General features: G+C 47.3%; 7 protein-coding genes across 8 annotated transcripts; 6 read left to right on the plus strand and 1 right to left on the minus strand.

Annotated features, from left to right (window-relative positions):
* The first annotated feature begins 2457 nt into the window (after positions 1 to 2457).
* lhx3 (LIM homeobox 3) lies at positions 2458 to 7437 on the plus strand. The gene is made up of 6 exons (XM_068752882.1): positions 2458 to 2527; positions 4326 to 4497; positions 4580 to 4782; positions 5678 to 5829; positions 6678 to 6849; positions 7010 to 7437. Exons 1-6 carry the CDS (start codon positions 2458 to 2460, stop codon positions 7435 to 7437), a joined length of 1197 nt encoding a protein of 398 aa, XP_068608983.1.
* A 19357-nt stretch (positions 7438 to 26794) lies between these two features.
* Positions 26795 to 27861, plus strand: LOC137908833 (transmembrane protein 250). Its single transcript, XM_068753255.1, has 2 exons — positions 26795 to 26983; positions 27104 to 27861. The coding sequence occupies exon 2, from the start codon at positions 27204 to 27206 to the stop codon at positions 27621 to 27623; it is 420 nt and encodes a 139-aa protein (XP_068609356.1). The 5' UTR covers positions 26795 to 26983; positions 27104 to 27203; the 3' UTR covers positions 27624 to 27861.
* Positions 27862 to 28706: 845 nt separating this feature from the next.
* LOC137908939 (nucleus accumbens-associated protein 2) lies at positions 28707 to 46066 on the plus strand. Of its 2 annotated transcripts, none has more exons than XM_068753369.1 (7): positions 28707 to 28832; positions 40950 to 41130; positions 41214 to 41939; positions 43222 to 43398; positions 43931 to 44036; positions 44195 to 44292; positions 44376 to 46066. In XM_068753369.1, exons 2-7 carry the CDS (start codon positions 41019 to 41021, stop codon positions 44891 to 44893), a joined length of 1737 nt encoding a protein of 578 aa, XP_068609470.1. In that variant the 5' UTR covers positions 28707 to 28832; positions 40950 to 41018; the 3' UTR covers positions 44894 to 46066. The 2 variants fall into 2 exon arrangements, with proteins under 2 accessions (XP_068609470.1, XP_068609471.1); XM_068753370.1 differs by lacking the exon at positions 28707 to 28832 and adding an exon at positions 31747 to 32037.
* Positions 46067 to 48578: 2512 nt separating this feature from the next.
* nup214 (nucleoporin 214) lies at positions 48579 to 71008 on the plus strand. Its single transcript, XM_068753261.1, is given in 36 exon segments — positions 48579 to 48685; positions 49147 to 49342; positions 49423 to 49577; positions 50753 to 50951; positions 51021 to 51091; positions 51187 to 51250; positions 51615 to 51718; positions 51920 to 52026; positions 52116 to 52182; positions 53304 to 53427; positions 54511 to 54669; positions 54761 to 55142; positions 55226 to 55356; positions 55441 to 55529; positions 55959 to 56042; positions 56455 to 56604; positions 57698 to 57856; positions 57939 to 58042; positions 58131 to 58301; positions 59837 to 59925; positions 60014 to 60100; positions 60276 to 60590; positions 61395 to 61562; positions 61771 to 61853; positions 64109 to 64192; positions 64536 to 64605; positions 64782 to 64866; positions 65115 to 65167; positions 65259 to 66692; positions 67030 to 67103; positions 67208 to 67385; positions 67485 to 67637; positions 68383 to 68554; positions 69529 to 69674; positions 69825 to 69858; positions 70588 to 71008. Coding segments are annotated over 36 exon segments (5820 nt in total). The 5' UTR covers positions 48579 to 48643; the 3' UTR covers positions 70625 to 71008.
* Positions 71009 to 82452: 11444 nt separating this feature from the next.
* Positions 82453 to 85581, minus strand: fam78ab (family with sequence similarity 78 member Ab). Its single transcript, XM_068752977.1, has 2 exons — positions 84695 to 85581; positions 82453 to 82978 (listed from the first exon to the last, which is right to left on the minus strand). Exons 1-2 carry the CDS (start codon positions 85081 to 85083, stop codon positions 82453 to 82455), a joined length of 915 nt encoding a protein of 304 aa, XP_068609078.1. The 5' UTR covers positions 85084 to 85581.
* Positions 85582 to 86472: 891 nt separating this feature from the next.
* Positions 86473 to 89599, plus strand: LOC137908599 (inactive phospholipid phosphatase 7). Its single transcript, XM_068753011.1, has 3 exons — positions 86473 to 86493; positions 86814 to 87320; positions 88411 to 89599. Exons 2-3 carry the CDS (start codon positions 86837 to 86839, stop codon positions 88797 to 88799), a joined length of 873 nt encoding a protein of 290 aa, XP_068609112.1. The 5' UTR covers positions 86473 to 86493; positions 86814 to 86836; the 3' UTR covers positions 88800 to 89599.
* Positions 89600 to 96075: 6476 nt separating this feature from the next.
* Positions 96076 to 118988, plus strand: prrc2b (proline-rich coiled-coil 2B). Its single transcript, XM_068752545.1, has 30 exons — positions 96076 to 96315; positions 96396 to 96573; positions 96924 to 97026; positions 98593 to 98656; positions 100024 to 100167; positions 100521 to 100831; positions 100919 to 101043; positions 101140 to 101303; positions 101943 to 102024; positions 102877 to 103045; positions 103877 to 104213; positions 104299 to 104474; positions 106336 to 106537; positions 107420 to 107624; positions 107747 to 109738; positions 110115 to 110278; positions 110382 to 110497; positions 110570 to 110711; positions 112432 to 112508; positions 112589 to 112876; positions 112966 to 113067; positions 113178 to 113370; positions 113460 to 113557; positions 113631 to 113758; positions 113832 to 114057; positions 114133 to 114294; positions 114689 to 114768; positions 114881 to 114962; positions 115131 to 115319; positions 117008 to 118988. Exons 1-30 carry the CDS (start codon positions 96201 to 96203, stop codon positions 117173 to 117175), a joined length of 6582 nt encoding a protein of 2193 aa, XP_068608646.1. The 5' UTR covers positions 96076 to 96200; the 3' UTR covers positions 117176 to 118988.
* Positions 118989 to 118994: the final 6 nt, after the last annotated feature.

Raw genomic sequence — 118994 nt, forward strand, 5'->3', positions numbered from 1 at the left:
GCTGACACCGCTGCAAAGCCCAGTGTCTGGCGGCTAGACTTGAATCGAAGCGTTAGCACGTAGCACTATACGTCACAGGAGTGTTCTGCCTTCTGGTGCATGGCAGCGCATGGGTTCAAATAAAATAGGAACGCAGTTATTCAAAATACCTAAATCAATGTATTCAAACCATAATTATTTAAATGTCCCGTGGAGTGGCGTCATATTTAATTCCTTATAAATGAGATGAAAAACGTCATTTTTGTTTGTGTAAATGGACTAAAAGGCGCAGCAGGACGGCTGGTGCACCTGACGGCATGCAGAACCTCCACCTGTGTCGCTCAAGCTATTTTTAGCCAAACAAAAGAAACACGCAGCCATAAAAAGGCATCATAATCACATTTGGAGCGAAACCCAATTGGCCCATGAAGGACGGACGGACACGTGCTCTCCAACGTAAACGTCCAAAAGAGGAGGGGATGCTGTGTGTGTAGGTGTGTATGTGTGTGTGTGTGTGTAGGAGCGGCGCACACGCCTCCAGCCTTTGAGAAACTCCCCTTCAGCACCCTGGACAGAGACGCGCTGCCCGCAGCTCCATCTCCGCGGCATCAGAGCACCTTGGTGACTATTCAACGTTCAACCTATTGAACTTTGCTGGTGACCAGAGGAAGGAGATCGAGCACGAGCCTCCAGGAAAGTGCGGGTTTAAATAACCCGCAGGTCTCTGCGTCTCTCTCTCCTCTCTCTCTCTCTCTCTTTTACTTGGAGCATTATCGAAATGTTGCTTGAACACCCGGGGTCAAGCTGTCTAAACACCGGGAGCGTGTCCCGCTACGGCTCGGGCCAAGGTAAGAGCCGCTTCCTCCTTCAGCAGGTCCGGTTTAATCGGGGGTGTTTATGTGTTACGTTGGATAATAAAAAACAGCTGTAAAATAAAACCTTTAAAAATAAACGCATCCTTCTGGACGGCCTTCGCGCACCGGCGCATGATGCGGGGGCTGCGGGTCTGAATAATGCTCCCATCGTTCACCGCGTCTCCGCTCCGTGTCTGTTGAGACGCGCTTCTCTTTGCGTTGCGCGTGGAGGACGTTATGAATGCGTAATGAGCCTTTATTGTTGCACGAGCAGATGTTATGCGCGTGCTGTCATCTCACACCGCGGCTCGGTGTAACGGGAGCGCGTGATGCAGCGAGACCACCGGACCCACCGCGGCGACAGCAGCCTGCAGGCAGGCCGACGGCCCTGAACCCGCAGCCCGCCGGCGCAACACCGCCGACAGGTGGGACGCTGCGGCCCCGACAGGTGGGACACCTGAGGTCGGCGGGGTGCGGCCATGGCAACCAGTCACGAGTTTCTGTTTCTGGACTACATTTATTTATTTATCTGGTGGGGAGAAGTTTGCGCTCGCGCGCGCGTGTGTGTGTGTGTGTGTGTGTGTGTATAAAAACATAAATCAAAGCAGAAATCGTCAAACTAATGACGTGAATTTCTCCCGTCATGCTTTGCGCCTTTCAGCCCGACCGTCGCCGACGCTTATTTTATCGCTTTGTTGTCACGTGACCGTCGGGCTCAATGTGACGTAAAATGATTACAAAGTTGAAAAGTAAGAGGATCCCATAAACGCACCTTTCTCCCAAACCTCCTTCATACACTTCTGAGATGCGGTCAAGCAGGACATCGATCAGCGATCGATCAGCGGCCGCGGATCAAGCCGTGATTTCCCCCGGCGCTCTTTTGTGCCAAAGATCAGTGTCAATAAAATTCATTGGGGTGTTGGTCCGATCAACATATTATTGAAGAGCCAATCTCTCCCCTAAATAAACACTTGTCCTGAGCACCAACACGTGCACGGGGTGGAGTGTGTGTGTGTGTGTGTGTGTGTGTGATTAATTTGAAATAATAGCCATAATAAACAAAAATCACCACAAAGCAGAAACTTTATTTCCTTTCACCCCATTTATTTATTTTATAATCTATTTTAGGAATATATTTTAACTATGAAAAATCATAGCAAAATGACGTCATTTCTTTCCGTAGGCGTCTAGCAGAAACTATTGAGACGTTTAACATTAAAGAACTTTTTTTTTTTTACAGTTGTAAAAATGATTTATTTCAATTTGGGTCTAATAAACAAATTGAACGATGGATTTAAGAAAATTAATTCCGATGTTTTTTCCGTGTCATTTAGTTCAATTCAATTCAATTTGCTGGCCATGATTGTAACGCTTCACTGAGTAACGTAATGTAACGATCCTTAGGGCACCAGAACTCGGTTGGCTTTTTCTCCCGGTGCTCGGTAGCTGATGTTAATCAACCTCCCTGTCGCCCGGGAAACGGCGCAGCGTAATCCGACTCAGGCTTCAACACATGAAGGATAAAAGCGAAGAGCGCAGAGCATTCACGCGCTCGTGCTCGCCGAATTTGACAACACCTGCCTTGTGAGCGCGGACAGATACCGAACAGGACCGATAATGAGAGATGGACACTGAGCGGAACTCTCCGAACGAGGCACCGAATAACGCGGAGATGCTCCTGGAGATGCGGAAAGGTAGCCGCGAACCGGTCGGGTCCGTTATTCCTGTTGTGCTCAATGATTGGACCATCTGATCAGAAATATGGGTCGTTGCTTTGGACTGTCTAATTATTGGCCTGGTTTGGAACCCGGATGCTGCACTTTGTGTTTTCGTTTGTTCGAACTCCGTCGGGACAATCAGCTTTTGTCTGCCGGGATGGAGGACATGTCTTTCCGGGATGGAAGACATGTCTTTCCTCCTCCACAGGTCGGATATGCAACTTTTACGCAAAGGCTTTACGCGGCTCGTTCTCATGTCTGCATTTAACAACTGACGTCTTATGGCCCGTTTCTCTCTTTGATCAATTGTTGTTCTTCCGGTCATGACTCGTGACGCAGAATTATCACCTGTTCCAAAATGAGATCATGCGTTTACGTGAGAAGCTTTTGGGGTGTCTGGTTTTAATACTGAGTAGATCCCGTTTTGTGAGCACATTGCTCGGACCCCTGGTTTGGACCGGGACGCTCTCTACCTTTACTGAGGGTTAGGGTTCAGAACGCTGAATTAATGATGACCTGGATGCGCCTGTTCGGCTCCCAGCGCGTACCTGTGCTGGTGATCCTAGAAGAAACGGCGCATTAATGTTTCACGGAGCGCCCACGACGGAAAATAGGAATGCGATTTCCTGCACGGATGGAACGAGGTGTCCCGAACCCAAACCCGAACCCGAACCCGAACCCGAGCCCGAGCCTCATTTAATCACTGAAGAAAAGAAGGTTGATTATTTCTCATTTAATAGCTTATTTTCCTTTTTTTATTTCTTGTAAAGAAAACGTCTGACGGAGTTGCTGTTAATCATTTTGAATCAGAGGAAATGCGGGAATTTGGCTATTTGTTATAAACAACAACAACAGCATAATCATAATCATCAGCATCATCATTATAAAATAATCATAACCATAATAATAATAATAACAATAATAATAATACTTTATTCTATACCCATGACGCTTTAAACGCTATTTTCTCTTTCTGTTCGGCTTCAGCGCCCTTTCTTTTCTTTCTTTCTTTCTTATTTATTGAGAAACATTTATTTATTTACTTACATGGACGTTAAGATACAGTAATCTCTAATAAATGTTTAATAATAACAATAATTTAATACATTCATTACAAATGCGCTTCCTGTTGACATAAAAATAATCAATTGACTCTATACGAACTGATCAAATAATTCACCAATATAATCAATATAAAATGTAGGTTGTATCCAGCTACATTATAAAGGATAGGGGTTAGACGAAAGAAAGTTCATCCCTAAAATGACGTCATCAATAACACCTGGTTGAGGTGATCTCTTCCACTAATCGTGTTGTTGTTTGTGTGTTTGCTGCGACGCTGTATTTATTCTGCGGCCTTCCAGAGACGGATGGACGAGCTGCTTTTATTTCCTATTAAAGATTTACAAATAAATCTTTTGTCGTTTTTTAAACAATTTACTGTTTTACTAAAATTAGATTTTCATAAGAAAAACATTGTTCTATTACATTTATTTGGGAAATGAACGTTTGAAACAAAGCAAAGAGGCTGATTTGATTAAATACAATTTACTTGATCTGCCATTGTTAATTTATAAAAACAAAAAATTTAAATGTTAAGCATACATATTCCAATAAATGCTTTTTTTAAGATGAAAATTCCGACGTCATCTATTCTGTGTAATTAGTTTATCAGATAATAATCGAAAGGACCCCTATAGTGCGCACACATCTGGCGCAATGCGCGCCTCCGGCCGTCCTGAAATCACGCACGCGTCTCCGTCGTCTCCCGCAGATGTGCCGGTCTGTGCGGGCTGCAACCAACACATCGCGGACCGCTTCATCCTCAAAGTGCTGGAGCGCCACTGGCACAGCAAGTGCCTGAAATGCAGCGACTGCGCGGCGCAGCTGGCGGAGAAATGCTTCAGCAGAGGAGACGGCGTGTTCTGCAAGGAGGATTTCTTCAAGTGAGTATCGAACCTTTATAGTGCACGTGTTGATTCAAATAAGACGTTGTGGTGCCACTTTTAAATCATCGATTCCCCGAAGGAGATTCGGGACCAAATGCGCCGCCTGTCAGCAGGGGATCCCGCCCACGCAGGTGGTGAGGAGAGCGCAGGACTTTGTGTATCACCTGCACTGCTTTGCCTGCATCGTGTGCAAGAGACAGCTGGCCACAGGTGACGAGTATTACCTGATGGAGGACAGCCGGCTGGTCTGCAAGGCCGACTACGAGACCGCCAAACAGCGAGGTGGGCTCCGCCGCTTTCATGAACGACCCGTTTTCAGTGAGGGGGGGCTTGGGTGTTTCTGATGGGACAACGAGGTCAGCCGTCATGTTCAGGCTGTGACATTTATTTTTAAAATTAGTAAAATAATAATATAAAGATTTGTTGTGTTGTGTTATTCTAAACAAATAATTGTACAGGATGAACAGCTGATCGAAAATATGTGTTCGTTTGAGAAAGACAAAAGCCCTAAAATAAAATGAAAAATGAATTGACCTCAGAATAATACATTTATTATTTGGCACCAGCGCCGGCCCGTGATATTTCTAACTGTTTATAACAAATTCTTCTATAGTAATAATGATTTTACGTGTTCGTGTTCGTGTTCGTGGCCCTATTGACTAAACGTTTCATCTGTTCCGACCGGGCAGACCGGCCACGGTCCGGTTTTATCTCCCCATCTGTTTGATAATTTACTGCTGACACCGACTGTTGATTAATGCGGCGAGTTAAAAGAAGTTTTCTCTAAAAACACACACGTGTATTTTACTAATGAGAGGGCAGCATCCATTTGGGAGATGGGTTTGTGTTTCTGCTGCTGACCAACAGACGCGCAGACATGATGCAGGGTCCGGTTTAACGGCCGAAGGGAATCATCCATTTACGGTTTATTAGAACGTAGATCGTGAGGACCGGTTTATGCCATCAGCTGTGTGTCGGAGTTTCGTGTAGCTCATCCGAGTCGTCCCCATGTTGTTGTTGTCATAAATCATTTTTACTTGGAGTCAGCAAACAATCGAAACGCTGCGCAAGGACGGATTCTGTCGGGGTTAACCTTCAGTCTTAATTCACATCTACGGACACCGTTTTATTTGACACGTCAGAGCGGAAACCTTCACTGCGTTCCGTTTTCTTTCAGAGGCGGACTCCACTGCGAAACGGCCCCGGACCACCATCACGGCTAAACAGCTGGAGACGCTGAAGAACGCCTACAATAACTCCCCGAAACCCGCACGCCACGTCCGGGAGCAGCTCTCCACGGAGACGGGCCTGGACATGCGGGTCGTGCAGGTAGAGGACATTATGACCCATTATGGGGGTTTCCATTAACGTCCGGACCGGTGTGGCACTGACACGAATAAGTGCGTGCATCCGGGAATTTATGGCACGGGAGGAAAATGAAGTCCACATGAAAGTGAGCTTGGTTTAAGTGCATGCTCGTTAACAATGCTAAAATGGCTGCATATTGTCTGCTGTGGGGGGGGGGGGTCATATATATTGTTTTATTTGCAAGGACAAAAGTAGAGATGGAAGCCCCTAAAATGCTCCTCATTATTCAGCGAGGAGGAGGAGGAGGAGAGTTGGGAGGAATTTCATGAATGTGCTCCTAAATGAAACAATTCAGTTGAGATGAATCAAAAAGAAACGGGACATTTATTAACAGATTCCACAAAGTTGAAAACAGTTGATTTTTATCACTATTTTTTTGGGGGGGGGGGGGTCTAAATATATCGATCGATCATCTCAGGATATTGCATATTTTCCGACATTAAAACAGTCCTCAGGAGGAGGACATCTTGCTGTCCTGAACTTAATTAGATGTGTGTCCAGCCAGTCACCCCCACACTAAAAGGCAGGAAGCCCCCAAGGAAGTCCTGCAAGTTAAAATTTGAATGCTTTTAATGCAAAATCAGGGACGAACACCCAGACCTGTGTGATGACTCAAAGCATCATGGGATATTTTTAGGGTTCTGTTCCTAAATAGACACCTTAATTGTGCACCCGCCCTCCCTTAACTAAACTGTTGGTGACGAGTCATGCTAAGTGGATTGATCAATCAGCTGTTCAACCTGGTGATCTGTCCAGTTAACAGACAAACCGTTTAACCTGAGGAATTCAAATGTCATTTTCTTCATCAGGTTTGGTTCCAGAACAGGAGGGCTAAAGAGAAACGGCTGAAGAAAGACGCCGGTCGGCAGAGGTGGGGGCAATACTTCCGCAACATGAAGAGGTCAAGGGGGGGTTCCAAATCGGACAAGGACAGCATCCAGGAGGAGGGAATGGACAGCGATGCCGAGGTGTCCTTCACAGGTGAACACTGAAACAGCATCATGAAGCCGGTAATAATCGGGCTGAGTCTCCATGGTAACAGAGTCCAGTCGGGGTGGACGCCTGAACATGTTAGCATGTTGGTTACACCAACTTGTCATTTTAGATCCGGGTCAATCAGCTCCTTATCCTTGTTTCACAGATGAGCCCCCCATGTCAGAACTCGGGCTAACCAACAGCATTTACAGCAACCTGAGTGACTCCTCCCCAGGCATAGGAGGCCGCCAGGGGGGGAACAACCACAACTCATTTCCCCTGGAGCACGGCGTTCTCCCCTCCCAGGATCAGTTCCACGACATCCGATCCAACAGCCCCTACGGCCATCCTGAGTCTCCAGGGCCGCACCCGCTACCCCGGCACCAGCCTCTCATCTCCAGCTTGGTCTACCCTGACTCCGGCCTCTCCATCGTGACCCAAGGGGGGCCCGGGATCAACCCTGCCATCAGGGTCTCTGTTGGGGGTGCCAATGGCCCCAGCTCAGACCTGTCCACAGGCAGTAGTGGAGGATACCCAGATTTTCCTGCCAGTCCTGCCTCCTGGCTGGATGAAGTAGACCACGGGCAGTTTTGATTGGTCACCATCAGTCTTCTGGGACAGGGACTTGGCCGTTACGCATTCAGGACTGGCCTGCTGGACTTGGATCTCTCTGTCTGGAGGGGGAAGGAAGACCTCCTTCAGTACTGAACCTGGTTTTGGAGACGCCACCATGATCTTTATAAAGTATCTGGTTTCAAGTAGAGACAAACCGTCTGGGCCCGCTGCCCCTCCAAGGTGCAGAACCAAGTTCAGAATCTAACATGTCTGATCATTGCCAAATGTCTATAAATATATAAACAATATATAGTCGTTGATCATCGTGGAGATTTTATTTTTATATAATCCCTTGCTGGGGGGGGGGGTGTCTTTAATGGTTATTTCTATGCATCTGTGTGTTCTCAGTGTCTCGTTCACCCCAGAAGAAGAACTGCTGTACGATGACGTGGGTTTGTTGATGTTAAACAATGCTTAATGTCTTATTTATTCCTTCTGGTTATGATGATGATGATGATGATGATTTATGATGAAACAACAGGACTTTAATAAATTTGTCACCCAAATCAAGTCGGCTGTTCTTTTTGTATTCAAACACATGAACACTGAAACCAGACGACAAGCAGCTGTCTCAGAGTCGGCTCTTCAATCCAGAGATTACCGGCTGTTTGCCCCAAGACAACAGAATCTGCATCCATTATCCAAGAAGGGATCAGGGGGAGGGATCAGGTGCCCCCCCCCCCCCTAACCTCCTCATTAGTTGAGTTATTCCAGTTTCAATTAAGCAGATTAAACTGCAGTGTATATGGAAGTGGTGACGTTTCTGTCATCTATCTATCTATCTATCTATCTATCTATCTCGAAGGAGAAGTTCTTACCTCCACAGGTAGGAGGTGAGTTAGAGGAGAAGGAGAAGTTCTGGAGGGACTTAGTGGTTCAGAGCATCCTAGCAGTGAGAGAGTCGTGATTGGAGCAGACCTCAATGGGCATGTTGGTGAAGGAAATAGAGGAGATGAAGAAGTGATGGACAAGTTTGGTGTTCAGACAATAAGAGGGACAGTGAAGGTTAGACGTTTTGGAGACAAGGTCAGAGAGACCAGACTTTGATGGTTTGGACATGTCCAGAGGAGAGACAGGGACTATATTGGTAGAAGGATGCTGAGGATGGAACTGCCAGGGAACAGGACTAGAGGACGACCCAGGAGAAGAGACATGGACGTAGTGAGGGAGGACATGAGAGTGGCTGGTGTTGGGGAGGACGATGCAAAGGACAGGACTAGAGGACGACCCAGGAGAAGAGACATGGACGTAGTGAGGGAGGACATGAGAGTGGCTGGTGTTGGGGAGGACGATGCAAAGGACAGGGTGAAGTGGCAACCCCAGGTGGGACAGGGCAAAAGTAGAAGAACCCCCCCCCCCCCCAATCCAGAGTTGCTCCACCCAGGTCATTTGAATAATTCCAGACGCAGGTAACGCTGTTGCATGAAAAAAGTGTGAAACTCGACCTGGAGAATTTTTGGTGGTGAGAGTTAGTTTGAAAAGCTGTGTTAATCCTACCTGGTCAGGTAATCAGGTAATGTGGCTGTTTGTGTTTGGGACGAGACAGGAAGAAGCCGTGTGTTGATTTTACTCACCTTAGTCCTCTACAGATGAATGTACCTCACCTTTAACACACCTGTCACACAGCAGGTGTGGGAGTTTCCACAACAAAGGAGTCTCCTGACTATAGAATGAATTTCTCTGAACAAATAGCTGCGATAATCCCAAATCACTCCGTCAGATTGAGCCGTCAATCCACGGTTCACTGAGGAGAGAGTGAAACAAAGCACCAAATGCACTTTGTCAAATGGGATGCAGGAGACAAGAGGGAGGAGTCGTCCACAGGAGACGAGAGGGAGGAGTCGTCCGCAGGACACGAGAGGGAGGAGTCGTCCACAGGAGACAAGAGGGAGGAGTCGTCCGCAGGAGACAAGAGGGAGGAGTCGTCCGCAGGAGACAAGAGGGAGGAGTCGTCCGCAGGAGACAAGAGGGAGGAGTCGTCCACAGGAGACAAGAGGAAGGAGTCGTCCGCAGGAGACAAGAGGGAGGAGTCGTCCGCAGGACACGAGAGGGAGGAGTCGTCCGCAGGACACGAGAGGGAGGAGTCGTCCACAGGAGACAAGAGGGAGGAGTCGTCCGCAGGACACGAGAGGGAGGAGTCGTCCACAGGAGACAAGAGGGAGGAGTCGTCCGCAGGAGACAAGAGGGAGGAGTCGTCCGCAGGAGACAAGAGGGAGGAGTCGTCCGCAGGAGACAAGAGGGAGGAGTCGTCCACAGGAGACAAGAGGAAGGAGTCGTCCGCAGGAGACAAGAGGGAGGAGTCGTCCGCAGGACACGAGAGGGAGGAGTCGTCCGCAGGAGACAAGAGGGAGGAGTCGTCCGCAGGAGACAAGAGGGAGGAGTCGTCCGCAGGAGACAAGAGGGAGGAGTCGTCCGCAGGAGACAAGAGGGAGGAGTCGTCCGCAGGAGACAAGAGGGAGGAGTCGTCCGCAGGAGACAAGAGGGAGGAGTCGTCCACAGGAGACAAGAGGGAGGAGTCGTCCACAGGAGACAAGAGGGAGGAGTCGTCCGCAGGAGACAAGAGGGAGGAGTCGTCCGCAGGACACGAGAGGGAGGAGGGAGGGCAGCTGCATCCACCCCAGGGTAGATGTATCTACCCCGGGCAGCTGTGTCTACAACAGTAGTTTCACCACCACCAAATATGGAGTAAATTAATCATGCACAATGTAAATTATCATTATTATTATTATTATTATTATTATAATTATTATTATTATTATTCACTTAGATGTTCAGTGCAATTCTGAGAAACTGAAATTAAAATGTTTCAGTTTCTATATTTCAACACATAAAAAATCATTTTGAAGGAACAAGTTTTATCCTAAAACTTTTCTGCAGCTACTGTTAAACTGTTGCTCTGAACCAAGCCGAACTCAAAGCTTGACCTCTCTCTCTCTCTCTCTCTCTCTCTCTCTCACACACACACACATACACACACACACACACACCTCCATTAGGTCTGAATTGTGGCTGTGATGTATGGGACCCAAGGGAGGTGTTATTGTCAGACCTGATTTACTCAGCACCATCTGACACATGGCTGTGTGTGTGTGTGTGTCTGTGGGTGTGGGTGTGGGTGTGGGTGTGTGTGTGTGCGTGTGTGCGTGTGTGTTCTGGGACCTCTTGAGGAGGGGAAGGATGGAGGATTTTCTTTGGTGCAGAGAGTAATCAATTAAAGCAATGTGTTAATTAATAAGATCCTGCAGGGGATCCCACAGGGAGGTTCATCAGCACAAAATGTTTGGTTTTATTTTATATCATCAAATACTTGTTAATACCAAGTTTTTCAACATTTTTGTCATTTTTTTAATACGCCGTTTTCCAAATACATAAGAAACACAAAAAATATAAACATTTATAGGAAGAAAAAGAAAATATTTAACACACACACAGCAGTGACCCCCAGAATACGTTTGTTTAGGCGTGGATTAATGGCAGCAGCATGAAAGTAATCTCACTAATCAACACAGCCATTATCGTGTTTCCACTGATGGCCTGAATCAGACGCGTCAGGCTCCGCCTCCCCATCGCCGCCGCTGCATAATTATGTCTTCATTGCACTCTTTGGCAGGAATGCAATATCTGCTCATCTGTCTGCTGGTATTAGAAACGTCCGGCCTGATGCATCACTCAGAGCTTTGACTGTGTCTCATGGAGAGTTTGAGGACATGAGAAGCCTGCTCTCATCACGAATGATTTACAGCTTGCATGTTGTATGAAATGTATGCTTAAAAAACAGGGTTTTATTACTTTTTTCAGTGGATTAAAAAAGAATTGAATAAAACAGAACAATCCAATCAATTACATCATATTTGAATATTTCTTTTAATTTTGAACCAACATTTAGACAACATGAAATGGAAGATAAAAAGCAGAGAAATAGAACCAGCTGTTAGAGTTTCACAGCAGCTTTGATTAATGACCAAAACACAATGATTATCAAATCTAGATTTAATTAAAGTACCATGGATCACATGAATATCTGAGGAATGAGTTCAGCATGAATTATAGGTAACAAATCTTCAGATTCCCCCTGTGGAGAGAGCAGCAATGACTTGTTAGGAACTCGCTGCTGGGGGGTTCTCATTAGGAGCCCGGCTCTGCTGAGGGCCACCCTGGGCCCCTTTGACCTCTATGAGGTGTTAACAGCTCCCTACGGGAGGCTGTCTGGGTCCCCCATAACCCCTGACCTCCACACCACACCCACACATGCAAGACTCACCAAACCACAGACTCAGCTCTACAAGCAGCGGCCAACACACTTTACAATTACTGGACACGAGGAGCGAGGAAGGCGAGGTGGGGGAGTCCTGCAGACTAGCAGCGGCCACAGGTTGGTCCCTCCGGTCTGGAAGGTCGAGGCTATACATCAGTGCAGCGGTGTAAATGCTATGCTATGCTAAGCCCGGCATGGCCCAGGATGTACAGAGACTGAGCTGAGGCAGGGCCCAGTGCTGATCAACACAGGTGATGCCACACCCACCTCCAGTGCAGCACACCGCCCACACACACACAGTTCACCTTGTCTTTCCTGACTATTGGTCTGGTAAAGGTATTATTATTGTTGTATAGGGAGAGAGATAATAGTGTACTCCATATAGAATTACTGTACTGTACAGTATAACTAATTTAGGATTAAGAGTACAGGTAGCATTGGCTGTGTTTAATAAGAAATATACACGACTGTTACTGTATTACAGTGTTTTCCAACCGCGGGAAATGATCTAATATCACCTGATTAACCATTGTCGGGTGTCTGTGCTGTAATAAAGTGTGTGTTCCGCCCGTAGATCGCTCTTCAGACTCCAGCGTCGCACCTGAGCACGGTGTCGCTCAGTTCCTCTCTGCCGCTAACTCTAGTACAGCAACTTTTACTTGCACTACAAAATAAGAGCGCACACTTCAAAATAAATGTCACGCAACTGTGCTGCATTTACAGTGTGGCAGATGGAAAAAAAAACGCATTTATTAAAAAACAGAAAACAAATATTTCCCAAAATACAGTTCTTCATGCTTTGGCTTTTGCCTACTACACTTTGTGAGCGCTTCGGTTCCCTTTGAGGAGGGTCATCCTCAGTGGCAGTTTGGGATCACAGCAAGACGAGCAAGTGACACTGATGGAGACGTTTTTGAGAAGAGAAAATGTAAATGCAGAACAGGGCCCTGGACAAAATCCAGACCCAGATGAAGGCCCGAGTATGAGTGGTCGACAAAAGAATAAAGAAAAGACGGTGAGCTCGGGGCAACACAGCAAAAGCTATCTCTCATTTGGATTCACTTTCACCGGGGATGCAACGGCACCGACTCCGCTGGGCTTGGTGTGTGGTGAGAAGCTATCCAATAACTCCATGGTGCCAAGCAAGCTCAAACGCCGTCTCCAAACGGAACACCCTTCCGCTCAGAACAAGCCGATGGACTATTCTGTACGCTTACGTACAAACAATGAGAAACAGGGAACTCTTTTTAGAGAAACCTCAAAGGTAAAGGAGAGAGCCCTCAAAGCTAGCTACCTCGTTGCTGAACTTGTAGCTAAATCAGAAAGTCCCACACTGTGGCAGAAACATTAATACTGCCAGCTTGTAAAGGTAAACGAGATGCTCCGCCCTAACGCGGCCATCTTGAGATGTTCCCTCTCACCGAGAAACTGCATGATGGGAACGCTGCTGCAATGAGCGAGGTGATTGGCCCACATTTGAAAACTCTTGAGGAGAAGTTGTCATTTTATTTCTATTCAGCCTCCACGGAATGCCTTGCCTGGGTTCAGGACCCACACAGCTTCGGAAGAGGGTTAGGAAGAGCTTTGTGTGTGTCTTTCTACCATTACTGCAGGATATCCATTTTGTGTTCATCCAAACAGCCCCAGGTTTCCCACCAAGTAAAAATACATTAAAAAACTATATTATTAACTATATGTATTATAATAAAGGTCATCTAATCTAATATGTACCGTGTTAGAGTCATTTTGGTTGGTGGTGTGCCGCAGGATTTTGTAAATGTACAAAATGTGCCGCGGCTCAAAAAAGGTTGGGAAACACTGATGTAGAGTAATACGAAGTGTTTGTAGGCATGTGTGTTAGAGTAATGCAGTAGAGGGAGGGTTCATAAAGGTAAAAATACTCAGATAAATATGGCCTTTTCGCCTATCGCGGGGGTCCTGGAACGAAACACCGGCGATAAACCATGTGACTATTCTGTTTTACGTTATTCAATTCTCTCCTGAGCCTCTGTCTCTACATTTTGGGCTCCACCCTCCATTAACAGTTTGTCACACTGCCGTTCCAGTCATGCTATTCTTCCTTCCCAGTGGGAAGACGTAATCCCACTACAGACTGAGGCCCCCCTCCCCCAAGGTCAAACCCATCAGTTGCCAATGCTGGATCCAGGTTGGAACATTTGTTACAGCCTCTCTCGCCTGTTGTTTTCTTTCATTTTTTTTTAGAATTCATGTCAAAGATCTCTTTACAGATGACTGAGTGTAGTGGCGTGGGGGTGGGGGTGGGGGGGGGCACACACTAAATCCCCGGGTCAAGATGTATTTATTGAAGATTAATAGCTGAGCAGCAATCTCATCATGCTCTCGATGATTTTATAATTTGGTTTCTGGGGGTGAGGAGGATGGGCCGAGGGATCAGGGACAAAAGCAAGAGTCAGATGCTGAACTATTGTTAACCCTGGAGCAGAAGACGGGACAGGCTGGCTGTCTGTCTGACTGTCTGTCTGTATCTTCTGAGTCCTTTCTATCAACAGCATTTTTTGCTTTTTGAAATTAAAACAAGCGCTCTGTGGTTGCCATGGCGCCTGCGTCTGTGCTTCCTACGCAGAGTGGAGGCATGCTTCTCATTCACTAAATGGACTTGTTGATCATTCTGACCAAAGAATACCAGGAGGGAGGAAACGACACCTTCTGTCGCCAAGCAACAGGAGAGTAAAGGTTCAAGGTGACCTTCAGCATTTATATCAGAGCCTGCATGTCTGCTCGGCGTGAGACGGAAGGATTACTGTGGGGAATTCCATATACTGCTCAAGACTGATCACGTTAACACACCATAGATATCGCACAAAAGACATTCCAGTTCATGTTAGGCACAGATTTCAAGGTACGCCCTCCCGTGAGGGGGGGGGGGGGGCAGCAGAACTACAGTGGACAGAAATATGCTCCAATTCTTCCTGAGTTGTTAAATCTGTGTCAGTGAGCACTTGTCCTTTGCCCAAGCCATCCACCTCACAGGTGTGGCTTATCAACATGCTGATTAGACAGCATGATTGTTGCACAGGTGTGCCTCAGGCTGGTCACAATAAACGTTTGTGCAGATGACAGATTTAAGCAAGTTTGTGAACCAAATTTGGGAGAAATAGGCCTTTGGTGTCCATAGAAAAAGTCTTTCTTGATTTCAACTCGTGGAAAATTGGAGTAAAGTCAAGTATGTTTGTTCAGTAATGGAAGATCTGTGGAATCTAGAGCAGACGCGAGAGACGCTTTCCTTCTAGCTGGATTGTATTTATTAAACGTGTACACTTTTCAAAAGTTCTCTTCTCCGATCATACTCTGACAGAGATAAAGTAACAATCTTGTATTTGGTATGGCGTGAGGAGGAGGACGATGAAGGACAAGTGAACGATGAGTTTCTATTGGTTGGTTAGTTTCCTTGAACTTCATGCAGACAGAGTTGAATAAAAGCTGTGAAACCTCCCAGCGTCCTCCTCTGCTTGCGTCTGCTTCATGTCGGGGGGGCAGTCATTACTTTGGTTGCCATTAGGGTACATTTTACTTGTTAACGTTTGCTTCAACAGCAGAATGGCTGAAAGACTAACGGATAAATCTGGGATACCGGGTCTGGTCTGAACCAGTTCGCTGTTGGGGCAGATCCCAATATCCCAAATGCTCCTCCTCTTGGGATCGGAGGAGGAAGAAGCTCAGAATTCTCTCCTGGGACGAGACCACCCCTTTTATTAGCCATGGGTGGGTCGTCCCAACGACACTAAATGTGTGTAGATCTAACAAAGCGCTCCCCCTTAAAAGCATCACTGATTTCAGTGACTTGAATGAATGGAGGAGGAGGCGGCGATGGCAAACAGGGGAAAGAGAACTGTGGGATTTACGGTGACAGAATGCGAGGGTCAGGCAGGCGTGTGGACCTGGTATTGATCAGCGAAGCATGCAGCACCCACTCGGCCCGAACCCTGACCCTTAAATAGCAAATGAATCTCAATCCAATAGACCGGAGTGTCTGGCTCAGAACCCACACCCACGGCTGCATAACCCCCCCCCCCCCCACACACACACACACACAGATACATATGTAAAGATACTCTCTGCTATTTCTGTCCCCCCCACACACACACACATCTCATGAAAGCAGGATCAATACCACCAGAGTATGATTTCCACATTAACGATCGGAAGTTTCTTAATAATACAAGGCATGTATGTTTGTCCATGTGGGGGGAGTCTGAGTCACCCAGACCCAGAATCTGACTGGGATCTTCCACTGGGACCTTCTCAGACCAGTCCCATATGTCGATTGCTTCCTGCATGAGTGCTTGGTGAGAGAGTGCTCTGATTATTCTAATGTCAATGCCCCCCCCCCCCCCCCCCCCATTCATTTAATGCCTCTGCCCACTTTGCATTTTGTGATGTTGATGCTGACACATATTCACCCCTGACCCCAGACAGCACACACAAACATAAGGCTTTACCAATAATCACTTCTATCTTCTTAACACACATGCACACACACACACACACACACACACACACACACAAGCACCTCCCGTTCCTCAACAAACCCTTTTACGTAATGAAATGACTTCGAGTCATATGGGGGGGGGCGTCCACTAGAGTTATGGTCCATTTTACATAAAGTTCTCGTTGGATCATGTGTGTATACAGATTTACATTTAGAGGGGATTAACCAGAGGAGGAGGGGCCGGAAACATATTTAAAAAAACTCCCAATTTCACACACACACACACACATCTACACACACACGCACACACAGCTGTGCATAGAAGTAGTAAAGGGGTTTTCTGTTTCTTTTCCACAAACATGTTTCTGAATCAAACTGATTTAATTTCTTGCTGAAGATGAAGCAACATTTTCATTTGAAGCTCAGACCAGGAAGCTTCACTCTGATTGGTTTTCACGCCCTACGTCCAGGGTCATGGTCCCCAGAGGTTCCTCTTCTCCTTAATCCCACTGGGCTGCAACAAGAAAAGATCATATTTCTAAACACTGGATTATGTTTTTCTTTTATTACAGTGGGAGCTGCAGGCGAATCAGGGGTTGGGGGGGGGGGGGGGGTCGAGGCCAAACTGATAGGATTACCAGAATAGCCTGTGCACGTATATATGAAAGCAGGAATAATACAAAGTACATGTATGTCTTCAATAAAATGACGACTGGATGAAGAATCTGAAAAAAGAAGGGCTAAAATACCAAATTAAAAAGTCTGACAGGAAAAATAATCCCAAAATAAACTCAAAAGCAGTTCAGTGATGACAAAGACACACAAACCTGCATGCACAGGTAGCATAAAATGCACACTGAAGAAACATGCATGTGGAGCAGTGCTCGTAATCTCTTCGTATATCCACTATGCAATGACAATAAAGGCTTTCTATTCTATTCTATTTTCTATTTTCTATTTTCTATTTTCTATTCTCTATTCCATTCTATGTGAACATGAAGCAGATATACAGACAACCTCGTCTCCAAGCCTCCGATGGCGTGTGCCTTCATGACACGATAACGCCATCAGGGCTCTGAACGGCAGAGACTCGAGGGGTAAAAGGGGTAAAAACGACCTTGCAGGAAATAACAACAGCAACCCTTTAATGTGTTGCATTACAAGACGTGTGATAAAACACTTTCATGGCGAGGGCCGTAAACGTTGCCGTCTCATCCCAGTTTCATCCCCCCCCCCCCCCCCCCCCTCTCTCTCTCTCTGTGTAGGGGAGGGGTTCTTCTCCAGTATCCACACCCAGTAGTCCTGACTGAGGCAGAGCAGCAGATACTCATTTGTATTGTATTAATTTTCATGTTGTGTCTTTGTGTTCACCTTGATCCAGGTTTTTCCTAACTAATTTGCAAACACTTAAGTGTCAAACACATGATACACATGGGGGTTCTACTACCTGTAGTCAGGGGAGACAGGGTTGAAGCCGTACATGCTATCATGTAAAAGAAAATCAAATTTAAAATTAAAAATCAAATTAAAAAATAGTTATATTTATCCAGTAATAAAAAGTTTGCCATTTAAAATCTCTGAATTTTCACATTTATGGTTCAAATACTGAGAAAAGACGAGTGGTGAGGCAGCAGCTAGCTGAGCCTCACCATGAATTGATCAATTAGCGGTACTAGCTAACTGTGCTCCATGCGCTCTCTCTGTATGTCTCTATTTACTTTATTTACCATAGTTCAGCTGATCGTAACGTGTTTTTTGTGCTGATCGATCATGAAACGGCAGGAAAAGAGGCACAAGGTGAGGCACGCAGTTTTCCTGCCTCGTGGTAGGGGGCACTGTGATCCCAGGGATTCTGTTTGTGACTCATCGACTACAGAGTAAGTAATAATAAGTGTAGCGTAGCAAGGACTTGATTTATCAGTAAAGACCATAATAATGATTTTTTGTGTGCAACAGTTTGTTTGTGTAAAGAATGCTGGTATGATATTTATAATATAACCAATAATTAGATCATCTGTAGGGTTGATCAGTTTGTAGATCTGAGGGATGAAGTCAGAACCTCACCATCATCATCCTGACTTCTTCAAATGAAGGGAAACCCGTTATAATCTGAGAGGTATATTTATGTTCGAATGTGTTAAAGTTTCTGTTTCTGTTCTTGGAGTGAAACTGTGGAATGAGTTAACTGATGATTTAAAACAATGTATTTCGTTATCAAGGTTCAAAACATGTCTCAAGTGTCAAATAATTAATGAATATGAAAAGTGTGCATAAATAATAATTTGATATGTAAAGCCAATAATTGCTTGTATTATAGGATAGGCTTACGCATTGCTTCTGCCTATTCCTTTTTTGGTTGTAATATATATATTTTTGTTTAAATTGTATTTTTTGTCTTAATCTGACAACCAAAATAAAACTCATCATCATCATCATCATCATCCTCGGTCTACAGAGCTTCGGTGCTGATTGAGGTCGATTTGAACGGTACCTTTTGTGGAGATTAAAGAGAGACGCGTGCACACTTGTTCTGGTTGTGCCATCTTACTTAGTTACTTTGGAGCAAACTGTCCAGATATATTGAATATATTTTATCTTTTGATATATTGATTTATTGCAGACTTTATTTACCCTGATTTTGCACTGAAATGGGAACATTTCCTTTCTTTTGCTAACCATGATAAAAACCCATGTCTGAGTTTTATTTAATACATTTGATTATTACTTTAACCAAGTATATTCATCAATCCAAATTCACATCACATAAGAAAAAGAAAAAAAAGCAGCACCTCACAGCTGGAAATAGTGTGTCTTTAAAAATAGTTTAAATGACTAATCAATAAAGTATCTTTATTCGAGGCTCTTTGTAAAAATAGACGTTTATTTAAGATGTAGCCATTTGATGATAATAATAATAAAGATATTAAAGTACCTGTTCCAAACACAAAGCCTCAAAGACAGCATTTACATTTATTTTAAAGGTCCCATATTATGAAAAACTCACTTTTTCCATTTTGGGTCCTTATCAACCAAACACAGGTAAATAAACCATCCAGTCAGTCCTTGGTAGTTTGATAGGTCTGTAAGAAGAAATCCCTCCCGGGGAAACGTGCACAAGATGTGCGTGCGCTCTCTTCACCGTCACGGTGACGAGGAAGTAGAGCCGAAAGGTGAAGATCTCCATTTACCGGTCGATCTCCATTCCTACCCTCACCTGTGGTCACGAGCTTTGGGGAGTGACCTAAAGAACAAGGTTGACAAGGCCCAGGACGCGCCGGAGAGACGATGTCTCTCGGCTGGCCGGGGAACGTAGAAGAGCTGGAAGAAGCGGTTTGAAGATGGATGGATGGATGATTCAAAGCATTTTGATCCCATCCTGAGATTATTGCTATCATTGTGTGTGTGTGTGTGTGAGAGAGAGAGTGTAGGTGTAGGTGTGTGTGTATGTGTGTGTGTAGATATTTCATATAAGTGTCTGAGAACTGCGTTAACTTCTGGAAAAAGGGTAGAATATGGGACCTTTATAAAAGCTGTTCTTGTGTGAAAGCGTTCTTTTTCTCGTTTTAGATTTTATAACATTCAAACAGAATGATTTGAAGTGAGGGGGTTTCTGTCTCAATCCAGAGAGCCTCGTAATCTCGTTTTGAGTGTGTTCTCCCCTCTGTTTCCTTTTATTCTACACATACGAGTGTCCGGCCAGACCTCCACGGGTCTGTGGCTGGTCATTCACTTTTCCCTCTGCCTCTATATATCTTTCTCTTTGTGTGTCTTTCTCAGCGTTCACCTTCTGGCCTGTTTGTGCACCCTGACACGAGGCCCTTGCATTCCGACTGCGTGGATGTTAGGCCAGCACTTATTGATCGGACTATAAATTCCCCATGCATCACCTCTCCTCTCCTCAGTGCAGCTCACAAGACGTCTGAGACCTTAAAGAGAGGAAGAGGAGAGGGCGGGATGCGGAGCAGAGCAGGAAGGAGAGAGAATCTCTGGTAAATTGTTAGTTAAATACAAATCAATCCTCTGCTATTTATCAGGCCATGCGTCCACCTCACCTTTAAGAGTGGGATAGAAAAGGTAGAGGAGAGAGGGATGCGGAAAATCAATAAGGCGGACTGAGGGGAGGGATAAGTATTTAATCCACATATCAAACTATATCATGGCCATTAAAGAGAGACAACTGGACATTATGGGGTGAACAGGGTAGGTCAGGCATGGGCAAACCAAGGCCCGGGGGCCATATACGGCCCGTTGGGCTATTTAATCCGGCCCGCCGAACTTGTCTAAATTATATCATTAAATTAAATTGTATTATAATTAAACCTCATTCATTTGACCTTTTCCCTGTAATGCTACCTGTAAAAGGCCAAATCCTTTCATGTAGTGACTTTTACATGTCATTTATATTAGTTCACACAAATACTCCATCCATCTGTTCCCGAACCCGGCCCCTCTGTCAAATTTTAGAACCAATTGTGGCCCGCGAGTCAAAAAGTTTGCCCAACTCTGGGGTAGGTTCATGTCCCAGCTGCTGTTCTCCTGCTGCAGCGTTCAGGAACCATGATCCAGGCGTACAAAGCAAATGAAGGTGATGAACGACGTTTTAGCTGGGACTGTAGGGATGAACTAGAATCCAACAGGGGCTAACTTTGAAAGAAAATGTAAAGAAATGTCGACAGGCCTTAAAGTAGGTTTGGTTAGTTAGCGTTAGGTTCAACTTTCTTGTCATCACACATGTTCAAGTACAAGGTAACCAGAAGGGCAATCACCAGGACGAGACAGAAATGTATAAAAGATTAACAGCTGTTATCTACACAGGTTTGGTGCTAGCAACATGTAATGTATGGATTCCTATGCAGATTGTGGAGACAAATATACACAGATACATGTGCATGAACATATACTGGTGGATACCGTATGAATGATAATGACATAATGTATGCTACACAGGTTGATAACAGATTGGGGTGGGTGAGATGAATATACTATACATATTGGGTATTAATATGATGAGTATGAAGGGTATTGAGGGGGTATTGAGCTGCTTGGGGGGGTCTGTGCTCTGAGTGCTTTTCTAGTTAACAATGTGAACTCCTATACGGATGCTGATCTTCTGATTGGACATCTGCTTTCTCATTTCAGCCACTAACTGCTATTAGCTGCTTTTTAAATCAAACTGAACACGTCATCAAACATCACTGGTTGTATCAGGTTACCGACTCAGACACCATCATCTATAATGCGTGTTATTGTGTGTGTGTGTGTGTGTGTGTGTGTGTGTGTGTGTTAATTGTTTCAGTGGCGGCTGACAAGAGAGTCTCGCCAAAACTCCATAAATCTGCGTAGACTAAGAAAAACAAGGGGTCTTACCCTCTACTGTAAATCTGGGGGTGCTATAGTTAGCAGAGGCAGTAAAGCCATCCTGATTGGACTTTTAGCACATTCCCATTGACTGAATGACTTACAGAGGAGGTCATTCGTTGACTGGAAAGCAGGATGTTGGATGTGATGAAACAGAAGAGAAGGTTTTTCCGACATAGACCGCAGCCCACCAGCTGGAGATCATACCCATATTTTCTGGCCCAAGATGCAAAAGAATTGGGTGGATTAGGAATTAAATACATGATAATGGGTCTAGTCTAGACCTGCCTTTAAAATTGTCGTATTACATATTAGGATGCATACCTACAGAAGAATTGAATATGACTGGATATAAAATATATATTTTGAATATTCTGTTACATGGTTGCTAGGAAAAAAATGATTATAATTTCATGGAAAAATGCCTTTATGTATATTTTTTTTTATTTTTTCCACTTTTATTTCTTTTTAATTGTGGCATTTTTGCTCCTCCATACCAAATATCCCAAGTTATCGCTCAACTCTCATCCCTTCTCCTGACATTAACCCCTCATCTCTCATCCGGAACACTTGGTCTCCCCCCCAAGCTCAGAGCACTTTCACCCAGACCAAACAGCTGTACTTTAAACCCACTCACTCTGCATAAATAATGAAAAAGGGTTCCGGTTCTGTAAAATGTCTGTTAATTAAAAATATAGGTCTTATTTTTTGGTTGTTGCCAGCATTTCTATCAATTATCAATAAACTGTTCTCACCAGAGTAATCAGTGAGAACTGGAGGAAATACAGGAAAGTCCAACACCCAGAGCGTTGTTCTTCTAGGCTTATAATATAGATTAACTGTGATGCATTTACCCTTGATTTGACATTTTTCATCTCATTTTAGCTCATTGCCGATTGTGATCTCCCCCACAGAAGAATGAACATGTCATTATTAGGTGGGTGGATATTTAGCCTACCTGAAACCCTCCTAGCAGAAGCATCGCCATTGCAATGGTATAAATGTGCACATACCATGGGCAAAGGAAAACTCATTAAGGATTTGCTTAAAGTAAAATGAAACTTAAACAAGCCTGTCATTTTATTGAGCCGTCATATCATTTCTGAACAATGTGCCATCCTGTAGTTATTCATTTCTAAATTTCTCCTTACATATACTTGTGGAAGACTTGCTTTTGTTTGCTTTACCTCACAGCCATTATTTTCGATGTGTTTGTAGATGAAAGATGCTATCAGTGTTGCTAAAAAAGGCCCGAATCATTTATAACTGTATAGCACTTTAAAAATATATCATTATCAAATTCTGTCTTGCTGAGTCAATTATGTGGTATTTAAAACCTATCCGTTTTCTTTTAGACGAAACGACCTCAATCATCTCGTCTACAGTCGTCTACGGGGGAATACTGTGTAAAAAATGTACAAAGAAAGAATTCTGGGAGTGTGTGTGATTTGATTCATTTTCTTTAGACCAAATATGTTAATATCATATTTCTGTTTTACCGTTGTTTTGTGTATAAATGTAGATTTCATTCATTTAAATGCACAGCACAGCCTTTCCTGCGTCTGTGACTCTATTACCAACCCCCCCCCCCCCCCCTGCAGCCGAACTAATAGTCCAATCTAATAGGTGGGTTTCTCTAAATGCCATGCCAGGAAGGGCAAGGAAGAGACAGAGATAAATGGCAAAGGGTGATGGACAATGATCTGAGGCAGGTTAGTATGGCAACAAGAAAACGATAGGCAGGTACACGGTGAGACGTAGCCCAGGAGGCCAAGGCTGCCGGCGGAGGAGGGAGGATGGAGAAGAGAGGAGGGAAGAGAGGGAGGAGAGAGGAGGGATGAGAAGAGAGGAGGGAGCATGGAGGAGGCAGGAGGAGAGGAGAATTGCAGCTCATTTTTCACAGTGGACAAAAACATTTGCTGGGATATCAGTTTGGAGCTGTGGAGCAGGGAGGAGGGAGGAGGGAGGAGGGAGGAGGGAAGAGGGAGGAGGGAGGGTGGAGCTGTGGAGCAGGGAGGAGGGAGGAGGGAGGAGGGAGGAGGGAGGAGGGAAGAGGGAGGAGGGAGCTGTGGAGCTGTGGAGCAGGGAGGAGGGAGCAGGGAGGAGGGAGGAGGGAGGAGGGAGGATGGAGGGGGGAGGATGGAGGGGGGAGGATGGAGGATGGAGCTGCGGAGCTGTGGAGCAGTCTTCCCCTCCTGCCCCGTCATCCATCATCTTTGTGCCCCCCCACAAGCACTTCTCTGCCTTCCAGCACCCACACACATGCAGACTCAACACCCCAACCCTCTGTATTCCTCCCACATCCATGGCTACACGTGCACACACACACACACACACACACACAGACGATGCCTATGTCAAGCAGCGTGACCCGTGGATGTGTGGCAGTAAAATGCTAATCCCAGCTGAAGCTGCTGCTGGTTTGGGTTCAGCGGTTAGCGCAGCAGCCGTCTCCACTAGTCTTCTCCCATTAACACCAGCAGGGGGAACCCCGCCCTCTGGCTGCCCCCTTATTGGCACCTTCGCCTGCACCCCATCACTCATCTCCCAGCCATCATCCATCACCCATCTCGATCAATAGGAGGCCACGTATTCATCAGCCTCCGGATGCTGATGGGGGGGGGGGGGGCAAAGAAAGGGGAGAATGTATGAAAGGTGTGATACGATCAAAGTGTGCACATATTAATTTCCTTCGGGGGGGAGGGGGGGGGGGTGCTGTGTAAAAAATGTAAAAATAATAATAATTCAGGAGTCCGGAGGAGCATCAGTGCAGGAGCTCGCTCCTGTTTAACACTGAAGTCCTCATGGTGCAGAGAGGAGACGCAGCAGCGCGCACACACACACGCACGCACACGCACACACACACACACGTGCACACACATGACCAACAAAGTGGTGTAGCGTTCCTGTCAGTCACTCAGTGGTCATCAGTTTCCAGCAAGGCTCTGCACTCTGTGTTGACAGCCCATAAGTTGTGCACGCACACGCACACACATGCACACACACTGGCTGAAGCCTTTCCCTTCATGAATGAAGGTGGACCGGGACAGATCACATGCTCAGAGTTCAGGACGAGTCGCACAAGCAGCCAGCAACACCACCAAAGGGTGACCGTCTGGCCGGCAGAACAAAAACCTCTGAGGAGGCTGGCTATTTTCAGCACCTTCAAAAGGTGCACCTGCACGATGGCGTGCCTGTATGATCTTACCAAGCTGGCCCCAACCCAGCACCACGTACCCGAGGGGCTCTGCTGGAAACTGGACCCAAGCTGACGTGTGTTTATTCCAACCATGGCCTGTCCTGTTGATTTCCACTTTGGTGGGAGGGGTCAGGTGCCATGTCCCCAAACCATGGCGCTCACTGCACAGACTCCTCCCATCCCAGCTGCCCTCTGCGTGTCCGGTGCCACTCTCAGGTTTCCTGCTGCAGGCCTCCGTCCACTGGATGCTCTCGTTGGATTATTCAGGAAAGGCTAAATGCTCTTTGATGAAAGCAGACGGGACAAAACCACACCTGGGCAGGAGAAGGATAAATATCCTCCTGTCCACTACAGAGGACATGTCAACGGGCTGGGTCTCAGGAGGACATAGAAGGGAGGAACATGAAGCAGCGTTTCAGTCTCAGTAAAAGAAACAATAATTGATTTCCTGAACATGAAGCCCATAAAGGTTGGTTTTGGCCTGACCATTCCGAGCTGCTGCCCTGGGGCAGACTGACAGAAGCACCACCACCAACATTCACACAGGCAATGTGGGTGAAGTGTCTTGCTCAAGGACACAACGGCAGTGTGCACATGTGTGGGAGCTGGGATGCGAACTGCCGACCTCTCAATCATAGGACGACCTGCTCAACGACCTACCGTTCTGTGTGTGTGTTGCCTTGTAAAGGAGCAGGAGGTGTGTGCTTAATATTGGACAAGTTGGAGGTCAGTCCAAGCCCCGCCCGCTGTGGGACCGTCAGAAGTAAGTCCAAGCCCCGAGACAGAGGACAGAGGACGTACTAAAGGAGGACTGATGGAGGCCGAGAGGGCGGAGCTTCCTGTAGGAGATGGATGACTCTTAACGCAGCAGAGGCAAACTAGGCTTTGATTAAACTTTCACCAATTAAACTCTCTGCCATCTTATTAGCCTGGCTAATTGATGCCATCTGTCTTTGCTCAACACTTGGCTGTGACCTCGACTTAGTTAATTCATTAATTGATTTAACCCAACTGAATTTGGAAGAGTAAAAGAGAATTTAGCCATTTCCCCTCTAATCCTGCTCACTCTTAGTAGATGCTGACGGTCCGCAATTTCTGCTCCACCAGGCTAGAAGTCCGGAGTCGATTTGGGCATCTGCAGTCAGCCGGTACTTCGGACGCAGCCTTGGCGATGACACTCTTAAAGCGTCCATCTTCAGGCACCTTCCAACTGGGAAAGGATTTTTAGATACACAGGTGCCACCTTTAGCGGATGAGGCATCAGGTCTTTATGTTTTGGAGGTGAATATATGAGTCCATAATATTGCCATAGTGCACCTCGTTTATAAGCGTATTAAATGTCTAAATCGCTGGCATCCACTTTATTGACATCGTTAATGTGAATAATAGCAGTTTCCTCAGCTCGCATGGAGGCTTTGAGCAGATCTCGGAGACGCAGCACCTAAACGCGGCTCCGCAGCTTCAACAGATGCTTCTGCATGTTCCCATTTATCAGAGGCCGCGAGGAGGGAGGCGATGGATGGATTTTATTAACATCTGCCCACATCAGGCGGAACAAAAACTGCACCGGAAGGCAGTGAAACGTGAACGAACAGCTCCCTCTAGTGGATCGCTATCAAAATGCTTTCTCTCTCATGATCACCGCCCAGGCCCAAAAATTCGGTTCGGTTCAATATGACTATTGATGATCAAGACACCGATCCATCAATCATTACGCTGCCATTGAAGCCACATTTATTAAGCTTGTTTCTCATATTCTTTCGTTTCCTTTGGCCGATCTTTTTAATTGATCTTTCTCGACTTTTTCAAAGCCGTGCGATTTTGAAAAATATAGATATTTTCAGCGTTTGGTAATATCCAGAGTTTAATCTATTTGAGAAAAAGTACTTTCTACAGTTCAAAGTAGACACAAGTGACTAAATTAAATTATGAAGAATTTTATAAACATAAACCAAATCCCTAATAATGTGGCATTCCTGCAACCTCGCCAACACTTCCCCTTTAAATCTTCAGCTGACGTCACATCCGGATGACTCGTTTATTTTGCGACAGGACGAGGAAACGGCGAGCCGGCGCGTGCTGTGCTACATACGGATCACGGTCCGTTTCCTCTGACGGAAGACAGAAAACGGAAAACAGAAAACGGAAGCAGCTCGGCCGAACGGGAGCGTCTGGAGCCCGGGATGCTGCACGGACGGCCGGGTCGGCACGCTCGCGCTTTTTGGTCCCGGAACATCGAAAGGTCAGCTTCCGGGGGCAGATGACCAGCGTTCGGGCGACGCACCTGGGCCTCCACTTCCTGGCTCAGGTGCGAAAGCACCTTTTTGGAGACAAAGTGACATGAACGCTTGTCTCTTCACAGGTCGACGCCGTCCTGAAGAGGAAGCCAGCCCCCCCCCAGCTAAATGTCGCTCCGGAAACGGCGCTAACGTTGTGCGCTCCGCCCCTTCCGTCGCGCACACATGCCTGTGATCCCCATCCCGCGGCGGGGGCGCAGCTTCCATGGCCCCCACACCACTTGCATGCACTCGTCCTGCGGGTCGACGCACGCGTCCAAGCTCGTGCGCACCAAGTACACGAACTTTGACCTGTACCTGCGCTCGCGCTGCATGTACAGCTTCCTGCGCTTCCTGCTGTTCTTCGGCTGCGGCCTGCTGACCTCCCTCCTCTGGGTGGCGCTGTCGGCCCTCTTCTTGCTGCAGTACGTCAGCGTGCGGGTGCTGCTGCGGCTTCAGTTCAAGCTGTCCGTCATCCTGCTGCTGCTGGGCCACCGCCGGCTGGACCTGGACGTGATCAATGACCTGATCGTCTGCAGCATGCACGTCACCATGTTCCTGGTGGGGGGGCTCGGCTGGTGCTTCATGGTGTTTGTGGACATGTAGCGGCGACGGGGGGACCCGGATGTGTGGCTCAGATCTGGAGCAGTGAGACTCTCTCCAGCAGAACGTGACATCACTTCCTGTGACGCTATTGGTTGAATGTGTTGCGTGTTGCTGCGGTTTGGGGCGTCGCCGCTCTTCAGGCTGGGTTCCGTCGCATCCTGTAAACTTCACTCTTTGACGGCTTCTACATGTAAACCAGAATATTTCATTTAAGATCATTGTAATAATAAACGTTCGTGCAGGCTTCATGTTTCCTCGATCAATACACAAACATGTTTGTAATATTTATTTCTAACCAGCTGTACTCGCTGAGGAAGCTTTTAGTTTTTATTGGGGGGGGGGGGGGGGTCTCTAAATGTTTACAAACTAAAAAAATAGTCCTCAGATTAAACCGTAATGAGATTAAAACCAGAACGTGGAGGGAAGACATGATGGAACAGGTTCAAGAACCTGGAACGTTCGTCATAAACGGTGACCGGGTCTGGTGGAACCAAACTGGATCACATCAGATCAGGGTCTGGTGGAACCAAACTGGATCACATCAGATCAGGGTCTGGTGGAACCAAACTGGATCCCCTCTTCTGGGCTGAGGACGGATCATCAGGAGCAGGACTCCTCTTCTGTTCTGGAGATGGGCGTTGTGTGCCCCCCACCCGCACCCCGCATGGGGGCGCCAGAGGTGCCGGCTCCGTTTCTTTTCTTCTTTTTGTCTGGGGGGGAGGTATTAACTGTTGAACGTGTTTGTGTTTTGTGAACGATCAACCCGATCGTCATATCGAGCTCGCGCACCTGCCGCGCTCGCACGGCAGGTGCGCGTGCTCGGCATCAGGCGACGGCATTTAATCACGTGCTGATGATGATGATGATGAATATATTTATTAGATAGAATGCTAGAGTACAAGTACAGTCACACAGCGCTGCGTCGTTTGCGGGCGGCTCGCCGGTTCCCTCCGGTCTGCACCGAACGCAGAACGCACTCCCCGCACCGGAACACCTGGGGGGGCTGTGCGCGTGACGTCAGGCTGCAGGCGAGACTGTTCACTTCCTGCACGGGGACGCGGGCGCGCAGAGAGAGAGGGATGGGGGCCTAGAGTCACGCAGACGGGCACGCGCCGGGGCCTGCTGCGTGTTCCATCCCGCAAACTTTATCGATGATAAGAGGAGACCGCCTGGCGCCGGCTGACGGACTCGCTGCGTGGAGCATACCGGGTAAATACCCCCCCCCCCCTCGGTACGGGACAGCTCACCCACGGAGCTTCACCAGCCCGCCTCGTTATCGCCGGTTTTAACGTTAACCGGGCCGAACACCGGGAACGGAGGACAACGCGGCTTCAGATCGGCTTCGCGTCACGATTAAGTCTGGTAAAACTCCGCCCATTGCGCGTCATCGACAGGGACAGTTGCTGCTCATACGTCACTAGCTAATGAACGGACGTGGTCTGGGCTCTGAAGGTTCCGCTGTGGACCCCGGGGGGCCTGCGTGGACCCGGGTGGGTCCGGTGGGCCCCCCCTCTTTTTATTCTCTTCAGGCTGACATTATTGACTTGGAGGCTAGAGGGCCGTGATTGCCCTCAACAGCTGTGTGTGTGTGTGTGTGTGTGTGTGTGTGTGTGTGTGTGTGTGTGTGTGTGTGTGTGTGTGTGTGTGTGTGTGTGTGTGTGTGCGCGCGCGCGCGCTTGCTGTGTCCCGAGATGCCCTTCCTCCATAGGCCTGACGCGATGCAGCATTCCTGGAGGGGGGGTGCGAGGAGAGCGAGGCAGCGTCCTCTCAGAAGGGGAGGGAACGAAAAGGTTCCCGTCCCGTCTCACATTCAACCCTTAATGGATCAGAATCTGGACGACAAAGGATGCTGTCCGGGTGGGGGGTACGAGCCTATGGGCGGGGGCGCATGTAGAGTTCATGTGTGTAAGGTGAGAGCCACAGAACACTGCAGCCTGTCCTTGGGATAAGATGTTATGGTTCCAGAGACAGATAAGGGGCCAGCTGCGTGCTGCACTCTCTCTCTGGGGGGGGGGGGGGGTCGATGTCCTCCCAACACACGGCTTAATCTGCTCGTCTGCTTGCAGCTCCATAGAACTCATGCAGAGCTCTGTGGAAGATTCAGAGGAGTGATATTTAAACGGTTGAAACCCTGGACATTTGTCCCGGTCTCCGTTCCTCGCCGACACTAAACCCTGGACATTTGTCCCGGTCTCCGTTCCTCGCCGACACTAAACCCTGGACATTTGTCCCGGTCTCCGTTCCTCGCCGGCATGAAACCCTGGACATTTGTCCCGGTCTCCGTTCCTCGCCGGCATGAAACCCTGGACATTTGTCCCGGTCTCCGTTCCTCGCCGGCATGAAACCCTGGACATTTGTCCCGGTCTCCGTTCCTCGCTGACATTAAACCCTGGACATTTGTCCCGGTCTCCGTTCCTCGCCGACACTAAACCCTGGACATTTGTCCCGGTCTCCGTTCCTCGCCGGCATGAAACCCTGGACATTTGTCCCGGTCTCCGTTCCTCGCCGGCATGAAACCCTGGACATTTGTCCCGGTCTCCGTTCCTCGCCGGCATGAAACCCTGGACATTTGTCCCGGTCTCCGTTCCTCGCTGACATTAAACCCTGGACATTTGTCCCGGTCTCCGTTCCTCGCCGACATTAAACCCTGGACATTTGTCCCGGTCTCCGTCCCTCGCCGACATTAAACCCTGGACATTTGTCCCGGTCTCCGTTCCTCGCCGACATTAAACCCTGGACATTTGTCCCGGTCTCCGTTCCTTGCTGACATTAAACCCTGGACATTTGTCCCGGTCTCCGTTCCTCGCCGACATTAAACCCTGGACATTTGTCCCGGTCTCCGTTCCTCGCCGACATTAAGCCCTGGACATTTGTCCCGGTCTCCGTTCCTCGCCGACATTAAACCCTGGACATTTGTCCCGGTCTCCGTTCCTTGCTGACATTAAACCCTGGACATTTGTCCCGGTCTCCGTTCCTCGCCGACATTAAACCCTGGACATTTGTCCCGGTCTCCGTTCCTCGCCGACATTAAACCCTGGACATTTGTCCCGGTCTCCGTTCCTCGCCGACATTAAACCCTGGACATTTGTCCCGGTCTCCGTTCCTTGCTGACATTAAACCCTGGACATTTGTCCCGGTCTCCGTTCCTCGCCGACATTAAACCCTGGACATTTGTCCCGGTCTCCGTTCCTCGCCGACATTAAACCCTGGACATTTGTCCCGGTCTCCGTTCCTTGCTGACATTAAACCCTGGACATTTGTCCCGGTCTCCGTTCCTCGCCGACATTAAACCCTGGACATTTGTCCCGGTCTCCGTTCCTTGCTGACATTAAACCCTGGACATTTGTCCCGGTCTCCGTTCCTTGCTGACATTAAACCCTGGACATTTGTCCCGGTCTCCGTTCCTTGCTGACATTAAACCCTGGACATTTGTCCCGGTCTCCGTTCCTTGCTGACATTAAACCCTGGACATTTGTCCCGGTCTCCGTTCCTTGCTGACATTAAACCCTGGACATTTGTCCCGGTCTCCGTTCCTCGCCGACATTAAACCCTGGACATTTGTCCCGGTCTCCGTTCCTTGCTGACATTAAACCCTGGACATTTGTCCCGGTCTCCGTTCCTCGCCGACATTAAACCCTGGACATTTGTCCCGGTCTCCGTTCCTTGCTGACATTAAACCCTGGACATTTGTCCCGGTCTCCGTTCCTTGCTGACATTAAACCCTGGACATTTGTCCCGGTCTCCGTTCCTTGCTGACATTAAACCCTGGACATTTGTCCCGGTCTCCGTTCCTTGCTGACATTAAACCCTGGACATTTGTCCCGGTCTCCGTTCCTTGCTGACATTAAACCCTGGACATTTGTCCCGGTCTCCGTTCCTCGCCGACATTAAACCCTGGACATTTGTCCCGGTCTCCGTTCCTTGCTGACATTAAACCCTGGACATTTGTCCCGGTCTCCGTTCCTTGCTGACATTAAGCCCTGGACATTTGTCCCGGTCTCCGTTTGATTACATTCCTTCTCTGTGCTGTTCTGCTTTGCCTGCTCCTCATTGGCTGAGGCGACCATGAGTCGCTGCTGATGGTATGTGAAACGGGGCATCAGTCACGCATGGTGTTCTTTACGTTCCTGTCCCTGCAGCTCCGAGCCGGGGGGGGGGCGCTGACCCCCTGCTGCTGCTGCGGTCTTCGGGTTGTCGGTTATTGATGAGAGGACGAGGCCCTGAGGACTGGAGAAGCTATTCGGGATGCTTTTCAGGAAGCCTTCCAAGAACCGAGACAATGCAGAGTAAACATGGCGTGCTCCTCAGAACGGTCTCAAACGTCACGTGTGTGTTTCTCCGAATCTCCGGCCCCCGCACTGCAGCGGCTCCACGGTGCTGCGCTGAGCCCGACCCGGTTCTTCTCTGAGTTCTGGTAAGTGGCATGTTTGGCTTTCGGCCTAGCCGGATCACATGGCATGAATGCGTCCCTGTGTTTGTGTGAGTGTGTGTTAGCGGTTGTGTAGCACTGAGTGCTTAGAACTATGACCGACGATGCAGTCATGAGATCGCCTTCGCAGGCTGTAGAGAAAATGAGAATAGTAGCAGGCTGGAGAGAAAATGAGAATAGTAGCAGGCTGGAGAGAAAATGAGAATAGTAGCAGGCTGTAGAGAAAATGAGAATAGTAGCAGGCTGGAGAGAAAATGAGAATAGTAGCAGGCTGGAGAGAAAATGAGAATAGTAGCAGGCTGTAGAGAAAATGAGAATAGTAGCAGGCTGGAGAGAAAATGAGAATAGTAGCAGGCTGTAGAGAAAATGAGAATAGTAGCAGGCTGTAGAGAAAATGAGAATAGTAGCAGGCTGGAGAGAAAATGAGAATAGTAGCAGGCTGTAGAGAAAATGAGAATAGTAGCAGGCTGTAGAGAAAATGAGAATAGTACTTCTCGTCAGAGTTTGATGAAACTTCCTTCACTGTGACTTGTTGGGCTGTTTCCTTCCTCTCTGCTTTAAGCTCCATCTGAACATCGTATTACTTCTGCTCACCGTTCACACTGATGTGCATCTTTCTAACCAAAGACAAAAGCCTGAGGATTTATAATGTTTTATTATCCATCATTTCAGAGATTAGATTTACTGCAAAAGTCAAAGCTGTAAGCCGGAGTCTGACGCACACACGAGGATGGCATTAATCCTCTGATGCGTGTGTGACATTTATTTAATAGAACCGTTTCTGTGTGTGTTTTGTGTCCCCCCCCCATGCTGGGCTGCTGTTTGTTTCCATCTTGCTGTTCTTGCAGCAGAAGTCAGCAAGGGTCTTCTGGCACGGTGAGGTTATCCAAGGTGACATGTTATTTGAGCACATGTATGCTGAGGGTGGTGCCACATGCAAGATTCTGCGCTCACTGGGGGGGGGGGCATACATGCACTGCAGTGCACGCAAACTTACTTTAAGTCCACGGCGCGTTACACCAAACCACATTAATCATGACCTTTAATCAGGGGAAATGTTCACTGAGTTTACCTGCCATGATGATAAAGGTGTGCGGCCTCCTCAGGTTCTGCTCCTCTCACCAAGCATGCCCCCAAAACTCCACTGCAGCTGTTAGCCACCATTTGTAATATTGTCTGAATATCTGCAGACTTCCGCTGTCACATACCTGTAGTGCTTTTCATTGAGGCTGCAGCCATTCAGTAAGCAAAGGAAGCTGCTCCGTCCTTTCTGAAGTTTGTCCTTTACAGCCCCGTTTAGTGTTCAGCAGGGCTCACATTGAAGTAGACGTTATTTCGAGAAGTCACAAATTTAAATCTCTTTCATCCACTATTATTATTACCGGTACTTGTAATTCCCCCAGTGAAAAGTAGCTTTGAGATTAAAGTGGCTGGAAGCCACCCACCATTCAGAAGGACTATTGATTCAAAAGCATCAACATATCTTTTGATGAAAAAGATTAAAAATCTTCATGAACAAATATCTCTTCCAGACATGGTGACAAAAGCCTGAATAAAAGCGAGTGAATGCTGCCCCTGCTGATTTAAATGGGGTTAGGGTAGAGCCTGGAGGACGCTCATCGAGCACGTTGACATGTCTTCGCTTTGTCCTCGCATGTTAGCATGATGACTGTTAGAGATTTAGATAACATTTGTTTATTTAAAATTAACGGATCTCGGCCAAGCAGCAGTGACTGAAGTTGAGTCAGCTGGGGTGTAGTGCTCGGGTGCGCCCCCTGGTGGCAGAGTGTTCTAGTCACTATAGCTAATTGTTGTCATGGAAACGTCTTCAGGTCAGGACTGTTATCCATGGACTTTGGGCTTTGGGGTGAAAGATGGTAATTTGCTGCGCTGCTGGGTCAACTCGGCCTCGGAATCTAAACCGGCGTTCTCCTGGTGGGTAAGAGTCGCCCAAGGTCGCGACCGTTGTCACAGAAGAGTGGAAAAGCAATGGTGGATCCTTGTTTTTGACTCGTCTCCGACCTGCCATTCTCTCTCTCTCTATCTCAACCCAGCCGGTCAGACAGATGGCCGTCCACCATGAGCCTAGGTTCTGTCCAAGGTTTCTGCCCGTTAAAGGGAAGTGTTTCCTTGCCTCCGTTGCTCTTGTGGGTCAAGTTGGGTTCTGTGTTTCCCTGCAGGTCTTTCCCTGCTAATCCTGTAAAGTGCCTTGAGATGACTTCCTGTTGTGATCTGGCGCTATATCAATAAAACTGAATTGAATTGAATTCAACATCACTAGCTCCTCGTGGAAAGTTATTAGCTGCTTTGAGTTGCACGCTAACAGGTAACTACATCTTCGGTGTCGTGGTAACATCACATACATACAGTCTGTGGCAGGTGTTGGTATAGGATCAGAATGTTGCCCAACTAGTTCTAACTAGTTTCGGGGACATGGTTAACTCTCTGACTGACTTATAATTCCTTCACTGTTTGTTGCTGAGGTTATGAAATCAGGTTTCTGCATCGGACATCTTTACCCAGCCGGGTCTGCATTCACCCAGCCGGGTCTGCTTTCACCCAGCCGGGTCTGCATTCACCCAGCCGGGTCTGCTTTCACCCAGCCGGGTCTGCATTCACCCAGCCGGGTCTGCATTCACCCAGCCGGGTCTGCTTCCACCCAGCCGGGTCTGCATTCACCCAGCCGGGTCTGCTTTCACCCAGCCGGGTCTGCTTCCACCCAGCCGGGTCTGCATTTACCCAGCCGGGTCTGCTTCCACCCAGCCGGGTCTGCATTCACCCAGCCGGGTCTGCTTTCACCCAGCCGGGTCTGCTTTCACCCAGCCGGGTCTGCTTCCACCCAGCCGGGTCTGCATTCACCCAGCCGGGTCTGCATTCACCCAGCCGGGTCTGCTTCCACCCAGCCGGGTCTGCATTCACCCAGCCGGATCTGCTTTCACCCAGCCGGGTCTGCATTCACCCAGCCGGGTCTGCTTCCACCCAGCCGGGTCTGCATTCACCCAGCCGGGTCTGCATTCACCCAGCCGGGTCTGCTTTCACCCAGCCGGGTCTGCATTCACCCAGCCGGGTCTGCATTCACCCAGCCGGGTCTGCATTCACCCAGCCGGGTCTGCTTTCACCCAGCCGGGTCTGCATTCACCCAGCCGGGTCTGCTTTCACCCAGCCGGGTCTGCATTCACCCAGCCGGGTCTGCATTCACCCAGCCGGGTCTGCTTTCACCCAGCCGGGTCTGCTTTCACCCAGCCGGGACGACACAGAGAGAATGATGCTGCATTACAAGCAGTAATCTCTCTTGCGCTCTGTCTCAACATCCCATAATGATACTCAGACAGACACAGGCAGACACCCGCTTGGTCCCGATTGGTAGGACTGTTGCCGGGGAGCGTTGCCGTCTCGACGTGGATAGAATCTGTTGTCTGGTTCTTCAGACACGAGAACAACTGCAGGATCTGAATATTTATAACGAGTCGATCAGCTCACCTTGGGACGGAAACGTGCGTCTGAGTCGGGCTTCGTTTGCTCACCTGCACCTGGAATCAAAGTTGGCACCAACTCGACTTCAAGACGGAAATGATGTGAACTGGATGGTGACAGCATGAATGGTGACGGCATGAATTATGTATGACGTTTATGGTCCAATGTTTGAAGAGGCCTCTTGTTGTTAGATAGCTACAGTAAAACTAGTAATTAAATCTGAACGCATGTGTGTCGCTGTGTGTGTGTCGCTGTGTGTCACTGTGTGTGTCACTGTGTGTCACTGTGTGTGTCACTGTGTGTGTCACTGTGTGTCACTGTGTGTGTCGCTGTGTGTGTCACTGTGTGTCACTGTGTGTGTCGCTGTGTGTGTGTCACTGTGTGTGTCACTGTGTGTGTCACTGTGTGTGTCACTGTGTGTGTGTCGCTGTGTGTGTCACTGTGTGTCACTGTGTGTGTCACTGTGTGTGTCACTGTGTGTGTCACTGTGTGTGTCACTGTGTGTGTCACTGTGTGTGTCACTGTGTGTCACTGTGTGTGTCACTGTGTGTGTCGCTGTGTGTCACTGTGTGTGTCACTGTGTGTGTCACTGTGTGTGTCACTGTGTGTGTCACTGTGTGTGTCTGTGTGTGTCACTGTGTGTGTCGCTGTGTGTCACTGTGTGTGTCGCTGTGTGTCACTGTGTGTCACTGTGTGTGTCGCTGTGTGTGTCACTGTGTGTGTCGCTGTGTGTCACTGTGTGTCACTGTGTGTCACTGTGTGTCACTGTGTGTGTCGCTGTGTGTGTCACTGTGTGTGTCGCTGTGTGTCACTGTGTGTCACTGTGTGTGTCACTGTGTGTCACTGTGTGTGTCGCTGTGTGTGTCGCTGTGTGTGTCACTGTGTGTCACTGTGTGTGTCACTGTGTGTGTCACTGTGTGTGTCGCTGTGTGTGTCACTGTGTGTGTCGCTGTGTGTCACTGTGTGTCACTGTGTGTGTCAGTGTGTGTCACTGTGTGTGTCACTGTGTGTCACTGTGTGTGTCGCTGTGTGTGTCACTGTGTGTGTCACTGTGTGTCACTGTGTGTGTCGCTGTGTGTGTCACTGTGTGTGTCACTGTGTGTGTCTGTGTGTGTCACTGTGTGTCACTGTGTGTGTCACTGTGTGTGTCGCTGTGTGTGTCGCTGTGTGTCACTGTGTGTGTCACTGTGTGTCACTGTGTGTGTGCCACTGTGTGTGTCACTGTGTGTCACTGTGTGTGTGCCACTGTGTGTGTCACTGTGTGTCACTGTGTGTGTGCCACTGTGTGTGTCAGTGTGTGTGTGTCACTGTGTGTGTCAGTGTGTGTCAGTGTGTGTGTGTCACTGTGTGTGTCAGTGTGTGTCAGTGTGTGTGTGTCACTGTGTGTGTCAGTGTGTGTCAGTGTGTGTGACCTGCTGATACAGTTAATAACACTGCGCAGGAATGAAGGCTGGATTTGAATTGATGTAGCTCTTTCCAATAAAGACAACAGCAATCGGTGTGTATCTTGTTTCATCTCACACACCTGCAAACGCGCACGCACACACACATGCAGCCTGCTGTAGCGTGATATAAGTCCCAGCCAGAACATTTTTACGTGGAAATGCAAACACACTGGCCACACACACACACACAACGTGCACAGATGTGCACACAAGCTCGTTAGACAAATAAGTTGAGGGAGTTCATGGTTAGTGTTTTCAGACGCGTGAAGTCGACATGAATGCCCTTAGGAGGGGGCTGTTAATGTGTTCATGTTCTGTACGCGTGTGAATGTGTGCATGCACATGCATGTTTCATGTTCAGTCATGCGTTTACAGGCTCTGTGTGTGTGTGTGTGTGTGTGTGTGTGTGGTACACCCCATACTGTGTGCCTGACTCGACATATTCTCCTTCCACTCTCTGCACTTTCTCCCCTCCCCCCGCCACGTTCTGCCCGGTTAGCACGTACGTGCGTGTTTGCAGACTCGTTGCCGTGGCACGCGCCAGCCTCACTGTGCACGTACGTGCGTGTGTGCAGGCTCGTTGCCGTGGCACGCGCCAGCCTCACTGTGCACGTACATGCGTGTTTGCAGACTCGTTGCCGTGGCACGCGCCAGCCTCACTGTGCACGTACGTGCGTGTGTGCGGGCTCGTTGCCGTGGCACGCGCCAGCCTCACTGTGCACGTACATGCGTGTTTGCAGGCTCGTTGCCGTGGCACGCGCCAGCCTCACTGTGCACGTACGTGCGTGTTTGCAGACTCGTTGCCGTGGCACGCGCCAGCCTCACTGTGCACGTACATGCGTGTGTGCAGACTCGTTGCCGTGGCACGCGCCAGCCTCACTGTGCACGTACATGCGTGTTTGCAGACTCGTTGCCGTGGCACGCGCCAGCCTCACTGTGCACGTACATGCGTGTTTGCAGGCTCGTTGCCGTGGCACGCGCCAGCCTCACTGTGCACGTACGTGCGTGTGTGCAGGCTCGTTGCCGTGGCACGCGCCAGCCTCACTGTGCACGTACATGCGTGTTTGCAGACTCGTTGCCGTGGCACGCGCCAGCCTCACTGTGCACGTACGTGCGTGTGTGCAGGCTCGTTGCCGTGGCACGCGCCAGCCTCACTGTGCACGTACATGCGTGTTTGCAGACTCGTTGCCGTGGCACGCGCCAGCCTCACTGTGCACGTACGTGCGTGTGTGCAGGCTCGTTGCCGTGGCACGCGCCAGCCTCACTGTGCACGTACGTGCGTGTGTGCAGGCTCGTTGCCGTGGCACGCGCCGGCCTCACTGCATTGCAGCGCTGTGTGCATTAATTGGCAGAGAGACGGGTATGTGGTACGCAGGGCGGATGGAAGGAGGGAGAGGCAGGAGGCGATGTAAGGACACCCCCCCCACGCCCCCACCCTACACAGGAGGCGACGGACTGGTGGGAGCAGTGTGGCAAGTTCAAGCAGGGACAGACACACAAACACGCCACGCGTGTCGCTGGGTGTGCGTCGCATGTGAGCTTTAGTCTGACGCGTTCTGATATCCTCCCGTTCACGGTTCTGCTTTGACTGAGCACAACTTTCTCTGTTTCAGAACTTCAGAACCGAGCAGCAGAATCTGAGTCCAGCCGCAGCAGCTTCTCTTTAGGACTTCATTATTTAGTCTCTGGAGAGACCGACTGTCTTCATGTGTCAGAGAAGTTCCTGTGACACGCCAGAATCGCACATGTACTGTGTGTGGGGGGGGGGGGCAGTGAGAGTGCACGCATTCTGTCAAAATACAATTACTAAACTGTCGCAGCAAATGAGTATTGTCCCCCTCCCACATATCTTGAAGTTGTCCTCCTCTGGCTGTCTCCTGTCTTCTCTGGGGTCGGGAGACATCAGCTTCCGCTCAGAATGGGAGAATCCGGAAATGTAGAAAATCTCGACTGTGTTCCTGTGTAGCAGGCTGGCAGGGGCCCCTCCTGTGTAGCAGGCTGGCAGGGGCCCCTCCTGTGTAGCAGGCTGGCAGGGGCCCCTCCTGTGTAGCAGGCTGGCAGGGGCCCCTCCTGTGTAGCAGGCTGGCAGGGGCCCCTCCTGTGTAGCAGGCTGGCAGGGGCCCCTCCTGTGTAGCAGGCTGGCAGGGGCCCCTCCTGTGTAGCAGGCTGGCAGGGGCCCCTCCTGTGTAGCAGGCTGGCAGGGGCCCCTCCTGTGTAGCAGGCTGGCAGGGGCCCCTCCTGTGTAGCAGGCTGGCAGGGGCCCCTCCTGTGTAGCAGGCTGGCAGGGGCCCCTCCTGTGTAGCAGGCTGGCAGGGGCCCCTCCTGTGTAGCAGGCTGGCAGGGGGCCCTCCTGTGTAGCAGGCTGGCAGGGGGCCCTCCTGTGTAGCAGGCTGGCAGGGGCCCCTCCTACGATTCACAGAAAACACAACAAGAACAACTAACTGGATTTAGAACTATTGTGTTTCTGAAAGCGTCCGGATCAATCAAGCCGTTCCTTGTCTAAATGTGATGCATTCAGTCTCACCGGTGTTGTCTGACCTGATCAATAATCTATAATCTGTAATCTGATGACATGTCTTTGGGACACCTCCCGATCTGTCCAGGGGGAGCAGCAGAAGTTGCTTCAACCTCATTGTCTTTCTCTTCTCGTCCTGTCCTCAGATGACTTCCTCTCCGTCTCAACTCCCCCTCCCTCCCTCGTCCCTCCCCCTCCCGGTCTGTAACTGTAGCCCGTGTTTTTCCCCCTCCCACTCCCTGCGACGTATAGATACTGCATTGATCGCACACACACTCGCGCTGAGCCTCCCACTCCTTTCACCATTGATTCTCTCTCCCCACTCTGTCTCATCCTCTCTCTCCCTCTCTCTACTTGTTGAATCGAGCCTTGGAGAATAGAGCTGGGGGGGCGGGGGGGCTTTGAGACGGCACCACAGTTAGCAGAGACAGAGAGAATAAGGCCGGAGGACGGATCAGACCTGGAGAGGACGGGGGAATGAGAGAGTCGACCAGGCAGAGCAGAGCGCTTCCTTCCACCTCCTTCCACCTCCTGCTCCTCCTCTGTCCCGATCCCGACTCCTGCTGGGGGGGGGGGGGGGGGGGGTGTTCGGGCTCCATGGTGCGTTTGAACCAGAGGACTGGCGTACCCAGGTCAGAACTGTCCGGGGTTACTCGCTGCTTTCTGTCTGTTTTTGTGCATGAGTGGGGGGGGGGGTCCTGTCCCAGTTCAGGTGAGCGTTTGTTCACCAGGTACACAGTAAAGTCCTTATGCAGCCTGTAAGGTATGTGTGTGTGATTACACACACCCTTTTTATGTAAGCCAGAGTGCATTTCTGTGTGTGTGTGTGTGTGTGTGAGGCGGTAAAAAAATAATTGCATTCCTGGAAACTATTCTGCAGCATTGCTTAATAATGAAACCAGTGTGTGTGTGTGTGTGTGTGCGTTTGTTGGTGGGGGGAAAACAAACAATGACACAGGGTTCATGGTAGGATAGATGGTGCCTGGAGAAAGAGAAGTAGGCCATAGAGTTTCAAATGAATGAATGTGTGTGTGTGTGTGTGTCAGAGCGAGAGAGAGCGAGATTGTGTGCGTGTGTATGTGAGAGAGAGAGGGAGAGAGGGAGAGAGAGAGAGAGAGATTTTCCGTTTTCCAGCCACAGTTTAGAAATTGGATAAATGCTGACAAAAAGTGTGGAGTCAGCAGAAAGTCCAAATTGATTGTGGTGGTTCTGGTGTCCTGAGTGAAGTCGAGCTGTCCCTGCTGGGGGGGTTCTGTAGGTTTAGCGTGTCTTTGAGTACAGCAGGAACGCTCCTTGCTCTGACTCCTCCTTCCTCACCCACTATCTCTCACACACGCCTCTTCTTCTTCTTCTTCTCCACTCTGTTCTGAATCTTCCTCCCTTAGCGTGTCTCTTCCTCTTTAATTACATTTATATTCCTCCCTTCATTCTATACTTCTTCACGTCTCTATCTCTTGGTCTAGATGCCTCTGTCAGCGGCAGAGTCTGCAGTGAATATCTGAATCCCGTCTTCCTCTTCCTCATCATCAAACATGTCCCAGCTGCTCCATGTGGAGATCCCCAACTTTGGAGCCACGGTCCTGGGCTCCCTGAATGAGCAGCGCCTGCTGGGACACCACTGCGATGTCTCCATCCTGGTCAAAGGTTGGTTTGTAGGAAACACAAGGAGGAATTAATCGACCGTTTTATCGATGATGCCAACGCTTTGCTTTCCTCCCGCCCACCAGGCCGGGCGTTTAAAGCCCACCGGGCTGTGCTGGCGGCCAGCAGCCTCTACTTCCGTGACCTCTTCAGCAGCTCGACCAAGACCCAGTTTGAGCTGCCTTCCTCCGTCACACCTGATTGTTTTGATCAGATCCTCACTTTCTGCTACACAGGGAAGCTAACGATGGCAGCTAGTGAACAGCTGGTGGTCATGTACACAGCTGGTTACCTCCAAATCCAACATATAGTTGAAAGAGGCATGGACCTAATGTTCAAGGCGAACTCTCCTCACTGTGACTCGCAGACAGCGGGGTCTTTAGAGGACATGGGATCGGAGCCCCAGAGTCCCTGTAATAACGCTAATGGGCTGGCGGCGCTGTTCGGGTCCCCGGGCTGGTCTCCTTCCCTGCTCATGCCCCAACGACGGATTAAGACAGAAGGATCTGACCCCACACCCGTGACACAAAGTAAAATTACATCTTCTGAGTTAGGAAGTCGCCTGGCGAGAGCCAGCTCGCTGCTCTATTCAGCCGCTGGTGGGACCCTCATCCCCAGCGTGCCGTCCTACCACCTTCAAGGTGCGGGAGGGGGTGTCGAAAGGTCCAGTCCTGGAGCATCCAGCCTGCCAACCACTGACAGTCCCATATCCTACCAGAATGAGGATGAGGAGTTTGAAGAAGAGCCCTATGATGGAATAGCAGAGGACAGTTACAGCAATCTGTATGGACGCTCAGCGAACCCCTACAGCGGTGAGCGTTGTCATATAAGGACAGCAAACACAACAAAGGTTTATTCCACTCCGCTAACCTTTACCCGGTGAATTTATTATCACATTGTCATCACTGGATTGTCTCATTTAACCACAGCTTAGGTTGACGAAGCCTATTTTTTTTAAAAGGAAAGGTGGGCATAGCTTACAGAAATATATCACCATAGACTCGGTTCCATCATCAGTGCTTCTTATCCAGACATGTTGTAATAATGCAGAAAAGAGACAGACCAGACTTCGATGGTTTGGACATGTCCAGAGGAGAGACAGGGACTATATCAGTAGAAGGATGCTAAGGATGGAACTACCAGGGAACAGGACTAGAGGATGACCCAGGAGAAGAGACATGGACGTAGTGAGGGAGGACATGAGAGTGGCTGGTGTTGGGGAGGACGATGCAAAGGACAGGACTAGAGGACGACCCAGGAGAAGAGACATGGACGTAGTGAGGGAGGACATGAGAGTGGCTGGTGTTGGGGAGGGCGATGCAAAGGACAGGACTAGAGGACGACCCAGGAGAAGAGACATGGACGTAGTGAGGGAGGACATGAGAGTGGCTGGTGTTGGGGAGGACGATGCAAAGGACAGAGTGAAGTGGAGAAGGTTGGGTTGCTGTGGCGACCCCTCACGGGACAAGAAGACAGTCTGGTAGTAGTATTGTGTGTGTGTGTGAGAGAGAGATGGGGGGGGGGGGGGGGGCATCATGGCGTTTTGATTGGTCTGAATCCTCACCAGCAGCACACTTCCTGTCGCCCAAACAACTGTCAACATTTGTATACTGGTTTGGGTTTCCATTCACACGCAGGCACAGGGCCACTGGTTTTTACATTCACACACACTGGAAGTTGTCAGACTGACATGCATGCACACACACATCAGTGTTACAGCTTCAGGGATTTATGAAGTCCACTCTATCTGTGATCAGACAGAGAATCCCAAGGCGACATTTTGAAGTGTGTGTGAGTGTGTCTTCTCTCTTGGACCTGAGAGGCGGTGGGGGTTGGGGGGTTGACAGAAAGAACCTAGCACCCAGCTTTGGATCTGTTGCCCTCTCAAAGCAAGCTGGTGAGTCAGCAGGGTGATTTATCTGGGATACATCTGCAGCGCTCTAAGACATTGATGAAGCAGAACTTTAGTAAAAGGTTTGATGCCCTCTGTCAGAAAGGGGACGACTCCCAGCACACCTGATAGTCTGCAGTTGGATAGGAAACACATTTCTGTTGTTCTTCTGAACTCTAGCCGTTCTTTTTTATCTGCATCAGTCCAGGACAAACCCGAGATGGCAGCAGTGCCCTTGGCCTTGGAGAACCGGCACTGTGTGCTGATCCGCAGGGACCTGGTGGCTCTGCCTGCGAGCCTGATCAGCCAGATTGGCTACCGCTGCCACCCCAAGCTCTACACTGAGGGGGACCCTGGGGAGAAGCTGGAACTGGTGGCTGGTAGGCCCCTGCATGCAAACACTCCCATCCTGTCCTTTACTGGGTCAAGTTGATCACTGCAGGAAAGAATTTGCATTTACTTGTCATGCCTCACTTTGCACATGGAGATCAATCGAGATGTTTTGGTTACTTTCTGATCAGACTTTAGCATTTGGTTGAATTTGAATGGAAACACTGTTCAGTATCATCTGGCCAGCATTGGACCAGATTCTGGGTGCCTCAGTAGTTCTGACCCACCTCACAGCATTGATCTGGACGGGCCAGACAGAAGGACAACTGTCTCTGCGGAGCACATTGATCAGGTCTTCATGAAAGAAAGACCTGATGGGCTATCTGGGGGGGGGGGAAAGGATGAGATCGCCCGGAGTTCAGATTGTTGATCGTAAGAACTGAATGGGCGAGTATCTCAGATGGAGATGTTCCAAACTAGGGGGGCTGATATCATTATTGTATTTAAAAACTTCAGATGCTGATACTATTCCAATGATGGCAGTCTGAGCAGTTTTCTCAGTGACTCTTCTCCTTCCTCCAGGTACACAAGTGTTCATGACTCGAGGCCAGCTGATGAACTGTCACCTGTGTGCAGGTATCAAACACAAAGTGTTGCTCCGCCGTCTACTGGCCACCTTCTTTGACAGGTAAGTGTACAGACATGAAGGGGCAGGCTCTCAAAGTGTGACTCTTTCACACTCGGTCCCTGGCCACGTTGTGCAGGTGAACGTGTGCCCATGTTGACCTTCTGCGTGGTGCCGGTGCTGACTCTGCCCCCCCTGGTGTTTGCTCTGTGTTCCTACAGAAACACTTTAGCCAACAGCTGTGGGACGGGCATCCGTTCCTCCACGAGTGACCCCAGTCGTAAACCCCTGGATAGCAGGGTCCTCAACGCTGTCAAACGTAGGTGCCTGCTGTGCCCGAAGGCCATTTAAACATGTGTAGGTTGTGTACATGGACTTTGTGGTCTTCCCTCTTTCTTGCAGTCTACTGCCAGAATTTCAACCCTAACTTCAAGGAGAGTGAGATGAATGTGATTGCTGCTGACATGTGCACGAATGCCAGGCGTGTCCGCAAGCGATGGTTGCCCAAGATCAAGTCCATGCTCCCCGATGGTATGGAGGTGTACCGAGCAGGAATGGGTTTAGGTGCTGCCGTGGGTCTGGGCCTGACACTAGGTATGCCTCAGACTGGGGTACCCCTTCCTTGTGAGCCTGACTTCAAAACCCTTAAGAAAAGGTTGTATCCGGATCACAAGGACCTTCTCAGGACTCACCCACCACTGACGGAGGGCAGCCCAGGCTCTGGAGCAGCTGGGGCAGAGGAGGAAGGCAACACAGTTGTCCAGGAGGAAGACGAGGAAGAAGCTGGGGCAGATGGTGCCAATGGGTCACTGGGGGTGCGTACTTTGATCCCAGGAGCTGAGGTAGGGGGGTGCGGTAGCGCCATACCTCAGCAGGAAGTGGAAGGCTTTGGACAGGGTCTGAGGGAGAATGGACAGTGAAGGCGCCCCTCGGTGGTGAAACCCAGTTTCACAACACGAACTGCATTTTCTTTCGCTTGCTGTTTTCCTCTACCGTCCTGTCCAGCACTCTCGTCTCCTCTGTGCTTCCTCAACAGGAACCCGAACTCTTACCATACAGGGATTTGTCATACATGCATGTGCACACGTGTGCTTATGTACACCATAATTACCGATAGTGGAGTAGAGCATTGACAGTAGAAGTAGACACAGGCATGGACAACCAACATGTTCTTCATATATTGTGTATCAGTAGCGTGTTGGAGGCCTAAGAGCAGAGATGCTTTAGTGATGGATCATTTCAGTGCAATAAAAAACAACTGCTCAGCTGGCAGGTCGTGAAGAGTTCTAATAGTTCATGATGTAAAAAAAGTGAACTTCTTGGAAAAACATCTCAGTGTGACCTTCTGGAAAAACCGACACTTATTTTGCTGTGTTTTCCCACTTTATGTGGCATAAGATAAATACGCCTGCATAGACAACAAAGACTTATTTATAATCAAAGGTCAACTATCCCCACCATTGCACACAATTTTCTTTCCCGAGAAACCGAACTTTGTTTTTATGATTATGAGAAGGAACGGTTTCTCCCAAAAGCCAAAGACTTCTCCACAACCCCCACCAAAAAAATCCATCACATGGAGCTGCCTTTTTCTGCACATCAGTCTGACAGTTCGGATTAGTTCGTCAAAGTGATGCCTGTGTCTGCTTCAGACGACCCGCCCACATGCCGTACCTGCTCACACGCACACACCTCTCACTTGATCAAATGAATGTCTGCATCACAAATACACTGTACTACGTAACAACACTTTAATCTATGAAATAGTTCTATCTCGGAGATGCAGAGAGAGAAACGAGCAACATGACGGCTTGCATGCGTGAAAGCAATCAGTGGATGCAGAGAAAAACATCAAAGCCACAAACCTGCGTCTGAATAATACAGCTCCTGTTCTGACATCGCTCTTCCTGGGGTCCGACCTCAGGCTGAGATGGGCCAGAACTACCTGGGTGACCCCAGAATGACTCCACTGAGCGGTCACACAGAAGCACTGCTCACCTTGGTGTGGGGGGGTGTTCTGCACCAACACTACATAGTACTGCTTCCATCCCACTTTCTTTTTGCTTTTGGCAGGACAGAGTTGGTTGGGGGGTGGGGGGGTAAATTATTGAATAAAACACATACAAGCAATTTCTACTGGCTTATTGCATTTGCACTTATTAAAGGCTAAAGGGTGGGAGTTTAGTTAAATGGAACTCCAAATGTTGGGATCACACGATAACTTTATGAATAGGTGATCATGAGTCGAACAAGGAGTGAACTTGTATTGCTGTTTTTATTGGGCTTTCCTGAGAATGCAGTCTGAACAGCTCTGTTGCTCGGAGCGTTGATTCTTAGAGATGCGTTGTTGTGTGTTTTCTGGGTTTTCCAGATCATTGTCAAAGTGATTCTTATCTTCTCCCCGTGTTGGCTAACGGAGCTGTAGTCATGACAGAAATGAAACGGACCGCCTGCTGTGCATGAACATGGAGGCTGGACCGCATCAGTCTGTCTGACTTAAAGGAGACAGATTATGAAAAGAGGGACGCTGTCCTGCAGCATGTTTGTTTTGAAAAACCTTTACAGATATTTCATACAAGTGTCTGAGAACTGTGATATGTTTTAAGATGGCCCTGCAGACCAACACAGGGTCATAATTGCACTAGGTAATAATGGTAATGTTGACAGAATGAGCCATGATGAATGACTGAGACGATGAATGAATCTAATGTAGCACTGCTTTGATGAGGGATCCAACCTTTGACCCATCGAGGTCAAATACTTTCTATACAACTAAAAATAGGCCATAATCCAGTGTAATTAATGGTGAGGCTGGATCTCCAGTTGTGATTGGTGAACTGCGGTGAATAGGTCTTCCAACGAGGCCAATGGCAGAGAGCATTTCTTTAGAAAGAGAACATGGAGGGTTAGGGGCTTTATTGTTTTGTCTATATATACATATATATATATTTATCTACTGATCGCTAATGCTCAATTTTTCAAGATTTTTACAATTAGTTTTAATCTTATTTTCTATGTATTATCAGAATCAATCAGAATCAGAATACTTTAATAATCCCGAGGAAAATTATATAGGCAACAAAGTCAGAATTACAATTAATAGTACATAGTACTAATGTATATAGTACTAATGTATATAGTACTATAGTACTAATGTACATAATACATTAGTACTATGTGCAGTAACAATTAACAAAAACAAGAATATTTAGAAAGCAATTGAATGTTACCCCTGTCACCTTACCAAGTATGGAGTGATTGAATAATGCACATACCATGTAAAGCGTCTTTGAATACCCAGAAAAGCGCTATATAAAATCAATGCATTATTATTATCACTGTCAAACCGATGGTCACCATTGTCTTTGTTCTGAGTGGCTTACCCTGAAAACAATGTTTGTATGTATAGACATAGAATGCAATCAAACCTCGGATAATTATGCACCATGTTTTTATGCTAAACAGCTGTTGCCGCCCTCGGCCCACGGACTGTGGAGTCTTGCAATGTGAAGGGTTGTATTTTATCAAACCTCAGCCTTTAATTGAATGTTTGAGTAATGTTTAAGAAATTATGATAATCACAGCCGAGCAGCGATGAAGAGAGGAATCCAATCATTAACTACAAAGATGCACTAAGCGTTTGTACTGTATGTATTTGCCCTAGAATATAAAGCCAGCACTTTAGAACTACTTAGAAAATTGAAAGCAGGCCAAGGATTGAGCCAAAAGGCAACCATGAAAGCCATGTGTTCAGAGCACTGACAATCAGGCAGGGATGAGAGCCAAAGTGCATTATGGGGGATGTGACATGACTAGCTGTGCTCTTGCTTTTTGCTTTGTCTCTCCAGCTTTCTTTGGTCTGTGCTAGCTTGCTTTCCAGGGTGGAGGGATGCTCGTGCAGCTTTGGTGGCTGTTAGCGTATTTGCTTGGGGGACAGACGGACACATCCCTGATGCCTCAGTGCTTTGTGAACAGAGCTGTCTCACGTTGACACAGACATTACCTGGAATACTCCAGTGGGTGTCGTCTTACCGGTATCCTCCCAAACAACAGCAACCCAGACGACAAAATGTTTTTTTAATGCAACCCTACACTTTGTTCACAATGTTCCTCACTTTCAGCAGGACTTGGACGAGGCCAACAGAGATGAGACAATTTGTGCGGGTACTGCTTCACATTTCAAATGAAAAAAATGCTAAAATGTTAATGGCCTTCCGATGCAAGCATCAATAATGCATAAAACAAATGCAAGTTACCACTACCTTTCATTCCCAACATGGTATTTGCCATCTCCAGTTTCAGTTGTCGTTCCACGTGTACCTGGGTTTTAAAATGCAATACAAAAAATTTGCTTTCTAATAAAAGTCAAATTCTGAAGCGTATCTTCATTTATTCATTCACTGGCGTGGAGGCAATCCGCTTGAATTTATATTTACAACTTATATATTATCTAGAAGTTGTCCCAAACGCACGGCGAGACGCCGTTGTGATAAGAAGGTTTGATCTGCAGAGCCTCTGGTATCGATTTGTCATCCTAGCTGTGACGTCTATCTGTGACAAAACGGCGCGACGTGCGTCCAGCTATCCTCGCCGGCCCATAAGAAGCTTGGATAGTTATAAAATAGAGCAGAATAATCTCACGTAAAACGGTGATTCTTCCGGGATTCAGGATGAGTGACGACACAGACTCCCCTCCTGAGAGGGAAATCAAGGTATGCGCGGCTATCCGCGTCGTTAGCAGGTTAGCGTGTTAGCATGTTAGCATGTTGGCATGTGTCGCTGGATGATGCTTTCTAGCTTGGCTCGTTAGCTCGTTGTCTCGTTAACTCTAATGCAACAGCACGTACCCGCTACGCAACCAGATAATAAGCATGGACAACATTTAGACTCGTTTCAAACCAACGCTAAGCTGCAGCAGGAACTGTTATTTTGCCGCTATGTAGCCGGCTATTTACGCTAGCATGCTAGCATGAACATGTTATCAGATATCGCGACGAATGCTGATCAAAATTAACGAATTTAAACGTAACGGTGTGAAATGTAGCTTTGAATTAGTGGCTATCTTGAAATGAAAGACGTTATGACGTCAAGCATGCTTTGTCATAGTTTAAGTTCACTGAACTTTGGAGTCATCAAACAGTTACATAAGAAACAGCTTTTTCGTGTTTTTCAGGATTTTCGCTTTCGCCAGATGAAGAAATCCAGAGTCTTTGATCCATCTGAAGAGTTGCCGAAGGAAAGATCCAGTCTCCTTACGATCGCCAACAAGTTTGGTTTAACGTTCGTTGGGTTTGACAGAACGTTCAAAGTTTACTCGACTCAAGACATTCTGAGTGTTGATGAAAGTGATGGCAACGCCAACGAAATAGGTATAAATAATTCGTAGTGGTACGAGTCGCCATCTTTGCAGTTCTCATCCATTCATTGAATTCCTCCTGACTTGCTGCAGTGGGGGGGACAGCAGCGCTGGCGGAGGTGGGGGTGGAGCTGGCTCTGCATCACCTGGCTCTCAGCTGTGATGAGCTTACCTTGTCGGTTTGTGGCGTGTCTGACGAGTCTGCTCTGTTCCTCCTGTTCTATGATGTCCGCACTTTTCTGAACAAGGTCAGTGAATGTTTGTGCCAGTGTCTCAACTTCCGTCATCTTTTGTTGGTGCTGCTGCTTTAATTTATTCTTGGCTGATCCTATAATTATTTTAATTCTCCCAGAAATGTCAAAATAATTCATTTTATTTTAATTTTGTGTCCTGTACGAATCTCATTGTGATCTGCAGTGGCAGCAGGTAGAGGAGATTCTAGAGAAGTGGAGGTCTGCTCTAGAAAAGAGAGGCATGAAGATGAGAAGGTCCCAGGGGGGACAGTGAGGTTACAAGGACTAGACATAAAGAAGGGAGAGGACTTCAGGTACCTCGGGTCAACAGAGCAGAGTGATGGAGAGAATGTGGAAAGGAGGTGAAGAACTGTGTGCAGGCAGGCTGGAACGGTTGGAGGAAAGTATCAGGTGTGCTCTGTGATAGGACGAAGGGACAGGTCTACAAGACAGTGGTGAGGACAGCCACGATGGACGGCTTGGAGACAGTGTCCCTGAGGAAAAGACAGGAGGCGGAGCTACAAGTTGAGATGAAGATGCTGGGGTTCTCCTTGGGAGTGACCAGGTTGGACAGGATTAGAAATGAGACAATAAGAGGGACAGTGAAGGTTAGACGTTTTGGAGACAAGGTCAGAGAGACCAGACTTTGATGGTTTGGACATGTCCAGAGGAGAGACAGGGACTATATCGGTAGAAGGATGCTGAGGATGGAACTACCAGGGAACAGGACTAGTGGACGACCCAGGAGAAGAGACATGGACGTAGTGAGGGAGGACATGAGAGTGGCTGGTGTTGGGGAGGACGATGCAAAGGACAGGGCTAGAGGACGACCCAGGAGAAGATGCATGGACGTAGTGAGGGAGGACATGAGATTTAATCCGGATCGGATACAGAATGGAGTCAGTAAAACACATTTCATTTTAACACATTTATGTATTCAAAAATCAGTTAAAAATAAACATCAACTCTGATTGTTGGTGTATAAAGATACCGAGAACAATCTAGAACCTACTGGTTCTGATCCAGATCACCAGGTGGACGCTGTAGATCCGGTTAGGGGGGCAGCGAGCTGCTTGGGGGAGGTCTGTGCTCTCTGGGTTCTGATCCGGTTAGGGGGGCAGCGAGCTGCTTGGGGGAGGTCTGTGCTCTCTGAGTGCTTTTCGAGTTCTCATCGTTGTGATCCTTTTCAGGCGAGTCCTCAGAAGTTGCCCTTTGCGTCGCTGCTGCCGCCCGTTCCTCCTGGCACTCTGGTGCAGGACATGAAGTGGAATCCAGCTCAGCCCTCTCTGCTGGCCGTCTGCATGTCCAATGGCAGCATGCGGATCCTGGATGTTGCTGAAAGTGCCAAAGTGGTTGCCGAGCTGCCGGCCTCAAGTGGCATCATCTGCCGTGAGTGAGACGGTGCAGCTGAGCTGGATTCACTTTTGGATAAACTGTTGATCGTGTGCTTTCCTTCAGTTTGTTGGAGTCCTAAAGGAAAACAAGTTGCAGCAGGAAAATATAATGGTTCAGTCAGTCAGTATACGCCAGTGAGTGAGCTTTATTTACCCATATTTACCCATTTAATTAACGTTAAACTCCTCATAATGCCATGACAAGACTCATTTTCTCCTGTGTTGGAAAGGCTCTGGAGGAGAAGAAGATTATCTCCTGCCCCCACTTTTATACTTCTGATGAACCTGTTAAAGGTAAAGCCAGTCCGGTTCTTCCAAGAAGAAAATGATGTTTGTGTTTTTTGGCCTCGTACCCGCCGAGCCAGCGGGCCAGAGAGCGCCCGCCTGCCCTCCGAGGCCGATTGATCGCTCCAAATAGTCCGTAGGTCTAAATGTGAATGCGTGAAGAGTTGTGTGTGACCCTGCAATGCGCTGGCGACATGTCCGAGGTGTACCCCGCCTCTCGCCCATAGCGAGCTGGGATACACTGCGGAAACTCCGACGATCGTCTCTACAGGAAAATGGATGGCCTTGTGCAGAGCTGGGATGTTGATGTTTTTGTGAATATGTTGCTTAATTCCTGCTTTAATGGTGATTAGCTCTCTTGCCTCTGTCTCAGTTTTGGACGTCCTTTGGCTGAAGACCTACGTGTTTGCAGTGGTGTATGCTGCTGCTGATGGCTCGCTCAAGACGCCTCCTGATCTCGTGCTGGTTTCCCTCCCTGTAAGGACACCCCACGCCCTTTCTGCTCTGACTTCACCCATTTTGATTCCCGCATGTTCCCACCCTTCTGATCTTTAAATATTGATTTGCTAACAGGCTTAGTAGGTGTCCACAAGTTTGAAATCGACATGAATCGTTGGTTGGTGATAGTTTGTTTTATGACTGAACATGAGGAAAATATGTTGCATGTGATTTTTGTAGAAGAAGGACGAGAAGGTGGGAACGAAGTACCTGAACTTCGGTGACACGGTATATGGCAGCTGTACAGAACGACAGCGCCACTATTTCCTTAGCCATGTGGAGGACTGGTAAGATTTATGGCTAAATGTCATTATTTATTAATGGTATGTGTTCAATTTGTGTCGTGTTGCATGACCTTATTGTCTGTTTCTCCCAGGGACCTGGTCTTTGCAGCTTCGGCAGCTTCCATTGAAGTTGGTGTCATAGCCAGACAAGATGACAAGGTACCGGTGTATGAAGGTTCCTAGAGAGAAGCAAACTTTGTGATCAGTGTCATTTTAAAAGAAATACAGTAATACGTTGACATACCAGTGTTCTGAGACACGAGCAATATTTTTCTTTCAGTATAAATTTGAGATTCGAGCAGGCTTCCAGATGCTAATGTAACGTGGTTGACTCTGCGTTGTGTGTTTTGTGACGTACAACCAAGACACGGGATCCGTTTATCTGTGCAACGACATTTATTGGGGTCAGACGCACCCGGGACACTCGCGGTGGCGCAGCAGCCGCGGAGGGAGTAATAATGCGTATTAACCACGAGAACATAGAAAACCTGCAGACCACCACACCCGTGGCCTTACCTCGGCTGATCCGCGATCACAATGGCGCCGAGCGCGCCTCGTCTGCAGGCTTTATACGCTCCCGTGACCACCAGGGGCGCTACCAGACACAAGTCTGACTGACAAGTGGAATTTAACCCTTTTATCTCCGTTACAATAACGCTAAATGGCGGCGTGCTCCGAGCCACTTCGCTCGTTCAGGGATTCTCCCTGTATCTATGAATATTCTTTATAATCAGTGATGGGTCCACAGAAGGCGAGTGGTAAGGATGGCAGGGACAAGACAAAACACATTATGAAGATGAAGAATTAAATTTTTGATCAACCTGACCGTGGTGTCCGTAAGTGATGGGACACGCCAGTACGAGCGGAGTACATCAATGATGTGTACAATCCTCAGAAGGATGCTGTCAAGAACACAAAGCCTTCCAGAAGCAGAACTACTATGTCCAAGTTCATGTACCTGTAAGGTACAATTACTGTATAAAGTGTCTACGTACTGTCCAACTCACCCCCTCTTCCTCGTACGGTGCGCCCCTGTTAGCGCTGCCGTCTGTCTGAAGAATCATGATCCCAGTAATGCTGTATCATGTTGTGTGTGTGTCTAAATGGTATAAATACGTTTTCTCCATTGTTATTAGGGCTGATTGAGTGTTACACGCCGGAATGGATGCATTTTTAGCGCGTCCTGCTGCAGCTATAGTTCCATCTGTTTTTGGTCAGAGGCTTTAACACAGACTGTTCGGAGATTGTCCCGACTGCAGCTCACTGACTCTCCATTGCAGGTCTGGGAGCTATGGAACCTGGAGGATGCTAGCCGGGCTGAACTTCCAGTGACTGGCACAAATGAAGACACTCTTCCTCTTGGCTTAGCGATAGACTTCACCAGTCAGCAGGAGATCCACGGCAGTAAGAGAATTCAGCCATTCCTCTTCAGTGTCTGAAGTGTGGTGACACTTCACAAGGGCAGCTGTGGCTCAGTTGGTCAGGCAGGTCGGACAGTGACCGCTAGGTCAGGGGGGTCGAATCCCCGCCTCTTGAGTGTCCACATGTTGAAGTTTCCATGGCAACCCACTGGAGGGTGCGATCGAAGTCAAAGCTTGGTTCGCATTGCCGGCAGCCAGCCAAACCTGTTCCAGGTGTATGGTATATGATTTTGTGTTAGGTATATTTTAAGAATGCGGAGATTGTCGTATTTAAATTAACTATAATTATAGTTTTGCATTCCATTGCATGTATTCAATCTCAAACATATTCTGGTTAGTATTCTCCTAACCCACCCTGTTTCTTCCACTGCAGTGCTGTACTGCATCGCGTGTAAAGAATGGTGATCAGTCCTCGTTTGAGTGCTGTTTCATCGTAAATAGAATGCCAGACACTCACGTAGCGCCGCTGTGGCTGTCTGCTCAGGTTTCTCCTCCCCGGCGAGGTAAAAACCTGCAGCTGGATTCATATTTTGATGCGATGTAGTCCGATCAGAACATTTATCTGAAGTGAGGCATTAGAAATTAAAGAGAGGGTTGCCTGTAGGGAAAATGCACTTGTAAAGGCTCAGGTGAGCGAGCAGACCACAGCTAGAACGAGTCCTAGACAGTCCTTTTGCAGAATGCAGATGAGCTTTACTGTCACTTTCTCCTTGTCCACTCCTCTTTCACTGTTTCTGCTAGTTATTTGTGAATATTTGTCGATAACGAATTATTTGTGACATCATCGTACATGAATTTGTATTTTTGTCTCTGGATCAATGCAGGCTGTAAAATAACAACTGGCTGTCGTGGCGTGGTTGTGCAGGAGATACACACGCTGATGGTTACATTACATATTGAGCAAATGCTGCTACTGAAGCTATTCTATAACAGTTTAATTCCAAATGTCGGCATATGGAATAAAACTTGGGACTAACATGCCCTCCCTCCTGTGGAGGATCATTAAATGTGTCCCACAGTGAGTGAGTTGTGTTGTTTTACGAGTTGTCTCTTCTTCCTCCTGAAGCTGATGAGAAGACGTTGCCCCCGGCGCCCACGATGCTCATCCTGTCCACGGACGGACTGCTCTGTCCGTTTGCTCTGCTCAACCTCATCCCTGGGGCGAAGCAGTTGGTGTCCGCTCCCGCTGCTCTCCCCCTGGACGGAGAGAGACTTCCAAGGCCAGGTTGGTGAACATGACCAATGTTTCCATCTACGATGCTGATACGGCAGGACAGTTACCGGTATTCAGAATCACTTTTCTTCTCTGCTCAAAGGCTCGTTGGCAGCCCAGCCACCCAGACCTGCTGCCTCTGTCCCTTCAGACCCAGCAGCACTCGCCAACCTCCTGACTCCAGACCTGGCTTCTGCCCCATTCAGCATTGCCCCCACAGCTTCTTCGCTATCATCTTCATCCTCCTTCATGTTCTCTGTCCCGGCGACATGCACCACCTCTGTCCCTTCAGCTTTCCCCTTGGCGGCATCTACACCGTTTGGCTCAGGATCTTCAAGCTTCTCCGTTGCCTCCAAACCACCCTCTGATGCTCCCTCAGCATTCTCTTTCACCCCTTCTATTCAGCCAACACCAGTTCCTTCATCCACACCCCAGGCCCTTGCTGCTCCCTCCCCACCTACAGTGAAGCTTAATCTGAATGAAAGGTAAGTCGTCCTTTTTGGTCTTCTAGCTGAGGCTGAGGTTCAATAGAAGCTTTGTAAAAATGATTTGCCTTGTCTTTCTTAAGGCTTTCGGCTTTGGAGACCCCAGCACCTCAGCCTTTCTCCTTCAATTCCTCCTTGCCCAAAACTGTTGCCTCCAACTCCAGCCATGTGACCGCCCCTCCTCTCTTAGCCACCAAACCATCAGCTGTGTTAGGTGAGAAAGTCCTGCAGCTGTTATTATTCTTGATCTGTTGATTTTTGAAATCTTTCCTTGTTCCTAATGTTTGTTGTGCTGCAGCCCCTGTGCGTCCAGTTCAAGCTAGCACGCCTCCCACTGTCGTCCAGAAGATGACGCCTGCCCCCCAGGGCCGTGTTCAAATGCCACAGGTCCTGTCAGATTTTATTGATAATTTGTGTAATCGTTAACGCATTTCAAAACTTGATCTAGTGTTTCAACTAGATCGTATCAAAACAGATTCATAAAACTGTCAGATAGTGACGTACTTCTGTGAACATATGGTCTACAAGAGTTCAAGTAAAGGGGCTGACTACCTAATAATAGTTAGCACTAAACTGATCAAAGAATATACTTCTTAACAATCTCAAACTGCTAAAAGTTTCTTCAGGGAGTAGGAAAAATAATTTCATTTTTATGATATAAAAGATTCTAAAATGGCTGCATTGCGTTTGTGCCGATGGCAGTTAGCACGAAGAGCAGCTGCTAGAAAGAGAGCAGTGATGTGTTGACTTGCAGACGTCCATACTATGTTCTCTTCCTGTTCATGCAGACGTGTGTTTTTCTGGCGTTCCTTGCAGGCAGCTGTTGGTGTGAAAGCCCTGGAGAAGCAGCTTAAGCAAAACAGGGACTCGGATCCCATCATGGTTGGAATATTGGAGGAGGTGAGACAAATGAACCAATCAACACTTTAGATTAGAGGTAGAGTAGGTAGAGGAGAATCTAGAGTTGAACACTCAGACAATGGCAATAAACTACTTCTGATTCTGATTCTGAGAACAATGTACCACGTTTATTTTGGGAAATGGTGAAATGAGTCAGCGTCTAGTGCTGTGAACTGTTTGAATTGGGTAAATCACCTGTTTATTTTTGACTGCACATTATGCATGTATATATAACATGTTTGTTGCATTCAGTGTTTTCTGAGGGACGAATTTAGACTTTCATTTACACTAACAATAATTAAGGACTAAACAATGAGGAATGATGCATCTTTATTCTCTATTGCTTAACTTGGTGCTGTAATAAATACTGAGCGCAGACAGAGAAATGAAGATCGTGTGTCTTTGTCCAAAGATCGCACACTTCCAGAAGGAGTTAGATGACCTGAATGCAAGAAGCGCCAGAGCCGACTTCAAGGTCGGCACCAACGAGGAGATGAAAGAGTTAAGAAAGGAGTCAGCAGACCTCCACATTTTCACTCTTGAAATCAAGGAAACTACAGAGGTGAGATGGCGGTTGAGCGTCCAGATTCATACACAGATCCCTATTAGCGGAGATGCTAGCTCCACCTTTGACCCAGCAGCGGCAGCTTTCTGCCAGGATCCAATCAGAATACAGTGGAACCTCGGTTCTCAAACAAAAACCAGAGTTCAAAATGCCTCAAAGTCGAACAGATTTTCGGAATTTGAATCTTTTGAGCGCTTAGTCATGGATTCTAAACAAAGGCAGCAGTAAGACAGCTGGCAAAGGACAGAGGAAAGCATCAACAACAACGGTCCAATTGAGGAAGGAAATTATATATGAAAATTTAATTTTTTTATTGAGCCTTTATTTTGCCATTGTAATTTTACGCTGCAGACACACAAATGGAAAAATTGGTACAACGCCCCCCCCCCCCAAACAACCAAACACATACATGTATGCATAGGGGCCCTAGCATGCGGCGAGGGAATAGGGGGGGGGAGCTTGCTCAAGGGTAGACTGGCCCCTCTCATTCCGTCTGGGCTGGGACTTGAACCGGTGAACTCTCCACTTCCCAACCAGGGAAATGGCGTCCGTGTCTGGGACCTTGCTGCGGCACGGGATGGGGAAATCAACGGTTTCGACTTTCATGAATAAAACCTAGGAGGACAGTTACCCAAACATTTTATGGAGGACTCCCTTTCAAAGCCCCTCCTTCTGTCCCTTCCCGACAGCGCAGCCAAAGCGGGATGTGAATGATTAGCTTTTATTATGATTTTGTTTCGTACTATTTACACTTGATGTGTTTTCTGTTGTTTAGATGCACGTTAATAATACAGTAATGCGTAGGAACAGATTCATCTAGTTTACATTATTTCTTATGGGAAAAATATTTTATTTTTTCGAACAATATTATGGAACAAATGATGTTCGAGAACCGAGGTTCCGCTGTAATAGAATCACTGACATGGGTTTGTGACCGATAACAACACACCGGCATGGCGATGTCCTTCCTTCTTGAAAACTATGGATTAAAGTTCATTGAACCCCCCGAGAGGACAGAACTTATTACTTCCTGACACATTTTTATCACCTTTGTTGTGTTTATATTGTGTATCTTGATTCTGATTGGCAGTCTCTCCATGGGGACATCGGTATCCTGAAGACTGCCCTACTGGAGGGCTTTGCTGGGACAGAGGAGGCTAAAGCACAGAGAGAGCTGAGTAGAGACAGAAATTACAGACAGCTATTGTACAGAAAACCTCTGGACCCCCGCAGCGAGGAAAAGCTCAAGGTGAGAAGGATTGTAAGCCGCTGTATGGAGAGACTGCTCTTCTGCCCACGCTCAGCATGTCTTCTGCTCGCTTGTTCTCCAGGAGATTCGCAGGCTGTACCAGTATGTCCTGTTCGCTGTGGAGGATGTCAATGACGTGTTGGATGTGGAATGGGAGAAACACCTCGAGAGGAGGAAAAAGCAAAGGTGATGACCGACTACTCGTATCCCGAGTATCTAGTGTTAAATAAGTCGGATTGAGCTTTGATTGTAATGAAGTCCTTCTCTGATTCAGACACATGATCGTGCCAGGGCGTGAGAATCTGTTCACAACGCTGGCCAACAATCTATACATCATCAAAGAACAGAAAAACCGATTGGATCAGCTGTCTGAGGAGCTCACAGCGCTGCACCTCTACAGCAAGACTCCGACTCTGCACTGCAACCCTGTTGACGCCGATGCCGGGTATGAGACGCACCGGGCTGGGATTCCGACCTGGAACAGATGGAGAAATCAAAACTGAATAAATTCAACTTCGTTTCCGTGTTGCAGTCTCAACGGAACAGAATTATTGATCATTGGCTGCTGAGATAAGCTCCAGCACGACCCGGTGCCGGACAAAGTGGTTGGAAAATGAATGAATGTGTGTCAGTTTATACAAAGAGTAAACAAGAGTACAGGAAGATGCGATGCAAGGTAGAGGTCAAAGGTCAAAAAGAGGACATTTGATGACTTGTATGCCAGGTTAGATAGTAAAGAGGGAGAGAAGGATCTGTCCAGGCTGGACAGACAGAGACGGGAAGGATGTCCAGCATGTTAGAGTGATGAAGGGTAGAGATGGGAAGATGGAAGAAGAATTTAGAGGAACATGAAAGAGAACAAAGGGGAGTAGAGGAACATTGTTGACTAAAGATTAGCACGAGTGAAGTTAGAAAGGCGATGAAGAGGATGACAAATAGCTGTGATAGCTGATGAAATATTATTTGAGCACTTTTGACGGTTTGTTTAAATTTTATATGTATGTTTGCTGGTTTTAAATGGATATTGGATGTTCTAACTTTACCTCACAGCAAAACAAATCTACCTTCAGGTACAAATAAAGTAACCTTGAATGGAAAGGCTGTTGGGCTGGATGACGTACCTGTGGAGGTATGGAACTGGGAGTGCACCAGGGATCAGCTCTCTGCCCCTTTTTATTTGCCATGGTGATGGATAGACGAACAGATGAGGTGAGACAGGAAGCTCCTTGGAATATGATGTTTGCAGATGACATTGTGATCTGCAGTGAGCAGGTAGAGGAGAATCTAGAGAAGTGGAGGTCTGCTCTAGAAAAGAGAGGCATGAAGGTGAGCAGGAGTAAAACAGTACATGTGTGTAAAGGAGAAGGTCCCAGGGGGGACAGTGAAGCTACAAGGACTAGACATAAAGAAGGGAGAGGACTTCAGGTACCTCGGGTCAACAGAGCAGAGTGATGGAGAGAATGTGGAAAGGAGGTGAAGAACCGTGTGCAGGCAGGCTGGAACGGTTGGAGGAAAGTATCAGGTGTGCTCTGTGATAGGATGAAGGGAAAGGTCTACAAGACAGTGGTGAGGACAACCACGATTGACGGCTTGGAGACAGTGTCCCTGAGGAAAAGACAGGAGGCGGAGCTACAAGTGGAGGAGATGAAGATGCTGGGGTTCTCCTTGGGAGTGTCCAGGTTGGACAGGATTAGAAATGAGACAATAAGAGGGACAGTGAAGGTTAGACGTTTTGGAGACAAGGTCAGAGAGACCGGACTTTGATGGTTTGGACGTGTCCAGCATCCTTTGATATCGGTAGAAGGATGCTGAGGATGGAGCTGCCAGGGAGCAGGGCATGAGAACGACCCAGGAGAAAATGTGAAGGACAGGGTGAAGTTGAGAAAGATGATTTGCTCTGGTGTTCTCTCACGGGACAAGCCGAAAGTACGGTAGTAGTAGTGTGTCAGTACTCTGAACTGCTTTTCTTCCTTTTGACAGGTTGGAAAGCGAACTTGAGAATTTAAGGGACGCGCTTCTGAAAGCCAGGCTGGACATCACCCCTCCAAAGACCAAAGCCAAATCTCCAGGCATTGATCTTTGTGTATTTTTGATAGAAGCATAAAAGAAATCACTTCTTTCATTTCAGTGCACTAATAACTGCGTATTTTTCTCCAGCTACCAGAATATCGCCAGTGAAACAGTCCCAGCTACGCAACTTCCTGTCCAAGGGGCAGATGCCCCCTGTCCGTTCGACTGCTCCAGGTACCTGAATGGCTGGGAGTTTATCATGTCCTAATGATGCTAATGACCAAAGACGGAAAAGCTAAGTGTGTGGAGAATGATAGACTTCATGGGTGTAGAGTGCAGACTAAAGAGCCAAATGCTGTTGAAACGTACGCTACAGTTGATCCAGAGTCTCATTCTTTCCTCTTCTCAGCCAATCTGTCTCGTTCAGCGTTCCTCTCACCTAAGTACTATGAGGACCTGGATGATGTGAGCTCCACTTCCTCACTGTCCCAGTGCCTGGAGCTCCATCCAGCTCAGCTGGAGCTGGAGGAGGAGGAAGAATTACAGCCGGGGCTCCTTCCAGCAATTGTCATGCCTGCAGAAATGCCCGCTCCCCGCCATCTAACAGTGATGAGGACCCCCTCCATCCAGCCAGGCTTTGGGGCCATCCAGTCCACCACCCCTTTGACCAAACTTCAGTCAGTCCAGGGTGTGGGCTTTGGACTCAGCCCTATTGCCAGTCCTGGTGAGTGAGTCATTCTGGCTGACGGTCCTTGTCCGATGGTGCAGACACCGCCAGGGTGGAGGTCATGTCATCCGTCCATCCACTAGCAAGATAACTCAAAAGGTTCTCGGCGGATCTTGATTACATTTTCAGGAAATGTTGGGAATGATACCAGGAACAGATTATTAAATATTGGTGATGATCCAGAATAGATCCTGGATTATAGATCACTTTGAAATGTTTGTTAACATTGCAGTTAATGGAGCTTCTAAAGGTGTTCCTCAATATCTCGGTTGATTATTGAATGATGATTATGGAATTTGACAGTCATGTAGGGTGGGGGTCTCTATCTCACCACCAAATTTCATCCGGATCGGGTCCAGAATGAGGTCAGGAACAAATATTACATTTTAATATTGAAACCCATTTATGGATTAAAAAATCTGTTAAAAATACACATCAACTCTGATTAACTTCAACTTTTCATGGTTTGTGTATAAAGATGCCAAGAACAATCTAGAACAGGGGTTGGCAACCCAAAATGTTGAAAGAGCCATATTGGACCAAAAAAACAAATATGTCTGGAGCCACAAAAAATGAAAAGCCTTATATAAGCCTTATAATCAAGGCAACATATGCTGTATCTATCTATATTCCGAAACGGCTCTTTTTCTCTCATCTCCATCCAGATATTTTTGAGCAAAGTCTGTGTGTTTATTCTGGAAATGTCTTGCGACATTTGACTTTTTGTTGTTCAGGGTGGAGCTACTTGACACCAGTCCGTATTGTTGGATAGATGCTTGTTAAATGCTGCTGCTGTTTCAGTTCCAACCAGTAGGATCAACCTCAGTGGGGCAGAGAGCACTGCTCTCGCCACAAAGACCGTCAAACACGGAGCCCCACCAATGGAGAGGACTGCCCCTGTCGCCCTCACCGCCCAAGAGGCTGCAGCCACAGCGGCGCTATGCAGGCTGATGGCCAATCAGAAAACAGGTAGAAACAGTTTGTTGCTATGCTCACTGTGGATCACCAGATGGAGACAGAGACCTGTGACCGGTCTCTTTCATTTCTGACTCCATCACAGAAAATAATTGAGAAGCACTGCCCTAACCCAACAAAGTCTAATCATTCTATTCCGGGTAGGAATTCTCCTCCTGTGTGTTAAGTCTGATAAAGTGCTGCTTATATGTGTGTGTTGCAGCTGCTGTCGGTGCTTCCTTGACAGAATCCACATTGCAAACTGTTCCTCGGGTGCTCAATGTGCAGGAGCTCAGAGCCAAAGGAGCTTCTGGGACAGTTTCCGGTATCATCAGGTAAAACTCCTCCTCACCCTGGTGTAACATGAACTGAGACTAGATGTGGAGACGGACTGAAATAAGGCGGCGAGCTTTCATGACGGATGGGTAGAATTTTTTTTTTTTTTTTTGCTGGAGTGACTCTTATCATACCTGATACACATAAACTGTTGAAACGATACGAATTTACATGCATGTAATCAGCTTTTCTTTTACTTCTGCATAGTTTGGGTAAGAATCCTGATATTTGCGCTGAGTCAGCAGACTGTCCAGTTTTTTTGGTGTCGCAGATTACGCGTCATCTTCAAAGAAAGCACGGAAAGAGGCTGGCTGTCTCTGAGGAGGTCTAACATTTGTATCCCAGCTCCTCTTCATCTCGTTTTACTGCCTCCTGACCTCCTTCTGCTTCACTGATCTTTCAGCAGGCCTTCCCTGCTCCAGGCTTTCCCCGCATAATACCTACAAGGGAGAAGGATGCTGATGAAATCAGGCTTTCAGAACAACCATCAGTAACAGCGTAGACAATTATTATGTGCATTTTATTTTAATATAAGTAGATTATGAAATTCAGAAGATTTGCTGGCCAAAATGTATTTTATGAAATGTATTTACTCACAGCTGCAGAGTTGGGTTCAGAAGTTCAATTAGTGGAACCATGGCTGTCGGTAGTAAACTGTGTGTGACCAAAAACATTTAGTTTAAAACACCTCGGAAGTTGAACAGGTTCTCGGACTTCGCACCCACGAGTGGCGCCGAGGTGAACCGAACGCATGCGAACGAAGGCGGAGTCTACCTGAGTAGGTTTGGTTTGAGTCGACCTGCCGTCGGGGGAAGACTGTGGTAACCTTTCACTTTGTTCTCTTTAGCTCTTAGTCGTGGAACCAGAGAAAGGCAGCAGTAAAACTACTGGAAAGGAAAAGAGGAAATTAGTGAGAACAACTGTTGAATTAAAGAAGGAAATAATCACCAAATATGGAAATAGCGTCCGTGTCTGGGATCTCGCTGCAGTACGGGATGGAGAAATCAATGTTTTAGACTTTACTATGGAAAACTGAGCTAAAGAGAAGGACTAAAACCCAGGAGGACAGTTACCCAGTCATTTTATGGAGGACTCCCTTTCAAAGGAACTGATTCATCTAGTTTACATTGTTTATTAGGGGAAATAGTTTCGGTTTTCGTACAGTATTACGGAACAGATTGTTTGATAACCGAGGTGCCGCTGTATCTGTAACTTTGTAAGCCGGTCCAGGACGTTCGTACACCTGGACCGGCTGGAGTCCTGGTGTAGCAGCAACAACCTGGAGCTGAAAACAGCCAGAAAACAGTGGAGATGATCGTGGACTTCAGGAACGTCACAGCCCCACCGTCCCCCCTCTCCCTCACAGACTCCCCTACCCCCATCTCCATCGTGGACTCTTTCCGCTTCCTGGGCACCACCATCACCCGGGACCTCAAGTGGGAGCCGACCATCAGCTCCCTCACCAAGAAGGCTCAGCAGAGGATGTACTTCCTGCAGCAGCTGAGGAAACTCAAGCTGCCAACCCAGCTGTTGGTGCAGTTCTACACCTCCATCGTGGAGTCCGTCCTCACCTCCTCCATCACCGTGTGGTACGCTGGCGCCACCACCAGGGACAGACACAGACTGCAGCGCATTGTACGTGCTGCGGAGAAGGTGATCGGCTGCAAGCTGCCATCGCTCCAGGACCTGAATGTCTCCAGGACTCGGAGGCGTGCAGGTCGGATCACAGCCGACCACCTTCTCACAATGGGCACAGACTCTTTGACCCTCTCCCCTCAGGCAGGAGGCTACGGTCCATCCGGACCAGAACCTCCCGCCACAAGAACAGCTTCTTCCCCTCGGCTGTAAGACTCATGAACACTTAGTAATTCTGTCCCGGACTCCTGAACATTTCATAACTGATAACTTGCACTGTTCCATTTGCACTGTGTGATTACGCTAGTTTTACTGCTGCTAATATACATCTGTGTATCCACTCCCGATGATGCTGTTTTGTGATGTGTCTGTACTTGTATGTTTTTTTGTATTTTGTCATTACTGTTACATGTAGCACGACTTCACCGAGAAACATTCCTAGTCTGTGAACCCTCATTGACAATGGCAATAAACTACTTCTGATTGTGAATAGAATAAAAGCTGTTTGTCTTACTGACCACAGACTTGTTTTACAGCCCAGCCCAGATTTCTGGTTGTATTTGGAGCATATGACCACTAAGCCCTGAAAGTAGTTTCCTCTTCCTCTCTTACCCAGCAAACCTGTCCCAGATCCAGCAGTTTTTGCCACTGTTTCATCCAACCAAGCCAAACGGGTGAGTTTTCTATTCGTCTCTTGATCACCATCCTGTAAATGTCTAATTGTCTACTTTGAATGGCTCACACAATTATGTATCAGCAGCCCACGTAGATGGATTTAATTCTCTGTTATACAGATCAGGCAAACTTTGTGCCAGAATTCCTGGCACAAAGTGAAAACTCAGTTTTACATGGGAAGACGCACGTTAACTGCACAGAGTACAAATGTCCCTCTGACCATTACACTTTATTGCAGCTGCATAATGAGCTTTATTGTCTCAGTAGATCCTCAGTGTATTTACTGCATTAAGGTTTAAGGAAGTTCTAATATTCTCTGCCTGTTTGAACACGTATGTTTAGAATCCAACCCAAGTTGTCGAGAACACGACAGCTGGAAGTTTATCGACGACGCAAGGGGGCTTTGTTTTTGGTAAGTCTTGTTTGCGTACATTCGGGAGTGTCCTCTCACCTTCTGTCAGCCTTTATTTACACAGAAACCAACGGCATCCCAGAACAGCGCTAATGATTCATGACGTTACGAATGCAGGTGACTTACATTTGGCTTTGCGTGAGAAGAATTAACCGAATCTGTAAACTGTCCTTCAGGTCAGTTTGCCAAAACGGATGTTCCTGCAGCTCCTTCAAGCTCAGCAGAGCAAAGCACCAGCAAAGACTTCTCCTTCACTCCAGGGTGAGTCATCGCATGTTGAAAGATACCTTCTGAAATACATGGACAGCCTGGTTCACATGCTGGATGTACCTTTTCCTGCTCTTGGCAGAGTATCCAACAAATAGTTTGTCCGAATCTGAATTTAGCTGACCGTTAACTTGTGGGTCATTGGAGCTATTGTCCTGTCATGGGTCACATGTTTTTCCTCAAGCTCTTTCCATGAGCTTAAAGTGTACTGGTGTAATTGTCATTTAAATGTCCTTTTGCAGGGCTGCAGGATTTGTTTTTGCTTCAGTTAGCCAGGGACCTGGAATGCCACCAGGTAAAGTGGTCCAGTTGTTTAGTGTGAGACTGTTGTAGGACGCTGTCAAACATGCTTCCCTTCATCGTGGTCTTTTTACTTGTTTCTCCAGTGAAGGATATGAGTAAATTCTCCTTTGGAGGAAATGGGACGTTTGGCCAGACAGGAGAGGAGTCGGTTGCCCCTGTCCTCTGCCCTGATTCGCCCACTCTTCCTCCAAAAGCTCTGGGAGACAAACCCACCGCCTCCACGACTGCCCTCAGGATAGAGCCACAGCCTCCAAAGACAGCAGGAGGAGAAACTTTGGGGAGCTTCTCTGGACTCCGTGTGGGCCCAGGAGAAGAAGTCAAAGATGCAGCCTGTAAACCTGCTGCTGCTTCATTTGCCTTCAGTGAAACTGGGCTCGGGCCGGGAAAGGGAGGCACACCGTTTAACTTTGGTTCAATTCTTCAGGAGTCCGCAGAGGATTCTCACGGAGCAGATTTATCTAAGGGGGCAGCATCGGGGAGCTTGTTCAAGCCGCCTGAATCGATCCCCAAGCCGGCTTTCTCTGTGCCCAAAACTGGCTCCAGTCCATTGGCTGTGCCCTTATCGTTCAGTAGTCTTCTAGCCGCTTCCTTAGACTGCTCAGAGGAAACAAAAGAACTCACCCCTCCCCCTGAAAAAGAACCCAATGCTGAACCATTGGCAGACAGCACAACTCCTGTAGTACTGGAGCCCACAGAGACCACAGAGACCACAGAGACCACGGCATCAGCACCCAGGCCTTCTTCGGCAGCTGCACCTCCACTGGACTCTTCCTTGTCCTTCCCTGCACCAATTGAATCAACCCTCCCAACCCCACCCAGCGTTGCTCCCACGACAGAGGTGATGCCAGACAGCACAACAACCGCTGCTGCCGTGACCTCTTCAGATGTGGCCCCCCCTGCTGTTGCACCCCAGGTTGCAGTCGCAGCATTCCAGGTGCCCATGTCAGACAAAAGCGGTTCTGGACTTACTCAGACAGCTCCAGCATCAACTGACAGCAGTTCTCTTGGAATCCCACCTGTGAGCAGCACAGCAGCTCTGGTAGCCACAACTCCCACCCCAACGGTTGTTAGCAGCACAATAGCTACTGCTGCTGCAAGCACTGTGTTTGGGCAGCCTGCCGCACCTCCACTGTCAGCGGCCCCAGCATCAGCAGCGTTCGGCTCAGCTGGGTTTGCTGCATCCACTGGAACTGGTTTTGGAAAGCCTGAATTTGGCCAGGTGACTGGCTTTGGTCAGCCCGCCAGCAACAATGGAACAGCCAGTGGCTTTCCTTTTGGCCAGCCAGCATTTGGAATAAGTTCTGGTGCGACTACTGGAGGAAGTCTTTTTGGAGCTTCTGCTGGTAGCAACGCCATCTCGTTCTCTTTTGGCACAAGCACCGGCAACACGGCCAGCAGCACCGGATCATCGGGGCTTTTTGGACAAGGCACAGCTCCGCCGTTTGGGCAAGGGTCTGTGTTTGGGAGTAACACCACCACATCCACATCTACAGGATTCAGCTTCGGCCAGCCCTCAGGTGAGAGCGGGCCTGCACCTTGTTGCTGACTGGTCACTGGGGAAATGTGAAATGTGAAAACCTCATGTGTTTTCTGACTGAGGACCTAATGGGAGTTAAACTGAAGTTATTTGCAGCTTGAGCAGGATGTAGTATTTATATGAACTTAAATGCATATTGAACATGTCTACCACCTATGAAAACACATTTCCCTGACACATCTTACAAACGCTCCACAAACTTCTTGATCCAAGAACAGAAGGTTCTGATTCAAAATTATGAATTGAAATGAAGAAAGGTTCATCTGAGGACAGCTTCAGTCTATAAAGAGGTGTATCACTTCCTGTCCTTATTACAGCGTTCGGCTCTTCCTCCACCTCGTCTCTGTTTGGACAGCAAACCAGCCAACCCCCTGGCAGTTTGTTTGGACAGGTATCATCCACCAGTCTGCTCCTACAATGCTAGTCCTATTACGATTTTAAAGAGATCCGTTCCCCTTCTGACGGAAGCATGTTATAACTGCTATCTCCCCCCAGCAGCAGCCGTCATCTGGGGGAAGCCTGTTTGGTTCCGGTTCAGCCAATACTTCCAGCTCAACAGGTGGTGGGGGGTTTTTCAGTGGCTTGGGAGGAAAACCAAGTGAAGGTGCTGCTAATAAGAATCCATTTGGTGCCACTTCCACTCCTGGAGGGTTTGGCCAGCCCGCTGGGACCGGTAAGCTAAAGCAGAATGCATGAAAGGGCTGCTGAAACAAAAACAAGCCTCCACTCTAGTGATTGAAACGACACCTTGCTCTGCCTGTCAACCCTCCAGGTACCAACAGTCTGTTTGGGAGCAGCGGTGCTAAGAACTTTGGCTTTGGACAGCCCACCTTTGACGAGCATAAAGCCAGTGGGACCTTCAGCACCAGTGCAGGAAGCGTTGCATCCCAAGGATTTGGCTCCTTCTCCACTCCAGCGAAACCAGGCACAGCTCTCCTCACACTTTTTCACCCGGCAGTGCTGAAGCATCAGAACTGGGACAGTCGGGTCGGAAGCATAAACGGCAGCAGCAGGAGCTGATCCGAAACTCCGTCGTGAAGAATTCCCTTTCTGCGTTCTGTTGTCGCTGCTTTAAACCCGCTTCATTTTGGCCTTTATTTTGGAAGGCGTCGTCTCACAGCTGTTAACTTGTAATAAGTTGGAACTGACGAATATCCAGAGAGCCAGAACTCGGATTTACAAATTGTGACGACAATAATTGACAGACGACCTGGTGTTTGGGGTGTGAGCCAGTCTTCTGTATTTAGTTTAGTAAAGGCCCTTTTCTCCTCTTCTGTTGGATGCTCTCTCACACCGGGGTTAAGGTTACCCACTTACATTAGCTCAATCAATTATTACTGGCACGTTGGAACCAGGGCTGTAATTTCAGTCCCACCTCCATCCGCTGCCTCGGGGGTGTCGGGTGTTCCTCCAGTCGTCCTGGACTTTCATTTTAAACGGTCATGTGACTGGAGTCACTGTGCTCAACAGAAAACCAATTTATGTGATAGACTTCATAAACCATGCATTGAAGCTGTCAGTGTTTACAGTAGTACCACTAAACCATCACAGTCTGCACTGAATGTGGACTGAAGTGGGCTGGGCTGGACCTGGTCCAGAGACACCTACCTACTGGTGCTGAATCGCTCGCGTGCCCCCCTCAGCTTTTCTGTCTGTCTCTCTCTCTCCAGGTGGTTTTGGCAGTACCCCGGTTTTTGGGAGCCCGCCTTCCTTCGGTAATACTCAAGCATTTGGAGGGACGGCGTCATTTGGCTCAAGTGCTTCCTTCAGCAGCAACATGGTTTCCTCTGCTGGGAAAGTGTTCGGCGAGGGAACCACGGCCTCCAACATGGGCGGCTTTGGGTGAGAAGCTGTTTGCTGCAGAGTTCTGTGTGGGTTCTGTGTGGGGGTATGGATGTCCTGATCAGAGTCATGTGATTTTAAACCAATACCGAGTCCCGATCCGATACTTCTTTAATACATAAAAAAATAAAGACGAGTGAAGAAACGGATCCAGGATGTCCCTCATGTTTTATATTATCATCTTATTTCAACATTTAACTCTTCTGTGGCGTAGCTCGAACATTCAAGTAGAAAATAAAGTACGTAAATATGAATATTTACAGTAAACTGAACAGCAGCGTAATCGGCAGGTTGTTGTCGTCCACCTTAGAATACTTCCACAGCGCAGACAACCTCGCCCGACTAGCTTCAAGCTGCTTCCTGTTTAGAAGCATTCAACCAATAGCGTCACAGGAAGTGACGTCACGCAGCACGCGCTGACGTTCTGCTAGAGTAGAGAGGTCTCACTCTGTTCCACAGCGTAACTCCAGATCTGATAGAGTAATGACAATAACGATCCATACATATCCGAGTCCTGATCGAATCCGCAGGCTCGTGATCGGGACATCCCTAGTCTGGGGGCATAAACACAGCTGGTCTCTGGAAGCTGAAAGGCTGCTAGCCTGGAGTGACACACAAACGGCTGGTAGAGGAGGTTCTGTCCAAGCCCGGTCCAGTTTATGCATGATGTTTATTTGCAGCAGTAAATGCAGGCCTTGGAGGCTGCTTCATATTACCCATATTGCTAGCATTAGCATTAATAGTTTCATACATTTTGTTCTGTCTCTCTATCACTTCCCTATCCATCTCCTTGCTTTTGACTCTCTCTCTCTCTCTCTCTCTCTCTCTCTCTCGACCCAGCCGGTCAGACAGATGGCCGTCCACCGTGAGCCTAGGTTCTGTCCAAGGTTTCCTTGGGATGACTTTCTGTTGTGATCTGGCGCTATATCAATAGAGCTGAATTGTGATTCGTGTTGTCACTGTATACTTTTCAGGTTTGGTTCGCCTCCGAGCCACCCGTCCTTTGGTGGTCTAGCCAATCAGACCGCTCCGTCGTTCGGGAACCTTGCTCAGCAGGGCTCTGGGTTTGGGGGTCAGCCTAACAGCTTCTCGGGCTTTGGACAGCAACCCCAGGCAGGAGGTGAGGGTGCTCTTTCTTTCCTATCCCTCTGCTCACCAGTCCACCGCGCCTCTAGAGACTTACCTGTCTGTCTACCTGTCTGTCTCTCTGACATCTGCTGCTGGTATTGCTCTCTGTTCTTCACTCGGGTCTTCTTATTCTCCTCCACAGTGTTCTCTGGAAGCTCCTTCGGTTCTGCTAATCAGTAAGTTCAACATGTCTGCAGCAGAGTTCTGTACCCAACTGATCATTACACTGAGATTCAAGGATCTGCTTCTGTCTCTGTCTCAAATAAATCAATAACACAATCAATCATGTGTGAAAAGATCAGGTGCAGAACACACCTGAGGAAAGCCACCCATGAAATTATTTTCAGTCCTTGTTGGATGTTCCTGTTGATCGCCCCTCCTACTTTCTCTCCTTTGTGACTCATCTCATGGCCCCTCCCAGCAGGTTTAGCTTAGCTTAGCTTAGCTTTCTCTGTGTTTTTTTATTATGATAATGCGTTGGTCTCATAGAGCGCTTTTCTGGACACTCAGAGATGCTTTACGTTGTGTATTATTCATTCACTCCATACTTGGTGGTGGTGAAGCTACTATTGTAGCCGTAGCTGCCCCGGGGCAGACTGACCGGAGCGAGGCTGCCCCGGGGCAGACTGACCGGAGCGAGGCTGCCCCCGCCGACATTCACACAAATGTATCCTTTTAGCCGCATTCTCCCCGGTTGAGACTAAATTGATGGGCGGTCATCATGCTACATTTTTTTACCTCGTACATGTGTAATGACAATAAAGTTTAACCTAAACTAATATTTGATGATTTGCAGGTGTGCTGGTCATCGCCTTCAGAGAAACGGCTGTAAATCAGAGGTTCTGGTTCCAGTCCGTAACGCTATAAATCACATTTCCCTCTCATTTTGTCACTTCCTCCTCCAGATCAAGTCCACAAACGTTTTCTAGCTGGAGAAGCTGATTTCATGGAAGCAGCTCAACCTGAACCTGTTCCTGCTTCTTCTGCCGTCTAGTGAAAAGTGTAAATCAATTGACATGATTTACACTAAAACTGTCAAACTGATTTCAGCATTTCATTCCCTGGTAGGCATGATGATTTCAGACTAAAGTAAAAACTAGCATGACTATAGAAAACTAAAGCGCGTTTACGAACAGGCCCAAAGGAACATTTAAAAAGTTTGTTCCAGAATGACGTGATAAAGTATTCTGGATCTGAACCGAGTGTTCTAGAAACGTGTGCATCCATTCAGGATGCGATGAAATTTAAAGAGATTTTCTTTTCGAATGTTTTTGCATCAAACCCTGTTTATGTATATATTTTTTTAATAATGGCAAATAAAACTTCCCCGACCAATCAGCTGTACAGGTATTTTTGTACGGGAGCTTCATTTTCTCCTTATTATTGAACCGTTGTGTTCGTGATATTTGCCCACAGTATAACCGGATCGACCTGGATGCTTCTCATTACCGGTCAGTCTAGGTTCCTCCTCTCCGAGAGCCTATGATCATGGACGAAAGGACAAGATACCGGGTACAAGCGGTCCAAACGAGTTTCTGCTGCAGGGTGGCTGGGCGCTCGGTGTAGAGCCGCCGCGCCTCCACATCAGGAGTCGTCAGCTGAGGTGGCTGGGGCCTCTATTTGGGATTCCCCCTGGACGCCTACCTGGGAGGTGTTCTGGGAATGTCCCACCAAGAGAAGGCCTTGGAAGACCTCGGACACGCTGGAAAGAGTCTCTTAGCTGGTCTTGGAACACCTCAGGATTGTCCCGGTAGCGCTTGAGGAGGTGTCTGGGGACAGGTAAGGCTGGAAATTCCTACTTGGACTGTTGCCTCCATGACCCGGCCCCAGATAAGGGGAGAGAGATGTTTGGATGAAAGGGGGGGAGAAACGAGGTGCACCGTGGCCGATGAGCAGGCTGAAGGGGATCCATCGCCTGTTGTGTCTGCTCTAAGCTCGCTTCTGATCAGTCTCAAACATTTTCATTACAACTGCAGGCGAAGCCACCGGCCGGTGGTCGTTGAATGTCAGGGTTAGAGGAAGTGGATTCTAAATTTCAAAGCATATACAACTGCAAACCCAGGTCGTGCTTAAATGGGTCACACATGAATGTGACCCGCTTCACGTGCTGCATCTCGACATTGACTCGGAGCTAAACTGGGCAGCAGAGGAATGCTGGGGGCTCCGTGCCTTGGGTCAGGGCCTCGGTGCAACCTCCACACAACTGCTATCCCGGTTCGTGGAGCACATCACCATTGCTCCGTCTACCTTATCTCCTCCCGTCTCACTCAAAGATGAAGAGTCTGGGTCACTGAAGTGGCACAGGAATGTCCGGTTCATAAAGCCCCCGCCTGCTAAAAGGGTCAAGTCCACATTTCCCCGTACTTCATGATAGATGTGGAGAGTAAGGCCACTGGTCCTGCTGGTGTCTGCTGTGAGGGTATTCAGTGTTGTTATTGAGACAACGTGATCAGCTCCAGATCGATTTGATCGTCTCTGGTTTGGAATGACAGTTGGACACATCGACGGATGGGCGGGTCCGAGTGTTAAAGGTTCTCATCCTCCACAAACAGCAGCTGTTTCTGTGATGGAACAGGAAAGTCTCACAAACACTTGAGAGGACGACAGCTGTGAGATAGCCGGATTAAAAATAGCGAAGCCTTTCCCCCAACCCCCATTATTCACTGTTTTGTTCCCACACCCGCCACGTGAGCATTCTGGGCAGCTCCTCCTCTGATGACATATTCATCATGTAGCTCCCAGCATGTTCGGGGCTCGGTGATCCATCTGGTCCTGACCCTGATGCTGCAGAACCCCCCCTACCTCAGTTATGCAGGGCTATGATTGTAATGTATTTGACATAGGACACCGTGTTTAGCAGGGAGCCATCTTGATTTATTCTGCCCTGCGGCAACTCCACGGGGACAAAACACAACAGCGCGAAAGGCAGTAATATCTGCATTAATATCTGCATTAACTCAAGTGGTTCGCTCCAGACCGACAGGTTGGTGGTAGCAAATTGTTTTAACAGCTTTTTCACCACTATTGCCACCCTGTTGGTCAGCAAACTCCCCCCGCATTCAGGTCTGTACGGTTCTGACCACATCCAAACTCACTATGAGAAGCTCGGTGCCAAAAAGGACACTTTCTCTTTCACACCTGTAAATACCGTTGATGTGCTAAAACAACTAATTGCCCTTCAACCTAACAAGGCCACAGGCCTTGACAACATACCCACCCGGTTCCTCAGAGACGCAGCTGTCTCTATCGCCCCCGTGGTAACCCATCTGATAAATTTATCCATCAATCAGTGCCACGTCCCACAGGAATTCAAGACGGCGCGGGTTATCCCTCTGTATAAAAAAGGAAACAAATTAGAACCTGGCAACTACCGCCCTGTTTCCATCCTTTGTTCCATCTCAAAGGTTATGGAGAGAATAATCCAGGAGCAAATCAACCGCTACCTCGCCGAGCATAGCCTGCTCTTTGAATTCCAATCAGGCTTCAGAACATCCCACTCCACTGACACGTGCCTCATATATCTGACCGACTACATTAAGCGTGAAGTAGACTCGGGCAAGTATTGCGGCATGGTCATGCTGGACCTCCAGAAGGCCTTTGACACGGTCAACCATTCAATCCTATTGAACAAACTAGGGGCGATTGGTTTTGATAGCACATCAACAAACTGGATGAAATCGTACCTTGAGGGACGAGAACAAATGGTAGACATAAACGGAACCTTGTCCTCGTCCCTCCCGGTAAGCTGCGGGGTTCCTCAAGGCAGCATTCTGGGGCCGTTACTGTTCCTCCTATACATTAACGACATGAATGCTGCCTGTAACTGCAAATTGTTCCTGTTTGCTGATGACTCAGCACTCCTGATTTCGGGAGAGGACAAAGTGCAGGTTGAGGAGGCTCTCAGCTCTGAGCTCACCAGAATCCGTACTTGGCTTACCGATAACAAACTGTCACTACATCTTGGTAAAACCGAATCGATTCTTTTTGGGTCTAAACACTCTCTGCGTGAGATAAATGTTAATGATTTCAAGGTCACAGTCGATAATACAGTCATCTCCAGCAAAGAAGAGATTACCTATTTGGGCTGTGTTCTTGACAAATACCTGTCTGGCGATAGTATGGCAACTAAGGTGATCAAAAAAGTCAATCAGAGAACAAGATTTTTGGGCAGAATGTCTGCTTTTGTCAACAAAAGTGCTCTCCGGACGCTTGCTCAAGCCCTCGTTCAGCCCCTCTTTGACTATGCTAGCACGTCCTGGTATTCAAACATCAAAATGTCCCTGAAAACCAGGCTCCAAACCTCCCAAAATAAACTGATTCGGCTACTCCTCAATCTGGGGCCCATGACCCACCTTCTTCCTGGACATTTTGCTAGCCTAAAATGGCTCAGGGTAGAAGATAGGGTTAAACAACTCAAAATGGGATTGGCATTTAAAATAGTCAATGCAGCTCTGCCCTCAGTCCCCTCAATCCCTGCATACCTGACGGAACACCTCCACAGATTTAGTGACACCCACAGCCACAACACTAGAGGGAGCTCAAACAACAACCTGATTACCCCCTCCTATAGGACTAACATGGGTAAATCATCTTTCTACAATACGGCCACCCAAGGGTGGAACGGATTGACTCCCGCCCTCAAAACATGCACCTCTTTGGCCTCCTTCAAAAAGGCCCTAAAAATACACCTTTCAGGGGGACACAAACGGAGATAGCCATCACGACTCTCTCCGGGTCAAACCCCCCCTCCTTTTTTTTTGTCCACCTATGTTGCACGTATTAATTGCTTTAGTAATTTATTGTAATTTATGTAAGTTATTTATTGTCATCTCGCATCAGTGGTGTAATTTATTTTAGATTAATTGTTAGTTTGCACTGGCGGTGTAATAACATTTTATTTTTGTCTTTCTAATGTTACGTTGCATCAATTGCGTAATTTAATATTGGATTTATTTTTATTTGTATTGTTATTAGGCCCGAGCGCCTATTCTAGGCGTAAGGGGCTATTGCTTTTGCAACGCAGAAGACGACAAGTTGACGAGCGCAGCTCGTCAACTCTCGACAAAGTTGACGAGCGCAGCTCGTCAACCCTCGACAAAGTTGACGAGCGCAGCTCGTCAACCCTCGGCATCCAACACACTCACGCACACACACACCGACACTCAACAGCACACACACACACACCGACACTCAACAACACACACGCACACACACAGACATCGACAAACACAGTTGACGAGCGCAGCGAGTCAACTGTGTTTGTAACTGTCTTCCGATGGTTGACGAGCGCAGCGAGTCAACCATCGGGCGACCAACACACCCACGCCCACACCCACGACACTCAACAGCACACACACACACACCCCGACACTAAACAACACACACACACACACACACACACAAACACACAAACACGAGTTGACGAGCGAAGCTCGTCAACTCGTGTTTGTGTGCCCCCACAGACGCGTAGCCCTCGTCGAGACCATTCCGAAAATGTATTTTGTGTAGAAATCACACACTCAGAAAAAAAGTTATATTGTTTTTGCAAAAATTCTTTATTAGGCCCGAGCGCCTATACTAGGCGTAAGGGGCTATTGCTTTTGCAACGCAGAAGACGACAAGTTGACGAGCGCAGCTCGTCAACCCTCGACAAAGTTGACGAGCGCAGCTCGTCAACCCTCGGCATCCAACACACTCACGCACACACACACCGACACTCAACAGCACACACACACACACACCGACACTCAACAACACACACGCACACACACAGACATCGACAAACACAGTTGACGAGCGCAGCGAGTCAACTGTGTTTGTAACTGTCTTCCGATGGTTGACGAGCGCAGCGAGTCAACCATCGGGCGACCAACACACCCACGCCCACACCCACGACACTCAACAGCACACACACACACACCGACACTAAACAACACAAATGCACACACACAGAGATCCACAAACACGAGTTGACGAGCGCAGCGAGTCAACTCGTGTTTGTAACTGTCTTCCGATGGTTGACGAGCGCAGCGAGTCAACCATCGGGCGACCAACACACCCACGCCCACACCCACGACACTCAACAGCACACACACACACACATCGACACTAAACAACACAGACACACACACACACAAACACGAGTTGACGAGCGAAGCTCGTCAACTCGTGTTTGTGTGCCCCCACAGACGCGTAGCCCTCGTCGAGACCATTCCGAAAATGTATTTTGTGTAGAAATCGCACACTCAGAAAAAAAGTTATATTGTTTTTGCAAAAATTCTTTATTCTTCTTTATTCTTTATTTTTCTTCTTTGTTCTGCTGTTTAAACGGCAATTTGACCCCCTGAACATGCTCGAAAACTCACCAAACTTTGAACCAAGCTCAGAACCGGCGAAAAATTAATTATTTTATGTGTTTCAAAATTGGGAATGAAAAAGTGGCGCGCTAGCGCCACCTACAAAAATCACAATGCATTGTGCCTATGGGGGGTCCGACGCCAACTTTGTCGGACAGCCACGAAATTCGGTACACACATGCGTCAAGTCAGGGCAAAAAAAAAAAAAAATTATGGCCACGCCCCCAAACACACAGGAAGGCGGCCATATTGGATATAATTTTAAAAACTGCTGAGTCAGCGTTTGCACACACACACACTCCAATCCAAACCAAATTTTAAACACTTATTGACCCTTCCTACCTGGACACTTTAAAAGGGAAACTTTGACAATCAGCCTTACAGCGCCCCCTAGAGAACGATAACAAAAATTGAATGGGAATTTAAAAAATACTTTACCAGAAATGATTGAAACTTACCAGAAAAGTCCCTCACGTGGTCCCGATCAAAAAACACAATCGTAACCACGTTGTTGTTTTTACGCTGTTGCCATGGCAATGGCAACCCCTCCTATGGGGAGGGGTCCGACGCCAACTTTGTCGGACAGCCACGAAATTCGGTACAGACATGCGTCAAGTCAGGGCAAAAAAAAAAAAAATTATGGCCACGCCCCCAGACACACAGGAAGGCGGCCATATTGGATTGAAACTCCTGACGGCAGATGGCCATATAATCCAAATAACGATTTGACTAAACTGTGAGCTACTAATGCAGCTAAAATCTAAACACTTGCGAAGCACTCAGGACAAAAGCGGCGCGCGTCGGCGGGTCAGCTCAACGACCTGTCGGCCGGCGAGGGCCTACAACGCCGCTTGCGGCTTTAATTCTTCTTTATTCTTTATTCTTTATTCTTTATTCTTTATTCTGCTGTTTAAACGGCAATTTGACCCCCTGAACGTGCTCGAAAACTCACCAAACTTTGAACCAAGCTCAGAACCGGCGAAAAATTAATTATTTTATGTGTTTTAAAATTGGGCATGAAAAAGTGGCGCGCTAGCGCCACCTACAAAAATCACAATGCATTGTGCCTATGGGGGGTCCGACGCCAACTTTGTCGGACAGCCACGAAATTCGGTACACACATGCGTCAAGTTAGGGCAAAAAAAAAAAAGTATTATGGCCACGCCCCCAGACACACAGGAAGGCGGCCATATTGGATATAATTTTAAAAACTGCAGAGTCAGCGTTTGCACACACACACACTCCAATCCAAACCAAATTTTAAACACTTATTGACCCTTCCTACCTGGACACTTTAAAAGGGACACTTTGACAATCAGCCTTACAGCGCCCCCTAGAGAACAATAACAAAAATTGAATGGGAATTAAAAAAATACTTTGCCAGAAATGATTGAAACTTACCAGAAAAGTCCCTCATGTGGTCCCGATCAAAAAACACAATCGTAACCTTGTTGTTGTTTTTACGGTGTTGCCGTGGCGATGGCAACCCCTCCTATGGTGAGGGGTCCGACGCCAACTTTGTCGGACAGCCACGAAATTCGGTACAGACATGCGTCATGTCAGGGCAAAAAAAAAATGTATTATGGCCACGCCCCCAGACACACAGGAAGGCGGCCATATTGGATTGAAACTTAAAAACTCCTGATGGCAGAATGCCATATAATCCAAATACCGATTTGACTAAACTGTGAGCGACTCATGCAGCTCAAATCTAAACACTTGCGAAGCACTCAGGACAAAAGCGGCGTGCGTCGGCGGGTCAGCTCAACGGCCTGTCGGCCGGCGAGGGCCTACAACGCCTCTTGCGGCTTTAATTAGGCCCGAGCGCCTATTCTAGGCGTAAGGGGCTATTGCTTTTGCAACGCAGAAGACGACAAGTTGACGAGCGCAGCTCGTCAACCCTCGACAAAGTTGACGAGCGCAGCTCGTCAACCCTCGGCATCCAACACACTCACGCACACACACACCGACACTCAACAGCACACACACACACACACCGACACTCAACAACACACACGCACACACACAGACATCGACAAACACAGTTGACGAGCGCAGCGAGTCAAATGTGTTTGTAACTGTCTTCCGATGGTTGACGAGCGCAGCGAGTCAACCATCGGGCGACCAACACACCCACGCCCACACCCACGACACTCAACAGCACACACACACACACCCCGACACTAAACAACACAGACACGCTGACACACACACACACACACAAACACGAGTTGACGAGCGAAGCTCGTCAACTCGTGTTTGTGTGCCCCCACAGACGCGTAGCCCTCGTCGAGACCATTCCGAAAATGTATTTTGTGTAGAAATCGCACACTCAGAAAAAAAGTTATATTGTTTTTGCAAAAATTCTTTATTCTTCTTTTTCTTTTTCTTTTTCTTTGTTCTGCTGTTTAAACGGCAATTTGACCCCCTGAACATGCTCGAAAACTCACCAAACTTTGAACCAAGCTCAGAACCGGCGAAAAATTAATTATTTTATGTGTTTCAAAATTGGGAATGAAAAAGTGGCGCGCTAGCGCCACCTACAAAAATCACAATGCATTGTGCCTATGGGGGGTCCGGCGCCAACTTTGTCAGACAGCCACGAAATTTGGTACACACATGCGTCAAGTCAGGGCAAAAAAAAAAAAATATTATGGCCACGCCCCCAAACACACAGGAAGGCGGCCATATTGGATTGAATTTTAAAAACTGCTGAGTCAGCGTTTGCACACAGACACACTCCAATCCAAACCAAATTTTAAACACTTATTGACCCTTCCTACCTGGACATTTTAAAAGTGAAACTTTGACAATCAGCCTTACAGCGCCCCCTAGAGAACGATAACAAAAATTGAATGGGAATTAAAAAAATACTTTGCCAGAAATGATTGAAACTTACAAGAAAAGTCCCTCATGTGGTCCCGATCAAAAAACACAGCCGTAACCATGTTGTTGTTTTTACGGTGTTGCCGTGGCGATGGCAACCCCGCCTATGGTGAGGGGTCCGATGCCAACTTTGTCGGAAAGCCACGAAATTCGGTACAGACATGCGTCAAGTCAGGGCAAAAAAAAAAAGTATTATGGCCACGCCCCCAGACACACAGGAAGGCGGCCATATTGGATTGAAACTCCTGATGGCAGATGGCCATATAATCCAAATAACGATTTGACTAAACTGTGAGCTACCAATGCAGCTAAAATCGAAACACTTGCGAAGCACTCAGGACAAAAGCGGCGTGCGTCGGCGGGTCAGCTCAACGGCCTGTCGGCCGGCGAGGGCCTACAACGCCGCTTGCGGCTTTAATTTGTATTGTTTTTTGTGGATGATTTATGTACGAAGGACTTTCAACGGAAACAAGCCCGCAAGGGCTTTTTTGAAATGCTCCTCTTAGACAGGATGTTTGACGTTATTTGTACTGTAATACATGCTACTGTTTGACTGTACTTGTACTGTAATACATGCTACTGTGTGACTGTACTTGTACTGTAATACATGCTACTGTGTGACTGTACTTGTACTCTAACATTCTATCTAATAAATATATTCATCATCATCATCAAAGCGCGCACTCAACTCGCGCGTCATAACGCAATACGTTACAATGATGTGCATCAGCTCCTCTGACAAACACAGTAAACCCAAAATAATAGGCTACGTTAGCTCCTGCTAACTGCACTACCCTACTACCCATGAGGCTCAATATATAATAAGTATATAGTAAATATACTGTAAACCTCATCACCAGAGCTGGTGAGGTTTCTTTTTCTCAACATAAATAGCGAGGTGACCACCGCTCCTCTGACTCAGGAATTCATACCCACTTCCAGGACCAGGAACTCCACCGCAGAAGGGAAGCCGGTTCACGTTGGGGTGGGAGCCATCAGTTTTCTTTTTGGTTTCAGTGCTGATTGCTGCAGTTCACGGATTGGCTGTGGCCACCCCAGACACACATCATCATCCTGGTTTATTTGAATATGGACGAATACTAAACATAGACACATGTAGCACGGGTATCCGATGGTCGCGTATAGCGCTTATAGCTGAAGCTAATTCGCAGCACTTTTCCATAGATGGGCTTTCAACACAGACATTTATAAAAACATGTAAAGGAAGGAAAATTTAAAAAAAGCAGTCTATGCATGTTTTTTAACACAGAACTAACAAAATTAAGAGTAAAACAGGACAGAAAAGAGGCGGCTTGGTGGCGCAGTGGTAAGCGCTGTTGCCTCGCAGCGAGATGGTCGCGGGTTCGTCTCCGACTTGTGGCCATTCTGTGAGGAGTTTGCATGTTCTCCCCGTGTCTGCGTGGGTTCTCTCCGGGTTCTCCGGCTTCCTCCCACCACCAAAGACATGCTGCCTAGGCTGATTGGTGACACTAAATTGCCCGTAGGTGTGAGTGTGAGTGTGAGTGTGTGTGTGGTTGTCTGTCTCTGTGTTGCCAGCCAATCCCATTGACTGCTGGGATTGGCTCCAGCTTGGCCCGCGACCCGATAGCGGAATAAGCGGTTAGAAAATGAAATAAACAAAAAAAAGCAGGGTACAACAGCCAAGCACACTTTAGGGTTAGTCCCTACACTTTTAATCCCTGCTTCCTCTACATGCCTTGTCAGATTATTTGTCATGCTGATTCACGTCGCCTCACCTGTTTTGGAACAACCTGAGGTAGTTCAGTGTATTTTAGTCCGGGCAGTGTTTCTGAGTTTGCTACCTTAGCTTATTTCCCTGCCCGTTCAGGACAGCTCATGCTCTTAGTCTTCCCATACCCTCCTGAGTTTGTGTTTATCGTTTTGGTAGCCTATTCGTTAATTCAAATATTTCCCTGTGGCTGGAACCTTTTGTTGGACTCACTTGCCTTATTTCTGAGAGTGTGTTTCTTCTCCAGGCGTGTCTTTTGGTTTGTTGTTCCTAGTGGGCTCCAGCCGACCCTCTTTTAGTTTGCCGGGCTGTGATCTATCTTGAGTAAACGAGCAACTTTATTTCTGGTCTCTCTGCTTTTGGGATCCATTTATAGTAGTCTGTAACAAATCCTGCATACTTCAGATGCCCTCCAGCGCCAACCTACATACCCAGTACATACTGTTATCGTGTATATCCAGTGCATACTACTCATTATATACCCTCTATATACTATACTATACTAAACATGTTGTTGGAGCTCTGTTCAGCCTGACGTTTTCTGATTGGACTGCATTAACCAATGAGATGCAGCGCCTGTAGCTACAGTACCTGATCTTCTGATCTCATACACAACTAATGAGAAGATCAAATGTATGCAAAGAAACGGAGCTTCAGCCACAGTGAGTCTGGGTTTAGCAGCAGCTAGAAGAACTGATAACCACAGGGAGGAAGAAAGGGGTTTCTGCGTTTAAGGAAAGAGTCTGCATCTTAGTGAGGTTCAAGTTGTTTATCCTTTATGTGAAGTCATATTGATCAAAGTATTGATTATTCAGTGCAAACAACATGTTTATTCACTGCGGCAAGAAAGAGAAGGTAAGACAGGATGGATGAAAATCAGAAGGTTGTTTTCTGATGCTGCTTGAGCCGGCCAACTTCAGACTTGAACTGGCTTCCTGTGTGTTGTTATTGCACATTATTGTGCTAGCGCTAATGACAGGTTGGCCTTTGCTGATGTTCTGTTTAGACACCAGAGCAACATTTGTGTCGCATAATGCTGGTTGTACCCACAGGTCAATAAGACTGGGCAAACGAAGCTTGAGGCCTGGGTCTTCTTCTGTGGTATCGACCCTATCCTAAACCCAAGCACGCCAGTGCCACCAGTCTGGAAGAATCAGAGCAAAACACTTCATTGCAATTTGTTTAAGGCTCAAACGTTTGCAATGGAAAGTGATGTAAACTTAAGGCAGCATGGACTAAATGTCTTGCATGTTTTTAAAATAGTACTAAAATCCAATACGTCACCAGATGCACTCTGTCCCAGCCCATAATAAAAACTCTTTCTCTGCAATGCTGTGGACCAATGTTGATACCATGTGAACATAAGGGATCATTTAAATACTTCAATCCACCCATAGTCAAAGCCTCATCACATGGCCCACACAACCAACATATAAAATCAACATTTAAAAAAAAACTAATCCTGGTTCCTCCTCTTTGGGGACGAATTCTTTCAGCACAGTGTGTCCCGGTTTGAAGGTAGAATGGTTGCGCTTGGTTCATTCCAGTTTAAAGTGTTTGATAGGGTCATTTGCATATTTTCAATTGTTTAATGTAAAGGAAGAGCTGCTCGTTCGTGTCGCTGGTTTCACTCGCCTCGGCCTCTTTTCTCTCTTTAAGCAGAAGAGAGAAAAGAAAGGTAAAATGTAAAAGAAGTTCCAGCTGGCGGTGGGCAGAAACAGAGAATAAACAAGAGATGGTATTGTCAAGGTTTTCAAGGCCAGTCCATTCAAGAAAGGTCAGAATTTGGGTGGGATGACCATTATAGGGTCGCCGTTCTTTGGCCGCCAGATCAGCACTTGGGCATCATTGGCGTTGGGCTTAACCATGGCATTAGTGGGGATGGGTTCATTCTTGCCCAGGATGTGGGGCTGTTCTTGGACAAGGGGCTCGTTCAGGACGGCCCTGTGTCCGAGAGGCTTCTCTGGGTCCACTTGAATATGTAGCCTCATCCTCCATTGGATTGTCTGTAGGACGAGTGTCTCTGAGGAGGCCTGGTTTATGGCCACCAGCCAGGTGGTGAAGCTCTGGTCGCGCCGGATGCTGCTGAGCTGAGGCACGTTGCTGTCGCTAACTGGTACGCCCCAGGTGACGCTGGGGTAGAAGTTGTCATTCATGCTAATAGTGAATTTGCTGTCCTTCTTGGTGGGGCCTATAACAGTGCAGGTCTCTGTGGTGTTGCCGTACCATGGGTAGTTGACTCCGTCTGAGTCACTGATGGCCTGGATCGTTCTATCACGCAGGTCGGGGAGCTCCCAGCTGGACCTGGACATTCAGAAGAGGCACAAATGAAGATTCATGGATGAAACGCAGAAGTGACCGAAACAGAATAACTGCTGTCTATTTTACTCGTCTTGGGGGGCAGGTTTTTCACCGTTTGTTGGTTCTGAGAAAATGAAACTAGCTCAAACAATAACAGCGCGACCATTTTAAAAATGACTGTGAAAGGTGTGCATTTTCAAATAGCTCCTGCATGAGTGGAACAGCCCCACCAGGAATTTGTCTGTAAACAACGGCTGAACGAGTTAAGAGAGAGTCCGTCGGTGCATTGACTTCCTGTCTGCAGCAGGACAGACTGGATGGATTCACCCTGGGGTGAGATGAGCATGTTGGGCATCATAACAGCCTGTTGTGTGTGCGCATATAGATAGATTTTTATTCTTAAACTCAATCTTCTCAGGTTGTTTCGACTGAGTTTGTTTAACAGGCAAACTGAGTCTTGCACAGTGATCGATTTTATGATAACATGAAGAGCAGGATGTCATTGCAGCAGGAGATGAAAGCTGGGGGGCTGGTCTGCAAGCAGGGACACTGTGGAGGAGTCTCAACACCGATAAGCTTTCATGAGTGGAGAAAATGTGCAGAAACACAACTTCCTGTTTGTGACACCACATGTTTGCGATATGTAGTGCAAGGCTCACCGAAGTTTAGCACTTTTACATTTTTAGGACAACACAAGAAGCCTCATACAATTACAAAACATGCTATGTATATTGGCACACCCGTGTGTCATAGCTGTTTAAAAAAACACAAATACTGCTCAATTCAGACATGAGACGGGAGGAAAGGTGTAGATTGTCTCCACAATCTAAAGCACATCATGGAAAGCCACAGAAAAACGGTCCTCTGTGGTTCTGACCAATCACAAGCCATCATCAACGGAACTGTTAGCACGAAAATGTCGGTGGTGATGTCACTTCCTGCATCCCAGGAGACACTTTTAAAATGGAACATCACAATCAGTTCTTCAGTTCTATGACTTTAACATGATGAATGAAATGTTCTGTGCTCTGCTCTGCTGCAGAGGCGGGGGTGTATTCCAACACCCCTATATATAGTGCTACGTGTGTGTGTGTGTGTGTGTGTGTGTGTGGCTTGTGATCTTTGTGTTGTCTGCTTTCATCTGCGTGCTGGTGTTATTTCAGATCACATCTTTTATTTATTAGAATGTTTGAAAACTCTGACCCATTTCACCTGATAGTAGCCTCACATCTGCAGCACCTTTTTAACTTTAATCACACACACACACACACACACACACACACACACACACACACACGGGGGTGGGAGTGTCTGGGAGGGGACTGGGAGGGGGGTTAAAGGGACAGAAGTGAGTTTTAGCTGCTGGACCTAAAAGTAAAGACTTTTATGCTGACGTCTGTTGTGACGTCATTCAGGTTCAGCCACACTGAAAAGACTTTCTCTCTTTTTATTATTGTCTATTTTGGGTGAACGTTTTTTTTAAATGAGATTCAGTTTCAGAATTACATACTGTATATAAAAAGGTATTTATCCATTGTTCCTGTGAACAAGACCAATAATCATCCCATTAATGCACTTGTTGATTGACAATGTGATTTAATAATCATTTTTCATATATTAATAGCAAAACGGAATCATACTTTATTTCATTGATCAGTATAGATGGTGATATTCCTCATTCGAGCTCCGCGCGTAATAATGTCTGATGAAGATACTCACATTCCTTTGTTTCCATATGTGTTGTAGAACTCCATGTGGTTACAAGCTTGAATCCAACCGATGGTCCACATCTCTCTACCGGCTACTGGCGGCACCAAGACACGCGCACAAGCTCGGAAGTGCGGCGTCCGGTAGCGCAGAACGACACTGGATGACTCGTCGATGCTGGTGGGGTTCGGCTCGATGGAACTGTTCACCTCCAGGACGATGATACTGTCTCGGAAACTCTTGGGTTTACACCTGATACTGTGGACGCAGCCCATTGCGTTAAAGAGCAACACAATCCACGACGACGTCCAGACGTCTGGAGCAGAGGACAGACGCATGCAAAAAGCAAGAGCGATCACCACCGTTTGGGCCACATCATGTTCTCCACAAAAAGATTTCATCAAAGTAAAAATAGTTTATTTATAGAACTGCTTCGTGAAAAATCATTCTCTGACCCGAAACTAATTTCAGAGAAGAAGAAGCGAAATCATTTCTTCTTGCGTTTCTGTGCTTAGAGGCAAATTCACCACACAAGCGCAACTTCTTTATCCGTGCACTGAGTCAGTCCCCGAGATATGTCATCAAATATTTTCTGACAACGTGCATCCACTGGAAAGGCGTGCGTAAAAGGTTCAAATTCATGATGAGCTACTGAATAAGAACTAACGGTCCAGTTCGGCGTCATATTCTCTTTGTGGTTGTTCATGTGACGATCAGACAATCCCTGGAAGTTGTTCACAAAGATCTGCGTCAAACTGGTGGCCAGAATCCGAATGTATAAAAATAATCCCGATATTAAAATGCAGGCAGCTCGCACTGTGCCCAGTTAATCCGCAATAACCTCATTTATAGGTGCCTGAGACTGCGCGTTTCTACACATGTGCGGGAGCGCGCGTGGAGAGGAGTTGCATGAACCATATTTTTAGCCGACAAAAACAGCATGAAAAACGAGATCTACCTCTAAAACAATCCACTGGAAAGTCTCGAGTGTCTTCAGCCGGACGGAATCCAGGGACATTCGGTGGACAGCGGCTCAGGTCCTCGCTTTTCCGTTATTAGTCGCGCGGAGACGCAGCGTCTCCACACTGGCTGAGTTCAGCTGGAAGCGACGCGCCGCGCCGCGCCGCCGGGTCAACTTCAGCACCCATTTGACCGGATCCATCGTTTCGATAGAAAAACGGAGTGCGCGCGCCAGATGTTACACGGTTCCGCCGAGCCAATGCTTGGAGTCCCGTGTGTAATTCGTGCGCGACCTGTCATGCGTGCTCGTCCCATCGCAGCCACGGCAGGTTCACCCCGCTGCGCGCGCACTGGTCTGCATGCAAGCAGCTTTATATGTCTCTGGGATACGGCACTTCCGCTCCAGGCTGCAGGCATGCTGGGAAATGTAGGCAGAGCGACTTGGTTGGACTGAGCTGCTAGAAAATATGTGAAAGACAACCTGGAATTATGTTGAAATTAATCAACATAGAATGACGTCATGTTCTGGACGAGTCATCAAAAGTAGGAAAAAATAAAAAACCGTATGTGCAGTGATCAATCATGAAACGTTCTTCACTACCCCCCCCCCCCCCCGGCTGCGGTCTGTTTAAGCACCATGGAGAACTCCGCTACCGAACAATGCGCAAACCGGATGTTGAATCGAGTCTGTGCGTAAAGCCCGTCAAATCCGGAAGCTCCAGACGCTAACCCTCCTGGACTGCGTGGTGGTCAGCCTTTGTTTACGTTGTTGGCTGGACCTGGACTATTTTGCTGTAAACTACTGCCCCCCCCCCCCCGCCCCCACCTCGGTGACCGGAGGCGTTTCGAAGGTGAGACGGTGCGTCATCCTCCGGCTGGTAAGGGGACAGCAGCGGCTCTTTTCTTCCACGCTCCACGCAGCGTGTTGCCCATGGAGTCATTTGATCTCCCTGCTCAAAATCTCGTTCCGGTTGATTGGCCGAGACAAGTGCCAGTCGTCGCGCACGCTCCCGTCCCGCCCGGGCGCTGCTGCAGCATGGCCATCGCACATTCCAGCGGGTCTAAATATATCTATTAAGGCCACAGAGGGGGGGAGGACCGGTGCTCGGCCTTATCCTGGGACACTTGAATTATCTTGTGGAGATTGACGATCGTTTTTTTGCGCCCACAGAGGAGAACTTTCCCTGTTCGGACATGCCGTCGAGTCAAAATGCAAGATCCAGGGCCCGGGAGAGAACCAGCGTCCTGAGCAGACCTGAGTTCATGTCTCTGAACCAGTCCCTCCGCAGCACCAGCGGGAGCGGCCCCCCCGAGAGCCGAGGCAGTGCGAGGCGAGCCGGGCAGACAAAGCACCAAACAAGCCAGCCGAGCGAAGAAGCCCCCGACAGCGGCAGCAAGGACCGGAGAGAGTCCGCTAAGATGCCGGAGGAGGACTGCATGCAGCTCAACCCCTCCTTCAAGGGAATCGCCATCAACTCCCTACTCGCCATTGACATCTGTCTATCCAAGCGCATGGGGGTGTGCAGCTACACATCGTCCTCTTGGGGGGGGTGCCGCTCCATAGTCTCTCTGTTAGCCCTGACAGGACACGGCATCACGTGGATCATCGGTACCATCGTGTGTCTCACGAGGAGCAACACTCTGGCTGGGCAGGAGGTCCTGGTCAACCTGCTGCTCGGTAAATGTCACACCACACTCGGCACCGGCACCGCGGCGGGGGGCCAGGGGGCCGGCCGGCTCTCAGTTGGAATGTTCTCCACACCAGTCAGGAGTCATGCTTCAACTGTTGAGTTTAAACACAGAGATTGTAGAAGTGTGGTTAACGCCTATGTTATAAAAGTGGTTAAACGTTCAAACATCTTGACCCTTAACCCTAACCCTAACCCTAACCCTAACCCATATTAGGAAAAACTCTCGTTCCCCATGTTTCTCCACTATTCTGGTGATTTTGGGTCCTTATCAACCAAACACAGGTAAATAAACCATCCAGTCAGTCCTTGGTAGTTTGATAGGTCTGTAATCACCCCCTGAAACACGTCTGGAAGAAATCTCTCCCCTTCTGACGTCAGGAGGGGCGAATGTGCACATGCGTACGTGCGTCCCTCTGTCTGCGTTCTACCCGTCCACGCTCTACGGCATTTTCCCTGCATAAAGTTAATTTTTGGTGGAAATATTCCGGTGAAAATGGGCAAAAATATTTTAGTTAGTGGTAAACACTTTGAACGAGACGCTTTATGGAGACAGACAAACAGAGATACACAGAGACAGACAGAGACAGACAGACAGACAGACAGAGATACACAGAGACAGACAGACAGACAGACAGAGATACACAGAGACAGACAGAGACAGACAGAGACAGACAGACAGACAGACAGAGAGAGACAGACAGACAGAGACAGACAGAGATGGAGACAGAGGTCTCCGTTCCTGCCCTCCTGTTAGGCTGCCCCCCCCACCCGCGACCCGACCCTGGAAAGCGGTTTGAAGATGGATGGATGGAGGATTCAAAGTATTTTTATTCCGTCCTGAGTCTATTTGCGGATCATCGCGCCATGAGTGTGTGTGTGTGTGTGTGTGTGAGCGCTCTCCGTCTGTCTCCTGCATGAGTCGAAGAAGAAGAGCCGATCAAATGAATTTATCTGGGATTCCCCCCCCCCCCCCCTCCCCCCTCTGACAGGACAGGAGCCAGAAGGAGGGCAGCATTAGCGCTGAGCTGCTGTCTGTCTGTCTGTCTGCTTCCTAACGGGACTCTTCTTCATCTGCAGCCCTCCTCCTGGACATCATGACGGTCGCTGGGGTCCAGAGGCTGGTGAAGCGCAGAGGCCCCTGGGAGATGACTCCAGGCCTCCTGGACTGCATCGCCATGGACGTTTACTCCTTCCCTGCTGCTCACGCCAGCCGAGCCGCCATGGTGTCCAAGTTCCTTCTGTCCCACCTGGTCCTGGCCGTGCCGCTTCGCATCCTGCTGGTGCTGTGGGCCTTCCTGGTGGGACTATCACGGGTGCTGTTGGGGAAGCACCACCTAACTGATATGGTGTGTGGCTTTGCACTTGGCATGCTCCACTTTAGCTTGATGGAGACAGTGTGGCTCTCTTCAAGCACCTGTCAGACCCTTATCTCCATCAGCACACTCAGCTGGAGCCCCTCCTTCTGAGCTTCTGATCTGCAGCCATGTTAGCACATGCAGCACATGTCACAACTAACCTTGCAACATCAGGGCGTTGTGAAGTTCTTGTCTCAGGGTTTAACAGAGAAGCGTTGATATGTGGATCGCTTGGTTGGCTTGCATGCAGATCGAGGGTCACGAGACCTGCAGGTCAAGTTCATGCTTCACAAATCCTGGTGTCTATCTAACACCTCTGCTGCTTCCTAATTCAGTTCTGTGCTGCAGTAAGGTAAATTTAAAGTTCCTGCTAAGCGACAGCAGAGTTAGATGTTGGAGTAAATGAGGCCTGAACTTTGTTATCTCAGCGTCTTAACTTGATGTGCCTGTTTCTATCCACCATCTTACTTTACCTCTTTTTGTTTCCTCTTCCTCTATGGTCAATTTCATTTTAACCGCTTGTAATTTTACAGGATGGTGAAATACTTTGGGTTTTATGATGGCTGTTCCTCTAAAATATATAAAGTGACTTGTTTGGATATTCCACATTGTTGCTTCTTGGCATTTACTGTCTTTTTCAAGCATGACATTCATTTAGAATTTTGACTTCCCCTCAATATACAATTATTATTATTAATTCACCAGTTGAAATTACAGACGGTTTGTCAGTAAGATCCATTGCCCATAAAACAGCTGAAGCTGAATTTTGTGTGTGTGTGTGTGTTGTGAGAGCCTCTGAATGAAACCAGCAGCTTTCTTGCAGCTTGTCGGTTGGTTTGGTGTGTAGACACTTTTGTGTACATTAGTTAGCTTTCTGTGCAGGAATATAGATATTTTGTTTTTACTGTTTTTCCACCTCTAATAAATGAGAATGTGGAAATATCTCTTTATTTGTGTGGCTGAACATAAAATGACAGGAAGAACAGTTTAACAAAAATGTATACTCTCCTTCAGGCTGAACACGAAAGCAACTCCTACTGCTGCTACTACTATACTTTCGGCTTGTCCCGTGAGGGGTCCCCACAGCAAATCAATGTTCTCCACATCACCCTGTATTTACATTGATTTGCATAATTTTTGGTGGCTAATTTTTACGCCGGAAGCCATTCCTGACGCAACTCTCTGCATTTATCCGGGCTTGAGACCCACACAAGGGAGAAACTGGCAATGCTACGTTAGCTCCTGCTAACCACACTACCATGAGGATGCATTGGTGAACACGAAACCAAACTCTTCAAATACATCTTTAAAGGTTTGGAATGTAGGATGTTCCAAGCATGATGAGGAATACTGCTAATAATCCTACAACAGACTGAACTTCCTATTCATGGGCTGTCATCCCATGACAATCTGCACTGATCGACGCATCCCAGGGGATCAATAGAGAATAAAGAGGTGGGTTGTGATGCTGTTTCTAGCTAGTCGGGGAAAGACCCACTGACATCCATCTGATGTCTGAATGTTCACACTTGTAAAACACTTCAGGATTGTTTAACATGAATGACTGTATCTAAACTATCCTGATGACAAACTCATGAGGAATGTGAAGACATATTGATCGGAATCAACACGGCGATAAGAAGGTTGATTCATACAGTAAGCAAAGATTCACATGACAGGAAGCTAAAGTGGTTTCTCAACAGCAGGTCATGTTTCATTCCTACTCTGCAGTTGCCTGTAAATTAGATTGTTATCGCTTCAGACTGTATTGTGTGCTCGACTGGAGGTGGAGTAACAGTATTTCTGCCTGAGGCTGGTTTCCTGTCACGTTGTTTTTACTGCAGAAATGCAGTGACAGTAAACGACATCAGCACAGCGGTGTGTGCTCAGTGGGATTAGAAACGGGAACAGAGACTAACTTCCCCTCTGACTGTCTTAAAAGACGGTCAGACGGTTCGGAGTGCAACAATAGTCATTAAACGAACAAAATGCCATAATGTCTTCAATAAAAATGAAGAAGCTTGGTTTTGACTGAGTGAACTGCAGATACAGAAACAAATTGTAAAGAGTAGAGTAGTTGTCAACCTTCCGTGATCACGGTGTCTTTGTCGAATCATTTGGTTGTCTCCTGTTTGTTCTGTTATTGTTCCACTTCGTGGACGTAACACTAGAGAAGGAGGCTTTAATAAAACGCTACAGGCTAAATGTTTTGAAATCTGTGATAAATATGTTCTACTGCTCTGACAAACTGAATATTATGTTTGTGACTGGTATCACATGACTGTCAAATTCCATGAACATCGGTCAATAATCAACCGAGATATTGAGGAACAAATTTTGAAGTTCCGTAGACTGCAATGTTAACATTTTTAACAATGTTTGACATTTTTATTTTAGAACATTCAATATTCATTGGGATGACACAGTGGACTAGTATTTAAGAGCACACTCTTAAGAGGACTGGAAGTAATTGAAAGTTTTAAAGTTTGTGAGTCACACCTGCTCTAGGTCTAGAAACACGGAACTCATTGATGCACAATTTCTCACAGGACAATTCTGACTGATCTTTTCCAGTTTAAATCTGCACAATGTAGAGATGATACTTGCATTCAAGAAAACAGTTGAGCAGTGAGACGAGAGCTCCCTCTACAGTAGCCTTCTTCCCTATTGTAGAAGCCAAATGCAACCGATGGAGTGCGTTTCCTATTTTATGCACTGTGTGGCACTGCGGCCATGTGGGGTATATAAAGCAGGGCCAATCAGGCGGTACACAGGTGTTGACCCGGAAGGGCATATAGGTTTTGACCGCTGTGGCGGGATTGTTTTGCCCAGATGCGCGTGTTTTATTGATTATACTTTTGTTGTGTTTTGTAATAAGTGAGGATCATTTTACCTTTCTTAAACCGCTTCTGGACTCTCCCTGTTTGGACACGGAGAGACGAAACACGACTTAGCCGCTGGAGCGCGTCTGACCGAGCACTGCCGGCAACACCACAATAGCCCAGCATTGGGCTGGCTATTATACCTATGTTTCAAAACACTGTGAGTCAAATACATTTTGTAAATATAGTAGATTTCTCATCCTGAAATTAAACTAAAAATAAATTTGAAGACCCACTATTGCATCCACTGTGTCCAGGGCTCATTGCAGTATGTTTACATTGACATTAAGCTTATGTGGTTTGCTATGAACAGTAATGCAGTCTCATAGCTAGCACGGGTCAGTTAGCAGAAACTAGCGTCTCCTTTGAGTCGGCCCCAAGCCCGGATAAATGCAGAGGGTTGCAGGAGGAATGGCATCCGGCATACCGGATTGGTCGAGGTCCGGGTTAACAACGACCGCCAGCAGCATTGTTAACCCATTGGACGCTGCTGGAAACTGGATTACTGTGGGTCGAAGACAGCGATGAAGAAGAGGAGGAAGACGAGTGCATCAGCAGCGAGTGTCTTTTCCTCAGGGACACTGTCTCTAAGTCGTCCATCATGGTTGTCCTCACCACTGTCTTGTAGACCTGTCCCTTCGTCCTATCACAGAGCACACCTGATACTTTCCTCCAACCGTTCCAGCCTGCCTGCACACGGTTCTTCACCTCCTTTCCAGATTCTCTCCATCACTCTGCTCTGTTGACCCGAGGTACCTGAAGTCCTCTCCCTTCTTTATGTCTAGTCCTTGTAACCTCACTGTCCCCCCTGGGACCTTCTCCTTTACACACATGTACTCTGTTTTACTCCTGCTCACCTTCAGGCCTCTCTTTTCGAGAGCAGACCTCCACTTCTCTAAATTCTCCTCTCCCTGCTCTCACTGCAGATCACAATGTCATCTTGTATGTTTTTTTCTTTTATTTTGTCATTACTGTTACATGTAGCACAACTTCACCGAGAAAAATTCCTAGTCTGTGAACCCTCACTGACAATGGCAATAAACACCTTCTGATTCTGATCTGCAAACATCATATTCCAAGGAGCTTCCAGTCTCACCTCATCTGTTCATCTATCCATCACCATGGCAAACCAAAAGGGGCTCAGAGCTGATCCCTGGTGCACTCCCAGTTCCACACTAAACTCCCCTGTCATTCCCTTGTAGCGATCTGGGACGCTTTATGCCGGCCCTGCTGTGCTGCTGCTGCTACTTTGCACCATTGCCTGTGATTCTCACTCTCTTTGTGTACTGTATATATATATTGTTTCTTTAAGAGAGAGAATTTAGTTTTTGATTTGATTATGTTGTGATGTGTGCCTTAAGCCGTGGGCCTTCTCACGATTTTATTATGTTCGTATAATGATAATAAAGTACAGTATCTTTACGGAAGCTTATTGCATTCACTGAAGAAAAAAAAGTTTCGGTTTTCCTGAATTTATGAAATAATGAGATAAATCCTTTCTTTCCTGTTTTTAGAGGTATTTTTTTCCGTTTTTCTGAAATAATGAGATAAATTAATGCTAAATATTTTTTTTTATGTTATTAGAGGTAATTTTTTCTGTTTTTAGTGGTAATATTTTTCTGTTTTTAGAGGTAATCATTTTTCGGTTTTTAGAGCAAATTTTTTCTTTTCTGTTTTTAGTGGTAATTATTTTTCGGTTTTTAGACCAAATATTTTCTTTTCTGTTTTTAGTGGTAATTGTTTTCGGTTTTTAGAGGTAATTTTTTCAGTTTTTCTGAAATGTTGAAATAATTCTGTAGGCCTATTTATTTTAGGTCTAGTAATGGCTGCCGTAGATCTTGCTTGTTCTATTCGCTTTTATTTTCATCTTGGTTTAAGACACTGAGAAATACTCTGCTGTCTGAGTAACCTTGAAGGGATTGTTCTCAGTTTATCGACTTTGCGTAGGCACCTCAAGTCTATGCGGTTGTTCAGAAGAAAGTGCCATTCTGATTTGCTGGATACTGCGCTATTTCTTCAGGAACAGATGGATCAACATGGCATGCTCCATGGATATAAGATGATGCACCAGAAATGCCTTCAACATGGCTTTGTTGTTACTCAGGAAACAATTAGGCATTTGTGTTCACCTGCTACACTGCTCAAAATATCCAATCTGTGGGCAAACGAGGGCGAAAGCTGCAAGCAGCATCGACATGCTTCTTCGGAAAATAGGGCTTGAAGTTATCTCATAAATTCAGGAAAACCGAAACTTTTTTTTTTTCTTTAATTATCTCATAAATTCAGGAAAACCGAAACTTTTTTTTTTTCTTTAAGTTATCTCATAAATTCAGGAAAACCGAAACTTTTTTTTTTTCTTGAAGTTATCTCATAAATTCAGGAAAACCGAATTTTTTTTTTCTTCAGTGAATGCAATAAGCTTCCGTAGTATCTTGAATCTTGAATCTGTTATTTCACTGCTGTCGTTCAACTGTCCTACGTGTCCTGGCCTGAACTACTCTGACATACAGTTGCCAATGGCGACCATCAGGGGCGCTCGTCATATTTCCCGACAGTAGTTTTGGTGACGTATAACGCTGTCTCGCGCAGACCCCGTCAATGCAGAGCCGTGTTCACCAGGCCCGGGTAGGTTTCCTACGAGAAATACTGCAATCTGATTCGACTTGAGAAGATTGGACTCTACAATCGCCATACATCCTTTGACTAGACGACGTTTTTTGTAAATATATCATTGCCACTGATCAGAAGGAAAATTAGGGCGTTGACTCGGTGAGTTATTGATGATCCCCTTCTCTTGTCTCCTCCGCTGCCTAGTTTTATTGTTGCTTTGTTCTGCGCAGCAGCCATTTTTAATGTCCTACATTCCTGTCCCTGTCGTCTGAACGTTCTGAGTCCCGAGAACATTTTAGAATGTGTTTCAGGATTTTATAGATTCCTGCAAAATAGTATTTTTAAATTGTGCAATATTGCACCACCGAAATGCCCGAATTGTCAAGGTCGCTTCAATTCTGTCGTGAAAAATAAGGAGGTTTGCGTTTTGCTAGTTCTCGAGTAAGCTCCGGCTGTCGAAGCTAGCTAATGCTAAGAAAGCTAGAGCATTTGCTGTATTTGAATTATTATTGGCATGTAGTACCTTAAATCAACGGAATCACTCATTTGGTCATTTGTTCACATCTTAGACCGGGCAAATATGCAAAAATGCTGACGGAAGCTCACTTAATAGCACTTGTTTACGTAGCGTTTATCCTAAACCGCCAGCGGTATTTGATGCTAATGACTAATAGCTGGACCAAGGTTCGGTGTTTAATCAGGGCCGTGTTAGGCAGCCTTGCCCTCTGTGACCCTCAGAGTCGATCAAGATGAGTTTAATGATTTCTATTTATTGGTATGATCGCGTGGTTTTTCTTGTGTAGACTGTTCATGTTCAACTTAGCTTTAGCTTTCATCGAGCTAAACATGACAACTAACGTCGAGGCGTTTCATCCGATTTATTGACATCTTCGGCAACAGTTGCGCTTTTGATTTAAACAGTCTTGATGATGATCACATTGACTCACGGCCTTTTCATCCAGATTGGATTCTCAATTTGTATTTCAAGTTTTTTGGTGGAAAGTCTGTGCTGTGTTTATTTTTCTTGATTGGAGCAGGAACAGGCCTGTCAGATAGGCGTATATTTACCTAGAGAAGGCAAACGCTGTTTAATGCCAAGGCGACCTCAGATGTTTAGGTGGACATGGATTGTCGATTTTTTGGTCTAAACATGATTAGTGTCATCCAACAGTTAGCTATTGGGACTGATCTAACATGATAAATGAACCAAAACAATGTTTAGTGAATCATTCTTCATGCCTCCTGTTCATCGACAGTGTTGCCATGGCTTTAAAATATGAGAGCTAGTGTTCATCATAAGTAATAGTTAACTTAAATAAAAATGTTGAATCTTAAAGCCCCTACTTCTTTAAGGTTATTGGGATGAATTGAACTGAATAAGATGGTCATCATTGGTTGTACTTTCTGTTTCTGCTTATGTTGTTAGCATAATGTTTTGTTTTTAAATCCAATGTTTGACTAGTTACATGAACATTTCAGCTCAACTAATTTTTATTACTGTTTTCTTTGACATCTGCAAAAATCACATTTGACCACAGTTTTTAAACCGTCAATTGTGAAGATATGCATATTGTTTCAGTGTGATTTATAATTTCCTCAGTGTACTATTATTCCTCAGCTCTATTGTGCTTAAGTTGAAACGTGACACATTTAAGTCATTTAAAAAATGTATTGGTCACAAAGACATGCTCAGTTGACGGAATTGGAAAATGATTGACTTGCCCAATCTCTGTGTTTACCCTCTGGTTTGAAAACATGTGAAACGTTGATTATTACCAGAAGAACAGTTCATTTACATTAGTTTTTGTATATAATTTTGTTCAATGCGAGAATTACATGGCAATGATCTAAAATTAATGTTTTAAAATCTAAATAGTGCCTCATTACACACTTCTGGATGTAATATTTAATTCTTATTTGTGGGTCTGTAGTTAAGGTGGGATTTGTTGTTTTTTAGAATCAGAAGGCACTGGGAAGAGGAGCAAAGAAACATTTCCTTACCCGATGACATTACATCGCAATGTCCGATCGTTTGGGGCAAATAACCAAGTCCAGGGATGGGAAAAGCAAGTATTCCTCACTTAGTCTATTTGACAAGTACAAGGGAAAATCAATAGAAACTCACAAAAACACAGGTATGGTTTTTCTTTTTCTTTTCAGTATTTGTATCTGTGTCTTGGTACCATTTCCTTGTCTCAAAAATGTTTTCCTCCAGTAGTTCCGCGACATGGCTTGCAGAGTCTTGGTAAAGTGGCCACAGCCCGGCGTATGCCCCCCCCTGCTCACCTTCCAAGCTTGAAGTCAGAAAACAAAGGAAACGATCCCAACGTGATTATTGTGCCTAAAGACGGTACAGGATGGGCAAACAAGCAGGAACTACCCGATCAGAAGAGGTAGAGAAAAAGAAGATGCTGTAAACTACCTTTGGTTATGTGGCAGATCTGTTGTATGAACTTTTGTATATCACATAATCTATTTTATGTAGTCCAGCAATCCTACCGTACTCATCTCTTGTTGGTGATTTACAAGAATCAAGTTGTAGGTTGTCAAGAATTGCTAAATACTAATTACTGGGTGCAATGAAGAAACAAGTCCTCAGGGACCAGCATCGCTTGAAGCGAAAGAGTTTTCCATTTCATAGGGCAGCGTCAGGAACCGTCTGAAATGTGTTGAAATAGTTTTTCTTTTTAGACTAGCACAGAGCTTCTCACAAAGCTAACAGTTCAATCTTTCTTCCTTGTAGTTCTGTTGCATCAATACCACAGCTGCCGGAGTTGCAGCCACAGCTGGCTTTACAGAAATCTGTCTCCAATCTTCAGAAGCCCTCAGCAGTAGCCAATCAGGAGGTGAGTTGGTGTAGCTATTGTGATTAAATATTTATCTCCAATCTGATCTTTGAAATCCTCTTCTTGAAACCGCAGCTCTAATATAGGTTTTATCAGTTGTGTGCAAAAGGTTCGGAAAGACTATAAAAATAAATTGTGTTGCGACCCCATTGACACAGTTTGTACAAAGAGGAATCAAACAAATAATAACTTTCCTTCAAGTCTGCCTTCCCAGATTCCTTCTCATTATTTACCTCAGGTTCTGAAGGACACTGATTCTTGACCCACTGAGAGGCCATAGATTTGCCTGTAGTATTGTCCTTTCCAGTACCATTCATGCTCAACAGATGTACTATTGCGAGGGTGTATGGTGGCAAAGTGGTTAGCGTTGTCGGCTCACAGCAAGAAGTTACTATGTTTGAATGGTATTTGTGCGGAGTTTGTGCGTTCTCCCCGTAGCTCAGTTGGTTGTGACCGGAGAGTCACAGTTCAAAAGAGCCTATTGAACTGTGAGCGAGGCGTACCTCCTCCTGCATTAACTAACTACTGGTGGGCCAGCCAAAATGGGCAAAAGGGGGAGAGCCGCTGCTGTCCGGACTACATAGGGCCGGCAGAACAGGGTTCTCAGCTCTACCTTAACAGGAGTTTGCTAAAACCATCCATCCATCCATTTTCATCCGCTTATCCGGGGCCGGGTCACGGGGGCAGCAGCCCAAGGAGGGAAGCCCAGACTTCCCTCTCCCCGGCCACTTCCTCTAGCTCTTCCGGGGGGATCCCGAGGCGTTCCCAGACATAGTCTCTCCAGCGTGTCCTGGGTCTTCCCCATGGTCTCCTACCGGTGGGACGTGCCTCCCTGGTGAGGTGTTCAGGAGGCATCCTAAATAGGTGCCCGAGCCACCTCATCTGGCTCCTCCCGGATGACTGAGCTTCTCACCCTATCTCTCAGGGAGAGCCCAGCCAGCCTACGGAGGAAGCTCATTTCAGCCGCTTGTACCCGAGATCTTGTTCTTTCGGTCACTTCCCAAAGCTCGTGACCCATAGGTGAGGGTAGGAATGAAGATCGACCGGTAAATCGAGAGCTTCGCCTTTCGACTCAGCTTTCTCGTCACCATGACGGATCTGTGCAGGGTCCGCATTACTGCAGATGCTGCACCGATCCGCTTGTCGATCTCCCGCTCCATCCGTCCCTCACTCATGAACAAGACCCCGAGGTACCTGAACTCCTCCTCCTTTCAACCTAAACGACTGAAATAAAACCAGAGGACAGGACCACTGCAGCCACCAGGAATACAAATGAGAAGGAAATCAATGTATGAAGTCCCTCACAATCGCCCTCAAGGTCTCCATCCCCCTCTCTATGGGCACTGATGGCAGAGACAAAAGGGGGTCATCTAACAGAGAGATTAACAATCTGAACAGCACCTTAGATCAAGCAATCTTTGGTTGCTTTAGATTGAGAATATGGTGTCCAGCATCTTTATTTAATGTAAATTTGGAAAGGATTAACTGTTAGAAATTGGATAGGGCAAATGAGAAGAAGAGCTTATGTAACTTTTAAACTGTTCATACATTTCCTTATTTCCACAGAACACCAACACAGGTGGACCAAAGCAATGGGCCCAGCTAAATGGAAAGGCAGTCGAGCAAGATGGTGAGCGATCTGTCCGATTTATCACTGCACATCCAGCAATTGACCTTTCCGTGACCTGCCCCGTCCTCATGCACATAGAGCGGTCTCAGACAATCTGACCAAAATGGATGAAAACCCATGTAGTAGTAGGAGGCTGAGAAGATCTCCCTGGTGATTTCTCAGTAATGTTTTTCAAGGATACAAATATTTTGCTGAGGAGCAAACGGGAGGGATTCAAATATTTCAGTGAAGGCTTTTTTCACTCAGTTTTTTTTTTTTTTTGCCAAGTCAGTGCTGCACTCACTTCAACTTTTTATCAAAACCAAAATATATGGACTCTGTTGTCAAGCGGGGTAAGAATGAATTTTCATTTTTTATATAGACAAAGTTTTTTGGTGGCATTATACGTGATTTAGTCAGTTTATTCCAGATCAAACGTACAGTACCATCATTTGGTGAGTGATGGGCTGAAACTATTTCTTATGACAATGTTTGAGAAAATGTTATTGGAACTTATCAAATATCTTACAGTTTACGCTATGGTCTATTGGTCAATAACTATGCAGAATAATACAAACATCCCACTGATCAGCTTGAAGTCGGGTGCTAATCAGGGTTAAGCTGTCACCATGGAGATTTGGGTTGATGTTAAAAGTTGTGTTTTTCTTGGGTGACAGTAACTACAACTAAAAGTTAACAAATCCTGTCAGTGACGTGGGAGGCTAACGCTAGCTTTAGCTATAAACGCTATGATAGATTGGCAACATGGTTACCCGTCACGATAATGTTAGTGTGCAACACAAGCATAAATGTTGGGTTAGCCACATTAAATCTGACAGCGAATTAAACCCAACACTAATAACTGTACTTGGATCTCTTTATAGGGGGCTAAACCTACGGTACTGTAAATGAAATGCTGTTGTACACTATGTTTCTCTGTTACTTTAGTAGTAGTTCATTACTTCTGCAGAGATGACTGTTTTTTTATGTATTAATGTTCTTCATTTCACTTTCATAATACATTCAACTGGTCGTGTGATCTTTCACAAAATATGATCCAACGCAGACATTTCTTATTGCTGGTTTTCTGTTTAGGGAAGGGAATAAACCTTCCAGTCGTTCAGGATACCGGTCATCACTGTTACACAAACCGTGGCTACAACGTTTCACCATTTTCACTGTTGTATGACATGCTAATCAAAGTGCCAGTAGGTAGGTTTGTCTGACGCAGTGTTTTCCCACGAAGATTTACGCACACACGTCAAGCAGGCATTACGTGTACCGTTATGATTGTAAAGTCATGTGGGCGTGTATTACGGAAAGGTCAATGTGATTAAGATCAGGAATACTTATGGAGAATATTAACGCATGTTTCAATGATGAATCAGGTTCAAGGGCCTCAAAGCGACTTCAGCCCTTCTCTCACGAGGAATTTCCCACCCTGAAGGCAGCTGGAGAACAGGACAGGGCTGGCAAGGAAAGAAACGGCTTCGATCCGTCGTATGGGCCCGGACCAAGCCTCCGCCCCCAGAGTGAGTTTGGGTTTGTTTTTATATATATAAATCCAAAAAGGTTTTAATAAATCCCAGGTAAATGATAAAAGTTCTTCTGTGTAATGAAATGGTTATATATTTAATATCTAAAATTTGGAAAGCACATGGTACATTTTGCAGTAACTCTATTCCCCGGGTTGAAATGTATTTATCAAAACAACCGATTTCCGTTTTCTAAAAGCAGTATGTGATATTTGGAAGGAGAGGTTGAGTACCAGAGTAATCTCCTGTCATGTAACATGAGATCAGGTCAAAAAAATGGTGAGGTATTGCTTTGAGGTTTTTTTTTAAATGCCTGTACACTGCTCAAATGGTTCTTACCACCCCTAAAGATGTGACGAGCTGGAGGGAAGGTGGTGGCAGGAACCTTCATCCCTCATCCCTCAACCTCGGCCTGCCAGCAGATCCTGAGGGTAAGATCACTGTCCTGGGTGAGACTGCTGCTCCTTCAACGTCATCTCACGCCTCCTCTACCACCGGCACAACCGCTAGCGTAGCTACGGCTCAGTCACCAGTGACCCATGACCTAAAGGAGCCTTTCCTGAGACCAACCCAGCCTGTTCGCAGGACTGTCCCCACTGCCCTGCAGTACCAGCTTCACCACACTTCCACTGCTGTCTACCACGATATGCTGCCCGCATTTGTAAGTACTATGTATTGATTTGTGAGAGCGCACATGCTTTTTTGTTTGTTTGCTGTATTGCTGCTATGAACATGTTGTTACTTTCAGATGTGCTCTAAAGAGACACGTGAAGCCCCGGGTACAAACCATGTTCCTGCCGCTGCAGCAGCTCCGGCCCGGTTTGATAGCAAACCTGCCTTTAGACAGACCTACTGCAAACCTGAACTTGTCAAGTAAGGACATTCACAGCTTCAGGGCATTTCTTAATTCCAAGTCTTTGTGGTGTCTGAAAGTTATTTATTTGTCCTTTTCGTCCTCTGTGGGTGCAGTGGCGATGTGAAAAGAGAGAACCGTTTTGTCCGTGTTCCCCCAAGAGTCTCCTCTCAGCCCATCCGCAGGCCTGGAGACAGACTGCAGCGCCCGGCCATCGTTAACCCAGAGGACCTGAGGGATCTGGATGAGCTGGACAACGACTGTGAGGATGGATGGGCCGGTCGGTATTTCATCCACTGGAACTGTTCCCAGTGTTACACCAGAATATGTACAAATAGTTCTAATAAAAGTTTACCTGTAAGATTTCAACAGTACCTCTGTAGCTTCAGATAATATTAATAGATAATATTGTGTGTGTTAAATGCTTTATATGGTGGTGAATTGGCCATGACACTGAAACATTTTCTCACCGGTTGTTTGGACCTGATTGGTGGGTTCTATTCGGGCTGATGTAGTGAGGGAGGACATGAGAGTGGCCGGTGTTGGGGAGGACGAAGCAAAGTGGAGGAGGTTGGTTTGCTGTGGCGACCCCTCAGGGGACAAGAAGAACGTACAGTAGTAGTAGTACGACGCTTGTTTGTCTTTTTTGTATGGAGAGATTTTTACCTTTTTTCTTCCTTCACTGCCTCGACCTCAAAGCGAAACTATGTTGTGAACAAATCGTTTAATTTATCGTACTGAGATAGAAGTTTGTTTTGAACCAGAAGCACATTTAAATAATGCCAGGTTGCTGCAGGTGTTTGCTTCTACATGTGTACATGAAGTGTGTTTCTTCAGTCTGTGGAGATTCCCATTCCTGTCCCAGCGCTCTGCATCACATCCCAGGACTGTTGGTGACTGATGATTTGTGGTTTTCCAGGACTCCATGAGGAAGTTGATTATAGTGAGAAGCTCAAATTTAGTGATGATGAGGAGGACCACTGTGAGAAAAACAAGATGTGGTGAGATCTCTTTCTTTGTAGCTACCGTAATTTCCGGACTGTGGGCCGCTACTTTTTTTTACACTCTTTGAATCCTGCGGCTTATACAATGATGCGGCTAATCTCTAGACCAATGAAATTATTAAACGGGTCTTTGGTGGGCCGATGAAACACATGAAACACACTCAATCTAAATTCTTCAGATCAGTCATTTTGCGCTTCATGCACACATACTCCTGGAAAGCAAATGGACACACTGTGCCACCCTTGTCATTTGTGCTTTGTTGTTAAATTTACCCTCATTGTGCCCCATATAGTTAAAATTGTTACTTTTAGTGGGGCTAAATAGGCCTCAGCATATTCAAAGGAGTAATCTTCCTCCTCCACCTGCACCACACACTTTCAACAACCAAGGTAAAGTGTACAATTATGTTTTTACTTTACTAATAATGTATAACTGTACTTTTCTATAATTAAGGTTATCTTTAATTCCTTTCTATATTTTCGCCACGTGTAAACCATTGAAGGATTAAAACAAGTGTTTCAGGGGCTTTAATTTAAATGGGGAAAAATTATTTTGGTTTAAACAGTAAGGGAACGGATTAACTTTGTGAACTGAGGTTCCACTGTATTTAACAAAGTTTTTAAAAAGCTGTAAATATCTCATGTTATAACGTGGATTCCTGCTGCTTATAGACAGGTGCGGCCTATATATGTACAAAATCCTTTTTCTTTTTAAATGTAGTGGCTGCGGCTTATCAGGTGCGCTCAATAGTCTGGAAATTACGGTGCATATTACTCTTTTTATACCTTTATACTCATTTCCTTCACTTGAAGGCTTCCTGGTTTAATTTTTCATACGTTCCTCTTTAGGACTGGGTGGGAGAGGGAGCAAGAGATCCAGCAGGACAAGCAATCCCCCCTAGGTTCCCGTGATGTGTCTTACCTCCAGGGGGGCCCTGAGGAGAGTTATTTTCTCCAACATCATCAACATGAGCCTCCCAGGAAGGCAAATGGCAGATATAGCTCTGTCGATGCCCCGGTAACAATATGCTTTATCTTCCACTCTGAGGTTACGGCTATGATGAACTCTCGTGACTGTGGAGGGAAAGGCACCACGTTACTTATTGAGGATATGTAAAGCATCGTGTTTGTGTACCCTACTGATGTGCCTGACTTGCTTTCACTAAATATTCAAGATTCAAGATACTTTATTTGTCATTATGCAAACATAATAAAATCGTGTGAAGGCCCACGGCTCAAGGCACTCATCGGAACATAAACAAAAACCGAAATCCCTCTTAAAAGCAATGATATATACACACAGAGAGAATGAGAATCAGCAAACTATAGGGCAAATCAGCAACGGCAGCACAGTGGGACAGGCCCAGTGTCCATTCCGTGTCCCAGCTCACTGCAAGGGAACGACAGCTTTCACAGCTCTGGGGAAGAAGCTCTTCCTGAGCCTTGCTGTGCTGCTTCTAAAATGAATCTTTCGACGATTCCTGTTTCCCTGGTTTAGAATAATTCCTCATCTTATAAATAATTATCCTGAGGGTTAACAGTTAAACATAAATCGACACGTCTGGAGATCTTTGGGGATAGATAGTAGCTATTAAAGAAAAAGTAGTTGGAGGACAGAGGGGGGGGGGGGGGTACTTGCAGTGAATATGGTCTGTGGTGTAATTTGACCTGAGCTGCTGAGGCAAGAACTCTGGTGAGGTACACAGTCCAGGTGTTCTGCTCCCATTGCTCTGAGAACATTTTAATTCCCTAAATGGTCACTGCTAGCCCTATCCAATCACAAAATCCTGAATACATTTGTGTTGAGCGTCCTCGTGAATCTCCTCTCTTCCATCTCTAGGCCCAGCAGAAAAGCCAGGCTGACCTACCAAATGACCAGGAAGATCATCAGCGCCAGCTTCATGCTCAGGGCCCGGCGAGGGCAAAATATGTATCGCCCGAGATGTCGGAGGCGGTAGAGCGGGCCCGGCGCCGTAGGGAGGAGGAAGAGAGGCGTGCCCGTGAGGAAAGACTGGCTGCATGTGCTGAAAAGCTCAAGAAACTGGATGAGAAGTTTGGGAAGACTGAACGGCCAACATCGAGAACCGAAGAGCGCCAGAAAGAGGGAGAGGGTAAAGATGTTCCCCTGTCTCCAAACCGGGAGCAGGATAAGGCCCAACACGAGAACTGGCAGGACAACACAAAAGGTAACGGGATACAAGTGGACCCTGTTATATTATAAATCAGATGAAAACATCCGATCTAAATGGTTTCCAAAAACATTATTTCCAGATGCCAGTGAGTGCCCTCCCAGGAATTCTCCCGGTCATAATTACAGTGAGGAAGCTAGCTTCTCTAACTACCCTGGCAGTGATGTTGACAGCCAAGAGGCCACCTCCCCCTCAGGGGACCAGAGTGGACGTCATTCCTCCAAACTTGTTCCAGCCCGTTTTCAGCAGCAGCAGCAGGTGCGTGCCAGCTGATGGCCTTCTGACCCGTGAGGTTCTCATTCCACACAATGCATCAGTGTGCTAGTGGCTGCTGGGTGAGAAGAGGGCTTCACGCTAGCCTATTCAGATTCAAACAACTTTATTTATCCTAGAAGGGCAATTCAGTTCAAACAATCTACCCAGACCAGTGGCAGTCAACAGTAGAATGTCAGAGACCGCAGTTAAGTGGATAAAATAACTAAATAACCCAGTAAATGGTCAGAAATGCTCGCTGGCACCTCTCATGGCCTTGTAAAAACTCACAAAGACTCACACCAGGACCAGGACAAGAATACAAAATTCACATAATAATGGAATAAATGGTGAGAGGGTGGAAAAAGCCATTTGTGGGTTGCGCTGTTGCCTCACAGCAAGAAGACAACCAGTTGGAATCCTTTGTGTGGAGTTCATATGATCTTCTCGTGTCTGTGTGGGTTTTCTCCGGGTTCCTCCAAAAACATGCAATTTAGTTGAATTGATGACTCCAAATTGTCTGTAGTGTATAAGTGGTTATCCGTCTTTGTGTGGCGCGCTGGCGATGCGTCTGAGCTGCACCCCGCCTCTCACCCATAGCAAGCTGGGATAGGCACCAGCAACTCCCGTGACATGCAAAGTGGAATAGTGGGAGATGACACAGTCTCATTCTCCAAGATTCTTTAGCTCAGTCGGTGCCAGCTGTTGGCAGCGCTGACATACGCTGAGTACCGGCGGTTTCCCTCATTTTGCCCTAGATTTCAAGATCCACAGAATATTATGTGCCATGACTATGCAGACATGAAAAACTAAAGTCTCATCTTTCATCAGAAACACAAAGCTTGTTTCTACCATTCTCCGTTTTGGGGTTATTGGCTGTGGAAGAGAGGCAGAAATTAGAAGTAAACTGTTGTTTACTTCTGGATAACAATAAAAACAACACTGAAAAAGAACTTTTGATGTTGTAATAACAAATTTATTTGCAAACAATATATCAGCTGTACAACGGCTGCTCCTCGGTGATCCAGACGGAACCGCTCCTGACGAATCCCGGTCAGGCTCAATATATCCGTCCAGAACCGAACCGTCGGTGTGTGTGGCGATGCACGCCGGGATTTAGAACGACCCCCGGGTTGACCGGCGGTCGTCGGTCTGCTTCGGTAGCGCTCGGCTCTTCAGCTCCGTGATTTCGCCGTGATCGTTGACGATGATTGATTTGAATAACAGAAACTGCTGCTTTCTGCTCAGTACCGGGACTCGAACTCCACCGTTTCAGCAGCTTATAGTTCTCAGATCGCTGCTGCGGCGCCGTCCCTCCTCCTCCCCTACGTACTTCCTGTTTCGTCTCTCATTACATTGTGACAGACGGTGATCACCCACCCACAAACAGAAGCACTGCCCCCAACAGGGTGGAGGTCGCCATTACAGCATAGGAGAGGTCTGATATTCACTGAGGACATGCAGAAAACCGTCCTCTTTTGTCATCGTCCCCCGCGAAAAAATGATTTGGATGTGTATATACATATTTGATGCGAAGGTGTGGATTTTTTTGGACGTGTCGGTATAGAATGACTTTTAATGTTCATTGATGTTCTCTTCAGAGCTGTTATAATGAGGTAAGGTGTTCTGTCTTTGGGGAGGACTGCTGTGTTATCTTCATGTTATCCTCTATCCTCAGGACACAAGCCTTGACTTCATTCTGTCAGCATTGCCCCAGACAGATGACAAGCGTTGGACGATATCATCTTTGCTAGCACTGACAGTCATCGTAGCTTCAGCTGGACTAGATGTCTATTTTGCACAGAACAAGGACCATTGGTTTTGTTCACCATTTATTAAAAGCATGTTTGTTGCCTGCCTTCTTTAGGAACAAGTATATAAAATGCAGCACTGGCAGCAGTCCGGTAATCCTGCCCCATCTGGCTCGAACAACTCCCAGCGGGGCTACTATCCACCACACGTTCTTGGGTTTGATCCTCGCTGGATGATGATGCCGCCTTTCATGGATCCTCGTATGGCCCAAGGACGATCTTCTGTGGACTACTACCCTGGCACTGTCCACTCTTCAGGTGAGTGGCAATCCTAAACTTTGAATCTGGAATCAGAACGTTTCATCAGTAGGGCCCGACATCATCACGTCAGGCACGCAAAATGCTGACTCGGTTAAGACGCCTGTCTGAAAGACTTTGAATCCGAATTCAGACGTTTAGTACCTTTTTGGGTTTAAACCAAACAAAGAGCTTGATAAATCCAAAGTGATTCTCAAAATCTGCCAAGTGGAGGTCAGTTATTGCAGAAACACTACAAACCTCAGAAACTAATGCTAATGCTAAAGTAAGCTTCCCACAACAAGGCGTCTGGGGCGAAACAAAAGAACGTGAAGAATTCACTCGCATTACGCCATGGTTCTCCGCGGGCTATCAAGATAACGGAGGCTTGTAAAGAGTTACGCCCGTACTCGCTAGTAGGAAACGGAGGCTTTATTGCACTTTAAGAAATGCCTTCATGCACTTTGTTGCAGGTCAAGTTTACCTTCACTCAGTCACATTTTGTCACTGTTTAGTTTACAGCTCAAGTTTAAACTGAATTTACAAGTAAACCAACTTATTTGTTTGCACTTAAAAGCAATTTAATTCCTCTGTGATGTTCCCTTAGGTTGAGAAAAAATAAAATGACACAATGGAGCCATTTCCATTAGAGTAGATTCATCTTTTTACTGCTGAAATATGTTCTAATGTCAGTATTGATCCCAGTTCTATTGTATTGCATGGTTGTGAGAGTGAATCAGGTTACAGCTCAAAATTGTACTTCAGTATCACTAAATGAATCTGAATCCATTAATTATCGCTGAATCGTGATTAATCGATTTTGAGCTTTAGAAATTGAAATCAAATTGATACTGGAAATTGGTGAATACCCCGCCCTACTCATCACTTTTCTTTCATGAACAGGAATGATGAAATCCATGATGCAACAGGACCATTTAGGCAGCCCTGGTTCCGATGAAGGGTGTCATCCTAATCTTCACCAGGAGAGAAGAGCACCCTCCACTGAGCCTTACCCTCTGTGGAACCAGGAAGGCTATCCCCTGCGCAGCTTCACACCACCTTATCAGAGACAGCATGAAAGCTCAGACAGTGGCCAGCAGGAGGACAGGTCAGCTCCTGCAGTGAAATATTAGAATTTAGTGTTTCTTAAATGAAACCTTTATTTAGGACAGCCATGGATAATCCCAGAAGCCTGCTGTTTGTCATTAATCCTGTTATATCTTGTTTTAGAAGTGATGGCTGCGCTCAACAGGACTCTTATGATGAGAGGCTCAATGAGGGCGTGAACCATCCTCAAGATGACCTCCATTATGCTTACCAGAGCCGAGGTTCGGGCAGCGGACACCAACATAATGACCAAGGCTTGCTGACCACTGTTCAGATCCAGTCCCAGAGTCTGAAACAAGACTCAAGAGGCCAGCATCTTAAAGAAAGCGCTGAGCCTCACAGTGAGGCCATAGATGTCTGTCAGGACAGCTGGAAAAGCGCCGGCGACCAGAATCAAGATGTGGGACTCAACAGTGCTCAAAGCCAGTGGTCTACGCCCAGTTCCTGTTCCAGTAAGAGTGCCACCCAGCCATCTGAGACCAGTGGGCGAACCTTGATTCGAAGAACTGGGACCATCAAGAAACCAGTTCTCAAGGCCCTGAAGGTGGAAGACAAGGAAAATGATAAGCCTAAGTCTGAGCCTGAGGAGAAGATTGTCCCTTATCGCCTGGAGAAGGAGGTCCTAACTAATGTTTATGACTTGAAGAAAGACAACCAGCCAGCCAGCAACAGGCTCTCAGCCTCACCTGTTGTTGTGAAGCCTGAAGAGAAGCCACGTCAGTCCCCAGCCCCCGCCAAAGCAGAGAGACCACTGAGCACCTACGGTGATGACTCTCTCAAGGAGGTCACCTGGGATTGTGGCAAGAGCCAATCAACAAGAGATTGCCAAGAAAACAGAGAGCTCCATGCACCCCGACGCAATAACTGGATCTTCATTGATGAAGAGCAGGCCTTTGGCACCATCAGAGGAACGGGTCGAGGCCGCAGTAGGGGTTTAAGGGAATTTAGCGCTCGAGGTGGAGCCCGCGGTGGCCGAGGTGGCGATGGTCTCCGGGGGTCTTATAATAGTAATAACAACAGCAGTGGTACTCAGCGTAGAGGCAGGGTACCACCGAGGGACCTCGTCAAGGTGGAGGAGTTCCAGAAGGGGAAGCCCCGGAGGCGAAATGTCAGCGAGACTTTGAGTGAAGCCTCCGAGTATGAGGAGCTGCCCAAAAGGCGGCGGCAGAAGGGATCTGAAAATGGAGACAGTTACACAGAATCTGAAATCTGTAAAGCTGATCGAAACTCTTGGAGATCCAACAAGGTGTACGCAGATGACCAGACTGCCATGGATTCCAGAGACAAAGCCAAGGAAAGCAGGGGGTTTGAAGGCCGCATGCTGCCCCCCCGACTGAACACGAATGGAAGTTACAGCCGAAACTTTGGATCTAGGGACATCTCCACATGGAGGGGACGTGGGCCCCCGTTTATTGGCACCATGCAAGAGAATGGTTATTGCCCCACAGCTGAGGCTTCATACACCTGCAGACTCCCTGTTGAACGTGAAACTGTCAAGTATCCCCCAAAGCTTACTGGCCCCTTCACGGAAAATGGCACAGAAGATCGCGAAGGAGATTACTACTGTGACAACGACAACCCTGACAGACAGATGCTGAGGAGACGGCGTCCACCCCGTCAAGACAAGCCTCCCCGCTTCCGCCGTCTGCAACAAGAGCGAGAACCCGGTGCGAACCAGTGGACAAGTGAAGAATACATCAATGGAGACTTTGCAAACCCCTGGCTGGTCCACTCCAAAGCCAGCGGGGAAGACAACTGGCCTAGTAGCCACTACTCCAGTGGGTGTACCGTACAGCACGGTCAGGCAGAGGAATGGGAGTCAGGGTCAGACAACAGCGACTTCGGTGACTGGAGAGAGAAGCGGCTTGGAGGTGGAGGCCTGACTTTACAGGGACACGGCGAGTTTGCCTCAGACTCCGGCCACGGTGAACCAGGCTCTGGTGAGAAGAGGGAGCTTTGTAAGAGAAGCTTCTCCAGCCAGAGGCCACTGGTGGAGCGGCAGAACAGGAAAGGAGAGCCACCACTGCTTGAAGTAAACAAGATGGGGCGTATGCCAGATAACCCTTCCTCTAACAGGAGTGACAGTTGGCAGAATGGAGGCACGTCTTGTAAAAGGTGAGGAAGAGAGGAGTCAGTGAGTGGGTTTCAGTTTTAAAACTTGAATAAACTGGGATTGGCTCTAGCAGCTCCTATGACCCGCGGTGGAAAAGTGCTAGGAAGATGAATGAATGAATGTTTGTTGCTTTTAAATGGTAATTTGGGCCGACTGTGGCTCAGTTGGTAGAGTGGGTCGTGCAGTGACCAAAAGCTCGGCGGTTCGTATCTCTGCTCCAACTATCCACGTGTCGAAGTGTCTTTTGACAAGACACTGAACCCTGAATTGCTTCCAGTGGGCCTGCCAGCGCCTCGCATGGTGTGAATGTGAGGCTTTGTAAAGCGCTATAAGCGCAGTCCACTTGATGTGTCAGCATTAGAACTTCCTTCATTTCAGCAGGGGACCTGACGAGGTGGGTCTGGGCTACAACATTGAGCAGGTGGAGGAGAGGAAATCCACAGAGTCCTCTGGAAAGAAGTTGGTCAAGGAGCTGAAGCAAGGACCTGCCAAGACAGACCTAGCTGAACCTCTGTCTCAGTACGAGCTCAGCGGCTATCCACGTGAGTCAAGTGTTCATAAAAATGTATTCTTGCACCCTCTGTTGGTACTGATTCAAAATTACATGCTGATGATGCTCAGTGCTGATTATGTCTGACTTTGTAGTCGAGAGAGACCCTGGAGGACCGATTTCGAATCAAGATGGATACCAGGATGACTTGTCCAAAAAACAACGACACCCTCTGGACAATGATAGGAGGAGGAAGGACCATGGCTCTGCTGTATGTTAATGTGTTCTCAGTGACTATGTTGTGGATGAGCGTTGGGTTAGCTTCTGGTTGTTCCTGTGTCAGGTGCCAGTGAAGAACAGGACCATCACGTCCAAGATTCCACCACGGTTTGCCAAAAAGCAGGGAAGCATCGGTATTGAACAGCCGGAAGAGGCGCTTTCTTCTAACAACCTGGGAACTGAAATCTGGGAGACCAACAGCTCAGGTATCAGGCTTTATATCAGTGGCTTTTTTATTCCCCAGCGACGGGGGGAGGGTTTGATTCCACATTAGCTGGACACGGTCCTGAATATGTGCATCTCCCTTCAGTTTGCTTCTTCTAAATGTTTTGAATAGTGTGACATGCATCGGATGAGCTTGTGCAGTCCTTCAAGATTCAAGATTCAAGATACTTTATTATCATTATGCGAACGTAATAAAATTGTGAGAAGGCCCACGGCTTTAGGCCCTCATCGGAACATAATCAAAAACAAAAGAAATATCTTAAAGCAACAATATATATATATATATATATATATACAGAGAGAATGAGAATCAGCAAGCAATAGTGCAAACAGCAACAGCAGCACAGCAGGGCAGGCCCAGAGCGTCCCCAGTGGGACAGGCTCAGAGCGTCCCCAGTGGGACAGGCCCAGAGCGTCCCCAGTGGGACAGACACAGAGCGTCCATTCCGAGTCCCAGATTACTGCAAGGGAACGACTGCTTTCACAGCTCTGGGGAAGAAGCTGTTCCTGAGCCTCGCTGTGCTGCTTCTTATTGTCCTGAACTGCCTCCCTGATGGGGGCGGGACAAACAGTCTGTGGCCCGGGTGGGTGGGGTCTGTGGGCGGGACAAACAGTCTGTGGCCCGGGTGGGTGGGGTCTGTGGCGATGCGTCTGGCCCTCCTCTGGACTCTGGAGGTGTAAACAGAGTCCAAATCAGGCAGACGGTGACCCACAATCCCCTGAGCTGTCCTCAGCACCCGGGATAGGTCCTTCCTGTCCTGCGCCGTGCAGCTGCCGTACCACACGGTCGCACTGAGACACAGGATGCTCTCTATCGTGGCCCGGTAAAGGTCTTCAAGCAGCACAGAGGAGAGTCCAGCCCGCTTCAGCTTCCTGAGGAAGAAGAGCCGTTGCTGGGCCTTCTTCACCAGGTGTCTGGTGTTGAGTGTCCAGGAGAGGTCAGAGGAGATGTGGATGCCCAGGAATTTAATGTTCTCCACACGCTCCACTGCTTCCCCTCGTATGCACAGGGGGGCGTGTTCAGTCCTCCTGGACCTCCTGTAGTCCACTATGACCTCCTTGGTCTTGCTGGTGTTCAGAACAAGGCTGTTCCTCGAGCACCACAGCATCAGGTTCTGGACCTCCTCTCTGTAGTGGGTCTCATCGTTGTTGGAGATGTGACCCACCACAGTGGTGTCGTCAGCAAACTTCACAACCGGGTTTGTGGAGTGGATGCAGAGCAGGGCTGAGAACGCAACCCTGGGGGGTCCCAGTGTTCAGGATCAGAGGGGAGGATGTGGTGTCTCCTATCCTCACCACCTGGGGCCGGTTGCCGAGGAAGTCTCTGACCCAGGAGCAGAGCGGTGGAGACAGTCCCAGGCTGTGGAGCTTCAGAGCCAGCATGTCCTGAAGCTGAATACAAGAGGAGCAGAATTTAACTTGCAGTAAAGCAGAGGAGGATTTCAACAAAACCCGGCGCTACCTTCAAACAGGGTCTTTTGTTGAATATGTAATGTGGATACTTTTCAAGAGTGCAAATCCAGTTTCATCTCTGTTCCGTCTCCACCAGCATGAGACACGGTTTTCCAGAAATTGCGCATTTGCGTCAAAGTTTTCTGTTTCTGAGAAACGAGATCATTTTTAAGGCTAATGATCGGCCTTACTGTAGGAAAGCATGTGCTGTCAGATGCTGACCACTGATGACATGTTTTCACTGTGTAGCCCTGTCGGTGCAGTCTTCTGGGGGGGACTCCTGGACTAAACGGGTGTGCTACACCGGGAGTGAGCCCAACTCTGAGGTAAAGCATGAAGCCACTTTGTGTCTGTGGTTTGTGATTGCCTTGAGAAACCCTGCAAATGAGTGACTCCTTTGTGCCAGGACTCTGACGCTGGCCCAGAGCAGACTAAAGAACAGCACAAGCCCGGGCCCATCGGGAACGAGCGCTCCCTAAAGCACCGCAAAGGCTCTGAAGCCGTGGACAGGCTGGAAGGTGGCCCCATCACCCCGGTCAATGGCGTGGACCTTCATGTGGATGCTGTGTTACCTGTACCTCCTATTGAGTTTGGTGTTGGTGCCAAAGATTCTGATTTCAGCATCCCGCCCGGCTCCACTCCAGTCCCTGCGTCCATTCCTGTCAACAAGCTTCAGGACGCACTCGCCGGCAACGTGAGATGCTATGTTTAAGCCTTTTAAAAAAAGCAGGATTCTTCTTTTAGAACGGGCGGGAGTCTGACGTCTCATTTCCTGTTGAACAGGCGGCTCTCAACCAGAGTATTCCCATGCTGCGCTCCAACCACCTGCAGCCTGGCATTAACCTCAATCCCATCTCCTTCCCAAGTGCTGATCTCACTCTGAAGGTATTTGAAAAACAATTCCATGAAACTGTCCAACAAAGAAGGGCTGCTGTTCCTCCCTCTGTCTGTTTATGCCTTGACGGAAAACATCTTCATTTTTTCCCCTCGCCCAGATGGAATCGGCACGCAAGGCGTGGGAGAACTCCCAGTCCCTCCCTGAGCAGGGCTCTCCTGGCGTGGGTGCTTCAGGTGCTCAGCCTCCCTGCAGCATCGGCTCATCCGCTGGTGTCAGCTACAGTTCTTTTGGGGGAGTTTCTATGCCCCCCATGCCTGTGGCATCAGTAGCTCCCTCCATGTCCATGCAGGGTAAAACGGCGTTTGATCTTGTTTTGATCTCCACGACCTCAGAACTCAGAATGTAACCTAAAATCTCCCGTCTCCCTTGCCGTCTGCAGGTAATCATATCCCCCCATTGTATTTGGATGGTCATCTCTTCCCGAGCCAACCACGCCTTGTCCCCCCAACCGTGACTCAGCAGCAGACCTACCAGCAGGTAGAGATGAACACACACAGGCTTGCTTGTGTAGCAGCAGAGTTGTTGTCATTCTAATTGTCGGTCCATTCAGGCAGCTGCAGCCCAACAGATTCCCATCTCCCTACACACGTCTCTTCAGGCTCAGGCTCAGCTGGGGCTTCGGGGGGGTCTACCCGTCTCCCAGTCCCAAGAGATGTTCAACACTATTCCCCCTTTCAGGTATGGCCACGTCGACCCCTTGTTGGTCTGTGTTTTCTTTTGCTCATTCTGCACCTCTTCTTCACTCGTTCAGATCCCAGGTGTACATGCACCCCAGCCTGTCTCAGCCCAGTCCCATGGTGCTTTCAGGAGGGGCCCCTCTCAAGGGGCCCTACTCTGCTTTCCCTGGCATGCAGCCCTCAGACATGGTCAAGCCACAGTCGGGCTCACACTATCAGCCCATGAATGGCAGCCAGCAGCTGGTCTATGACAGCCAGATGAACCAGGGGCCTGGGATGGGCTCCTCCCAGCTCATCCAGGTGGGAGGGGTTGGGTTGTTTGGGAGATACCTGTGTGCATTTAGTTCAGCAGTTAAAGCTTGGAGTTTTCCTCAGGTGACCATGCCGCTGCCTGGCTCTCAGCTGCGCTACGGCTCGGCTCAGCAACATCTCATCCTCCCGCAGTCCATCCTGCAGCAGGGACAGAGCCTGTCGGTCGGGGGCCCCCGCCGGATCCTACCGCCCAGCTCTCAGGCCGTCATGAGCGGCGGCCGGGAGGTATCTGAGAGTCTTCTGTTCAGAACTTCAGTCATTAGAAAGCATTTAGTCCAGAGTTGGGCAAACTTTTTGACTCGCGGGCCACAATTGGTTCTAAAATTTGACAGAGGGGCCGGGTTCGGGAACAGATGGATGGAGTATTTGTGTGAACTAATATAAATGACATGTAAAAGTCACTACATGAAAGGATTTGGCCTTTTACAGGTAGCATTACAGGGAAAAGGTCAAATGAATGAGGTTTAATTATAATACAATTTAATTTAATGATATAATTTAGACAAGTTCGGCGGGCCGGATTAAATAGCCCAACGGCCCGTATATGGCCCCCGGGCCTTGGTTTGCCCATGCCTGATTTAGTCCCATTTCTCTACAAATAAGTGGTCTCTTTTCTCAGGGCTCACAAATGGAAATTAAAAGCTTCCAGTTCTCGGACAAATCCAGCCATTCTCCCGGCATCGCCGGAGCGTCTTACAGGTGAGACGGAGCTTGTGTGAGAAACCGGAACCTCAGCTTCCTGCTGCACCGAGTGGAACGCAAACATTTTAGCAAAAGGATTGAAAAACCAAAAGTGTTCCTTGTCCTTTAGGCCTGGGTCTGCTAGCCCCAGTGGGAAGCCGTCTGGTCCGGGGGGGGGCATCGGCTCTCTGCCAACACATTTTGCCCAACAGGTACTGATTTTGTTAAATGTCAAAATCACATGATTGGTTGAAGGCGTCCATTTCCTTCATCATCATCCACAGAATTAGATTTGTTCGTTATTCAGACAGGATGCAAGTATCAATGAACAGGTAAATGCTAATGATTTGTTTTTGCATCCTGCTCTACCCTCCCAACAGGTCCCACCTGCTCAGGGTAGCATGGTGATGCACATGCGGCCCCCCACCACAGGCCCGTTCCCCAATCCCATTCAGAGACCAGTCATGCAGGTCAACAAGCCTGTCATTATCCGGTCCCCCCCTTATCCCAGTCCTAGTTGTGACCCTGCCCCCGAGCCCCCTGTCAAAGGGTCAGAGGATGGCATGAAGGTGAGCCACCCACTGTAAATATAGGTAATTTAATTTAATCCATTTTCTTTTTCTCTACTTGCCTGTTTTGTATTTCTGGGTCATTGAGACTATTCCTTCATGAAATGTGCAGTTTTATTGTCTGACTTCATGAAGGTTTTATTTTGTCCCTTGCATGGACTCCCCAGAGCCATATCTCATGTGCAGAGGTGGTCGGTAACGAAGTACATTTACTTAAGTACCTAATTAAGTAGTTTTTTTGAGGATCTGTACTCTACTCGGGTAGATGTTTTGGTGAGTACTTTTACTCCTACATTTGACAAATAAATGTAATACTTTCTACTCTACTACATTTCCAAAAAGGCTCTCGTTGCTCGTTACTCCTGCAAGGTGCATATGATGGAGTTTTTTTCCATTCAAAATCGACCTAAAAGCATCATTAGCCACACTCGCGAACAGTCGGTGGCACCAGAACATGGATTGTCAACAGGAAGTGTTGCCGTCTGGCTCAGGCGCGCGGCTTCTGGCGCCAGCTGTCGCCGCTGCTACTCGTGGATGTAGCCATTAGCTCAGGGGTGGGCAAACTTTTTGACTCGCGGGCCACAATAGGTTCTAAAATTTGACAGAGGGGCCGGACCAAGAACAGATGGATGGAGTATTTGTGTGAGCTAAATGACTAAATGACACATGAAAGCTATTACATGAAAGGATTTGGCCTTTTACAGGTAGCATTACAGGGAAAAGGTCAAAAGAATGAGGTTTAATTATAATACAATTATATTTAATGATATAATTTGGACAAGTTTGGCGGGCCGGATTAAAAAGACCAACGGGCCGCATATGGCCCCCGGGCCTGGGTTTGCCCATGTCTGCATTAGCTGGAGCGTTCGTGACCGGCTTACTTTCCTGCCGTCGACCCGAAGATGGCTGCTGCCCCCATCGAGCGCGAAGCGGACACTCCGGTAGAAACCCCCGGCCCCCGGCCCGACCTAAAGTCTACCTCATTTAACAAGGCCGTATTAAACTTCATGCAAATACACAGCGACTAGGGTTCGGATGTAGGCGGTAAACTTGAACTGAGACGTTTTCAACGTTAGTGGTAAATAATGCCTTTGTGTTACTTTATTACTGAGCCGCCACGGTTTTCTCATTTAGTGGCTATAAAGCAATGAATAAGTGCCTTTGATTTCTCAATTGTATTACGTTGCTATGGTGGTGAATTGTTTTATTTACCGTTCACTGGTCTTTTAGCCGCATTGTGCGTTTTGTTGATCGAGGTTAGAGCTGGGCGGAGTCTGATTGTGGTTACACCTGTTGGTAACGAACAAGAACTAAATAAATGTCTGTTTTCAGTTTACTTGCATCTCTTCTTTCTTCATTTATGTCTGGATTAGTTAAACCATGGTGAACTGAACAGGAACAGTCTAAAATACATTATGCATCTTCAGAAGTATTGTTACCTCTAAGTATGATTCACAGTACTTAAAACAATTTAATTTCAGTACTTAAGTGTTTTCTACAGCAAATACTTTTACTTTCAAGTACATTTTTGATTTGGCAAATTGTACTTTTATTGGAGTAGTATTTCACTAGTAGTATCTGTACTTTTTACTCGAGTAATGAAATGAAGTACTTCGACCACCACTGCTCATGTGTGATTTGCGAGTCTCTGCTGTAGGTCTCAGTAAATCTGCTGCATCTTTGTACAGAATAAATCCATGCGAGAAGTACGCAAGGCGGTGGGCGAGGGCAAGATGCCATCTGTGGCCATGACCATCAAACTCCAGGAGCCTCTGCCCCCCACAGGGCAAGCCAAACCGGCACGCACTGGAGCCATCAAGCCCCAGGCCATCAAAGTAGAGGAGGGAAAGGCGTAGCGCTGGACTTTTGAATTCTCATCACCACTCGACCTGCCGACGCAAGCCTCTGACCAGAATCTGAGCCTCCTCGGACCCTCATCTCACGGCAACCGGCAAACATGCAGGCATCAAACTGAATTGCTCCTCCGGGACTGTCGGAATTATTTCACACCACATACAGAGATATATAAAGATATATAAATATATACATAGACAAAAACAGTCTTTTAAGCATATCTCTTCAAGGTCCTCTTTAATTGATTAGTCACTTTAAAGGGTAGATTGGTGAAGAGAAGATATTTTTGTTTGTTTATTTGAGGGAAAGGCCAACAGATGGTTTCCTGACAATTTTGCCAAACTGTATTTTGTAGCCCTGAAAACCAGACATTTGACATAACTCGCTGTGAGAAGCAACATCTGTTGATTTTTTCAAGATTAATTTGGAATGCAGTGGGACACTCTGTCTTATTTCATTTTTACTGGAAATTTAAATGTTCAAGTCATCAACCGTTCTTCGTCCTCTGCAAAGGACATCTCATTAAAATGTCGCCCCTAGAATCACACCTGGACTAAATCCGGCAGCCCGTGATCTGGTGCAGACCCAAGACTGGTAGGACCTTCTTGACTTGACCCCTTTGCTATCTTCTGTATGTAAACTGAAACAGCTGGCTGATGCGTTCTGTCATTGTGCAGCGTGTGCATGACCAGCTGAAGGACTCTGAGCTAGAACCCTGAGCATGGCTTTCACACTGCTGGTTTCCTCTGAGTCCTGATGAACCAAGAGAGCAGTTTGTTGGGGGGGGGTTCACTTCAGTGACAAGAATGGAAGCCCCTTCCCTCCTAAAAAAATAACTGAAATGTTTGCCTTCATATCACTTTGTTTGGAGTGCAATTATTCAAAGCGTCTGTTAATGAAAACGTTTTTACGTCCCTTGGCTGGGGTGGCACACGTTGCTTTTTCCTTTAAAAGCTTTTGAAAGACTCTTTCACGTTCACAGCACTGAGCAGAACTCAGAAACGCTCGGTGACTCGGCATCTGTTCTCTGAGGTGGCTCTAGCAATAACTGCAGCCAATCATCAGCCAGGGTCCAAACACCGAATTTCTGTTGGAAGATCACGATCAGGGGATGTTGAGCATCGCTTGTTGAATTGAAAAACGCTTCGTTAAAGCTTTATTTGTGAACAAGCAGACTACAAAGGACTTTTATAAGTGTTCTCTTTGAAAATGTGAAGCTGTTGGATCCTCCCTTATTCTACTTTGTTCCTATAATGGATGCTGTTTTTGGAACTTGCGATGAATTTATCATAACTGGTTAAATGTTAAGACACTATGAAGTGTTTGGATTTATCTTTGACAGTGTTTCACTGGTATGTGTGTACAGGTGAGCCTTGAACCCACATTTTATTTTAGATATTGTGGCACTAGAAAAGTTCACTGTGTTCTCAGAATGGACTGCTTTCACTCGTGGATAGATTTATCCAGCTTGGGGTGTTTCGCCTCTCAGAAGATCTTCATGCTCATCGCATACCTGCACCGAAATGTCGCCCTGAATTTCTTTTGTACTTTCAAGATGCATATATCACTTTTCAGAGGACCAGCGCTTTCGCTTTCTCCACCTGATCAAACATTCTATTTATCCTACTTGATCTTTATCCTTTCAGATATTTGGTCTCCCTTGTTTAAAAAAGCTTATTGAAAGAAGAAAATAAAACAGTTGTCGTTTCCTAAATGTACTGTCACTTCGGTATTCTCACTTTGTCATATTTAAAATGCACCGAAGTCTTGAGAAAGAAGGTATGAGAAAATGATTTGGAAACATGAAGTTTGGTAAACCGA

This window comes from Brachionichthys hirsutus, chromosome 19, assembly GCF_040956055.1.
Source record: "Brachionichthys hirsutus isolate HB-005 chromosome 19, CSIRO-AGI_Bhir_v1, whole genome shotgun sequence".
NCBI lineage: Eukaryota > Metazoa > Chordata > Actinopteri > Lophiiformes > Brachionichthyidae > Brachionichthys > Brachionichthys hirsutus.

Coding starts and splice junctions, on each gene's coding strand:
- lhx3 (XM_068752882.1), top strand. CDS start 2,458: ATGGACACTGAGCGGAACTCTCCGAACGAGGCACCGAATAACGCGGAG. Junction 2,528..4,325: donor GCTCCTGGAGATGCGGAAAG/GTAGCCGCGAAC, acceptor CGTCTCCCGCAG/ATGTGCCGGTCTGTGCGGGC. Junction 4,498..4,579: donor TGCAAGGAGGATTTCTTCAA/GTGAGTATCGAA, acceptor GATTCCCCGAAG/GAGATTCGGGACCAAATGCG.
- LOC137908833 (XM_068753255.1), top strand. CDS start 27,204: ATGCCTGTGATCCCCATCCCGCGGCGGGGGCGCAGCTTCCATGGCCCC.
- LOC137908939 (XM_068753369.1), top strand. CDS start 41,019: ATGTCCCAGCTGCTCCATGTGGAGATCCCCAACTTTGGAGCCACGGTC. Junction 41,131..41,213: donor TGTCTCCATCCTGGTCAAAG/GTTGGTTTGTAG, acceptor CCCGCCCACCAG/GCCGGGCGTTTAAAGCCCAC. Junction 43,399..43,930: donor GAAGCTGGAACTGGTGGCTG/GTAGGCCCCTGC, acceptor TCCTTCCTCCAG/GTACACAAGTGTTCATGACT.
- fam78ab (XM_068752977.1), bottom strand. CDS start 85,083: ATGAAATCTTTTTGTGGAGAACATGATGTGGCCCAAACGGTGGTGATC. Junction 82,979..84,694: donor ACATATGGAAACAAAGGAAT/GTGAGTATCTTC, acceptor CTGAATGTCCAG/GTCCAGCTGGGAGCTCCCCG.
- LOC137908599 (XM_068753011.1), top strand. CDS start 86,837: ATGCCGTCGAGTCAAAATGCAAGATCCAGGGCCCGGGAGAGAACCAGC. Junction 87,321..88,410: donor CCTGGTCAACCTGCTGCTCG/GTAAATGTCACA, acceptor CTTCATCTGCAG/CCCTCCTCCTGGACATCATG.
- prrc2b (XM_068752545.1), top strand. CDS start 96,201: ATGTCCGATCGTTTGGGGCAAATAACCAAGTCCAGGGATGGGAAAAGC. Junction 110,279..110,381: donor CGAGCTCAGCGGCTATCCAC/GTGAGTCAAGTG, acceptor CTGACTTTGTAG/TCGAGAGAGACCCTGGAGGA. Junction 112,877..112,965: donor AGGACGCACTCGCCGGCAAC/GTGAGATGCTAT, acceptor CCTGTTGAACAG/GCGGCTCTCAACCAGAGTAT.